The sequence below is a fragment of the Rhyacophila brunnea genome, unplaced genomic scaffold (assembly GCF_057557595.1).
Source record: "Rhyacophila brunnea isolate RB1 unplaced genomic scaffold, BYU_Rbru_1.0 scaffold_3, whole genome shotgun sequence".
Classification (NCBI taxonomy): Eukaryota; Metazoa; Arthropoda; class Insecta; order Trichoptera; family Rhyacophilidae; genus Rhyacophila; species Rhyacophila brunnea.
In genome coordinates, this window is record NW_028232965.1 from 13643712 (window position 1) to 13787890 (window position 144179).

General features: G+C 32.1%; 5 protein-coding genes across 8 annotated transcripts in view; all 5 read right to left on the reverse strand.

The window, feature by feature from the left end:
- The window catches only part of LOC147067910 (inducible metalloproteinase inhibitor protein-like), a 12967-nt gene extending 12743 nt beyond the window's left edge, over positions 1-224 (reverse strand). The window contains exon 1 of the mRNA XM_085952522.1: positions 203-224. Coding sequence (XP_085808648.1) covers positions 203-224 — 22 coding nt within the window. The remainder of the gene's footprint in view (positions 1-202) is intronic.
- A 20330-nt stretch (positions 225-20554) lies between these two features.
- LOC147067911 (zonadhesin-like) lies at positions 20555-81665 on the reverse strand. The gene is made up of 21 exons (XM_085952526.1): positions 81635-81665; positions 78058-78243; positions 74875-75048; positions 73324-73524; positions 72802-72975; positions 72325-72516; positions 71760-71933; positions 70403-70594; positions 70125-70298; positions 58676-58812; positions 57607-57628; positions 56918-57091; positions 55651-55842; positions 54616-54789; positions 53542-53733; positions 45930-46130; positions 24913-25083; positions 22260-22421; positions 21044-21217; positions 20664-20834; positions 20555-20562 (listed from the first exon to the last, which is right to left on the reverse strand). Exons 1-21 carry the CDS (start codon positions 81663-81665, stop codon positions 20555-20557), a joined length of 3276 nt encoding a protein of 1091 aa, XP_085808652.1.
- Positions 36053-38739, reverse strand: LOC147067912 (serine protease inhibitor swm-1-like). The gene is made up of 6 exons (XM_085952404.1): positions 38714-38739; positions 38399-38511; positions 38133-38306; positions 37882-38046; positions 37325-37451; positions 36053-36062 (listed from the first exon to the last, which is right to left on the reverse strand). Exons 1-6 carry the CDS (start codon positions 38737-38739, stop codon positions 36053-36055), a joined length of 615 nt encoding a protein of 204 aa, XP_085808530.1.
- Positions 81666-83049: 1384 nt separating the features above from the next.
- LOC147067913 (mucin-6-like) lies at positions 83050-102394 on the reverse strand. Of its 4 annotated transcripts, XM_085953114.1 has the most exons (7): positions 97181-97459; positions 95442-95621; positions 91641-91820; positions 89186-89365; positions 87499-87681; positions 85203-85382; positions 83050-83509 (listed from the first exon to the last, which is right to left on the reverse strand). In XM_085953114.1, the coding sequence occupies exons 2-7, from the start codon at positions 95569-95571 to the stop codon at positions 83322-83324; spliced, it is 1041 nt and encodes a 346-aa protein (XP_085809240.1). In that variant the 5' UTR covers positions 95572-95621; positions 97181-97459; the 3' UTR covers positions 83050-83321. The 4 variants fall into 4 exon arrangements, with proteins under 4 accessions (XP_085809240.1, XP_085809242.1, XP_085809243.1 ...); XM_085953116.1 differs by lacking the exons at positions 89186-89365; positions 91641-91820; positions 95442-95621; positions 97181-97459 and adding exons at positions 86930-87109; positions 101491-101670; positions 102309-102394; XM_085953115.1 differs by lacking the exons at positions 83050-83509; positions 85203-85382; positions 87499-87681; positions 89186-89365; positions 97181-97459 and adding exons at positions 98297-98476; positions 99991-100170; positions 101491-101670; positions 102309-102394 and having other exon boundaries at positions 91603-91820.
- Positions 102395-108578: 6184 nt separating this feature from the next.
- LOC147067914 (uncharacterized) overlaps positions 108579-144179 on the reverse strand; it is a 133666-nt gene continuing 98065 nt past the window's right edge. The window contains exons 3-10 of the mRNA XM_085952848.1: positions 123833-123932; positions 123620-123749; positions 117479-117623; positions 117224-117397; positions 116814-116939; positions 116577-116701; positions 116190-116318; positions 108579-115585 (exon numbers count right to left, since the gene is read on the reverse strand). Of these exons, the coding sequence (XP_085808974.1) occupies positions 113332-115585; positions 116190-116318; positions 116577-116701; positions 116814-116939; positions 117224-117397; positions 117479-117623; positions 123620-123749; positions 123833-123932 (3183 nt within the window). The 3' untranslated portion in view covers positions 108579-113331. The remainder of the gene's footprint in view (positions 115586-116189; positions 116319-116576; positions 116702-116813; positions 116940-117223; positions 117398-117478; positions 117624-123619; positions 123750-123832; positions 123933-144179) is intronic.

Genomic DNA, 144179 nt, shown 5'->3' on the forward strand with positions numbered 1-144179 from the left:
CGTGCATTTATGCAGTGCCAAAAGTTTACAAACAATTATATAATTCGTATGCGGATATGTCGATCATGATTTGAATTACACAGGCATTGTATAGTATGATACATAAAAATACAATGTTAAAATTGTTACACTCGAACAGTAAGATATAGTTTAAATTATACTTACATTTATCCCTTGGTACACAAACCCCGTTAATTCTTACATAATCTGAAATGCGCTCGCATCTTGGAATACAAAATTGAAGATTTGGTGGTGGTGGCGGACAACTTGGAAAAAATCCATCAAGAACTATTTGACAAGTTAAATCAAATGTACAATACTTCGGGCATGGATTGTATTGTACATTTGCTGGACATGTCTCAGGCGCTGTAGAAATAAATAAAGCAGTGTTTAATTGAACAGTAATTTATAATTTACCACCATAAATATAATTATTATATCGAGAATGCTAAGAAATATTATGATTAATCAATGATCCGGGACTTTTTAATTTAGATTTACGCCGCTGTATAACATCGAATGTGGTCACTCTCGCGGTATCTAGTCGCGTAGTTTTTGTTTAGCAAATGAAAGGCATATTAAAATTGCGTGACATATAAATTAAATGCATCTGTAGCCTGATGCTGAGTACCTACCGCTGCATAGAAATACATTTTTATTTCCGACCATGTCCGATCCTAATAGGATCAAATGGGCCTCCACAGGGTAGAGGTTTGTATTAACAGATTTTGTTTTGTACGAGAAATGGATGTCAGCCACTTGCTCAACCTATTAGGTCCATACCCTGACTCACACACAAATTGAAAAACAATATGTGTACTTGCCAGACCCAGGATTTGAACCTGAGACCCACGGCGTGATAGTCCAACCCTTATGCCGTGCGGCCACCGTGGGTGTCGAAGTACATTGGAACATGTATATGTCCGAGAGCGATTAAAGACACATATCCATATTTCAATGTGCTTCCATGTAGCGGAGGTAATCAGCATTTACCCACTAACCAAATATTTTTTTCAAAATTGATTTTTTTACCCAGTCTCTCAAAAGATTACCGAACACTGATGTAGATAGTTTTTGTTACTTATTAAAATTAAATTAAACCCTAAATCCAATAAAAATATTAGATAACAGTCAAAAAAGTTTGTGCGTTATTATTTAAAAAAAAAAAATACTTCTACATTAGCAAGACATTTTCATCTACAGCAGTATACATTATTCAAATTTAGTTATATATTTTTTTGTTAATTGTTTGGTCTAGGAAGGTCTTGATGAATTAAAATACATATTAATAATTAAAAATACAATCAATATAAATTACTTAATAATTTAAGAAATACTAAAATACAAAAAAATGCATCTGCCAGGAACCAGTCTACCAGCAAACCATTCATGGATATCGGTGATTGTTATATTTTATAATACTTACAAAGAAAAGAAAATTGTTCGCCACTGCAACTCGGAATTTTGTTTTTCATATTACAATACGTATTCACTTATTAACGTATAATGTATATTATAATTTAAGAAATATATATTAATAATAAAATAAAACACATTATGTAATACTTATATAAAATATAAAAATATTTGTCAGAAATGAGATTCGAACATAAGCCTTGGCAAAATTGTTCTACCTAGGTATAACCCAACTTGATTTCACAACTATTCCCAGTTGTGAAATTCGCAACTGATATACAGTAAAATCATCGCTATTGCAGTCCAATGCCACGGCGCAAAGGTAGCACGTTTGGCTGGTAATCGAAAGGTCAGTGGTTCAAATCCACCCCAGTGCGATTTATTTTTTCCTGTGAAAATAAAAGCGGCACCCATCCGAGTACTATCCGCGCCCGATAGTGCTTAACTTCGGTGATCGGAAGAGAGCGTTTGACCGCTCGGCTGGTAACATTCTGCGTAACGCTGAATTTTTTGTGCACACAATTTTAATGTCAAGGCCAGCGGTAAGTCATATACTTGTCAAAACATCAGTGGCAACTCACCAGACAATGAAAGTGTATTCAATATGAAAAAAATTAATACAACAGTATTCTTAATATATATTATCTAATTATCATTAATTATGTGCAGGTTCACTCGGTCATTATCAATTCATAGTTCTGCATTGTCGTTCCACCGAAATATAGTATCTGAGTATAGTGAGCATCAGTGATATGTGCTTATTAGTCATATTGTGCGATTCTTCGAGCATACTGTTCGTTGAGGTTCAGAAAGCTTTTAAATGATAATGGTTTTGGTTGGTATGCCAATTAAAAGGGGTAAAGGTTGAATACTGACTAGTTTGGAGTGATCAAATGAAAGAATTGACTATAAAATATATATTAACCGTCAAATAATTTGGAGAGAATATAGGAATTAGGAAGTCAGTGGCATTTCCATAGTCATAATGAGAGTAACAAGAAAGAAAAAAGTGCTAATAATAAATGGTTACCAATGTAGTAATAATATAACATATTAAATGGCATACTGCTTTTCCGTTAACTTGAATATTGAACTTTTTTTTACCATTTTCATTTTTTATGTGATCATTGATAATATAGAAAAATGTTCACTAGATAAATTTACTAGTATCAAACCTAATTAAAATTTATTTATTTTACATATAATGAATATGACAAATTATAAATTCAAAGAGTTCACGACATGAAGTAAGTGTTAGCAATTTTTCAAATAAAAATACTGGGTAATGTGAGTAAATAATACAATAATAAGATATGAAATAAAATAAGAAAAATAAAAGTACATGAAAGCACACAGAGTGAACTAAGTTGATAGACCTTATCTTAAAAACTTGTAAAACAACAGCCATCTAAATTCACCCTCACGAAAGTGGAATATATCAATATCTGAAGCGCCTTTTTGGTATTCATATGACCACTAAATGTTAGTTTACCGCCAAACGTAATGCCAAGATCCCTTAAAAATGATATCCGTGAGACAACTCTGCCATGCATGAAATATTGAAAAAAACACTAGCGAGGCATTAGTAAACGATAAAATATTGCATTATCAATATTGAAGTCAAGTTTGTTACGCATGCCTTAATCTAATATATATTTAATCAAGTTGGGGTTGACGACAATCGTTCAAGGTGACAACTTCAATGAAGAGTTTTAGGTCATCAGTGAATAACAAAATCAGAATTTTTAATTACCAATACTTTGTCATAGTATACATTTTATAGAAATCGTGAACTGTATAAAATATAAGCTGAAATCAGTAGCGCATTGTTTTGGAAGAACACATTCACCCTTAAAGTTTTTTGGATACTCATCTATGCAGATACACCCAGACGTGCAAGTTCCTCTGCAAACATGTGATTTAGTAGGGTTGGCACAAGTGTTTTGGCAAATATTATTTCCACATTCTGAATAAACTTCGTAAGCACTACATTCTATAAACGAAGTAAAATTATATATTGCACCAAATAAAAACATCAAACGAAGCCTCACAAATCATCGATAAGAATTCTTTAATTAAAGTTAAAATCGGTAGAAAAAAATATATTATAATAGTGTTATTTGCATAACTTTTTTTTTTTGATTTATACCCAATTCTAGATACATAATTTTTTGATTGTCATATCATAAATAAGTGATATTTAAATACCTTTATTACCAAGTAAACGAAATACAATATAATATAAAAATAATAAAAACGTACTCACTGACTATTATAATCAGATAACACATTTGTTATTTTCACTACTTCATACTCCATACTGTAAAAACCTATTATTTACCGAGAGAATATGTTATTAAGTGCGTGTGCATATTTTATCAGCACAGATTTTGTAAAGATTATAAGTATTATTTGATTAAGAAATATTTTTTTTATGGCAAACAAATAAATTACCTATGTAATATAAAAATATCTGCTCTATCTACATTAGAAATTGTCGAGGCCACAAGAAATACTCCTAAAGCCCCTTTATTTTATTTTTCTGTATATTATTATCATGGCGTGATAAAAGAGAGAGCACTTTTGTCTCTCTCCATTCTATAGATATTATATATTTTTTTATTTTGCGCGTTTTCCGTCAATCAAAAGCAGAAACTATTGAATAGGTACGCTCTCTGATCAAATTTCACATTGTACCTTCTCGAACACTGTATAACCCCCTTGATTTTCATTTCGTCTTCTCTAGACCCACGGCCAAATGGACATATTTTTTTCGGAAAAAAGTATAAGATCTTGAGTCATAATGAAAACCAGAATAAAAAGGCCGCCGGATCTTAATATTATGAACGAATCAATGTATTATTATGTTAATAATTGGCAATTACCGAGGTTTTGCATTTAAAACATAACCTTGCCAAATACAAAAGGTATAAGCATTGACGGCCCACATGCTCGTCGTAAGTCAAAATTGAGTTTTTATTGTATTTTCAAACCATGATCCTGGACACTCCTTAACCTTAAACGTTGTAGATAATCTATTTATATAATTTTGAAGCCTTATTATCCTTTATATTTATTTTAAACATTTGATGATTGCATAAAGTATTTTTGTTATTTAAAATAGTATTCTTTTAAACCTCTCGCTCTAATGTTTTAGAATATAGTCATATTTCAGTACATGAATGTGCAGTGGTGTTAAGTTTTTTTTTAATTTATTAATTTTTAATCGCATTTATAAAACCATTAGCATAATTTATGACGAGATAATTTTAATAAAATATTTACGATAAAAAATTATATTGATAATCTCTGTGATCCCAAATTTGACAAAAATTAGGCATTTTATTATTCAAAAAATCGGCAAAATTAACACATTTGAAGATGATTCTAAAGATATTTATTATAAGCTATGTTTTTGACCATTCAAGTGTGATAAATATCTTACGAATAATGATTGTTATATAATAATTATTGACCTAAGAATAAGGTAGTGTTTTTTTGAAATACGCCATTTCTTTTGTCATTCCCCAGCGGTTAAGCTACAACATACGGCCGTAGCCATAAATTGACAAACTATAATTGAAGTAGGGAGTAAAATGATATTGACGCGCGTGTTTGAAAATGTACCGTTTAAAAAAAATAAAAAATAAATCGGTTAGGTACATGTTGAAACATGCGCTTTAACATAATTTTACTCCTTACTTTAATTATAGTTTGTCAATTTATGACTACGGCCGTATGTTGTAGCTTAACCACTGGGGAATGACAAAAGAAATGGCGTATTTCAAAAAAACACTACCTTATTCTAAGGTCAATAATTATTATAAAGCAATCATTATTTGTAGGATATTTATCACACTTTAATGCTCAAAAACATAGCTTATAATGAGTATCTTTAGAATTATCTTTAAATGTGTTAATCTTGCCGATTTTTTGAATAATAAAATGCCTAATTCTTGTAAAATTTGGGATCACAGTGATTATCAATATAATTTTTTATCGTAAATATTTTACTGAAATTATCTCGTCATAAATTATACTAATGGTTTTATAAATGCGATTAAAAATTAATAAATATAAAAAATCTTAACTTCATAATTAAGATAATCATGTGTATTTTTAACTATTCCTGCTTAAATTATTATTTTAATTCGAATTCGAGAGGTTTAAAAGAATACTATTTTATGTAACAAAAATACTTTATGCAGTCATCAAATGTTTAAAATAAATATAAAGGATAATAAGGCTTCAAAATTATATAAATAGATTATCTACAACGTTTAAGGAGTGTCCAGGATCATGGTTTTAAAATACAATAAAAACTCAATTTTGACCTACGACGAGCATGTACCCCCTTAAAAAAAATTAATATTGATCGTATGTAGGCGTTATTAATGCGATATGAATTTCACAGTGTACATACATTATGCATACTATTATTATGATTTAATTGAATGAATTATAATTCCAAGATAAAAAGAACTTTTTATGTACCATGTTTTTAAATTTTCTGTTGAATCATATAAACTTGACAATTATGTATTAATAATTTAGGACAAATAAGGCAATAATTGTCAACAAATAATATTTTTGCTATTTTGCAACGAAAAAACAAATATAGAATACTGAAATTTCATTATAGTTTAAATTCAAATTCCATTAAGTACCCTCGGTCGATAGTATTAATATTATTAATAAATTAACTACACAAATGTTTGGAAAAAATAATGAGAAATATTGTAAGTATACAAAAATATTATACTATCACTCATGTCAAATAACTATTATTAAAATTAAATATATCAAAATAGGTAATCTTACACATCTTCAAAATGTCATTTAATGAAAGTTTTTTTATTAGTTATGTGTAAAACAGGAGCGAGGAAGGACTTATTTTTTAACGTTTACCTTGACTCGTAAAAATAATGTACTTAATACTAAATTTAATAATGAAAATACTTTTAATTTAAATTTTTGAATCTGTAATCGTAAATAATATTTGTATAAATATAGGTTAGGAATACTGCACTTTGAAGAAATGTGAAAGATCAATAATTTGTAATATACGAAATAATATTTAAGATAAACACGTTAGGTTTATTCTGAATATTTCAAGCAAAGTCCAATGTTATAAAATAATTATTAATTCCTGCACATTTTTACATGTTATTGCTCATTATATAGTATATATTATAGTATTGCTGCATATTATTATTTAGTATTATTATATTATTTAACGCTTGTGAATTGTTTTTGTTTTCATTTATTATAATCTTTTCCTCTGTCAATCAGACAAGACTCGCCACTAGTAAAAAATCACATGCAATATAAAAGCAAATTCATTTAAATGAATACTGGTTAATAATATATATTATAATTATTATAGCTACAAAAAACACTTACTTTTTGGTGGTGTCTTTATAGCTCCTGCTGCCTGTATCCATTCTAGGATTAAAAAAATCAACGATATTGACAGCACAGCTCGCATGTTGACATCCATCAACATTAACCGACGATCCCAAAATGAATCAACAGCAGTTGGCCTTCGATCTGATGTACCAAAACACGGGGATTACCAACGCAAAGCTTACAACAAAAATGTGTTTTTAATATTACGTTTAAAATAAATTAAAATCATTAAAAAAAACCACATCAATTAAAGAAAAACTTGCGTTCAATTCTCGGTATCTACGAGTACAATCTAGATCAATGATACTCGACCTTTTTTTCTTCGGGCCAAATACATATTATATTTGTAAAGTAACGCGGGCCGCATCACTACTGGTGTGACGAAAAAATCATGACACCCCACCCCTCCTTTTATACAAAACATTTTTGAGATTTTAAAAATTATGCGTGTTTTTTTTAATTAATCGTGTGCAATAACAACACTTTTATACCAGATCTGATGTGGACCATAATGACAATCCTCTTCGGGTGTCACTATCTGTGCGTCAAAGTCGAAACGAATCTCAAGATATACGAAATTCCTGATAATAAATGTGTTTCGGGCCGCACATAAAAGCTTAAAGGGCCGCAGGTTGAGTATCGCTGATCTAGATCCACGAACCCGCTTCTACGTACTATTGTGTTATGTTTCTCTTTCCCACACCGATTTTAAAAAAAACTTTAATTTGAAACCTAGATATAGGTTGGTATTCGGTAATTTTAGTCAAATGTGTATACAGCTACTCGCAGATGTTCCAGAAATAATTACATAGATATTTTAATAAATATTTGTGAATATTCAAAATACTATTTATAATTCTTAGAGAGTATGAAAATATTGTGAGTACTTATTATTATAATAGAATTTTTTTAAAAATTCTTCCATAAAATTAAGAATATTTAAGAACACCAATAAAGGCTAACACAGTACAATATATTGGTTGCTCGTTCATGTCCGTGTTTAATACCTTCATTTTAGCGTTAGGAAGTTCTCGATGTAAATGAACTTTTTTTTTTGTTAATAAAAAAAAAAAAAAATGAACTTTTGTGCTGAGTAGTCTTCTATCTCTTATCAGCTAATTGTAACTGTTTATTCTATTTTACTATTGTTTTATATCACATATCTTGTATTTTGTTTATTTATTTAAGTACTATCACCAAAAGAAAAAGGAAGGCCCTGAAGCCCGACAGTTTCAAATTCCAAATCCACAATTTAATCAAAGTCAGGAGGGCCGCGACCGAAAGTTTGGTTCTTCTGCCGTGCGAGACGGTGTCCCGGCTTGACCGATAACTTCTAAGAAAGACCCCTCCAGCCGAGGCGCGTCCAAAAATTTACAGTTCACAGCCGTGACAAATAACCCGCCGGCACCCCGCGCGTACCGCACCTTCCGAGCAAAAAAGTGCACCGATCTCCAAAATCTGTGATTTTAGATAATTGTAATACAGTACGTTTTCTTCCGCCAAAGTGCAAGGTACCTAGGGCTACACCCTCGGTGTGGCCCGGGTTCTTTACGATGTAAACTGTCAAGTCACGCCCGTTTTAATATTATAAATTAGTGAATCCCTTCCGTGTTATCGGCTTAATAATAACTCCTATAACCACCTCGAAATCACGCATCGCGTCTTCGATAAAACGCTCTGGCGTCAATTCCGCTAATGCGCTCAAACACGTGCTCCAATGTGACGACTGTGCGATAACTAAATCTAAGGCTTCTTCAAGTGTAATAAATGATGTAAAACAATCGATTTTTGTATAATTAAATGTGTAAATAAACCAGTCTGCGCAGGCTGTTAAATCAAAAATACGTGTTATCAATAATTACGCCCTATGATGTCCACACATGACCTGCAACCCGAAGTGATACAGGATCAGTGGGTCTATTCTATACTTATCGACCGCTAAAGTGATAAAGTGATAAATATTATCAAACTTAGGGTAGGTTTGTATCAAAATATTAGCACTTATTGTAACAATTACACGAAGCTGGTTTTTATTGTTGCAATAAATGCTATATTTTAACAGCACCTATCTTGCTGCTGTTAAAATATGGCACTTATTGCAACAATAAAAACCAGCTTCGTGTAATTGTTACAATAAGTGCTAATATTTTGATACAAACCTACCCTAAGTTTGATACTATTTATCACTTTAGTGTTCGATAAGTATAGAATAGACCCACAGGACACCATCCCAGAAGACATGTGAGTTTCTAACCTTTCCCCCCGGTATCAGTACATAATTGAGTACCCGGGTACTTGGGACAGTCAATAAACATATGGATCCAAAGTGAAATATTATTTATATAAATATTTTGCGTACTGAAAGAAAACCTAATACATTTAAATGAAAAATATTAAACATAAATATTTAATATATTTGCACATTGTTATCTATTTTTATTATCTACATATGTGTTTATAAATTATTTTTGTTTATATTATGAATCATAATATAAAATGTAGATAGAATTTACAAAATTCAATTTAGATATTTTATCTGTGTCAGCAATGAGCAAGGTATCACATAGGTACACTATACAAATATAGAAAGACTCCGCAGGGTAGGACATGCATATGGAAAGACTGAGAATAGTTTCAAACTGACTTATGTCGACAAATCTTAAATAACGATGGCGTACTGGGAGACTACAACACTGGTGACTGAACGGAGTAGCAACGGACATCCAGACTCAGCAAATCTAACTGGTGATCCAGGGAAAATGAGATGAGATTAATATTTAGAACACAAATAAATTTGTTGAAATTGAACAAATAGGGCACCTCAAAAATTTTAATTCTGCTACCGAAATAGAAAAGTTTTCTCGCACTACTTTCCCTTATGTGTGAGGCCTCAGTGTCAGCGTTCGGCGCAGCGTTGAGAATTTTGCGCAACTCAAAAGTATAACCGTATAAATGTATAACCAAACGTATAACCTACGAACATTTTCACACACGGTTATACGTTTGAGTTGCGCAAAACGCTCAACGCTGCGCCGAACGCTGCCACTCAGGACGTACACTAAGGCTTGTTCGGACTGTTCCAGTGATTAAGTCGAGTAACGAGTGATTTGGTAAATAAACGTGTCTAAACAGACAAATTTAGTCTAGTAGTTTAGTAAAATCAATCCATTTTATTCTATTATTTCGGCCGAGTAGCAACCCCCACTACCTCTCACTAAATACTAAATTAGTCTGAACAGGCGAGTTCATTAATCACCGACTGCCATAGAAATGGCACAGCATTGGAGCGAAGATATTTCTCGAAATAATATAACTTTTAATTATTATACTTCAATGCGATAAACATTAAGATTACCGTCGCGAACGTGTGTTGATATATCCTTAGATAAATGGCAATATTTCACAGAAAGCTTGTTGTTATTGAGATATTCTCAAATAACATTGCGCAATATCAACTTTTGAAACTTTCTACATTTAATTTCGCGCTTTTACTATAATTTTTATACTACACAAAATTGCGCAATATTAGATTGCGCAATATTAACTTTTAGACCTAACTCCTAGACTCGTATGAACTGTGTCTAGTGGACCCTGCATAGATTACGCAATACTAAATTTTGGACCTAACTCTTTGACTTGTATGAACTGTGTTTAGTAGACCCTTTAAATTTCCGTTTCCCCCATCTCTCTTATTCTAACTTACGGATTACGCAATAGCATTTTTCCTGCAAATTGCGCAATCACATTTTTGTTTATTTATTTTTCGTATTTTTCGTTCCACAGCACTACCACAAAAATTGCACAATATAGATTGCGCCATAGCATTTCTTCCACAAATTGCGCAATCACTTTTTTTTCCAGTTTTATCAGTAGGTAGCAGTCAAGTAGGTAGGTCAGCTATCACCCCATACACCATGGCTCTAAAGAAGCCTATCATCTCGGTAGACATCTTCGCTAAAAAAGTAATAGATGAAATCACAGGGATCACTAAAACAAAGACAAGTTATGCGGAAATGATTCTCCTCATATGTGGCGTAAGCACAGTATACAGAGACAAATTTTTCCCCGTACCCTCCACCAGCAAGTCACCAGACAGACTTAGACAGACTAGAAGTAGCTCTAAGCTCAAGAAATCGGATGCAAACAACCCACTACCTAGCACCCTAGATACTATAGCCATAGATCCCTCAGTCTCGGAACAAGAATCGGGCGGCAACCCTGCTTTCCAAAAACTTTTCCCAAAAGAAGGAAAAGAGCTAAGCCATATCTTCGAGGTAACATCCTTGGAAACATCCTCGGAAACATCATCGAGCAACCCCTCCACAACACGCGACACATCCGTGAACAGCCCCCTCCTAAACCACTTATCCACTCCCCAAAATCAGGCCAACTCCCCTGACTCACCACAAAAAGCCACCCCCTCCCCAAACTACAGACAGCAACGACACGCATTCAACCACAGCCACAAACATCAACACCGAAAAACACAGCAGGAACACACCAACACTTCAAGCCACCCCCACCAATTTTCCTCCACAATAAACGAGACTTGCCAACGTTATTACTCGATGCAAAATTACAAGGGCTAACAATAACAGAAACATTCAACCTAGTGGAGAAAGTAACTGCGGAGGCCCTCACCCGGCTAACTATAGGGGTTGCCCGGTCAACTCAAACAACAGAAAACCCGCACTCATAAACCAAGGGCAGCGCGACCCTGGGCATTCGCATGCACGGAACGGACCGCCTATGCACTTCAACATGCATGCTCACAGAGCAGCACTACCAAGGCCAGCATGGCTCAGACCAGCATACCAAGCTACAAGGCCAGCGTACCAAGCACCAAGGCCCGCATGGCACAGACCTGCGCACCAAACCGCCCCAACGCCACAATGGCGTAACATAAAACCACAATGGCCCACGCTAAGCCAAGCCAACCCACCGAAACAGCCTCTGCTGCAGACACCACCAGCATACAGAATGCAAAATCAAGGGGGGTCAGAACAACGCATAGGCGTCCACAATTAAAATTCTAGAACAGCTAATAAAGCAAGCTATGGCATCGCTAGCATCTCTAGGACAATAGGTAGATATTAAAACCGTCTTCCTACAGCGACTTCCCTCTCACATCCCCAATAGCTACCAAATTTAAGCCCACATCCCTCCAGATAGCCTTCTGGAATGCAGCAGGCCTCTCGTCATGAGAGACAAAAAGGAGATTATCCACTTCCTTGAAGAGCATGACATAGATATCTTATTAGTCAACGAGACGTGGCTTAAACCACACTATAACATAAATTTTCCAAATTACTCCACCTACAGGATGGATAGATTAACAGATAAGGGAGGAGGCACAGTTGTCATCATCAAGTCAAAGATTGATCACTGCCCCTCAAACTGACCATCAGTAGCTACTCCGACCTTCACACCTAACATAGAGGAGACCACAGTCCTGATAAACACCAAAAACTATGGTCTCATCCAATTTACCTCCCCACCACCCCTTTACAAAAATCCCACTCCCCAGAAATTTCACGACCTACTAGATCCACTCTTTCCCATATCAATAATAGCAGGCGACTTCAACGCCAAGCACCGGTTATGGAACTGCCCGCGCAGCGACTATAGAGGCAATAAAATTTTTCAGTTCACTCAGGACACCCAATCAATCGTAGTGGCTCCTTCAGAGACCACCATACGTACACTATGGAAACCATTCAACGTCCTGGACTTTGCTATCCTCAGGAACACTAGCTACATACCGATTATCCGAGCACTAGACGAGCTTAACTCAGACCACAAACCCGTACTACTGTACCTGGGAGACCCAGTAGACCCTTTTGCTACACTGCCCGACTCCACCAGATACAAAGTATCATGGGAAGACTTCGGTGCCTATATGGAGGAACATCTCACACCCCGCACACTTCTTACAAACGAAATAGAAATAGACGCCGCAATAGCAGATCTAACGACTACTATATAAGAGGCTCTTAAAGCAGCCTCAACCCCTATTAGCCCAGACCTCAAACACAGACTCGACCTACCAAAACCGATTAGACTCCTCATAACGGAGAGAAATAGAACTAGAAAACTCGGTCAGGACACGGGCGATCCTGCTGTCATCTCTAAAGCCAAAGAGCTGAAGAAGAAAGTCAGAAAAGAGATCAAACGCTTTTCCGAGGAAACTTGGGTAAAAAAAACTAGAAGACTTAGTGAAGGGCAGCCACCCTTACTGGTCACTAACTAAAATCCTGAGGGTCAAAAAATGTCCCATTACACCACTAGACGGCCCAAGAGGCCCAGTCTATACCACCCAAGACAAGTGCGAACTATTTGCGGACAGTATAGAAGATCAATTCACCCCAAACCCGATAGCAGATTCAGATTCGGGAATTAATTCAGATCCATACTCAGACACAGACTCAGACACCGACTCTGACACTCAGCTCATAAAAAAAAGACACATAAAATCAATCAATAGAGAAGTCAGAGCCATAGTTAATGCCACACCTAGTCCTCCACCATCACAGTAGACGAAACCGAATTCTTAATTAAGCGACTTAGAAACCGCAAAGCTCCTGGCATTGATGGGATAAGTAACCTTACTCTCAAAAAGCTCCCAGACACTAGCGTAGAGTACCTAACCAACATCCTCAACGCCTGCTTAGAACAGCAGTACTTCCCTGACTCATGGAAAAATGCTGATATTATCCTCCTGCCAAAACCTGGCAAGAACTTAAAGCTCCCTCAGAACCACAGGCTAATTAGTTTACTCCCCACGATGAGTAAAATACTAGAAAGAGCCATAAAATCACCATAGATGAGAAAAAACTCATACCAGACGTACAGCATGGTTTTAGAAAAGGCCATTCTACGAACCACCAGCTGTTACGTACCACAGAGTACAATAAATATGCACTCAACCATCGACAATTCACCACAGAACTGTTCTTAGACATAGCAAAGGCCTTCGACAAGGTATGGATCAAGGGATTGATCGTCAAACTCTCCAAAGCAGAAATAGATCTACCGATGATCAAGATCCTAAGCTCCTTCCTAACCAGAAGACAATTTTCAGTCAAATACCACGGAACCAAATCTTCCATTAGGTTCACCAAAGCAGGAGTCCCTCAAGGATCGGTATTAGCGCCCATCCTATATAACCTGTACACCAGAGACATACCTATCCCAACAAACACCTCCGCAAGATCCTGCGTAGTCGCACAATACGCAGACGATACCACGATACTAGCCAGATCTATTCAACTCAACCAGGCCACTAAATTAGTTCAGCTAGCAGCCAACGAAATAGTTAAATGGTGTGACAAGTGGCGCATCAAATTAAATGCCGACAAAAGCGAGGCAATCATTTTTAGACATAGAAACGATAGACTCAGCAAACGCAGAAATCAACTCGTCATGGGCAAAAAATTAATCCCGTGGTCAAGCACAGTTAAATACTTAGGACTACATTTAGATAAGAATCTTACATTCTTCAAACACGTCAACGCAAAAGACAGAGAAGCTAGAATAGTCAAAGCCAGATTAAACCCAATGCTAGGTAGGCGCAGCAAAGTCTCAATGAGAGGCAAACTGCTATTACATACAGCGATAATCAGACCAATCATGACATACGCGTGCCCCATATGGGTTCACGGCAGCCCAAATCTAATCAAGAAACTACAAACAGTACAAAACGTAGTCTCAAGATCAATCACAGGCGCTCCAAACTACGTCCATACCACAATACTGCACAGAGACCTAGAAATAGAAATGCTAGAAGAGCACATCGGAAAGCTAGCCACAAAATTCTATGCGTCAATGGATAACCATCCAAACGCAACAATTAAAAATCTTAATGACTACGATGAAAATATCATTATGGACCATGACAGACCAAGGACCTTCCTAAGGAGAATAAAAGCAGGATCCAACAAGCAAAAACAGTTACGACCGAGAAAAAGAAGACAAATCTAATTGCCATTTCTGTTTACAGATCCAAAGCTGCCCCTCTCTGTTCACAGTCTCAAGCTGCCAAGACCCGCCCTCAAAACCCTGAGTGGGACAATCGAGGGTCCTCACAGCTCACACAGACGGAAAACTGGAGGAGAACAGCCAAAGACCCGGGAGAGATGGCAGTTCTCGGGACATAACACTAACCTGTACCTTTAAAAATTTCAGATCAAATTCACAGCGGCAGGGTTTTTGGCCGAGAGTGTCTCACAAACACTCCTGGAGTTTTTAACCCCACCGCAGCTCAAATTTTGATGAGCAATCAGGGGCACAAAATGTCCCGAATGGTTCAATATGATATCGAGGTTTTTACTGTTTTCCTCTTTCTTCGACTTCATTTGGAGCTGGTGTGATGGCGAAGCTTTTGGAACTAGCATGACAGGCCTTTTGAAATGGCGTGCTGACGAGCCTGCTAAAACTGGCATGGACGACGAGCTGACACGGCGGACTCTCAATGATGAACTCCGCCCCGTGCATGGTTCCACGATGTCTGAAACGACGCCCTGAAGCTACACTCAAACTCCTCCTCCCCTGACGTCCTCAAACACGATATCAAAATGCCAGAGAATTTCAACGGATGGTGGTCGACAAATGGGTGAATGATGCGGACGGAGATGTCGGCGGTCCGGGCGGCGGCTCGAGCGCGAGTAACCGAAAAAAAACTACTTTAAAAAAAAAGTTTTTAGTTGAAAACTTTCTCTTTTAACTAAAATCCATAGTAAAACAACACCCCTTGCAATAGGGAGGATTAAAAAACCTCACCCGAGTCTCCTCAAGACCCGGAGTAAAATCACACACGTAAATTCAGAGAAACCTTTAAACAGAGACCTCGCAACAGAGACGAAGGGGATAATGCTTAACGTATGTGAGCCCCAAAACTATTAAGGAATACCCAAAGTCAAAAGGATTTCCTCTACACTTGCGGACTGACACCCGACGCGTACGGTCACCTGTCAACGCTCCGTCCGATCAGATAAATTTAATTTCTGAATCAGATACCTACACCGTGTCCCGATCTACCACCTACAGATATTCAATACCACCAGAGATTTAGAGCAGCTTAATTCACCCAAATTACCTACTGCTCCCATCTGCCGCCCGCAAGACCACCTAGAAGACCAAAAGGGCAGAAATCATTATAACCGAGCATTTAATTATTCCTCCGCCCCACAAACCGTAAGACCGCCGCCATCATGGAGTTTGAGCCGACAGAATCAACCCTGGCCAAACTCTCTCATGAGCTGGATAGCATCGCAAAGATCAAGAACCTCACACAACGAGACTGCCTGAACCTGCACAATCTTCTGCTGACGGCCCTCATGATATGCCCAATAGTGCAAACTGTCCGTACCGCGCAACCGGAACGCGCGTTAAAGAGGACTGTCTGTCCGGAGGATGAAAAACTGACTACCTTGCAACAGATGGCGCTCAATTCCAAGCCGCCACGAAACACTTCACACACCGGAACGAGCGAGAAACACACACTCCATACACCTACAGTCACGCTCGCCAAGAAAACAGACCCGCCCGCACACTCAAGATGCGAAAACGACCAAATCACAGTCGTTATAAGGGGCTTCCCGTTTGGCGTACACATCACCGACATCACTAACGATCTACTTCGCAGAGGCCTCCCTATTGTCAGCGTCCGTAGAATGACCTGGAGCAGGAGCCAGCAACCGATTCCTCTTGTCCTGGTCAAACTCCTGGACAACGACAGAGGGAGACGGATCTTTGCTTTACAATTCGCCTTGTACCACAAGCTAAAGATCGAAGCACCCAGACGCAGACCCAATTGCGGGATACAATGCAATAAGTGTCAAAAGTACAACCATACTACACAGAATTGTACCGCCCATGCATCCCACCGCAAACAAACCGGACCTCCCGCCCGCTGCATCACAGAGCACCGGAATCGCACACAGAAACACCACACACAAACTCAAACAGACGAAACTCCACCAGAAGCCCTCGAACAACGCCCGGAAGTATTGAATCCTGACATCCCGTCAGACTTCAATGCACCCATGCCCAAGATCAACCGTGACGAACGCACAGATTTCCTCACTGACCGTGTGGAGGCCCCTTCTATCGCGGAGACCCTCACACGTTCTACCAAACCCAAAAAAAGGACGGAACAATCTATGCAAGACCCCGGAAGCGACAACACCGAGACCACAGACTACAACGAGATTGTGTACAAACTCGACGAAAATGTACAAACAGCCCTCAACCTTACTGATGAGCAAAAGCTTGACATGCCAGACCTCAACAAACACGCTGCCTCGATTGAACCAGAAAAGGAACTTCAAACATATAGTGCCACCACTGAAGACAATATGGACAAAATCCGGAGATTACTGCAACAACTTAAAAATCGCCAAGACCCACCCGTAACGGTACCAAAACAAACGACCACACCGAAAAAGATAAAAAAAACCAAGAAGACTTCCAAACCACCGACAAACACAGGAAGTGACGATGAAGATCACTCGCTGGCAGTACTCAGCCAAATGAAGAACCAGCGGGCCTCCTTCATGAAACATTAACCCATCATGAACCGAACACCAGCCAACCAGAACGAATGCGGATGCATGGAGCGAAGAGGAGGAGCAGTCAACCGGTAATCGACGGTCGGCAGAAGTGAGAATGCGCCAGCTTTTAACTAATCACTAGAGCTAACCAAGTTCAGACCAAAAATTGGGCCTCGGTCCGGTCGCGAAGCCACCGAGGCCCAATAAACTCAGAAGTGGTAATAAAAATACCCATAAGGTAACCCCAGAGATAGCCACTACATATAAGGGGGATGGCTATGAATTATTAGTCGGCGCCCCATAAAATTTAGCCAATATCCAAAGCAAGCAGGACTTCCTCTATGAAGAGGTATTGTTTTGCTATTTTGAGAAAATAGTAAAATATTATTTCATATTACTATAAAGGACGTAATTTTAAGCTAAATTAAGTATTATTATAGTAGGTAGTCATTAAGGTAAAGACGGCAGACACGTTGTTCCATCGTAAAGTCATAAATATTTATGTGCGGGTCGGTGAATGTCAATTACAGGACCTATTATTATGTTAATAGGTACCTAATAAGTAGTTTCAAATGCATATACTTCAAACGTCAATCAAATCATGTGTTTACTCTCGTCATAAGCCATAAACCGCGGGTCTTTGCCGGAGATAGTTACTCAAATGCTCTTTATAAATTCATTTAAAATCAATCGAATGACATAGACGTCATTTTATAACGTCAATACATCCATCCACTTGAACATAACATAATATTTCCAGATACTTGGTCCTTTCGACGCATCAGTAAATTCAAATTAATTAAACAAGAGATATTTTGTAGGACGAATTTGCGAACAATTAATTAGAAACATGGGTCATCTTTCTACTATCTCTTTCGACCAATTAGAAGCAAGGGAAGATTCCTATAAATATCACAGCATCCGAGTGTTTAATCATCAGCCTCTCGCCAGCAGTCTCTTAAGATACTTACCCGGTCCAGTTGGAAAACTTCCGTCGCATCAAAGAAAAATAACTCGTCGCTTTACCAAAAGTACTACCACCACGTACCTCTACATGTCGATTCGGGTTTTTTAAATTAAAATAAATTCCAGCCACGTTTACCTACGGGTGGAATTTTTTCACGCGCATTCTTTTCGAATTAAACTCGGATCCGCAAATACATACGTGTCTGGCGTCATTACCGTCTTAAATATAAGCTGAACTAAACTTTTATAAAATTAACCACTGCATAAACAAAAAAATATACAAAAAAATTAAAGGTCGAATTAACCTGATTGTATTAAAAGAAATAAATTCTTTTCTTTAAGGTTAATAACCTCTCTACCGGCTGAGCTAATACCTTCAATAGGTAGATAAATACCTATCGTTGAAGTAGGGGGGCTTATTATTAACTTAGTGTGTGAGAACCTAAAAATGAAATTATTAATTCATGTGTATAAATAACTTCGTCGGCTTGAAGAAAAGACAGCCAAGTTGAGATTCTCCTGAGACATTTTGTAGAAGGTGTCTGAACCATACAAAGATGCCGGAGTCCGGGTAGGATGTCGGATTTAGGAAATACATTTACAAAAGAAAAATTTGTTAATGCTGCATATATATTTATTATTTCATAATAATTGAGAAACGAAGGAATCCAATAAAAATTAAATATTTACATAATTTTATATATTATAAATTTCTTTTATTTTGTTAACTGTCAATTCATGGTGGAACTGTATTGTCCACAAAGTGGAATAAGTACTATAAAAAAATTGCGTTTTATTAAATAAAAACAACAATATTATAAATATTTTTGAGAATACAATTAGTATTGTGTTACACTATCCAATTAAAACAATTAATAAGGCTCCTTGCATTGGGATGGTTTAATGCATTTTCCATTGAGGCGCATCTTTATGTATCCAGGTTCACATACGCAGGCTGGTTTGGTTAACTTGCATCTTATTTGTGGGAAATAACGATTTTCACATGTTTCAGGACAAATACGGGCGGTGTTGGACCACAGCTCGTTCGGTCCGCACTCTGAAAATGTAAAATGATAATATATGAAGACATTTTAATATTTTTTTCAGTTTAAGTACCGATTTTATTTAAATATTCGGGACATAACATATTATATACGGAATTAATAAATTTTGTATTTTATCAAAAAATAAAAAACGATCATATTTGAGTGCGGACTTCTTCAATATCTTGATTTAACACAATTTGACAATTTGTTTAAATTAAAAAGGTATGTGGTTAATTTGAACATTACAAAGAGTGACTGTTGTGTATTTCAAAAGTCCTTTTGCTTTTAACCCAAAATAAACATTATAAAAACCGATAATTTTAACAACAAATACTTTTTTGGTAATGTTCGGTTATCAGGAATACAGCGGAAAACACATTTTGAAAATAGCCGATAAACTGGACTATTTGTTAAGTTAACCTAACCAAACCTAACCAAACCTAACCTAACCTAACCTAACCTAACCTAACCTAACCCAACCTAACCTAAACTAACCCAAACTAACAAATAATCCAGTATATCGGGTATTTTCAAAATGTGTTTTCCGCTGTATTCCTGATAACCGAACAGTACCATTTTTTTTGTTATATTTAAAAAAATATATGATAAGGATGTATTGCATCTAAATAATGAATGTATTAATTCGAATTATAAAGCCGCTATTATACGAAAGACCACCACTCTGTCATAAATAAAGTTAATATATTAAAACATTCGGTTTATTCATGATAATATTTATGCTTATAATGGTTTTGAAACAAAATTATTTTTCATAGATAATTTGAAAACATTTCTGAAAAATGTATAACCACCAGAAAAGATCGTCTTGAAAAAAATACGACACCCTATAAGATTCAAACCTGCTTGCCCCAGGATTTCCGCCTATTCCGCCCTGACCACTAAACTATACATGTCCTATTTAAATTGCGACGAAGTTAACTTATGCTTTTATAATACTCTCTAAAGCATTTTCTAAATTGCGTCACTTATTGGCAATCATTATGTACCTATGTACAATAAAATAATGTTAAATTTTGTGAATTATTCCTTAAATAAAAAAAATAGTTTATGAAAGATGGTTTTGTTAATTTAATTTTAATTAAGACATTTACCCTGATAGCTGTCGGTTTATAAGCCGTTATAACCAACCGTTCGATCGATGATAGGTTAATAGCCTGAAATAGTTTTCAGTGTAAATTATACAATTATTGAAGTAAAATTAACAAAAATAACTTGTTTCAAAACCATTCTTATAATATTTTTAACATGTACTTACTGCATTCTTCAATTAAAACGCATTTTCCATTTTTGATAACATGTCCTTGTTTGCAGAAACATCCAGAGACGCACATTTGAACACAAGCAGGGGGTGTATCTTTGTTTTCGCAAGTCAGAGGGCATTTAGTACCACATTCACGATATTCTTCATTCGGTTTAGGGCATACGGCTAAAAATAAAATATAAACACATATATTAAAATTACATTAATAAAATTGAAAGATTGCAAATTTGTTGATTGAAAAATATATTTTGAAATCACTTTTTTATTATTCATCTTTCGATATTTTTTGTTTTACTTTGATAGTATTTATATTGATCGATTCAATGGAATTGAATTTTTAGATAATATTTAATATTTTTATTTAATATACTTACGGCATTCTTTAATCTTGATGCACACTCCGAGATTTCTAATATAACCTGGTTTACAGAAACATCCTCTAGCACACTGTAGGGTACAAATTAAATTTTTGTCTTTATTTTCACACGTTTTTGGACAGGCAGTTCCACAAGACTGATATTCTTCATTCGCCCCTTTACACGGAATTGCTAAAAAATAGATGGTGTTATTATTAGATATATTTTTTTTCTTTCCTTTTGTAATACTGATCTGTCCAAATTATCGTGAAATTATTTCACTATCGTTCTTGAATAAGAAACTTTCGTCTAAACAATGACAAAAAATAATATCATTCAAGCTTAGAATTGTCTATTTGTTGATTAATTACGAGGTATACTCTTGTTTATACTGAAAAAGAGAAGGCATTAATAAATAATCTTGGGTCCTATTATTAAGTTAGTGTAATTTAGCTGTTGTCATTCAAATAAAATGTTTATTAAAATTTAATTTTATTTGGATAATGATTTACAACCATTATTTTATTTTAATATGATTAGAATATGTTTGAATGGTCGTTTTTTACAATTCTAGTGTTTTTTTGACAGGTAACAATTATTGTTTTCAGTCTAAAGTCAACAAAGCATAATTAACAGCGACATTGCGAAACGTGGTACTGTGTGCAAATCAGGTCATTTGTCGTGTTTCAGGGACATGTGAATATATTGAAAATTATAATTTTCATTCTTTATATCGCAGAACAGATGTTATATTTCCTGATTCTGTCTATGGAATGGTTAACATATTTGCTAGCACTGTAATTGTTTTGGGCAGCATTTGTACTAAATGTAGGGCCGATGAATTGGCGTAAGTCAGGAATTTACTGGAAAACCCACACCACCCACCACAAGGCCTGCAGAAAATACGCAATGCAAGAGAGCTGATCCATAATTAGTCAGCAACCTCAAACGACCGCGATCTCGAGTTATGAGGAGGATGACGAGGAAGAGAGTAAGTAATTCATATGTTAAATATATTTCGTGTTCGTAAGTTTTTTCATTTTAATATATGCATTCTTTGTATTCTAGCGCATTTGATAATCATTATTATGTATAATTATATTACAATAAAGAGAATTTAATAATAATTTAGGCATATGGTAATTTAAAAAATGAGATTTTGAGTTATCAAAGTATCGCTACTGTATCTACACAGTACACAGAAGTATTTGGATTTAAATTATGATAAACTTACGACAGTCTTCGATAGGAATACATTCCCCTTCGTATTTTATGTATCCCGCTTTACAGAAACATCCTGGTTTGCAAACCTTTTCACATTTGGGAGATTTATTGTCACATGTGGCCTCACATTTTGTACCGCACACTTTGAATTCTTCGTTCTGTTTACATTTTGCTGCATAAAAAAAGTCATTTCAAATATTATTTTCAATTTAAATTATATTTTTATTTAATTAATTAATTATTATAAGTACTGAGTACATTTAAGAATGCAACATTTTTTATAGGAAATACATAATTTGGAACCACCTCTGTATAACAAATATCAATAAAAGATTGTACAAAGTGGTACTTGAGCCCATTATTACATTTAAATAGCATGCTAATTATATCGAATGACCACCTAATCGTTACGCGCTGGGTGCGTTTTTAGCGTCCAATGTATTCGGAATTTGAATTAACAACTAACAGCTGTATTCATACAGTTTCGAACTGCGCTCAACGCAGTTAGCGGTTTATCGGCCGAATAAGAAAATTATAATCACGAAGATGCGTACAGGAATGCGCACCAAACTTAAAATGGCGGTGATCTGTCAGTGTCACTTTAATATATGTCTAAAATGAGTTAATAGCAATAAGCGTTTAGTAGGTTTAGTTCGTCTTGATTGAAGTTAACTGCCCGTCGTCGTTGGGCTAGAGATGGATTCATGATGGTAAAAATGCTAAAATTGTAAAAATGTATACAGATATCGAGGATCGATGGAAATGTCAATATTGTCAATAAGCCCACGAAGCTGTATTGCCATATTATGGAAATGTTTACTGGGTATACTTTATCCTTTTGTGCATTAAAGTATAAAATAAATATGATATTATAATAAATAAATTATTTAAAGTTCATGATAATTATTCATTTATAATTATTAAATTTATATGGTACTGTTTGCACATTTTTACACCTATTCACAATTTCAAAATTTCAAATTAATTGTTGGGGAATCAAAATTTAAAAGTTGGTAGCATTGGTCACGGCATGGCGTGTATTACATCAGCAACGTGACGTCACTATTCAACGGTCTCTATTTAGGTTTGTGCATGCAAATTTGCATTAAATAGCTTGAATGCAGTTTGCTGTTATATGCATACGCCAGTAAAATGCGTAGTTTTTATGTTTGGGTGCGTTTTTATGTTTCCGAACGTGAAAAACATATTTTCTAATATTATGATGTATGTCTTTGGGGTAACCTTTTCTTTTCTTATGTAGGTATTAATTAATTGAATTTTATATTACATTTTTGTTTTTAAAAACCGTTTTTAATTATTAAGTATTTTTTCTTATTGCATAATAAATCTTTTATAATATTATGTTGGATAAATAAGTAAGTGGTTGGCTATGGAATATGATTGAAATAATGATTTTTCTAAACTAACGTACTGGCTAACTTACAGGGGGGGGGCAAACTTTTTGGATGGAGGGGCCAATTCAAGAATTCAAAATGAGCGGCGGGCCGCAAGTAAAATACCATTTTTAGATATACACTATTTATTATCACGAAAAATAAACATTAAAAAAATTAACGAGAAGAATGAAACTTGTACATTTTTAAACATTTTGTTAAATTCAGGTGTTAATTTTGTAGTTGATATTCTCAAAACTGCTTGTAAATGGGCATCGGAGATATTTGATCGTAAAGAATTTTTATTGAGGTTCATGATCGAAAATGTTTGTTCACATGTATAGGTTGATCCAAAAATAACGAACAATTTTCTTGCATAATCTTTAAGTTGGTCGAATTTGTCTGAATTAAGGGCATTGTAAAATTTAGATATTTCTTCACGACGATGCAATTCTCTTAAATCAGTGTCGCACTGCAGATCATTAACCTCAAGTTGTAGCTCTGTCGGAAGACTATCAATATCTATTGAAAATGGATTGCGTACTATTGCTAAACTTGTCTCAATTCTTCGGAATTCACCAAATCTTTGTGAAAAATCGTCATTCAGAGCTTTAATAATTTTACCATATTCTTCAAATTTATATTCTGATATATTCAGCAACTTCAAAGTTGGAAAGTGGTCCACGTTGTTATTTGATATTTTTCGAAGGAATAACTTGAGTTTTAATTGACATCCATTCAAACTTATTACCATATCATGGGCATATATTTTTTTCCTTGCAACGCGGAGATAAAAGTATTGTAATGTGTCACGATGTTCAACGTAAAAAATAGTGGTTACATAGTGTGAGATGAGACGCAAGGAAGACGTACTAAGATAATACATTTACGAAACAACAAATTCTTCAAATTTTAATCTATTGTCAATATTTTTTTAAAAATTATAAAAAAGTTATTCGTAATCATAATGATGGCGGGCCGCAAAAAAATACCCGGCGGGCCACATGCGGCCTACAGTTTGCCCCCCACTCGGCTAACATATCTGCTAAATGAAATCGCTGAATTTTCAAATAACAATGATTTTACAATTTTAACAAGACATAATCAGTATCATTCAGGATGAAAGTTGTACTTATATGTAAACTTAGATATTTTTGAATCTTCATGACCATTTAAAGAGAGCGAAAGATTTTGTTAAATATCATACTATGAAAATTAACGTGTTAAAAATATATAATTTTTAAAAATAGAGAAAAATAATGTACTCACGGCACTCTTTGGGAGCTATACAGGTATCGAACGGTCCTTTCACGAATCCAGCTTTGCATTTACAACCACTTATAATACAGTTGACTTTACATCCTGGTGGAGGTGGTCCAGAACAGGTAGGATTGCAATCCATTGGGCATGGCACTACCATAGCATTATCGTCATTGCAACCTACCAACAAGATATAAAGACAATCAATATTCAGCAACGCCTTCAAATAATATTTTTAACAGCAAGCATGTTTAGTGATACAATGGGGATATTACTTTTGAGTATTTTAAATTGAGCTTTATAAACATTTTTCTAAAAAAAAAATCAATTTACATATTCCTTTCTTTCTCTATTGCGCATAATAATAATATGCATATTATTTGAGAGATTATTAATCTATATAGTAATATCATATAGTAACATATTTAAGACTAGTTCACCACATCGACATTACCAGACAACACAATATTGTATTTTCATATTTTTAAGATGATTTAATTAAATGCTCCTAATATTGTCTAAACAATGTCATGTACAATTAATTGCAATAGCTTACTTACACTACAGTTTCTTAACGTATTACACGATGATTGAATGTGTGCAATGTTATACGTGTAAGTATATAACATGTGCTAGTAAAGTTCATACTATCTAATTATTTTCTCCGCAGCCCACGTTTGTGTATTATTTCGATTAATATAATATTTTTGCTGAAGAGATAATGAGATTTTAATTGCCCCCTTTAAAATGCACGTTAATTACATCGATCGGCCGCCTGGCCATTACGCGCCGTGCGCGTCTTCCGCGTCCAAAGTATTAATATAATAATTTATTGTATTAAGGTTTGGGCTAGGCCGTAAAACCTTTTTATAAATACATACATTTAAGATGTTTTTATATAACATTTACGAACTTGACAAGTTCAAGGATATTGGTAAACAAGCAAGCATAGGAAGTAGCGATGTATGGTTTTTCATAATTTTTATTTTAAGCGCACAAATTTGTACGATGTGGACTGTCCAAACAACATTTAATTTTACATCAATGTGTGAACGAGCATTTTGTTTCGAGCAAATGATTGTACACGTGCATTTATGTAGTGCTAAAAGTTTACAAACAATTGTATAATTTGTAGGCGGATATGTCGATCAAGATTTGAATTACACATACATTGTATAGTGTGCCACCACAAAAATACAATGTAAAGATTGTTACACTTGAACAGAAAGATATAGTTTAAAATATACTTACATTTATCTCTTGGTACACAAACCCCGTTAATTCTTACATAACCCCAATTGCACTCGCATCTTGGAATACATGATCGAAGATTTGGTGACGGTGGCGGACAACTTGGCAAAAATCCATCAAGAACTATTTGACAAGTTGCATCAAATGCACAATACTTAGGGCATGGATTGTATTTTTCATTAGCTGGACATTTTTTAGGAGCTGTGAAAATAATTAAAGCAGTGTTTTATTTAACATCAATTTATAATTTAACTTCTACGGATCTACGTGCGAGTAAGCTTCTAGAATTTATCATGCGACAATCCAACCCATTCAAGAATCCAATTGTATTGCGTACGCTCTACGTCTCATTAGTGCGTAGCATTCTTGAATATGGGTCGATTATCTGGTGTCCTTATGAGGTTTCCTATAAGCTTATTTTAGAACGCGCCCAGAAGAATTATCTTCGATGTCTTTATTTTTAGACATTTAACTATTTTCCTTTCAATAATTCGTCAAATGATTATTTTCCGACTGCCTTTCTACAAGGCATGCTTACTTTACACTCTCTTGAATCTCGTCGGTCTCTTTTTCTCTTGAAACACTTTTGCTTGTTAGCGCGAGGGATGGTTTCCAATCCTGGTGTCCTAATAAATTTTAATTTACATGCGCCTGCCAATTACCTACGTGGTCGCAGCCATGATTTATTCTGGATTGGAACCGTTTCCTCGTGTCAAGCCTATCAGGCACCATTAGCGAGGGGTGCAAGATTAGTAAATGCGCTCCCTAAAGACATAGACGTTTTCAGTGATGTACTTTGCATTTTGTTTTTGAAACTTTTTCTGTGTAAAATTGTAGGTTTTTTTGTTTTCAAAGTTTTATTTTTCTGTGTTAAATTGTACTTAAGTATGTTTTGATTTAATTTGTTTTACTGTTGTTATTATTATTATAGTCTGTATTGTAATATTTGTTATAATGTCAATCTCATGTTTTGTACGTCTTGAATTTTGATTTGTCATGTCCACAATGTTTTGTATTCTTAAATAAATAAATTTACCACCATATCGAGAATGCTAAGAAAAAAACCGACATCGACGTTATGGCTAGAATTATGTCATGTAGTTAGATTATTTAGAATTACATCATAATCCATGATAAAGTTGCAACTGTTTTTGGCAGGGTAGTTAGTGTGAAAAATATATGACGAAACATTGACATTATTATTAAACTGTTTTTCAGTAAAGTTGAAAATTTACATTATCAGCTTTTTTTCTTGACACTTCTGACTTATTACTTGTAACTAAACGGATTTGGATAAAATTAAGATTAATTATTAACACCAATATGAAATTAGATATCTTATTAAGATTTGTATATCTGTGTTAGTCAGCATATTTTTAGTTTAAAGAAATTGTATTTCTAATACTTACGGCATTCTGTTTGAAGGATACATAGTCCATTAGGTCCTACCACATATCCTGCTTTGCATGTACATCCCTTGAAAGGACACTTCTTCAGGCATTTAGTTGACTCAAAAATTGCCAAATTGTCGCAAGACAGTGGACAAGGATTCGGACAAGTAGTTACTTCTGCATTTGGATCTCTGCAACCTAAAATTTTGTTTTATTTTATCTTTAAAGATTAACAATACGTATAAATGTATCTGAACGTCAGCCTACCCTGTGTCCTCAAATAATACTTTCAGGAAAACGCAATTAAAAAATGTCATGTCTTCAATGATAATGTAATTATTACGGCAACTGGTGCGTTACCCATCAGGTGGATAATTCGATATAATTAGCACATTTTTCAAATGTGGTAATTAAATATTAATTAAAAGGTCCGCAGCGAATGGGTTTTAAAGAGTTTCCGATTTCTGTTAGGCATATAATTAAAGAATGAATAGGTAATGGTAGAAGCCAGTTAAGTAACTATAAGATATCTATATCGTCACCTCAATACTATAACTAGATAACTCTGATTTGGTCATTGTTGGGAAAATGAAATTTAAACTTTACTTGCTTAACATAAATCTAAGCTATAATTATTATTTAAAATAAAAATGAAAAATTGTGTTTGTCTAATTGGGAACAATTAAATAATGTTCAATTGTATTAAAAATATTGTAGATATATTATTTTATTTATTTAATGCACTAATGGTTTTTTTTTTTTTTATATTTTTAAATCACAAAATTAAAACAGTTCCCATTAACTTCTGACTTACCTAGTTTTATCATTTTATGGAGAAGGAGATGTAGAATCATATTCAATAGATATCTCAAAAAAGGTGAAAAACAATTTATTTAGTTGGAGTAGCAGTAGTTGAGGTGAGCAGTGGTAATATGGAAAACTGAGGTACAGGTATTATTTTCATACATGTAAATTTGTTAGTTTATGTATACATTATACTAATAAATAATATAATGAACTATCGTTTGCTTACAATTTTCAGGCAAGACACATACGCCTTTGTAGTTTCTGATATATCCTGGAGCGCAATCGCAACGAGGCACACACGGGAACTTATCAACGATAGAGCAATTACTTGATAGTCCGTTTAGATATTCGTCACATGTCTTTTGAGGTGGGCAGGGGTTCGGACATTTATTTGGAACTTCATTTTTAGTACAATTTAATGGTGGGGCTAAAAATTAAACAAATACCCAAATTACGTATACGTATTCAAATAAAAATATTAGACTATACGTGTATTATGAATGAAAAGAATTTAATTACAAATAAACATTATATATACCTGAAACGATAGGGAATCGAAATAAAGACGACAACTGGAAGAAGCCGGAGCCTAGAGCTACAAAAAACGATGATGGCAATTTCAAACAATATAAAAACATAGTTAAATGCATAGATCAACTTACGACAATCTTTGATTGGAATGCATACTCCTTCATTCCTTATGAAGCCAGATTTACAGAAACAACCTTTAACGCAAACTTCTCGGCAACTAGGATTTTTGTTATTGCATTCAGCTTGACACCATGTACCGCATGACTTATATTCTTCATTTGGTTTATCACAACGTGCTAAAAGGTAAAAACAAAATATTTCCATATTTATTTATTTAAAAAAAAAAAAAAAAACTGAAAAATAATTGATTAAGCAAATCGGCCGCAAACTAAAAATACTTACGGCAGTCTTTAAGAAGTATACATTTTCCATTTTCATCCTTGACATAGCCGTCTTTACATTGACACCCATATGGCTTACATTTCAGTTTACAAGATGAGAACTTTGGAGATTCGCAAGTTCCTCCTGGGCATGGATTTGGACAAGCCACAACCTGAGCATTGACATCAGAACAGTCTGAAAGATAGATGATGCCTTATTGAAAATCTAAACACGATTTTAAAAGATTTTTTTGTAAATACGTAATTGCCTAATATTAAGTTAAACTTACCGCATTCAGTCACGTTCACACAAACATTTTTGTAATTTCTGTAATAACCGTCACCACAGTTGCATCCTTTACCACAAATTCCTTTTGCTGGACACGGGGGTTGTGGTTTATCACTAGTGATGTCAATACACTTTGGAGGGCAAGTGTCAACACAGGAAGAGCTGACTTCATTCGGATTAACGCATATAGGAGCTGAAACATACAACTAAATTAAAACAAGTCTTTGAAATATTATGAAAATATTGGTTTTGGTGTGTTAACAGATTACTCACGACAGTTTTCAATTAGGATACATATTCCAGCTGAGTTTTTCACATAACCCTTTTTACATTGGCAGCCATTTGTTTTGCAAGGAATATTGCAGGGTGCAAAGCTGGGAGAAGTACAAGTTCCGCCAGAACAAGGATTTGGACAGGGCACGACTTCGGCGTTGGGATCCAGACAACCTGAAAATATAATTATATCAAGTACTTTTCTTAATTTTTATTTCACTAACTATTGTGTTATACGTAAAGTACTTACTACATTGATTCACGGGGACACATGTGTTGTTTTTGTTTCTATAATAACCATTAGCACAGTTGCAGCCTTTTTCGCAGAGTGTTTTTACTGGGCAAATCGGTTGGGGTCCATTGCCAGTTACATAACTGCATATCGCTGGACAAGTGTCTTTACATGGCACACTCACTTCATTTAGACCGGTACAAATAGCAGCTAAAAATGAAAAATATATTTAAAAATTAATCAAAAACCGCAACCCATTCCCAACGTGTGAACAAAATAATTTATTATGGTTTATTGTACATCAAAAATATATTAAAAGCTTAAATCTTTGTACTTACGACAGTCTTTTTTAAGAATACATGTTCCATTAGAGTCTTTCACGTATCCAGGTCTACATTGACATCCATATGGCTGACATGCAATTTTACATGGCAAATATTCTTGTGAAAGACAAGTTCCGCCAGGACAAGGATTTGGGCATGCTACCACTATAGCGTTAGGGTCATCACACTCTTAAAATATAAAAGGAAAATCATACATAATAGATATTTTTAAAATATACATTTCTTTTTTATAAATTGAAGTATCGGACTCTGAATTTTGCAGTTATCACATCAGGATTTTTAAGTCGAAAGGGTAATTGAGATTTTGAGGTAAATTTAGTTATTTGTGGGGTTAGGTTATTGCAAAAATGAAAAAAATAGTAAAAGTTTTTTCACAACGAAAATATAACTATTTGGGTAGGGTAGTTACTGGAAAAAAATGTTCATTTAAAATATATTGTGTAAATAGGTATAAAATAAATTATTAATTTAAAATGATCATGACGTGACGTGACGAAGATATATCACAAAACAAATTATTTACCATATTATATGATAAGTATACTTATAGTTAAATTTGCATAGGTTTGAGATGGTCATAGTTTTTGACATATAAGAATAATTTGAACGTTTCGTGTAAGAAAATTGGGCCCGTTCTTTGTTCGATCCATTTAAATAGCGCGGTTGGAACCTTATGCTATCGCTAGTGTGCAGCTAAGTTATTGGACGAGACTAATCAATAACATTCATTTTGAAAATTGCTCTCCTGTAGTGTTACAAATTATCAGGAAACGCCCGATTTGGTTTAGAAATCTTGATGTTAGATATATTTTCGAAATATATTTTAATATTCAATTACTTACTGCACTTTTCCGGCTTGACACACTGGTTTTTGATATCTTTGTAAAGTCCAGGAAGGCAATCGCATCCTTTTTCGCAAGGTTTTTTTGGTGGGCATGTTGGTAAGGCGTCAGAAGTGATGTATTTACAATACAGTGGACAAGTATTCACGCACGGAACGCTTATTTCATTTAAGCCAGTACATATAGCAGCTGAAAGTTTTGGAATATTAATAAGCAAAACATTTGAAAAATTATAATGGTAAAAAATCAGTCAATACTCATTAAAAAAGGTCATACGACCGACAGGCATTTTACGATTGTATTTTATCAGAATATTAGATACACACTAACTATAATTACTTCAGAATCAACTTCACTTACGACAATCGCTGATAAGAATGCACGTTCCATTTTGTCTAATGTATCCAGGCTTACAGAAGCATCCTGCAATGCAATCCTTTACGCATGTAGGGGTTCTGTTATCGCATGTCGCTTCGCACCTTGTGCCACAATTTTTATATTCTTCATTGACACCACATTTAGCTGTAATAATAATAACTACATTAAAAATGTATTTTTAAGTCATATTTTAAATTTTTACCCATGTAAACACAGAGTAAAATACGCATTGATTATTTCATTTATACTTTTCTGAAATTCAATGGGCTATTCGAGTCATCTTTATGATGTTGTCAACTTGTATGTGTATATTCTTTTAGGTTCTGAAATTTAATACACGATTCAATTTTAATAAAAACCGATTTTAATAAGTTGGACTATTATTGTACAAATAAATGTGTCAGTTTGATATTGAATTAATGGTGGAAGAGGGAGACCTTGATAAAAGTTCAATTTAAATCTTCATCTTATTACATTAAAAGAAAATTCCTTACATACTTTTTTATTTCATAAAAGGTATGTACCTACCATTTATACTAATGCAATATTTAATAAAACAATATTTCGATAATTCTGATTTTAAATCACCATTAAGATTGACGTTAGGGTTTTTGTATAAAAAACTGACTGCCATGACCTGTCAAAAGGCTAACATTATAAAAGAAAAATATTGATTTACCTGTTGGCTATATTAACAGACTATTTAACGGGGACTTGTTAGTCATTCGCCCAGATCGGTTCGTTCAAGTACGCGTTGAAGAAACAAAAGATTATTTTACCAGATACGAGATTCTAAGCCGTATTATTAAGCCATTTTAGCACTAGTCCATCGTGGGGACTAAATTCTTAGTGGTCGACCATGTCCGATCATAAGAATATTATGGTGAGTGACATGACCCGGCTCACGGCTAGCTCAATAATGCTACCGGGCCGTCACTGAGGAGACTAGTGATGAATTAGGAGAGGTGGATCTCCTTTGTAGTATCACAACTTTTGAATTCCCGAATAAAACTCTCAGCTGGTGTGGTGCCGAATTTATTCAGGTACTAGAGTTCACGGTCACACAATAAGGTTAACTGTCATTGTTCCCGTAATTAAATCTCATTAAAGTATCAGTAAACTATTTATTTGTTCACTATAGGATCTCTGTGAAATCTTTCACAAATTCCCAAAAAGTCACACCTAATTCAGAGAATGTATACGCAGATATTCTTTGGATATTTTTAATTCATGAAATATTTTCCCATAAGAAAGAAAATATAAATTATTCTTTGGTCACACAGTATTAGGTTTATAAAAGAATAGAATTATTTTATTGTTGTTTATAAAGTTTATTTATGTTCACAGTGTATTTACAAATATTTATTTGTGTTTACAGACTTGTTTACAAAAGGTTTGCTTAATGTTTACAAATTTATTTACTAAAATTTGTTTTTATGTTTATGAATTTGTTTACTAAAATTTATTTTATAATTATGTTTACTTAATAAAGTTTCAAAAATTTATTTTATAATCCCGAAAAGATTTGTAAAATTTATTATTACAGACTGAGTTTATTAATTTGTTTTTATAAAACAAATCCGATCGCGTAATTTATCTCGATTACGTCACCTCGTATGATGAGTAATGAAAAATAAAATTAATCCGCGAGCGCGTCACTATCGACAGATACGTAGTATTCGTGCTACGTTTTAGCGGCCGACGTCACTACCGACAGATACGTGTTATTCGCGCTACGTTTTGCCCGTCGAAGGGGACTTACTGGTACGTAGGAATCGCGAATGTACTGAGAACCGTGTCCCACAAGCTCGCAGAGAGGTCTGCTGCTTACTGAAGATCGCCGGTGAAGAGTGTAGAAACTAATGATTTTACGGGAAAAGTGGTCGCCTTTTATACCCTTCGGATAGAGGTTTAACAGGAAACAGTCCGTAAGGGATAGCAGATGTATATCTTTCTCTCACGGGATAAATTTACGTATATCTCCCGTTCCTGGCAACTTTCTAATAGAGATATCTTCTAATTAAATCGGGTTAAAATTACTCTACCTTATTTTCACAAAATAAAGTTTCAATAGGGGTGTTTCAAGTACCCTCTAGAACGAGTCCCTTAAATACGCCGTTGCGATGACGTAAGCAAAATAGTTAATTTTATATGATTTTTCGTGTTCAAACGAAGGGGAAAGTTTCTAGCTTTCCATCGAGGTATCGGAATAAGTATTCGGGTACTAAATAAGGGAATGGCAGTCTTTAAATTTAAAATGTCAAAGCGAAAGGTTGACACCCACGTACTAGTCCTTTCCACCACTCTTGGCCTTTTTAGGCCAATAGAATTTTACTAAGTTTTAATAAAACTATTTGGAGCCGCAGAAAACGTTTCATTCGATATTTACCTTTCGGACGAACATTATTACGTGAAAATACTATAATATTATACTTAACATTTCAACTTAAATATATAAATGCTTAATCCTAACAAGATGTTATTTACAAGCGACTACAAATTTATTTAGTCTTTAATAGTGGCTTTTCCATAGTAATCTAAACGTAACCTTGAATCTATTTTTATCTGGCAACTCAATACAGCCGGGCCGTAAATTCTAGTCGAACAGAATTCAGTTAAAGTTCAAGGTCACACGTCAATTTGTGTTTTTAGTTGTAGTATTTGATTCTTTTATTTATCCAAGACGCGATTAAGATTTATTATTGTTTATGGGTAGAAACCCATCTATACCAGAATCTTAAGTTTTTCCAATTGTTACTTTTACAATATTCATTATAGTTAGCGAGTTATAGCATTAACAAAATCTATAATTATAATTACGCGTCTATAGATATAGATACGCGTTTACAGTATTTTTATAACGGTAGTTAGCTTCTATCTTGTATTGATAAAATTAGTATTAAAATTCTTTATTCACAATTATACAGTATATAAATTTATAAATATTCAATTTCCTTTTTCAATTTTCATACACTTCCATTATTGCTATAAAAGTTATTGAAGCATGTACTTGCTAAATTTTACGTAAACAATCTCTCCCATAACTTATTTTCTAAGTTTAATGGAGATTTCCCGGAAATTATTTTCAAATGAGATCGCGCCCAAATCTACGCGACGTGTCATCTCGAGGCCTGTGGTCACAGCGTTCCAATTACACTGGAGCACTCTTGATTTTCGGAGGCGAAAATTTTTTACGTAAAATTTTATTACATTTACAAAGAAAAGGTAAACAACATACATTTTACTTCCTAATACTAAACGATTACGCTACTGGTTACCTGTTCATGGTCTTTTTCGACCATTTCTTCTCTGCTTCTTCCATAGTTTAGGACCATGGGACTTATATATTCTGTTTGTACCTTGTCGTGAGGTTGTCGCACGGCTATTTGAGAAGTAGAATTGACTACAAGGCTAGATTTGTATAGTTATGTCGTTAAACCATACTCTGTCATAAACACTAACTGAAGGTCGGCGTTTTTGTTCGTGTCATGAGCCTCCTCTGTTTTTACGAAAAATTGATGTTAGCCACTTGCTTAACCTATTAGATCCACATTGAAAAACAATATATGGATTTTCCCGACCCAGGATTCGCACCTGGAACCCACGACATAACACAACATGTTAGCCGCTCCCCGCCCGCTCGGCCATCGTGGGAATTTAAAAAAATTAAGATATGAAAAATATATTTTTAATTTTTTCAGTGTATTTTTTATTCATACTATGTATGACTTTGTGTACTCGTATATCAATGACAGTCATTGTCGTATATCAACAATGGACAATGGAACATGGACTCTAAGTAAAAGAGAGATCCAAAAAGTTAGAGTAGCACAATGTGGTATGGAGAGGTGCATACTGGGTATAACGTGAAAGGGCAAAAAGAGGAATGAGTGGATAAGGAAGCAGACAATTATTATTAAATTATTATTATTATTAAATTAAAGCCTTAAATGGAGATGGGCTGGACATACGGCTCGAAGAAGAGACAATCGTTGGAAAAATCTAGTCATCCAGTGGTATCCAAGAAGTACAAAACGTCCGCAAGGTAGACCTAGAGGCCACTGGATCGATGAAATGATAAAGTTCTGCGGAAGTACGCGGCAACGAAATGCACAGGACCGAGAGAAGTGGAAGTAGCTTGAAGAGGCCTTCATCCAGCAGTGGATAGATTCAGGCTGATGATGATGATGATATCAACAGAAAATAAAAATATTATGTCTACCAAAATGTATATAGGATGGATCAACAAATTTAATATATTAATACTCACGGCACTCTGAGAGGGCTATACAATTATCTAGCGGTCCTTTCACGAAACCAGCTTTGCACGTACAGCCATTTAATACACAATTGACTTTACATCCTGGTGGAGGTGGTCCAGAACATGTAGGATTGCAATCCATTGGGCATGGTACTATTTCAGCATTATCATCATTGCAACCTATGAAAAAAATATAAAAAACAATCAATATTCAACAATGCAACATCACAAAGTCTTCAAATTGAACCTTACAGTATGTTTAGATGTTTTATATATTTACAGAAAAATAGTTATCAACTAAATACATAGGTAAATTATTACATAGTTATGAATTGTTCTGATTGTTTTATGTGGTTCTAAAATTAAATAATACAATTAATAGTGACCCACTTTACTCCAATATTTTGATACTCAAATTGGGTATTTCTTAGGCTTCCAATTTCAGAATATATATATTAACTTCGAATTTGTATTCAACACCATAAAATACATATCAAAACTGAAGATAAATTTAACCCGACAATAACTATAGGAAGTTTTGAAATTTTTGCCTCCATCTGTCGATGTTATTTTTAATCTGCGCAGAAAGCCCGTGCGCATTTCAGGCATCATTTTTGAATAATGTAAACTTATAATATTAAGTAAGATATAAATTCACTTACATTTATTCTTTGGTAGACAAACACCGTTAATTCTTACATAATCTGGATTGCACCGACATTTTGGAATACATTGTCGAATATTAGGTGATGGTGGTGGACAACTTGGCCGGGTGAAAGATCCATCAATTACATATTGGCAAGGTGGGTCGATTGAACAGTAAGAAGGGCATGGAACGTATTGTTCATTTACTGGACAAGTTTTAGGAGCTGAAAAAATATTTAATACGAATACATTATTTTAAGTGCAATTAAATTTTATATAGAAACTATGATGAATTTTATATATATATAATTAATTATTTAAATACCATTTTATTAATATTAACAATTTTTGTAATGCTTACGACAATCGGTTTGTGGAATACATAGACCATTAGGTCCTACAACATATCCACTTTTGCATGAACATCCCTTGAATTGACACTTCTTTAGGCACAAAACAGATTCAAAGTTCTCTAAATTGTCACAAGAAAGTGGACAAGGATTAGGACAACCAATTACTTCTGCATTTGGATCTCTGCAACCTAGAATTATTTTTATTTAAATTATCCATAGGTATATAATTATTTTAAAAGATATTCCAAAATAAAATAGGTAGATATTTATTTCAAACAAAAATCTCCACACTAGAATATGAATATTATTACTATTAAATAATATTAATACACGTTAGCTTACTAAATAATAATAATACACGTTAGCTTACAGTTTTCTGGCAAGACACATACGCCTTTGTAGTTTCTGATATATCCTGGAGCGCAATCGCAACGAGGCACACACGGGAACTTATCAACGATAGAGCAATTACTAGATAGTCCGTTTAGATAATCGTCACATGTCTTTTGAGGTGGGCAGGGGTTTGGACATTTATTTGGAACTTCGTTTGTAGTACAATTCAATGGTGGAGCTGGAAATTTAAAAAAAAATGTAAATAATATTCCCAAATGAAAATTAGGGTTACCATAGCGGTATTAGAAAAAATGATTCTTATAACGATATTTTGAGTCAACAATTAAATATTGTGCTTTAATATATGACACAGTTTAAAAATCTACGAGAATCTATCATAATCGAAATTATTAAAATATCTCTACTAAGATGATCATGTTCAATGACTATAACTGGAAAGTTTTTTATGCTAATCCATCTGCTCTCAAGTTATGGTACTTGTAGTTAAGTGGCTTAGTCTAGAATGCGTAAGCAATCAGCAAGGGTAGTGAATCGAAATGAGAGAGACAGAAAGAGAAGGCCATAACTCACCATGGATTGTAGCACCACAAATAACGACATTATAAACAATAATAAAAATAGTAATCTTCAAAGAATGATGAACTTACGACAGTCTTTGATAGGAATGCATACACCTTCATTTCTAATGCATCCAGGTTTGCAGAAGCACCCTTTAACGCAAACATCTCTGCAGGTAGGATTTTTATTATCGCATGCAGCTTGACACCACGTACCGCATGACTTATATTCTTCGTTGGGTTTATCACAACGTGCTAAAAAGAAAAAGAAAATATTAAATATTTGAAAGAAAAAACTGAAATATAGTTGAAAAATCAGTCACACAACTAAAAATACTTACGGCAGTCTTTAAGAAGTATACATTTTCCATTTTCATCCTTGACATAGCCGTTTTTGCATTGACACCCATATGGCTTACATTTCAGTTTACAAGGTGAAGACTTTGGAGATTCGCAAGTTCCTCCTGGACATGGATTAGGACAAGCCACAACCTCAGCATTGATATCAGAACAGTCTGAAAGATAGATGATGCCTCATTGAAATCTAAATACGATTTTAATAGATTTTTTGTAAATACGTAATTGCCTAATATTAAGTTAAACTTACCGCATTCAGTCACGTTCACACAAACATTTTTGTTATTTCTGTAATAACCATCACCACAGTTGCATCCTTTACCACAAATTCCCTTTGCTAGACACGGGGGTCGTGGTTTATCACTAGTGATGTCAACACATTTTGGAGGGCAAGTGTCAACACAGAAAGAGCTGACTTCATTCGGATTAACGCATATAGGAGCTGAAACATAAAACTAAATTAAAAGAATTCTTTGAAATAATATCAAATTGTTGGTTTTTGTGAGTTATCAGATTACTCACGACAGTCTTGAATTAGGATACATATTCCAGCTGAGTTTTTCACATAGCCCTTCTTGCATTGGCAGCCATTTTTTTTGCAAGGAATATTGCAGGGTGCGAAGCTGGGAGAAGTACAAGTTCCGCCAGAACAAGGATTTGGACAAGGCACGACTTCGGCATTGGGATCCAGACAACCTGAAAATGTAATAATGCTTTATTTAGTATTTCTCTCAATGTTTATTTAATATTAAAAAATACGTCACATGTTCCATACTTACTACATTGAGTTGGGAGGACACAAGTATTATTTTTGTTTCTGTGATAACCAGGAGCACAATTGCAACCTTTTACGCACGGCCCTTTTACTGAACAAATTGGTTGAGGTCCGTTATTTGTTACGTAACTGCATATCGCTGGACAGGTATCAACGCATGGTACACTCACTTCGTTCGGACCAGTGCAAATGGCAGCTAAAATTGAATTTCAAAATGAACAATATATTTCAAATCGGTTTATAACGATTATAATAATAAGAAGAACGTATATTATAAGAATACATATTTATTTAAATCACTTACGGCAGTCATTTAGAAGAATACACTTTCCATTCTCGTCTTCCACGTATCCTGGTTTACATTGACATCCATATGGTTTACATGCGATTTTACAAGGTAAAAAGCTTGGTGAAAGACAGGTTCCGCCAGGACAAGGGTTGGGGCATGCTACCACTATAGCATTACGGTCATCACACTCTTGAATATAAAAACAATCCCAGATAAAAAAAAATATTTGAAATAAATCCTTTGTAATATGTATTCAAGTATTGGAATCTGAATTATATATTATGGTTATGTTATTTATTAACTATTTTTTTTATTCAACGAATAATTCAAAAGATTTAAGAATATAACATTCTAATTATAAACATACATAATTTCGAAAACACTTCTGAGATAGTATATTACAGCCAATAGAAAAAATCTATTCGAAAAAGGAATCGAGCCTGCATTTCTCGGGTATCGCGCCTACACGACATCAATGCTAAAGGAGTCATACTTAATTACGACAAATTTTAACTAATGGTTTTTAATACTCACTGAAGCGCTTTCAAAATTGAGCTAAATTGGCGATTGGCTTTTGTATTTTAAATCAAAGTGGATACTACTTTAATTGCTAACCGAAGTCACGTATCACTCCAAGATTTTTTGGACGTTTTGTGTTTATTTGCTATAAAACGGTGAATAATGCGTTTTATTTTTGTGTGTTTTTTCACATATCGATATCTTCATCAGTGGCAAGGAAAACAATTAAGCTTATTAAACTCATTGCATAGAACCAATTCAACCAATAAACATCTTTTTGAATATCGCTCTCTTTCAACGTTCTATATTAATCCTTACACCCTTTTGGAGTGATCTTTATATCGGAGGTAATATTATATTTCTATATAAATTTACTTACTGCAGTCTTCTGGTTTAACGCAAACCCCTTTGCTATTTTTGTAATAGCCAAGGAGGCATTCACATCCTTTTTGGCATGGTTTCTGTGGTGGGCATTTTGGTAAAACGTCGGAAATAATGTATTTACAATCTGGTGGACAAGTATTTACGCACGGAATGCTTATTTCATTTGGACCAGTACATATAGCAGCTGAAAGAGTTATGATATCGTTAGACAGTTTAGGTACTTAAAATCATAATATTAATGATCTTAGAAACAAATTTCCAGGCTGTAAACTCATTTTAAAATAATTAATTTTCAAAAACTGAAACTAAAAAGTTCCAACTCATGATAAAAATAAGGGGTAAGTATATTATATTGTATTAAGCCTATCTTCTTTCTATTACAGAAAATTCGCATAGTTTCATTTATTATTACCATTTAAAATTGAAGTTATAATAAAGTCTTTCGTACTAGGTAATAACTCAGTTTAGAAATGCAATCGTTTATTCATGAGCCTTAAAACATAAGCTGATATTGATGATTTCTAATTGAACATTGATCGAGTAAATACTGTTTAGATCTAGAAATATTCAAAAGAGTCTGTAAATAAAATGTTGGTTTCAAATAACAATGCAAAATAATATAATTTTCCATTTCACTTTTAACCTTACAACTGATTATACTATCTACTCATCAGCAACATTTTCTTGGCTACGTATTAAAACTGTGAACTAACATGCTCCTCCCATTTTTCCATTATAAACTAACAAGTTTCTCCCATTTAGTCGACAACAGTGCCTAGAAGCGTAGCCAAGAAGATGTTGCAGAAGAGTACGCAAAATCTCACTACAGACTTATCTGAAGAATGGGATGGGTTAAACTGTCAAAAACTACCCAATCAAGACTCGTAACTGGACAACATCTGACATTAAAATGACATCTTCAAAATGGCGTCCTATGGTAGTTCGTAGTTCCATTTTTGGCCATTCTTTAGATAAGTTTGTAGGTCTGTATATTATTTTACACAAATGCAGTGAACTAAATAATGCGCACATGTCTTATGCGCAGTGTTACAGATTTGAAAAATATTTATGATGAAGACTAGAGTATGACGCGGCATCTTACGAAGGCGAAGTCAATGCAAATGCGATGCGACGTGGCGCGGTACGAAAATATCAAACAGTCAACGCCACCTGTAGTGGCCTACGTGCAGATAATACCAGGCGAGCGGTGCGGGACTTCAGCGATGCGATCAAACGGTTTCATATTTTTACGCGAAGTGGACGCGGCGGTGTAGGCGTCGCCATGGTAAAAATTTTATAATAAACATAGGAGGTAATTATTTACATACATCTAAATGTTTCTAGGCGTTACCATGGTAATAAACAAATTGTATAAATGTGCGATGGTGACAGCGCTGGTGACTCAGCTACACGTAGAACAACGATGCCGCTTCGCATCATTTTGGATCGTATCGCTTCAAACCGCACCGCGTCGCGTTCGCATCGACTTCGCCAACAAAACAAATGATGATAATAATAAGTAAAGGTAGCACAACCAGAGTTGAGGCGACCAGAATACTCACACAGACGCATTGTTTCAAATTTTTAAATCGACTCTTAAAAAAGGAGATTCTTTGTTTTGATTTAGGAAAAAAATCGACTAATCAAAAAAGGAACAGCCTGTAAAAGAATACTGTATTCTTCAGAAATTCACCAATGCATACAACCTTTCGTATCTATGATCGCCTCAACTTTCGGTAACAAACCTATAACACGGGGTGTTTAGATTGCTGTTTTATGACTTGACAGTTTAACTTTAAAAAAATATATATATACATATTTCAAATTATATTCCTACATTTTTACGTTATGGTTATAATAATATTACATTATTCATATATAGAATTATTTATCAATGATTTTGATTTCAATTGTATTGTATCTTACCAAAAAATCACAGGCAAATAGTATTTTGTAAATCAGTATTCTTTACTTACGACAATCGGCAATAAGAATACATGTTCCATTATTTCTGCAGTAGCCAGGTTTACAAAAGCATCCGGCATGGCAATTTTTTTCACACTGAGGGGATGCGTTTTCACACGTTGCTTCGCACCGTGTACCACATACTTTATATTCTTCATTTGGGTTACATTTAGCTGTAAAAATAATTCTTATATAAGTACACAAATGATAGTATTAGTTTTGAACAAAAATCGGGCTTCAGTACGAGGTGTTTCCTACTGTCTATTAAGCGTCGGCTAGAGGCTCATGCTTTACCACAAGCTTACCTGCACAAGCCGGTTTGTATCGGGAAGCCCGTGTGTATGGACGGGAAAACTGTAGGTCGCGCCAACCGAATAGCCATCCCAAAGTGTTCCGTATTTTTGCACAAACTATACCGCGCAGGCAAGTCTCTGCCGTTTAGCTGGTGCATTACAGTTGAAAAATTTAACAATTATTTTTTTTGTATAATATAATTTCACATTTCGGCGTTTCTGTTTTTCTAAATGACTATGTGTTATGGCATCTTACCAATACCCATTTGTTTCAACGTTTGACCATTTAAAATCTATGTCGTCAATGAATCTTAGCCGCGTCGCACATCTAAACTCGTCTCGACTGCAAAACGTCGGACATGTCGATGTTTTTTTTCGGTATTCACAAAACACCTGTAATTCAATAATTCCGTATACAGCTCGAATGCGATTTTTTTGTTTGAAAATAAAACACTTGGTCTCATAGACTATAGATACATCTAAACACCACCCGTTGCATTGCTAAATGAAGCTGCGTGCCATGCGTTTGGTTTGTGAGCGAGCGAACGCATTCGTCTACAAATGTTCGAGACCATAGACCATTTCGGTAGTGTTCGCCCAAAGTGCTGGCACTAGACGCTCAGAATTAAAATATAATTTTCTATTTTTTTACGTTATATAGTATTTTTAAGCGGTCAAAATGCAACCATTAGGTAAAGATATCCATAATTTAAGTTATTTTAAAGAAACACTAGGTCACTGATAATATATATAATAATATACAAATAAATTATCATGAACATGTATCTACTTACCTATGAAACGTAATACCATATTCTTGCTTATCAGTACGGCTACCATATTTTAATACAACACACAGAACCATCTTTCCTACTTAATTAACAAAAAATGTTTACCATTGACTTTATGTCTAACACAAAAAATAGCAATTTAGCAACACGAGCTACGATGCTACGTGAAGCGATTCTCCACGATTTGTTGGCGATACTTTTGGAAACTAACGAAAACATATGTAGACCTTTTATCTTAGTCTAGCGCGTGTCGCAGAGATTATAAGGGTGCCGAATACTTTCTCACTCGCACTCATGCATCGTTTTTGTTCAGGCCTTGCTTGGTCTCGTAAGCAACAAATTTCACCAGCCATGAGGTGTAGGTATAATACTAAAATGTTGCACCGGATCATGTACAGGAGTGCTTTTTCATTCATTCCATATGAAATACGTGGACAAAAATTGGTGGTGAATGTCCAGTTTGCTCACAATTGACTTATTTGTCATCTCAAGTCTCGATTGTCCATGTGACTCTCAGCATTCATTAGCATGGACCTGATTTCAAAAACAAATATCCTACTTCCACTGTCTTAGATTCAGAGGAAAATATTCATAATATATTGAAGCCCAGATGTATTTTAGTATCTTTGTATTAATTTAATGTTTTTATACTAAATCTTCTATGTTCTACTCGATAAATTAATTCAAATTCCTGTTATAATCATTCTAATGGGGTAAACTGTATATTATGTTTTATTTTAATCAATATATCATAACACTTACGACACTCCTTCGGGCTGATACATTTGTCGAATGGACCTCTCACAAATCCAGGTTTGCATTTACAGCCTTCCATAGAACAAGATACCACACAGCCAGGTGCAGGGCTTAGGAAGCAAGTTGTATCACAAGCTAATGGACACGGAACTGCTTCGGCGTTCATATCATTGCAACCTATAATTATTATTCAATTGGATAAAAATATTAGCAAGTACAGGTAAGTGGAAACTAAAAATTGGAAATCCTGATGCTACCTATGAATCAAAATTAGCACAATTTATTAATAGCTTTATTGAAAATAACATAACAAGATGGTCGTGAATATTACTTTAAATTGAAATAACACATCAATTATATTGCAGATTGCTTGGAAATATCTACGTGATTAGTGAGTGCGTCAGCAGCTGAAATGGTAAATTACAGTGCCCATATTGCGATATTTGGTGAAAACGTTTAATTATAAAATTATTTTTAATATAATATAAACTATGTGGTCGATAAATATAAATATTCTTTTAGTATGTACATAAATAAATTATTTAATTGCCAATATCATCGATTTTTATTTAATTCTTTTTTATTACCTATTTTTTGTATTGCTATTGAAAGTGTCCACAGATTCACTTCCATCTATACAGCAGAGTGCTTAGCCTTATGCGAAGCCACTAAAATTGCACTTAATTACAAAAATAAAAATATCAACATTTTCACTGACTCCTTAAGTCTGATTCACTCGCTCGAAAATCCAAATTTCAGCATCAAAACTAATGACTACATTCTTAATATTAGAACCAACATTTCCAAATTTAGCAATAGTAACGAACACGGTACAAATATACAGATATACTGGATTCCAGCACATAAAGGAATTAATGGCAATGAAATTGCTGATCAATTGGCAAAAAAATCTGTAAAATACCCATCAGAAAATATAAGAATTCCATACACAGATTTTAAAGCCCAGTTTAAACAAACAATGAGCGAAAATAACGGTAAATATTTAGAAAATCTTGGGAAAGAAAAGGGAACACACTACTATCAAAACTTTTATAGTAGATCTCCTAAAACTTGGTTTAGTAAACATTGTAAAATAAAGCGAGATGTAATAGTGACAATAGCTAGAAGCAGGACAGGGCATCACAGTCTCAACGAATCATTGTACAAAATTAAAGTGGTAGATAGCCCTCAGTGTCAGTGTGGACATCCCACTCAAGATCTTAACCACATTGTCTGGCAATGTGATGCCTATGACCAGGAGAGAGAAGTGTTATTGAATAAGTTGGGGAAATGCAGGTTATACCCTCCTTTTACGATTAATTCGTTCCTGGCAAAACCAAATATTTCAGTTATGAAAATTGTACATGAATTTCTCCAAAAATGTAACCTAAATGTCTAGTGTATAGTGTAACAAAAATGTAATTCTGTATCATTAATAATGTAACTATTTATGCCTGTCGTTAAAAAAAAATGTATGTATACTTTTGTAAACCATTGTAAAGCAGAATAGCCTTCCATTCAGAGAAGAGCTCAATTGCTTCCAAATAAAGAAAAAAAAAATACTGAAATGTCATTTTGACATGTCATATTGATTTCCGTAGTAACGCACGTATATATTAATAATTTAGTTGCTAGGACCCCCCAGCAACCAATAATGGTGTCGAAATAACTTTTCATACAAAACAGAATTAACTGAAAATGAATTAAATTCTACTTAAAGATGGCTAAGTATTAAAAAAATGCATTGGTATCGTGTTCTGATATATTCTAAAAGTTTCAAATGTCTAGCTAGTCGGGAAGTTAGTTAAAAATCGATTGCAAGAAAGTACCGGACAAATAAGAATACGAGCTAAGAAAAACGTTGTAATAAAATGAGGTGAAGTATGTATATCCATGAATAGAAATAGTTATTTGAATTTAGAATTGTAGTAATTTGCAATTTTTCAGGTAAGCAAACATCATAATATTTGCAGACGTGCTGAACAAGTACAAAAATATTGATGACTTACACGTATCCTTTGGTACACAAATGCCATTGGTTCTGACATATCCTGGGAGACATACGCATTTTGGAATACATTTTCGTCGGTTTGCAGGTGGTGGTAGGCAAATTGGCAAAATTCCTCCGATAACAGTCTCACAAGTTTTATCAAATGAACAATAGTCAGGGCAAGAATTGTATATCTCATTTGCGCCGCATGGTTTAGGAGCTGCAGAGTGAATAACACGTCATATTAAACAACTTGTTATTAAGGCGTTCGATAAGAGAGTAATCAGTAGTGGTACTAGAGACATATAGTGATCAAATACAAAACACGAATTCAATTTAATGAAAGTTGACATATACAAGTATAATTTAAAACACATTGATGTTTCTAAAAAATATAAGTTTATTTTAGATTAAATTATTTATTAAAATCGTGCTTATGTATTAAAAACTAAGCCGAAGCTTGATTTGCAAGATGAGACCTTGCAAACCAAGCTTTGTCAACATATTTACATGTTATAATGATATATAGTTCAGTGGAAAACGCATTTACTTCATGGTTGTACAATTCCAATGCTCGTGCAAATTTTGCATATATATCTCCGAAGACCGTCTCAATATAATATCTAGTTTTGTCTCATTTTTTTGACAAAACCTAAAATTCCGATGAGAGTTTTATAGAAACTTATTTTAGTGTTCTCGATGAGGTTCGATATTGTAATCAGGGACGAATTTAACTACCCAGAAGGTCTATTTAGAGTACTGATTCTATAATATTGAGCATAATGGTACCTAAAAATTTACCTATTCAAAAAATCGCATTTCATAATTAATATAGATACGTACATACATCTGATAATTTAATCTAATAATTGATTCCTCTCTCTTCTCCGATTATACGACTAATGTATATCAGACTGTCTTAAATATGGTTTCAAAATACACTGTTTGGATTTTTCATTCACGTTTATCTTTTGAGTCGTAATCGAAATTATTTAAAAATCCTATGAAAGACATGCATCTTTGTTTTGAGTGAGAATAATAATTTTTTAGCCAATAATAAATCACCAAGTGATTTTTTACTGCGTTTATTCTATACAATAAAGAGTTCGTTTATATTGTAAAAACAGCAATTTTCAAAGTTTTCAACGACTGTTGCCAAGCATGTCGCTAAGTTTGCTTAATATTTTGTGATTTTTGCCTCCAATGCGCACACTGAGTGGCAGTGAATTCGATACTGCCTGTAACCTTTAGTATAATGTTTGGATTAGTTAATAATGCAGAAATACTTACGGCAATCCTTTTGAAGGATACATTTTCCGCCAGGTCCTATGATATATCCGGTTTTGCAAGGACAACCCTTCAATGGACACTTCTTTAGGCATGGGATAGATTCATAGTTCTCCAAATTATCGCAGGAAAGTGGACAAGGATTAGGACAATCAGTTACTTGTGCATTTGGATCTTTACAACCTATAATTAGATTTTATAATTATTTAATCAACATGTTATTAAAATGTTAGATTATTTTTCTACGAGATAAAAATCTTTAGGATAGCTTAAATGTGATTTAATAAAAAAAGGTTTGGCTTACAGTTTTCGGGCAGTACACATACGCCTATGTAGTTCCTGATGTATCCTGGAGCACAATCGCAACGAGGCACACACGGGTACTTATCAACGACAGAGCAATTACTTGATAGTCCGTTGAGATACTCATCACATGTCTTTTGAGGTGGGCAGGGTTTTGGACATTTATTTGGAACTTCGTTTACAGTACAATTCAATGGTGGTGCTAGAAATAAAGCAAAGATCAGAAATGGCATTCCAATAAAAATGTAATAATAAAAATAATTACTTAAATACAAAAATCAACTTACGACAGTCCTTGATAGGAATGCATACTCCTTCATTTCTTATGAAACCAAATTTACAGAAGCAACCTTTAACGCAAACATCTCTGCAAGTAGGATTTTTGTTATTGCATTCAGCTTGACACCATGTACCGCATGACTTATATTCTTCGTTAGGGTTATCACAACGTGCTAAAAAAACATTTCAAAATGATAAATTGTAAATAATAAATTTATCTAAGCCCTTTATGGAAAGTATACGTAAAGCCTAGCGTAGATATTATAATCTTTTGTTACTGCGATAGGTCGTAAAAGGTATGGGTATAGTGTAGGTCACAACACTATGCCGACATAATTAATGCGCGTTATGTATTGTAATACCGAATGAAAATATCAATACCGGTTTTTCGGTTTTACATTTTTCATGCTGGTATTTGTTAAAAATATATCAACACAATTATTTCACAGCGCTCTGTTTTTTCTTAGTACCGTGAACTTTCCCCCAAGAAATGAATATAAATTTTGTCCGGGATCCGTAGTCGACAGAGATCATTTTATCTCTTGTCAAATTTTGTCCAAATCCAAAGTAGAGAGCTTTCTATAAGCTTTTCTATTATTTGACAATGCACATTATATACAAACAGTATAAGAAACCATATGTAGATAAGGTTGTGTTGTTTTGACCGACTCATATATCCGACGTTTGTGAATATTTTTAAAGACGCATTAGTCATTAATTGTATCATACAAAAATATTGACCGCAGTCACTTACTAAAAATCGGTCATTTTTTTAATAGTATTATATTATCTCCGTCTCTAAGGAGAGTAGAAAATTCATACAGAATTGAATAGATATGTATTTTATTAAGTTCATTTTTTAATGGAATTTTAATAGCTTCGTTAAGCCCACCTAACGGAGCTTATTTATTTATTTATTCTTGTTTACAAGGCCCAATTACAGTAGTGTAGTAGAAGTAAAACAGTAAATTACCTATTATCAGTAATGAAACAAACACAAAAACACTCAGACATTATAAAATCATATATAAACCTCATGAGATGACCCTAGATTACCTCAATGAGAATCGAACCTGGAACCCTCGATACGAAAAGCCAGTGCCTTACATATTGGACTACGAAGGTATTATATTGAATTTAAAATAACTCTAGAGCTAGGTAGAGAACAACAACTTCAACTTGAGATGCAGTACTTTGTAGAATTAATAGCTCGTAATACATCGGCAATACTCTATATTCAAATTTTATTAACATCATATTATAATGAGCGATAAACTTGCTTCAAAATTTTGGCTACTAGACGCTACCTTAGTATTGGTTTGTGACACAGACCACTTTTATCAAAAAAAACTTTTTTACGTAAAACGATCATTGAGTATTATTATGTTACATATCCAGTGACAAAAGACCGAAAAATATTGAAATAAACTAGTTTTAAGTATATTTTTGTTCCAAATCCATAAAAATATTACAAAAGATTGCATTGGTTTGTTCCATATCCGGATATAGAACAAACCAATAGTATTAATTCGCTACGCTATATTATAAGTTGTATTGGTTTGTTCCATATCCTTTTCGACCAATGGCATTGCGCATTTTATCTGGAAGAATGTGGACAAAGAACAAAACAATACGTAATTTAGTCAGTTTATTTAGTCTAACTACATTTAGTCACGTCATGCATAACGTTTGACTGGCTTTAATTTGTTTGTGATTCGTCTTGTATTATTATAAATATATGTTTTAAAGTAAATAATGGATTTTTCTCCATCTCCCCGTAGAATTTCTGATAACATTTGATTTGGAAAATGTTTTTTTCTCTTCCAAAGGCAAACGTATAATTTTTTTTTAAAGTCTAAACTACAGTTATTCAAATATAAATAAAACTGTATACGATTGTATTTGGAACGAATTCCTGAATGGCAGATCTGGAAATATTTTGTAAATACTGACGCAGATCATTCGTGACATTCCAACCATAAATCATATAGGTACATAATAATTTTGTGGCTGGATAAAAATGTGTAGGTACCTACCTCTAAATAAAAATTCCGTTATGTCAACTGCTCTCCTTGATATAGGTATTTTCAAATATTAACGTAAATGAACAAAAGTTTTCTGAATCTGGGCATGGAACATTACAAGAGGTAGATACTGCTCATAGCATAATTGAACGTTTCCTTAGAAATTGGGAGGTTTATTCTCCATTTTCATTGGTTCTGTAGGTACTAAGGTATATTGAAAATTTCATCGAAAAAAAATGTTTACAGATGTTAGAGGCTGATTTTTTCGACTACCTCCCAAGCCATTGCAGCCTCTTAAAGTGCGGCCACACCGAAAACAAGTCGCGCGACAACTCGTTAAATTTTACGATAAGCATGATAATTATCGTAAAATTTCTTAAGCAATTATGATAATTATCGTAAAATTTAACAAGTTGTCGGTGTGGCCCTGGCATTATGCTTTTACCAATATTCAATTCACAAAATTAAAGCATTTAAAATACGAAAAACAATCTCTTCTGTCAAATGTGAAATGGAAGATGGATTTCAATGATGACTTCATTGAAATAAATTTGATTTGTCATAATATAATTATCCCTCCCAGTAGCTCTAGAAAAAAATGGGTTCCACTTCCTATACAAAATAGTAGTTGCAATATTTTACTCAAATTCCTATTTAAAAAAAATATGTTCCAACAGGAAACAAGAAAGTCGTTGACATTAAGTCACAGAATGATAAGGATTTCTTCAAAGCATTATTTGCATTATATGCAATAAAAATTAAATAATTTTTTTATTCTGGAAACGTTCAATTGCCTTATTTCCCTTTATATTTCTTATTTTTTCGATGATATTGTATTATAATTTACATTATGTCCTTTTTCAATCATTTACCAAGATTAAGTATTTTAATATTCTTATTGTAACAATTTTTCTTATCGCAATTAATGATAAATATAATGACCTATAATGTGTCTATTATTATTGCCGAAAACACAGTAACAATGAAATATTACGCGCGTTGTAACACAAAAATAGGAAAAAATATCATCTTGGTTTGTTCCATATCCATAATTTGTTCCATATCCACAAAAACGAAAAAAATTTTGCATTTTGTGGACATGGAACATAACAAAAACGTAAAATAAAGCATAACGGTGTATAAGTGCCATGTAAAATCACTATTTATAAGATATATAGATAAATATAATAATATCCCAACAGAAAGTTTGTTTCTAAACCAAGCGCAATCGTAGTAATAAGCATGTGTACATGTAGTGCTCGTTTCCCGCTGATTATTGAAGTTATTTGAATTGGTCTGTGTCACAAACCAATAGTAGGCTAGCGTAGAGTTATTTACTAAATGCCGAATTCGCATAGAAAAATATACATTCTGTATGTATAATAAAAGTAACAGAATATTACGATACTATCTACTTTCATATATTATGAGATCATGATACATGCTAAATAATTTTAGCTTTAAACTTCAATCCAAATTTATCCATGGTAAATCATTTTCCAAACAATTTTATTACTTACGACAATCTTTTACTGGTGTACATTTTCCATTTTCGTTCTTTACGTAACCACTTTTGCATTGGCACCCAACCGATTTGCATGACAAGCCACATGGCAAGAATTTTGGAGACTCGCAAGTTCCTCCTGGACACGGGTTTGGACAAGATACAACTTCAGCATTAGGGTCAGGGCAATCTGGATAAACAACAAAATACATAACATGAATATTTTACACTCTTACACTATTAACCTACTTCAATTATATTATTTATTATTCATGTTTCCTCTCGAAAAATAGGCGATCATTAAACTTATTTAATAATCAATCTATCAATATATGGTGAGAGAAGAAATTAACTATAATGGTTTATGGACACCGTTTACAGTAATTCGTACGATAAAACAAAAATCAATTAAGGCCATGCATTAGTTGAGGCACGGTCTAAAAAGATCGTCGCTAGGCGATGCGCGGATTGCGGGTGAAAATGACGCCTGTCAAACAAAATATTAATTGTCATATAAATCCAACATACGTCCATTTTATGTTCTGTTTATTGTTCTATTAGTAACAATAATAATATATTCATTGACATGTTTTCTTTTTAAAGTAAATGGGTAACGTTTTTAGTCATCTTTACACGATTTTAGAATTAATTGACCCGTCGCCATCACGCAGCAAAGTGACGTGTTCCCGGGTCAACATTCTCTCAGTGAATGGCAGCGAGTCCGAAATTTCGTCGCGCGTACATTTGAAAATTATTTGGCGTTTCACTGATGCGTCACCTTAAGCGAAAGGAATTTTCATCGTTTAAAACTTAAAATAAGCAGTAATTTGAGATACATAATTAATTTCAATATAATCATGTTCCACTTTGATTATGTTAAAAATTTTGGTAATAATTCTAATTGAATATATTATTATGATTCAATTCAATTTAATTCAATTTATTTATTTTAAATTTATTGTGGACATTACAAATTATAAGTTTAAGACGTTCATAACATGACATTTAGAAACAAAAGTATACTCAGTGACTGTTTATTTACTCCAGTACCAATTTGATATGATGTTATTTATTTGAAATACAATTTTAATTATTACAGACTGAATAAATTAAATTCGTACACACCCGTAAGTACTTGTCGAAATTATTGTCAAATAATATATTTTAACATATATTTTTAAATTGTCTAATTTATTTTGGATAAACTAAAATAAATGCTAGGTACATATTTAAGCGGTTTTGTCTACACGAGGTCTATAATACATGATGCCTACAAAAGCTCCTGTTGATTTGGGTGGTTCAAATTACCTCCTTTACCGTTGAGCAGCAAATTGAACTATTCAGCGTTTATATGGACTGATAAAACTTATTCCAGATTTAACTTAAAGTCTTCAGAGGTTCCCAATAGCATGCCTCTTGGATCATATTTAAGTAAGTACGACCGCGGCAAAATTTTTTAAATAAAAAGAAAAGATTTGTTTATATATATTATATAAATCTAATTTTGTATTAAATACCTAATTATATCTGTTTAAATGAAGCAAACATATGCATATTTCTGTACACATATTTGATAATAATATGTTAAGTCCTAAATTAATTTTATCATCGGTTAGTAAAATAAACCAAATTTCATCCTTAATATGAAAAAAGAGGTTTCATAGAATTACATCATATTTTTTTGTTAATTCTGATAAAAAAACATAAAACTTTATAATTAGTTTTTATTTAATACAATGAAAGGGAGGCCTATAGCGCATTTTTTATACCTACAAGAAGTATGAAATTATTCTAAAAAAACAGTTTTTTCTCGGTTACAATGGTTGATGCCCGTGTGTACATTGTTTCCATTATCTAAAATTATGAAAGTTTCATGGATAAAATATATGCACGTCACTATTTTTTTGATCGTTACTGTGCCAATGATCAAACGTCTTTTGATAACCGCTACGTAAAATTTCCAACTATTTATTAATATATGATATCAATGTTCAAGTCGTTTGGCGAGTGGATATCCAGGGAACCAATTCCACAAAGGCAATCAAGAGCCACTAAATAGCTACAGAGCAACCTTAAATGCAGCTGGATTGAAAATTGTATGATTTCCAATAAAAATACATGACCACAAAAGTTATTAATCGAGAGAAAAAGAAGAAGCAAGACGAGGACATCGAAAATGAGCTGAAGAAAAAGACGGTGACGATATAGGCGACAGTAAAAAATTGTTTACTTACCACATTTGTTAACACTGACGCAGATATTATTATTGTTTCTGTAAAAGCCTTCATCACAGTCGCACCCCTTAACGCAAATTCCCTTCACTGCGCATGGTGGTTGTGCTGCTTCACTAGTAACAGAGCTGCATTTCGCAGGGCAAGGGTTGACGCATTTGACGCTCACTTCATTGGGACCAACGCATATAGCAGCTAAATATAATTTGAACGAGGTTAATATTATAAATTTAACTTGTTTTTAACATATGACCATATTAATATATTCAGTTATTAACTCTCAACATGTAATTTCAATATTTTAAAAAAATCAAGCTATGAAAGTAAATAATAATACCTACATAAAAAAAATATACTAAATTCTACAGTTCGTTTCATCGGTCAATAGCTATTTCGATTGTCTTATTGTCAAGCCTATACTTATAAACGATCTTTTTCTGGTTCAGAAATCTGGAATAATTATTTAAAAAATTAAATTAACTGCATAACATTTTATTTTTAGGTGGTGTCCTTTTGTCATATCATGGCTACCTTTTATTATTGTTTTATGTACTTACTGTAAAGAACGAAAATGGGGGTCAGAGTTTCGATATGTTCTTGAAAGAGCGCAAATAGTGAGCACACGTAGATATTATTCCAATCGATTGTTGTAAAAAACGACAGGAAAAATGTGGTAGACTATAAATTTCAAGTATACAGTTTTATTTTTCTGGTGAGTGGTATTGTTATTTTGTGGCTTGTGTTCTCTAGCTCAAACATTTCCGCAGTCACGATATAAGTTAAATAAATTACCATTTTGGACTCGATGTTGAATAAAAACAAATACGTATTCAATTCTCAATGCTTCATTATGTAGAGTAGACCCTTAGTAAGTATCGACTGTTATATTTGAAAATACCCATGTGAAACATACAATAAACTGTATTACCTATATATTCATATAACATATTTGTTTTTTTTATACGGTAGGTACTCGTACCTATATTATTACATATTATAATCCTAATAGCTTAAAAAGTATCATCGGAAAAATAAGAGAAGCCATTATCGGTTCCAATAAAATATCAAATTACTTACGGCAGTCCTCCAACGCTATACATTTTCCGGTTGAGTCTTTCACGTAGCCTTTCTTGCATTGACACCCGTTAGGTTTGCAAGGAATGTTGCAAGGTGCAAACCTTGGAGAGGCACAAGTTCCACCTGAACAAGGATTCGGACACGAAACCACTTCAGCATTCTTATCTTGGCAAGCTGAAAACATTTTTAAATACACTTTAATGATATTTTATGTTTATCTAGAATTACTGAATATTTTTATATTAGAGTTATCTCAGATACTGTATCATCATCGACGCTGCAACTCAATGTATATTTAGGACGAGTTTAAGAAATGTCTCCAATCCCCTCTATCTGTCACAAGCTCTAACCATTTAATCAGCCTCCTGGATGTTTTATTATTTTCTACACGATCAAACCACCACAGTCTAGGTCTATATTGCCACTTGAGTGTTTTCTTTCCCCTACTTTTTCTTTTAACTGGAACCTTGTAAGGTCTAAGAGGCAGATTAGACCTGGTTAATTATATTTCTATAGTATGCTCTTTCCCATGTGTAATATAGTTAAGTATTAAGATTTTAAATAAACATTTACCTTCGCTTTTCAAATAAGTACTTTGAAGGGTACAGATTTAAACAGTTACAGAAAAACTTCCTTCGGAATATTGTCCTTATGGGTCCAACAAATAAAAAAATCATCCTTTAACTGAATGTTCAGTCATAAGTTATGATCTTATTAGGATCATTTGATAACATCAAAGATGTTCACCCAGGCCGATCTAATGTGTAACTGTACCAAGGAAGTTTTCTTTCCCAGTGTAATTTTCCACTAACTTTTTGACTAATGTTTTGAGGAGTGATACGTGACTACTCCTCCAAATAAATAGATGAATTCGTTGACACTCTCAAATATCTCAACATATTACATTTTAAACATTGCAGATAATTATAATAGTGTGTCTTTATCCACAATACAGACCAAAATATTTTAAGTTGATTTACGATCATACATATATTTTATTTTATATAGTTTAAATTTGGGCAAAAGTTAACTTACTGCACTGATTTACGAGAACACACTCATCGTCTATGTTGATATAGTAACCAGTAGCACAGTTACAGCCTTTTTTGCAGGTTTTCTTTACTGGACAAATTGGACGAGGTCCAAAACCTGTAACGTTACTGCATAGATCTGGACAAAGGTTCAAACATGGCGCACTCACTCTATTTGCACCGGTACAAATGACAGCTGAAAATAATCATTATATTTTCGTGTCAGTTAGAAATATTTAAACAAAACACACAAAAATACCCGTACATCAGTTCAACCACCTAATTATGCGTCAATAAGAGTTACAAATATTTTTTTGGTATGCTTAATTAATATGGTAAGATGAAATCAATAAACTTCTTATTTAAAAATTCTCTACTGTAATCCCTTTCAAACATTACATACTGTCACCAGACGAAAAAACCCCTGGCCCGCAGTTTCAAATCACAAATCCACAACCTAATCAAACGCCTTCGAATTAGGGTTCACCACCCCTGATTTACGAAATAACATCATCACGGCACATTTCAACAGCGGCAAAAAGGGCGAGTACCTAAGCCCAGCTACTAGGAAATGGTAACTTGCCGAGAGACAAACAAAAATTTACCGTAATTTTGTTTCATCCCTTTGCCCCTCCCTCCTGTCTCATCACCCATAGATCCGTCGTAGATAATTGCTGGCAGTACAAATTCTCCCGGGAGAGTGGTAGGTGTCTAGGACCACGCGCTCAGCGTGGTCTGGCCGGGCCCCCTCAACGCGAAGTGCAAAGCTACGCTTGCCCCAATATGATAAATTAGTGAATCTCTTTCCCCGTTATTGTGTTAATAATAATCCCTATAACCACCTCAAAACCACGCGTCGCGTCCTCGATAAAACGTTCGCGCCAGTTTGGCTAATGTGTTCAAACACGTGTTCCCATATAATGACTGTGCGATAGCTAAATCTAAGACTCCTGTGCAAGTGTAATTAATGATGTAATCCAACCAATGTCTGAAAATTTAATGTAATTAAACGTCCCTGCGCAGGGAAATTGTCAAATCAAAGACGTGTTTTATCTTGAATTATATGTCCTGGTGTCCACACAACCCTCAATCAAGGTGATACTCGTGAAGAATGCTGCCAGCGTACATGTGAGTTCTCCACCTATTCTTCTCGGTATCAATACACACATAATGTATTAATGGGAATATTGAAACTATTTAATAATGACTAAATTAACATCAAAATATAGCTAATTCATTTTTTTATTAGTATTTATCCTGAGATTACTTACGACAGTCATATTCGGGAATACATTTCCCTGCAGAATTTTTTACGTATCCTGGTTTACATTGGCAACCATGCGTTTTACATAGAGATTTGCAAGGCGAAAAGCTTGGTGAAATACAAGTTCCGCCAGGACAAGGATTAGGGCATGGAACCACCTGAGCGTTGGGGTCAGGGCAAACTAAAATAATAATAAAAAACAGTATTAATAAATTATGTTTAATGTAATTAGGTATAGATACCTAAAACAGTTATGTAATATTTTCAAAAAGCAATATTCGTTTAATTTTTAATCTACACTAATTAATCTAATATGCGTGTCTGCATATTTGTCCGTTTCCAGTAGTCCGTTTATAACTCAAAAACTACTTAACTAATATTAATAAAACTTTCACAACTTATAAACTTCATTATTTCTTGGTGCATATATTATATTGTCTACCAAATTCGGAGTCCCCATATAACATTCTTTCAAAAACTTCTAAAAATGCTGTCAATCTTAAATTGCTGTATATTACTCATGGTTAGTTTCTTATTAGAAATTAAAACAAAAAAATTAGACATTGTCAATTTACTTTTCGAGATAATTAACTTTGAATATTTATTATTCGCTATATTAAAATAAACTCTCGATTTTCGATATCTCAACTTTAATTCGTTGTAAATAAAGAATATTAAGAAGATGTGTTCACTTACGGCATTCTTCCGGTTTGACACACTGGTTTTTGCTATTTTTAACATATCCAGTAGAGCAATCACATCCTTTCGTGCAAGGAGTTTTTTGTGGACATGTTGGCAAGTTATCCTGATCAGTGATATAGCTGCAGAGTTGTGGACACGTGTTCACACACGGTACACTTATTTCGTTCGGACCAGTACATATTGCAGCTAAAAAAATAAGATATTCATTCACCTGTCGTAGTATATTCTTGGGTTTTCACCGTGTCTCCTTCTTCCTTCTTTACTCGACGTTTCGGGCTCGTTGCAGAGGCCATTATCAAGAGATATGTTTTATGATGAAATGTAGTGTAGGTAAGAGAATGTAAACGTTGCTCTAAGAATGTCAAAATGAATCCGATTATCTAAGAGCAAACGTTGCTCAGAGTAATCTGTCAATCATTACGACCGGGGATACTGGCTCGAATATTAGATTTTGCTGATAATTCCGGAAGCCATGACGTTTTTAACCGTAATCCATCATCCCTATTGATATTTTCAGGGTTTCTGTGGATTTCAATGGCCTCCTTTACCAATCGTGCGAAATATCCTTTATTCCGACCCAATATTATTACACAGTCTTCGTAATATCTTCGTATACATAAAAACTAAATAGACAGAGTAGGCAATAATGCAGAATATATTAAATTCTCGAAAAAATAATATTTCCCACTGTTTAACGGTGCTTTTGGTATGCAGTTTGGGTGACAACCAAAATATTGATGATCCAAAGCTGACTAAAAAAGTTTTTTATTTTTTCGAAGTTAGTATAAATTTTTTCATTAGACATCGGCGAAACCGTTAAACAGTAAGTAAAAAAATACGTCAAAAACTTATATTTTTATATTTTATCACTAATAAATGTAGTCTGGGGTGGGTGAGTCATTGTGAAACTGTTCCAAATAATACGCTACAAAAAAGCGACATACAAGCTAAATCCTGTCATATTATAAATGCGATTTGAAAAGCATATACATACGTAACGATTAATATATAAGATATTATTTACTCAGAATCACTTACGACAGTCGCTAATAAGAATGCACACTCCATTTTGTCTAATAAATCCTTGTTTGCAGTAGCATCCAGCTTCGCAATTCTTTTCACATATGGGTGTTCTGTTGTCACATGTAGCTTGGCATTTTGTACCACACACTTTGAATTCTTCATTTGCATTGCATTTGGCTGTAAATCAATTGATATTATGTTAAAGTTTCATGATTGCATAAGACCTTTTTATTTCAAATATTTCAATATTATTTATTTGTATAACAATAATTAATTTATAAAAATGGTTTTCTTACTGTTATCGTCCAGCAATCACTGTCCAAAAGCAGATGGATTTTTACAAAGCAAAAAGCATTTACAAATTTCTTTTGCGTATTTGCGTAGTAAAAATGTATGTACAGTAAAAAAATGCTAAGGCATGTACCTGAAAACTCGTCAATTATATATTATATTAGTTATAAATTATTTGGTGTTAGTATTTTTGTGTACATGTTTCACAAACTTACTAATATAATTGTTGTTTATACTTAAATCATAAAATCATTTTCAAATGAAATGGTCTTTTCACAGTAAGCGTTTTCCCACTGAAAAACTTTCTTTATTCTAGAGCAGTGGCTCTCAACCTTTTTGAAGTCACGGTGCACTTTTGATAATAAGCAAAAATTGCGGTGGACCAAAATCAAACGGTCAGAAAACAAAGAAAAATATGCGGACATAACTTTTATTACAAATTAAACAGATTACATAACAGTCAAAGAAAAAAAAATATATATGGATACATTACGGAAAAAACTATAACTAAAATTACCCTTAACAAAATGACATTTATTTGATGTGATAATCAATTTATGTGATACCTGAGCTTGTCAGATTTTGCAGATTTCAGAAATGTTAGGTCGAATATTAAATTTGATACCCTCAATTTCTTCGTCTTAATTCGTAAGTCTTTCTCGTTTTTTAGTTTTTATATTAGTTATTGTTGAGAAATCAAAAATTCCTCTATAGCAATTTTTAGAGTAGACAAGGTGATCAAATCTTCTTTTTCTTGGTATGAAAATTCACAATTCGATGTATGAATCGTAGCAAATGGATTTCGTATCCACGCATAATTTCTATAGGTATTTAATGAAGGAAAGTAATATGCAATATTTTCTTCCAATAATGTTTAATGTTCTGTTATAGCGGAAATAATTCCCTCGGCAATTTTTTCGTGGAGTGAAGATTTTTCTGTTTTATCACTTTTTTCGCGGTGCACTTACAACAAGCTAGCGGTGCACTGGTTAAGAACCACTATTCTAGAGACATTGTTGATTAACCATTATAAGAAATTCTAAATTAATTTATAAAAAACATTCATATGTCAAATGATAAAGCCGTTGTTAGAGTTTACGAGAGTACTCTCGTTGGGCCCACTCCACGCTCACTCCAGATTCTAGACTAGCTAGAAGGACACTTAATAGTATAACATCTGCATGACGATAATGTATTCGCCTATGGACCCAGTCTACATTATAAGATTTCTCAAAGTTCCACGGAAAGTTTGTAAGAGGTCACAGGGAAAAACAGTGACATTTGAGGGGTCCTCGGGTCTTGGTGACTCAAAGGTTGGCGAAATTTAAATGTGGTCACTATCCTCAGCCACGAGTGCACGACCAGGAAGAGACTATGTATTCAAATCAAAATATCTCAAAGTTAAATGACACTGACGATTATACTTGTCGTTTGAATATTGAGAGTCATACGATATTTTTTTTTCGACAACGTGAGAGATCATATTTCCAATTATTGACAGTGAGTAAAAATATTCAAAATTTTGTCATCATGTGACCAAACTATGAATGTTATAGAACAATAAATGAGTAATCTGTGGGAATTAATTGAAAAAATCGTGCATTGAGAGGGTAAAAATCAAAAATTGAATTAATAAAGTGGTTTTCGGAGTGTATAAAGCAGATTAAAAAAACATGTACGCGTAATAAATCTATTTAATAAAATTTTAAATTGTGTCTTAATTTTACTATAAGACAAAACTTTAAAATTATTTATTTTGACAAATAATTTTGAATTGAAATTGCACTTAACGCATTACATTCCCAATTGCACAAATTCATCGATTTCAATGTTTGATCCCGTTCCTCATTTATAACATAAAATCGCTGTGTATTAAAAGCATATAAGAAACACACAAAAAAATATTAGATAATAAAGTATTTAATACTCACGGCAATCTTTCGGGCTAATGCATTTATCAAAAGGACCTCTTACGAATCCTTTTTTGCATTTACAGCCATTGAATATGCAAGATACTTGACAACTGGGTGCTGGACTTAATAAACATGTTGTATCGCATGACATTGGGCATGGTGAAACTTCAGCATTAACATCATTGCAACCTATAAAATAATCGTCGTCATCCAATTTCGATAATATAGCTTTCCACAATCAACTTCAAATATTCGTACTCTCCAACTCCACTCCCACTAGATTCCCTTAAACTTTATAAGTTCATCGATTCAACCGGTGCTATTCCCCATGGTTACCACTGTTTGCAGTTCTGCAGGGCTATCCATTCGCTGAGCGATATGAGTCTTGTAATTTTACCGGCCTGTGGCGACCTCTATCACAAAGCGTGCTCATGTCTATCTCCTGTCTGGCCTTTTTGTTATCTTTTTACGTTATGCTCAACATGCACCTTTCTACGCTACGTTACGTTACAATACTGTTGCTTTTTAGATGTGTCTTATACTAAAGATCCATGTTTCAGTAGATAAAATCATATGTATCGATGGGTAAGTGTATGTCCAGTTTTTATTGAATAAATCAAAGCCAAAATGAACATACTATGACATTTTTTGAATGAGACAATATTCTTAACCCTAGACTCTCATTTGCATAAACAATATTTTGTATGTTATAAAAGTATGCTGCAAACTAACGTTTTTCGTATAATAACTTAATTAAGGTAATAACTGGACATACAATATCTGTACAAAGCACATTGATAAAAAATTTAATACCACTACAATGGTTTTGAAATAAATTATCTTTGTTTAATTATATTTTAATTGAGTAATTTACGTTGACAGCTATAAACAAATTTTCAGAACGGTCCCAATCTCAGACTATGGTGATTGAACGAGAGAGTATAATACTCGTACTATAATAAATATAAAAATTTGAATATCTGTTTCTCCTTTATCCTAATTATGTAAGTAAATGTGTATTAATAATTTTTTTTATGGTAATAATTTCCATTTTTTTTTAATTCTACGTTCATTGTTATTTATTATACATATAAATATATATTCAATCAAAGTAGAATTTATTTAAAATTCATCATAATGGAGTTCCAGTGCGTAAACGCCAGTTCAATTCATTTTTAAAGCTAAAAGTGAAAACATGAGATGATCACCAAAAATAATTACACAATATAAATTAAACTTACACGTGTCTTTTGGTACACAAATACCATTGGTTCTCACGTAGCTTTCGAGGCATATGCACTTTGGAATACATTTGCGAAGATTCGGGGGTGGAGCAGCACACACCGGCAGAATTCCTCCAAGAACCGTTGTGCAAGTTGGGTCAAATGAACAAAATCCAGGACAAGGATTGTACTTCTCATTTATGCCACAAGGTTTAAGAGCTATGAGATTAATTTAAACAAAAACAATATTAATACCGTAAAGAATTACTTTTTCTTATAAATATTATGAAACTGTAAAATTTAATAAATTGTACTGTCATGTCAATAAATTTATTCACTGAAATTACATTATCTTATAATATTATAAGATTCAATTTCACGATTTAAGCAAAAGGAATAACTTCTCATCGATCAGAATATTATGTCTTATTGCATTTTCACATTAAAGGGAATATATTCTATAACATATTTTCAGTATGTATTTTCAACGTTTTTTTTTTATTAAAATAGATAAACCATTGAATCTAATTAGTTTCAGATATAAGACAATTAAAATTACACATTTGAATATATTTTATTAACACAAACATAACACTCACGGCACTCTGTTTGGAGTATACATTTTCCATTTGGACCGATGACATATCCGTTTTTGCAAGAACATTTTTTGAAAAGACACTTCTTGGCGCAGGCGAGAGATTCATAGTTTTCCAAATTATCACAGGAGAGTGGACAAGTATCAGTACAATTGGTGACTTCCGCATTTGGATCCTCGCAACCTGAAAGAAGGTTTTTATCAAATAAACAAATCATAGTTTATCAGTACAAATAATGCTTCTAACACCTATTCTGTTATCTAAATAATTAGAAATCTGTATTTCACTCGTGGATTATTAACGTTTCGATAATTTATTATATATTATATTATTTTATAGTATATATTATTTTTATATGTGGAGTATACTTAAGTGGAGGGTACTTAATATTAATAAAAAATCCAATCAGGTAAATAAGTTCTTCACATATCTATGATTATATATAACAAAAATACACAATTTTTATTGTAAAGAGCAGGGAACATCAAACTTTTAGAATTGTTGCTTGAACAGGATCAAAAGTAAACATACATTATTCAATAATACTCGTATATACCATATTATATGAATATTTAAAAATATAATTTTCACAAATATACGCCACAATAATTAACAATGAATATTTAGTTGATTTACTAAACTCTGTGTGAAGTTCCGAGTAGTCTCACGTAATTCTACTTGCAGCGTACTCAACGTATCACTCGTCTTTATTCTTATATTAAGAAGTTAATATTACTAATATTTTCAAAACTTCCGCTGGCTGGGAAAGGATATTCGCGGGTTATTTTTCGGGGACCACTGGTATAGTGTATAGTTTCTAAATCGTAGTATAACGTCTTCTCGCAAACACACATTTGCAAAGTTTACCGTTGCCTCTACACGAATGCACGTGTACAAACATTTTTTGAAACTCAAAGGATGTCCACAACCAAAAATTGGTATTAAATTAAATATACTTTGAGTCGTTGACATTGACATATAGTAGTTGACATTGATTTGAGTAGATGACAAAGTTGACAAAATTTGTGTACAGTGCACTCGAGACTACTCGTCGTTATCTAAGGATTTTTTACATAAATCTTCGTAAACTAATTTTATAAATTGCTCATTTTTGTGGGAGATGTATGAAGATCTATTCTAGGTTTTAGGGGAGTCCATCCACAATACGTAGCATTTTCTCGTTTAAGTTCTGCTGCCGCATACCCAGTCTAGCATAGTAGGGGAGGGGGGGTGTTTCTTTCTTTATTGTAATTTATAGTATTGATTTGACAGTAAATAGCATGATAGTACTTTTCACTTACAGTTTCCAGGAAGCACACATACGCCTTTGTTGTTTTTGATAAATCCAGGAGCACAATCGCAACGAGGCACACATGGATACTTATCAACAGGAGCACAGTCAACTTTTAAGCCATTCAGATACTGGTCGCACGTCTTCTGAGGTGGACAGGGTTTTGGACATTTATTAGGAACTTCATTTGCAGTGCAGTTTAATGGTGGTGCTGGAATAGGAATTTTCGTATAACATTACAGCAATACTATATGAGTTTGGACTATAACTAGTGGGAGTTTTATGAATTTATTATATTACAACACTTTATTTTCAGTATCATTGATATTCTGTGGGGGTGAGATATAATTTTGTTTATAGCCGTCATCTTTAAGGCGAATTCTCTACCTTCCAGAGAAACCTAGCGGAAATAATTACAAGATAAAAAGAACTTTTTATATACCACGTTTTTAAATTTTTTGTTGAATCATATAAACTTGACAATTCTATGTATTAATAAAAACTTTTTATTGTACTTGATAGAAATACTGAATAAAGATAGAATACTGAAATGTCATTTTGACATTTCATATTGATTTCCATAGTAACGCACGTATATATTAATAATTTTGTTGCTAGGGCCCCCTTAGCAACCAACAATAATAACTTTCATTACAAAACGGAATTAACTAAAAATGAATTCAATTCTGCTTAAAAATGGCTAAAAGTATTAAAAGAATGCATTGTCGTCGTGTTCTGATATATTCTAAAAGTTATATCTGATCTAGTGTCAAAGGTCTCTAGCTAGTCGGGAAGTTAGTTAAAAATCTTCAATCGCCCAATACAAATCATGGACAAACAAAAAAAAATGTACTGGACACACAAGAAAAAATAGTACTGGACAAATAAGAATACGAACTAATAAAAACGTGGTAAAATACGAAGCTCGAGCTTCAATATTGGGACCATTTTCAAGTTATACACATGTAGGTATACTTTTTATAAAAATTAATGTTTTTTAAAATATTTTATAATTTAAAAAATATTATAGAGATTATAGAAAACTAATAAACTAAATTTTAATTATAAATATGACCATAAAATAAAATGTAATGATAAGATGGGATCCTTTAAAATATTCACATTTTACAAAAAAAATTAAAATTGTAAGTTTATCTTTGATCTAAAATAAAAAAAATTTTTTTTTAAATGTTTTCAGATACATATTTATTAATTAATACAGTTTAAATTGTAAAGTAACAAAAAAATATCTCAAATTGCAAGCTTCGCATTTTTCGCTAGGTGCCTTTGTTAGATAGAGAATTCGCCTTAAGGGTTTTTTTATGTTTATTGATTTAAATACAGTATAACCTCGTTTTTACGTGCCCGGAATTCACGTTTTCCCGGCAATTGTATGTAATTTTTTCAGTCCCGATGTATCTCAGAACATTTAATACCCGCATTTACGTTTTTCTTTCCCGCGATTTACGTCGGAAATATTCAAAATATGCGAGTTACGCGCGCTTGACAATGATTGAAGAGGTTGATATTCCAACAAAAGAAGAAGCAATGAGGTTCATCGAGGGTTTAAAAACCTACTTTACAAGCTTTGCTGATATTCAAGATGACATTTTTAAATGTTTATATAGTCTTAAAAGAGAATTACATAATAAAAAAACAAAAATGCAACAAACTAATATACTTACATGATTTTTTTAATAAAAAATAAAAAAAAATTCAATAAAAATTTTAATTGAATGTTGTTTTTTAATAAAACGTTATTTTTTTAGAAACATAAAATTTAAATGTTCTTTTTTTCAATACCCCCCTTTTACATTTTCCCTCCAATAAGGTTTTTTTCTTCAGTCCCTTAAAAAACGTAAAATAGGGGTTATACTGTATTCTAAATAACAATGGTTCTGTATATTTGGCTGCTAATATTTGTACAATAATTAATACGGTCGTTTGTTCAACACATGCATGCTGCCTGTGTTCATGTATGGCTGTGAGTCGTGCCACCTTACTAAGCATCAAAGGTCTCTTTTTGATATTTGAGAATCGATGTATCTGCCGAATTTTAAGGGCACATTGATACGACCACGTTACAAACACTAAAGTTCGTGAACAAACACGGCAGCCCTCGGTGATTGAAGGAATCACGAAGAGACGCTTCACGTGACTGGGACATGTATTCCGGATGACGCCAGAGAGTGCGTCACTCCGTAGCCATGTGGCACAACCTCAATGGTTCCATCGCCGTGGTCGGCCCTCCCTCACCTTTCGACGGTGCTACAAAATCTATTTACTCGCTACGTATTTCGCATGGCGGGAGGCACGAGTTTCGGCAATAGACCGAGGGAAGTGATGCGACCTTGTACTTGCCATATGCCTCAATACAGGGTTGTGATAAGGTGAGATAAGTAAGAAATTATTTGTTTATTACATTTTCAATATAATGTGAATGTGGGTATAAGTAGAAATGTTTATATTGGATATGACCAATGTAGTAATCAATAAATCAATAAGATTTATCGATGACTAAAATATATTGAATTGAAACAGTTGATTTCTTTTTCGACAGATTATATAGATTGTTGAGCAAATAAAGTCTGTTGGAAAAGTATTTTTTTTGAAAGTTTCATTTTCATAAAACATAATAATATTATGTTCCATCTTTATAAAATTTGTTCAATTTCTGTGATGTGGGACAAGTATTACAAAATAAATTGTCCCAATAAAAATCATTAAGATACTTACGACAGTCCTTGATTGGGACGCAAACTCCTTCATTCCTTATGAAGCCAGATTTGCAGAAACAGCCTTTAACGCAAACTTCTCTGCATGTTGGCTTTTGGTTGTCACAAGAAGCTTGGCACCATGAGCCACAATATTGGTATTCCTCATTAGGATTATCGCAGTGAGCTAAAAATATTAGTATTAGATATAGTGTGAACCATCAAACAAATAAAATATTGAAGCTCAAATGTCCACATATAAGTATTGACTCACTGCGCCCTTATCAGAATTACGCAATCAGTCGCTGTGCGTGCTTTGAGTTTAAAAGAAAGATACAGATTATCTCGTAATACATATCTTAATATGAACATTTGGTAGAAGATATGAAGACATAGAATCATTAAAAATATAATTTTTTAATATACATATGTATGTATGTCTGTTCTTAATATACGCATATTAATGTTTTTAATGAAGTTGATACAAAGATTCTTCTAGGTAACTACTTATATTTAGCAAAGGTTTTTTTATTTTGTGTAGAAGTAGTAAAAAGTCGACCACAACAGTCGGCTACCCCTAGTATATGACATACAATCTCACAGTATATTGTTGAATTTCCGTAAAATGAAGACATTATTCTAAATATATTTGTACATGGCAATTTAAAACCGAACACGATCAAGCTTACTGCGACTGACAGGTTTGTGGATTGGAATGATTATTAATGCATTTTATTTAATTGGTGTATAAATTCACCCTAATCATTTTCATCATACGACATTGTTGATGACAATGTATATTAATTACCGCTAAATGTATTAAAATCTGTATTTATATACATATGAATTGTATACATGTTCGATTAATTTCCAATTATTTAAAGTCTCGGGTTTGAATCCCGGGTCTGGAAAATTCTGATGTACGTTTTTCAATATATGTTTGAACCCAAAAAATTAACCTACTATGTTGAACAAGTGGCTAACACCCATGTCTGATAAAAATAAAAATCTGTTAAAAAACCTCTTCGCGAGGCGGCCGCTTACTGTAGAGTCGAATAAATAACAAGCTTTTCATAAGAAAAATACTCACGGCAGTCTTTAATTAATATACATTTTCCATTTTCATCCTTGAGATAGCCTTGCTTGCATCGGCATCCAACTGCTTTACATGGTAGGTCACACTGCAAGAAGTTCGGGGCTTGACAAGTTCCTCCCGGACACGGATTCGGACAGGACACTACCTCGGCATTACGATCTGGGCAGTCTGAATACACACAATATATACATGTGTAGTTATTGATTATTTATGTAGGTTTATATTTTTTAAAAAATCTAGTTTCAAAAACTAACTTTATGTAGATATTAAAAAAATATTAATCCATGAAAATGTACAATATGAGAATTAAATAAATGAAAAAAATGAGTTACCATATGCCAACAAGATTCAGAAATGAAGCATTCATTTAATTAAAAATACATCATTCTGAATATTCTCGAAAATATATTTACTCTAAAATACATATAAATAATCCTGGGCTGACTGGGATTAAAAACATTTTAAAAAGTGCCAGAAAGAAAAAACTAAACTTTGAATAAATTACTCTTGGCGCTATCTACAAACCAAGTCTGTACCTTGATTTGGATTAAATAAGTACTTTAAATTTTAAAGGTGGTAGTCATTATTGATGGAATTTGAAACTAACTGATATAGTGTAGTTACTATATAATATTTGCAATTTTAGCACTTGTCAGTGAAGTGTCAGCTAAGGTCAGTGATAAAAATCCTCACCCGATTAGCGAAAGGCGTGTTTTCAAATTCCAGTCAGTCCAAGCGTTTTTCTATGATTATTATAATATATATATGAAATATCACTTGCCACATTCGGTAACATTGACGCAGATGTTTTTATTGTTTCTCTGATAACCGGAAGCGCAGTTGCATCCTTTCGTACAAACTCCTTTCGCTGGACATGCGGGTTTTGGTGCATCATTGGTGACATCAATACATTTTGCAGGACATGCGTCGACGCAAGGGACGCTGACTTCGTTCGGACCAACGCATATAGCAGCTAAAATTTAATTTAATCGACGATAATTAGCAAAAATAATGAGTATCTAGATAGAGGAAGGGCGTACGTGCTAAGCTAAAAATTTGAGAAAGCATTGCTAAAACATTTTGTTACTGTTTTTAATTTATATAATATAATATAACGAATCTGACTACTTACGACAATCCTTAAGCGCGATACATTTTCCAGCTGAATCTTTCACATAACCTTGTTTACAACGGCAGCCGAACTCTTTGCAGGGGAGGCTACAATTAGCGAACAGAGGGGAGGCGCAAGTTCCACCAGAACAAGGATTTGGGCATGGTACCACTTCGGCATTGGGGTCCACACAACCTAAAAAATAACGATTTTTAAAAGCAATACAAACACTATCCTTTGTCCAAAATTATCACACAATACATGAGCATTAGGTCATTATCATGGAACAAATAACATAAGTACTGTTTCAGACGTAACGATTTTTTCCGCGCGTTGAAAACAAGCGCGATTTTTTGTATCGGGCGTCATAATATGAAGCGGATTTTACTAATGCTCACATGGACCACACGCATATGGTTTCTTTGTGATCATTGGCGGAAATATAAGTGGGTCCGAATTCATGCATCCACCATTTCGATGTTGGTTTGTTGATCGTTTGAAAAAATTCGAATGGGCGAAAATATGCACTTGTGTTTTGTTAATACATAAAACGGTTACTGCTAAAGACACGCATGGCGTGTGTCAATTAGCATAATAATTAAATGTGGTAATTAACTCGTCAGCAGTGAAAGTATTAAATCGAATGGCTACGCGCCTAGCGCGTCTTTAGCGGTAAAAGACTAAATCGACAAAGAATCATTAATGCCCAGGGAATACAATGATAATAACTTCAACACGTGTAAAGGAATACATTGTTATTTTCTATAGTTACGTATGTATTATATTAATATGCATTAAAGTTTTTTACTCGGGCTTTATAACATGATCTTCGTAAAGTACCCTGCTTCAAATCATTAGTCCATGGCGGAGGCTTTTACATTACTATATTATTAATATGTTTTGTGTTAGTACCAATATAATAGCTTGCATTAGTAATTTTAAATATATTACTGATTTTTACTTACTACATTGCTCCGCTTTAACGCAAACATTTTTGCTGTTTTTATAGTAACCACGAATGCAATCACAGCCTTTAAAGCATGCTCCTTTTACTGGACAAATCGGTTGGGGTCCATTATTTGTTATGGAGCTGCATAGCAATGGACAAGTATCTAAGCATGGTACACTAATTTCATTTGGACCCGTGCAAATGGCGGCTGAAATATAAAACAAATCATTCTTTGTCTTTTTCGTTTATTATATATTTTGATTATTAATATAATATATAAATTCTAATTGTAAGATGTTACTCACGGCATTCAGTTTTCAAAATACAATTTCCAGACGCATTTAACACATATCCTTTTTTACATTGGCACCCGTTTTTCTTGCATGGCAATTTACAGATAGCATAATCCGGGGATTCACAAGTTCCGCCAGGGCAAGGGTTTGGACAGCTCACAACTTCTGCGTTTGGATCAGTACAATCTAAAGAAGAATTATATATTTATAAATTCACAATATATTTTTGTAAACTTTCGTTTTTTATTTTTATAAATCAAATATTTAAATTGTATTAATATTACACTTACCACACTCGGTAGCTGTAACACACACATTGTTTTCATCCCTATAGTATCCGGTTAAGCAGTCACAACCCTTATCACAGGGTCCTTTAATTGGGCATGGTTTGAATGGACCGGGTTGTGTAATATAAATGCACAAGTTAGGACAAGTATCCACGCACGCTACACTTACTTCATTTGGACCCTTACACTTGGCAGCTGAAATAAATAAATACATTTTATAAATGTATGATGTATGTAAGGCATGTAAGTAATTATAATTTTTTTTTTTTTTTAAATGCCAGATTCAACCAGCGAATTTTTTTACCCAAAAAAAATGTACAAACGTCTGAGTTTATGATTTAAAAATATTTAGGTTCAGTAACTATTATGATTTTATGTGCTTGAAATGTTACAAGATTACACTTCAAATTATGCAATTTAAATTTATTTATTTATAATTTACAGAACTTTACAAATTATAAATAAAAGACGTTCACACCATGACATGAAAACAAGGAAATATTATTAAAACACTATTTAAAAAAAACAGACAAATAAAGAAATAAAAACATCATTAAGAGTTAATAAAAAAAATATAAAGTAGGTACATATAATATGAAAGTAGACTGTATTTTAAGAATTTATACTCATCCTCACATAATTTTATTCACGGTGCAAATGCATTGTATTATTAATTTAATTTAATAAAATTAGCAATACATATTACGCATGTGGAATATATATATTATCAATTACATTTGATTAAAAATATAAGATAGTGAGTGACAGCAGAATATAAACAAATAAAAACAAAAGAAAGCCGATTTGAAAAAAAGAATAAAACAGCCTCGTATAGGTACTTCAAAGCAGTATTGCCAACCTGTAGGTATACCTAAGTGTCATAGACTATAAAATGTTTTTTCACAAACAAAAAACTATATTTAAGAATATTTTTGAGTTATTTATATTCTCTTTTGGACTCTTATTCAACTAATAAGCATTAAAATTACGGTTTTTGAGATGTGAAGATATGATTTTCTGAAAAAGTCTACACTTCATATCACTACTGCGAAGTAGTTATGAAAATGATGAATACTTTAAGCAAACAAAAAAACATTTAAACTAGGGTATACAATCTTAATATTTTTGGACATATTATTATCATGCAACACAATACATAATATGCATTGATTCAGTTAATCGTGCAAAGGAAAACAAAGGATAGGTATATATATAAACTTCGGAGTTTCTGTTCAAAACCGCGTTGGATGAAATAGATAAGCAATAACTAATAATCAAGCTTTCGCGAGAATACGTTGCGCAAATATGTACCTATGTTTAAAAAATAATAGGATAATCAATATTTAGAATCAGATCTTACGACATTCGGTGATTGGTATGCAAATTCCTGCTGAGTTTTTAACGTATCCCTTTTTGCACTGGCAACCGTAAACTTTGCAAGCGGCTTTGCACGGTAAATATTCTTGTAATTCACAAGTTCCTCCTGGACAAGGGTTTGGACATGACACCAATTCAGCATTTGGGTCTTTACATTCTGCAGAGAAAAACATATACAGTTACATGTCATGAAAAAAACTATATTATCATTTCAGATCAATCAATTCAGATTTGTGAAGTTTACTGCTTTCCTCAAATATATTTAACACACAAACAATGACTTCATAACGTAATAAATTATTGGGTTATCACCGCGTGTTAATGGACTCATTGCCATTCTCAAGAAATAATGTGCTTACGTTAGAAATGCAACGTGAAGAAACGTCAAGCAAAGAAGAAGGAAGAACACGCAGTGATAACCCTAAAATAGATTATAATAACAAATGTGAATCTCTCAAACACTACAATATAATTTTATTTCTTTTTTATATTCAGATAACATATTTATTTAATCTCACAAAACTAATGTTTTAATTCGTGGGACTTACGGCAGGTCTCTGGTTTAACACATATATTTAACTCGTTCCTGACGTATCCTGGAAGACAATTACAGCCTCCGGGACAAGGGAAAGGTGGCAGACAAAGAGGTCTCGGAATAGCATCAGTTATATATTTACACGAATCAGGGCAGGGGTCTTTACAGGGTGAATATACTTCGTTTGGACCGGTGCATTTAGGAGCTAAAAATAATATAAAATTATACGTCATGTATTTAAATAAAATAATAAATAACTATTTTTATTCAATGAACATTACACAAGATTTAAGAATGTAGAACTCGTAGTATATTCGTGAGGTGTTCCAAATTATGTGCCATCTTAGTGAGCCAAAAAGTTTATAATATTAAAGATGCAGGGTGTATTTTATACCCATTGATAAGTTACTTATTATAAGCACACATAATCAATTACTGGTTTCCTTACATTTAGTTAGATACTAAATTTAATTTATTTTTTTATTCTTACGGCATTGAGAAATCAAAATGCAGTTTCCGTCTTTATTCTTCACGTATCCTTTCTTGCATTGGCAACCTCTGAACTTGCAAGTCAATTTACAGTCTTCGAAGTTTTCTTTATCACAGGTGCATCCAGGACAGGGGTTGGGACAGTCCACCATTTCTGCATTGGGATCGTTACAGCCTGAAATACAGTATTTTTTCCATCAGTTTGATTACCTACTCTAATATTGCATTCTATGTAGGTAGTTGGCGATATACTAGCGTAGTATCATAGTTATCGCGGTAAATACATTTGCAAAAAAAAATGCTTTGCATATCAATAGATGTCACTATAAATTCAGAAAATAATATTTTTCATAATCACCTATAAACACGTATTGTTTAAAGGCGCATTATTTCAATTTTTATTCTGATACGTTCAAGAAATATAACGCAACATAATAGAATATCTGCCTTAACAAACTATTAAATTAAATAACTTTTTATTCAACTGAAGTCAGCATAATCATACTCAGATAAAGTAACATACATTCGCTTGGCAGTACACAATCTCCATTGGGCTCGCGTCTGATGTATCCTGGCTTACACTCGCACCTTGGCTTACAAGGTCTGTCAATTGGGGGGCGAGCACAATCGATGATAAAGTTTAGAATGTAAGTTGCACAAGTCTTTTCTGGAGGACAGTCGTATGGACACGGATTGATGACTTGGTTAGGAGGGCATGATTTGGCTGAAAAAAAATAACAAGAATATTCAATATATAGAAAATATTACTCAGTAATAATCAAATATAAATATTACATTACTATAATATAGCCAGTAGATTGATTTATTACTACTCTAAGTTGAATGGTGGTTCAAATATTTACTTAATTATTGTAAATTTTACATGGAGTTTATTAAATGATTTTTATAAATTTTAAAGTTTTATTCAACGGTTTCTGGCCACCAGTGAAGAACAATTTCATGTGCATAATATTGTTCTAAAATGTAGGCATACATTGTTAGTCAAGTTTTTAACTTTAGACTTTCGAATTTAAAATTAATATAGTTTAAACATCCGAAATTGTCGTATAATATAATATAAATGACCTGAATTAACTTAACGAATACTGTGAAATAATAATAAAAACACAAAAATGACAACCAACGAGAAAAATAATTTAACCCCCACAGAATCAAGAGATCATAATGAAGTTTTCAAAGACGCAGGATAGATTATTATTAATACTCTATCAATCAATAACTTAACTTATAACTTGCATCTAAATAACCTGCAAATTTTTATTTATAACCACAGTTCATTATAAATTAAGTAAAGTAAGCGCCGGGCGCGGTCCTTTTAAATGTGCAGCCTGACAATGTATATACTCGATAATCTACAAATTGATATTGTTTTGTTTTAGTATAAAAATTGAATATAGAAAGTAAGGCGCGAATCAAATTAAGGTGCATGTCGCCTACTGTCACGCTGTCGAGGCGACAAATTTTGTCTATGGTTTGTCATTTTGCAGAATATTTTGAACGATCACCATCTCTGTAAATTCACTGAAGAATGACACTGATGAAGAGCGCCAACTATAATGTATTAGTAATTTGAATTATTATTGATTATTCATGTTAATTTTAATTAAAAACAAAAAAAGTTGATTTTGACATGACAGTCGAAAAGTGTAGGCATGTAAATGATGATAAAAATATTCATTGAGTCATGCCGGTGTCGATGCAGTCCAGTTCAACGTGAGGTGACTTCATTGTTGTTCTGGTGATTTAGGCGGATTTGCAGACTGACAATGTTCGTTTAAAGGTTCAAAATGTGCTACGGGATGAGAGCATCACTCTGATAACATTTTAAACACCAAGAAAAACAACATTATACATGTTTTCCTCGTAGCGGCAGTGTACTGTAACGTCACGTGATAGTAGGCGACATGCACCTCAATTTGATTAGAACTTAAAATTTTATGTCGACGATGGTATTATTTATGTACTACTATGCTTTCACGTACATAATTTTATTATTTCAAACATAATTTAGGAGTTCATAAAAAATCTCTGATTGAGGTATTTTTTGACTTACGTGGGCACTCTTTTATTGGAATACAAACGCCTTGACTATCTCTGGCATACCCAGGCTTGCAATAGCACATTTCATTGCATTTTATGTTTACTATCGGACATGTTTCTCCCAACGTAGCGCAGCAAGTGTCACACGCCGAGCCGCAGCCGAAGAATTCATTTGGACCACACTTGGCTGAAAATGTATAGAAGAAAAATATTACATAAGTTTAATCATTATTAAGTGTGACTCAGTCAATGACATTATCTATAGACAACGCACTCAGTACAGTAGCTAGCAAGTAAATTCGTGCATAGCGACATTCACACATGTATAGGTAGACGTCATGTGACAAAATTTCGCAATTTCCATTATGTGATATCACGCATCGGGAATTTATAGCAATATCACCTTTATTGTAATGGCGTTAGAACAGTATTTCTAGTGTAAATGTTCATTTGAGCGAACGATATTGATATTAAAATATGAATTATGCCATTCGGCAGACCCGACGAAAAGCATCGGGAATATATAGCAATATCACCTTTATTGTAATGGCGTTAGAACAGAGTATGCCATTCGGCAAACCCGACAAAAAAGTGAGTGTCATTTTTGTTTCCTGATGCTTCGTCCATATTAATGTCATTCGACTCAATGCATAAAAAAATAAATTACTCTGCCCATATGAATGTCCATCTGACCGTCCGACCTGGTCGCCACAAAGGCTAATTTTATTGTATTTAGAAAATATGCAACCATATATTGCCAACGTGAAGATCTCTTCACTTATATAGTTCAGTAGTTTTGTTTTAGCTTTTGTTGTTTACTACAATTTTTTATTTTGTCTCTACGAGCGCCTCTCTTATATGAGTACTCTTAACTTAAAGTCATGTAAATTCAGTCAAAGCACATTTGAGTGCATGGTCACCTCGGTCTTGGGTAATTGCTCCTGCAACATTCCCAGTCATAAAAAATGATGATTCACAACCAATCGCAGAGTCCCGTGATACGCCTGATTAAGACCGGATGCGGTGTGGGGCGGACGTGGTTTGGTAGGGCCACTAATTTCAATGCCCATATGCATATGGATCTAGCAGGGTCCAATTATAAAATTGTCATGATCATGGATGAAAATTCAAATCTACTAAATTACAATATGAGGCATTGTCTAATTCTGCATTCATATTTTAACAGCTAATGCGTCTACAAAGTTAAATATTTATTATAAATGTACATAAGTAGTACATTCAATTATAATAATGGTGAATATTAGAGATTTGTATGTAATACATATATATCTTTTACCTATTTTGCAAGACGTGTCCACTATAAGATTAACTCAACTGACTTGGCCGAGATTGCTAATTAATTATCTTGGCTAAGATTAATAAAATGGCTTTTCTCCATTTTTTAAATGCACAGCAGTCACTATTTTATCAAATTAGATCAAATAACTATAATATTTTTAATTTAAGCAATGGTCAAAGTAGCTCAGTACACTATAATATTAAGATAATAAAGAGTTATCAGATTAGTAACATAGATATTTAAAACGTCATAACAGCTATATTTTTTCTGATTCCCACCAAAATTAACATTTGTGTTTATTATTGTTTGACGAACCATCATGGAAAGATATACAGTTACACAGCATGTACAAATTGTTAAAATTTAGGCTTTAGAACAACTTGAAATAACCCCATTATTTCATGAAAAAATCATCTTCAGTGATGAAGCTCATTTTTGGTTAAATGACTTCATAAATAAGCACAATTATCCCATTTGGAGTAATGAAAACCTACATTCTATTCTTGAAACACCTTTAAATCTACAAAAATTAACAGTTTGGTGTGGTTTATGGCCTGGAGGTGTAATTGGATCGTATGTTTTTAAAAACGAAAATGGCAATGCAGAAGAGAACTCTACAGAAACTGATTTTTTCTGGGATGATTTAGGTCTAGACAATATGGGGTTCCAACAAGATGGCGCAACATGCCATACAGCTCGTACAATACAATACAATCAACTTATTGAAAGAAAAGTTCAGTGACCGTGTAATCATAAAAAATGCCGATGTGAACTGGCCGCCAAGATCATGCGATATAACTCCATTGGACTTTTTTTTTTATCTGGGATTATGTTAAATAAACCACTAATACTCGATTAAGTACCTTAAAACCAACATTATTCGTATTATTGGTAAAATAAGTGCTGATTTATGTGGGAAAATGACCAAAAATTGGTGTTCTATTCATCTGAAAACATGTAAAAATGTTAATGGCATGAACATTAATAATCTCCAAAATAAAAGAAAATACCACATTGATATCTTATACTGTTTTGTTTTTATTTCAAATTAAAAATATATATCCCTAATTTGATAACCCTTTATAATAAAACTTATAATTTACCTAAACCCCCCTCAAAATTGCGTTTTTGTTTTTATATGCATATCTTACGTGTAAGTGATGGAGATAAGCACTTTTGCTTTTAACCTACACATTTTAGTTAATCCAATTGTTTCATTTTTGGATTGGGACTTTATGGTAATCATACAAGAAAAAACTATCTACTTATTTCTGTTACAGAAAAATTGTTCAAAATCACTACCCATTTCTGTGCTCACACAAAGGATGTTTATAAATTGTAATTAATAACAATAAGTCGTTTGAATATTAAACCTTGTGCTTCCTCTTCACATTCGGTGAAGGAGGCGAACTTTGACGCAGTGTCGGTGATTTTATACGCATTAAGGCCATGCATTAGTTGAGGCACGGTCTAAAAAGAGCGTTGCTAGGCGATGTGCGGATTGCGGGTCGCGGGTGCAAAAGACGCCTGTCAAACGAAATATTATTTCTCATATAAATCCAACATACGTCCATTTTATGTTCTGTTTATTATTCTATTAGTAACAATAATAATATATTCATTGACATGTTTTCTTTTTAAAATAAATGGGTAACGTTTTTAGTCATCTTTACACGATTTTAGAATTAATTGGCCCGTCGCCATCACGCAGCAAAGTGAGGTATGTCTGACTCGACGTTCTCTCAATGAATGCAAAGCGAGTACAAAATTTCGTCGCGCGTGCAGTTGAAAATTATTTGGCGTTTCACTGATGCGTCACCTAAAAGGACGCCAACACCAACGATGCAAAAGGGGGCTTTAAAATTCTTTTCCCTTCATTAGTAGACAAATACTTACGACATTCTGTTGGCAGTATACACTTTCCTAAGTAGTTGCGAACATAGCCGGTTTTGCAACAACAGCCTCCTCCATTAATACATTTGTCCGAACACACAAGAAGTTTGTCATAATTGTCACATGTTAGCGGACAGGGGTCGCCGCAAGGATGATGAATAGCGTTTGGATCACCGCCGCAACCTTCATCTGCGTTAAGAAGATAATATCACATTTAATAACAAAGAGAGTGAATTCTAATACTCCATTAAAATAAACAACCATAAACATTAAATGTATGGTATAGCTTTCAGTAGGTAACTATATATTATGATACTTTCTGTGTTTATGAAATTTTAAAAAAATTACAGATCTTTGCAGTGGATAATGTTTAGTATTACAATACTAGTATTATTATAACCGGGATCCCGGTATTCATTGATATCGAAATGCCGGTTTCAAAAATTTAAAATACCCTTACTTTCGGTATTAATGAAGCATAAAAAAATAAAAAAACATATCTAAAATACCACCCGACAAAAGTGAAAGAATAACAAAAAAATCCACCAAATACGTATTTATTTTGGGCAGAAAAGCTCTCAGCTTTGGTTTTGGATAAAATTTGGCAAGACCAAAAAATCTCTGTTCACTTCCTTATGTGCAGAAAAATTTAACAACAATTATTAGAATGCCGTGAAAGAACTGTCTTGTATATTTATAACGAAATCTGGTATTGATACCGGTATTCAATATTATGCTGTAGAGAAAAACCGGTATTTATGTTTTCATTCGGTATTGAAATCCCTAGACAACATATGCATACAAAATAGTTATTATGTAATATTCATAGGTTCCATTGTTATTTTATAATATTATATAACTATGTTCGATTAGAATAGTAATCGATCAACTTGTGTGTTTAAATAGTGATACCTGTAAGGAAAACCTAACTATTTTTTAAAACTGCGTGTTTTATATAAAATCTCATTCATACAACAATATAAAATAAGGAATAAGTTTGATGAAAACTCAAGCATTTAAGTAAATTTTAAATCATATTATGTGTATAAATTACAGTATATTCATAGTTATAAAGTTGTAGACATATTACGCTCGAAACACATTATTAAATAATGATGAAATAAAATATAAATAAATTGTAAGCGGATAAGTACTCATGAAATATATAAATATAACGATCCATAGGGAGTAGTTTTGGGCAGCTAGTATTATTTATATTGATACTAATTGAAATTAACTGGAATCATTGCAAGGATTCGTATTACCGTTAGATATTTTTTGTTGTAGACAATGGCTTGGCTCAACTTATGGAATTTAATTTTTTGTAAATGTTTTTCTACAAAATAAATGTTTACTTAAACTCTTAATAATACATAATGCGCTACTTTCAACTTACAGATTATTTTATCATGTTAAATCTAGCAAAAGGGGAAGGGTGACCTTTGGAAAGAGGTAGGCTGTGGAGATCTGATAAAAGAACACACTTGTCAGGTATACTTACGAGAAATAAGAAGATAATACGATATTACTACTAATGAATAAGTACATACTAATGACTACGACACACTAATTTAATGAAACTTCAAAAACTCACTGACGACATAAAAATTAGGCGATCAGTTTTTATAAAGTACGTATTTTTTCAAAACATTTATACATATCAAAAATCATTACTTAGATAAAAGTTCTTTTTATTTTTAAAAACAGTGTATATTTATTAATATTCGATTAAACAACATAGATTTTTTTTAAATTATCTAATTATTAATTATTTAGTTTTAGGCTCTGCGATCGGAGCTTACCTTAGTTCATACAATTCGATAGACTGGGCTACGTGACGTAAAGTCCATATGAAAAAAATTGAAAATTATTTCCGATCATAATCCGACCTTTATTTACGTCAAGACAGATGTGTGGTATATTTTTTAAAACCTTTGCAGATTGTTTTGTAATTAACTGTGTAAGGTAGGAATCTACACATACGGTATCTCTCGTTGGCAAAATAAACTATTTTATAGAATATATAATCAAGTGATTATATAAATAAGTCAATATGCAATTAAAAAATATTTTTCTTTAGAAGGTAGGCTTCAAATAATCGCCTAGTATGGAGTCTTCGCCACTGATATCTAGTACCTACTCACTCAATGTCGGAATTAAGTAGCCCACGTATAATAGAGATAATGCATTTGATATGTACAAATAATTTATGATCCACACAATGTAAATATCATAATGATAAATGATATGTTTACTTTTAGTTTTAGTTTTATTTACCGTAAAAATAACAAATAACACTAGTTCTTATTATACAAAGAGTAAAAATAATATTATTTATAAAACAACATAGATATGTGTGTACTCTTAATCTTAACTGAAGTTAGTAAATATTATGTTACAAAATATTTTCTTCTAACTTTGCAAACAGTTGCAAACAAATAGTAAAATAAAAGAAATTGCGACGTAATATAATAATTAATATACCCACCGATTTCCCAGGGATGACGACCTTTTTTGATTCCCCCAAAGGTCGTTGGAAAAATACGACCGTGATCATCTCCCACTAAAAATAGTATGGCATTTCAATATACTCCTGACACCCATTTTTTTTAATATAAAAAACTATTAATATAAAACAATGTAATACGAATAAAAGTACTGCATATATTAAGGGCGAAAGAGTCCTAAATGGGCCTAAAATGTTTTTTTTACTACGTTTCAACTGCCTATACAATAGCTTAGTTCACGTCTTTATAAGTACGATATTTCTTGCACCATGCTTCTCCGCTTGTTGTATACATATTAATAAATATACATAATTCACATACAAAACCAAGATTAGCAACTCGAGCCCAGGGATGATTCTCTGCAGCCCAGCAGGGACTGTTTTATAATAATAATATGTCGAAGAAATATTAAGATTTTATTTTCAATTTGTAAAATAATCGATTTGGATTAAATTGCGGCCGACTTTAAGTTTTAGAAAGTATTTATGTAAATTGCCTTAGCTTAGTATTAATATAATATAATAGTATAATTGTCTACGATAAAAATAAATAGTATTATGTTAAGGGCGGACGTGTGCAGCGTGGGTCAAAATTGAGATTTTTTCTGTTTTCAAAGCATGATCCTGGACATACCTTAAACGTTGTAAATAATCTATTTATATAATTTTGAAGCCTTATTATATATTATAAGGTTAATTATATATATCTTATTTCAATAATATTTAATTTTCTACATAAGCTTTGGTATATGGATAATACCAAAATATTACCATAACTACTGGCTGAGTAATTTTAGGACATAGGTGATTCTTTTAGCCCCCTAGGTTAAAACTAATATTCTTTCTACGATACCCACTCATTCTATTTTTTAAATACCCATCCCCCCCTCCATTGCATTGTGCCACTCTTGACTCATTCACCGCTGACGGCACAGCTGTTGTGTTCTCATTAGGAGGCCATTAGATATAATCAGCATGGTATTTAAATGTGGTAATTAAATAGTAATTAAATACTCCGCGGCAAAGCGGGCATTACATGACCTACTTACTCCCTCGGGACGTCACACGGTGTACCTCCAATCTTGACGAGAGACGTCTCTTCCATTGCGCACGAAAAATACATAGCATAGTGTATGTAAGAGTATACATAATAATATTATGTCTTACAAACATTATTTGCCGGAAAGTTTGTGTGTGTTCATTCATTTCAATTTTTTTAGCTTTTATCAGTTTTAAGGGGGTTTTAACATTGTAGTATAAGGTAAACAATTATACTATTATAATATTTTTGTGAGGTTCTTGATTTAATTAAATATTAAATATTAAACATAGTTCCAATCAAAAGAAGAATGGAAATTCATAAATTACATCTTCACTACGCTAGCGTTACTTAAAAGAAATCATAAATAATTGTCTACTTGCACAACCTACTGGCAAGTGAAGGTTCGTACAGAAATGGTGTGATATTGCTACTATGTTATACATACGCCTAGATTAATCATAAATCAAAATTACAAAAAATAATCTCAAAACGAACAAGTTCTGGGTAATGTAAAATAGTGTATTTTAAACGTTTTGTCATTATGAAATGATACATATTTTATTTTATCAGTCACAATTTTTTATAAGTACACATTCTTCGTTGCTATTTCTTAAATATCCGGGCTTGCAAATGCATCCAGGGTAACAGTCCGGAATGTAGCGGCACCTAGCGCTAAGATCCGGGGCGGCACAGTTGTCCTGACAGGGATGATTTCCACACTCTGTGTACACTTCAGTTGGTGCACACCCATCATCTATCAAGTGAAAATTTGGATACCATCATTTTTTCGATATGTGTAGAATTATTTTTTTCAGTAATACCTATCCAATAAAATTAAAAAAAAAAAAAAACACAATAATAATTACCTAACTGTGGTGACAGTAGATACTGCAAATCATTGCGGATAAGTTTTATCATCTAAAATCAACTCAATAAATTCTTCCTGTTATAATAACACCACACACTCCTTCGCAACTTAACAGACACAAATTAAAAATTACATTTTTAAAATATTCTAAAATTAAAAGTCGCCATACACAATAATATGTAAAACAATACTTTATTTTTTAGATTTAAATATAAATTATTTCAAAATCAATATAACATTATTTTCAAGCTTGCAATAGTGTACCATATTATATTGAAAAATTCATTCAACATCAAAATTTATTTTGAATTGAAAATTGTTTGACAATAATTATTTTATAACTTTACTGGCAGCTATAGTCATGAATGATATGAGGTTAATAATTGTTCGAATTATTTATGTGTAATATTTTATTCACATAACATACTAATTCTACGTCAGTTAATTAAATATAAACCATAAAAACACGTCATATTAAAATAAACAAATCAAATAAGAATTACAAAATACTTGAATCGTTTCATAAAAAACACGTCTTCAAGGCTCTTTGTTAAATTAATTATGAATACAATGAGCAAGTGTTACTAATCATTGTAAAAAAAGTACAGAAAAATAATGTAAATACTTTTTTTTCAATTCGCTAAACTTGATATTATTACGATGACGTAATCAGATAGGTAGATGGATATTAAATTATAGAAAAAAAACTCAATTACATTTGACATCTATAAAATATTTTTTTATTCTGAACTACAAAAATACAAAATATTATTGGAATTAATATGAGTGTTATATAACATTCAGCATTACAGTAAATTTATTTTTCGTATACATAGGAATATCGTCTTCAACTAATTGCATTCTTCTGGGGCGACGCATACGCCCTTGGAGTTTCTGAAGAACTTTGGCTTACAATCACATCCTGCATTACATATAAGGAAATTGCAAGTAATCTTTTGGCCAAGATTGGCGCATGTTTCGCCGCATGGAGAGACGCAGGGATTCAACACCTCGTTCTTTTCAGGGCATAGATTTTGTTCTTGGAAAAAATACATTAAAAATAAATTAATTGCATACCCGATAACAAAACATTATCATAAACAAATATGAAAAATTTAATAACTGTGATTTAAGTACAAAACAATTTATAAATAACCACATAACATTATAAATTCATGGTAAATATAATTTTGCTTGATAATACTGGCATTAAATTGTTAAGTTGTACAAAATCAAAAAACAGAATAAAACATTATTCAAGATTCAGACCTATTGCTGAAAACGCTTTAAATATTTTCAATTATTAATTATTTATACATACCTACATAATTTTGAAAACACTTATGAGAAAATATATTATAACTTTCTTAAATCTTTTTTGAAAAAAGTAAGACACCCAGCAGGAATCGAAATGGCGCCCATCAAAGATATATATTTTCTCAGAAGTATTTTCAAAATTATGTATGTTCAATAATTAGAATGCTACATTCTTAAATCTTGTGAATTATTCGTTGAATAAAAAAATAGTTACTTAAAAAAATATTTATGCGATATATATATTTAATTCAATTTAAAGCTGGCGAAAAAAAATCGATATGATAAAATAATCCATACATAACTACGCTTATAATAAAAAATACATAATATATGTGTGTTTGTTGAATAATTTGATATAATTATTACATTTATTATTCTTAAGTAATTTTCTCAGGAAAATGTCGTTTAATAGTTCTCTCAGATATATCGGCAAGATTTTTAGCAGACATAGTATTTCTGGTGTATAACTAGCAATCCTCTTTATTTATATCAAATTGAGCATTGTATAGATATGTGACTATATCAAAATGGAAAATAACTTATAAATAAAGACATTCAACTAACGGTAACTTTAAATATTGAAATATGGTTAGGTAATATTACTTTTGATTGTATATAAAATTTATTTATTATATTTTTTAAATGATCATAACAATATGTGCTTGCTTTTTATGAATAAAAACCTTGTTTATTAATATATTATAAGTTTTGTCTGTCTATTTTAACTGTTAATAGATTCTTGATGGAAGACCGTCACAATTTAATATGTACCTAAGCAATGTAATGTGTCTATTTCTAAGCATATTGACGTTTATGAAATTAACGATTAAATTGTTTTTTTTTTCTTTTTGTGTTTAATGTCTTCTTCATGGTGGAAATGCATTGAATTATTAATTTATTTTTCCAAAAGTGTAAAAAGTACTAAAAATTTTTGCGTTTTATTAAATTAAATTAATAATGATTAAATTCATGTCAGTTCAAAATCTCTGATACGATAATATCTCGACTTTCGTTGACTTGTAATTATTACGCCTCTGAAATGTAAAAAATAAATGGTATAAAATAAGAAACAGAATAAACAATATGAATACTTGCAGAAAAATCTTTATCCCACTCGATTGATTTTTTTAAATCATCCCTTTATATGAAAAAGATCATTATTTCGTTGATGTGTATTTTAGCAATACAATAATATAATTTCAAAAACAATCATTATATTGTTTTCAATTATTTTATCACGACTTACGTAATCTCGCTTTGATTTTCCGACTGTGAAAACACTTACGACCTATCTTCGGGATGTTACTGAGAAAAACTAATTATTGTTATTTTTTGTATAAATTATCGTTCCGGTGAAAGATTTTTACAAGAAAAATTATCGTTAAATTTAGAAATTTGTTGTCTTGTTTATTTACCACATTCTTTCTCTGGTACACAAATTCCTTTTATATCCCTTAAATATCCATCAGCACAGACACACCCAGGATAGCAGCCGGCAACATAGCTACATCTAGTTAGGAGATTAGGCTCAGCACAAGTATTCATGCATCCATGAGCACCACATGGACTGAACACTTCATTGTCTTTACAAGTATCTAAATCATAAATATTTAACACCAACATTAATAAAATGCTATTTTGATCAAAAACTAGTATTTTTTGACAAATTGATCACCATATTTTAGATGTGCGGACGTACAATACAACTACTAAAATTGTTTAGTATAAAAAATATATTTTCCTATATCATTTTGCCACTGCTATGTCTACATTCGTGCATTTTTTTTGTTCGCTAGAAGAACGCATCGCATAGCATGCGTAGCGTGGGCATTGACTGCCTCCAGCTAGTTTCAAGATGACCACTTGATGGAAGTGAAAGTGATAGTGTACGTAGTTCCAGTACCATCGAATCTTTTCTCAACACCACGTAAGTGTTGTCAATTGAATGATTCCGCAAAAAAAGTACAATAAATTTTCCTCCAAATAAGCCAAAAAATCTTTAATTTGAAGGTCTCAAAACTAGAAATGTTTTTGTGTACTATAGTTTTTTTTTAAAAACACATCATATTTTCATCGTTGTATTATAGTCAGTAAAAGTTGTCAATACTGCTTCCCGTGAAAAATTGAAAACTATTTGACATGCAAGTGTAGACAGTTGACGGAATGCGTTCGACACATTCATTCTAAGCGTTTTGTCACAGTGACGGGCGGGTAACGGCGCTACGGCGTCTTGCGCAACTCAAACGTATAACCGTGTGTGATATGCCCCAAAAAAGACACTGTCTTTGAACATTTCACACACGGTTATACGTTTGAGTTGTGCAAGACGCCGCCGCGCCGCCGCCCGCCAACCACTACGTTCTTGCACTTAAAAGAAGTTTTCCAGACAGTAAAGTTTGAAATAAGAACATTTTGGTAAAACTAACTCAATATGTCATTTTGCATGCGCTCAACTACTTGGTGTAAAAAGCAGAAATAAAAAGTTGAAGCGAACTGATAGACGACGTGAAGAAGATATGTAGACATAGAGCTATTCGACAAATCTCACCTGGTATTAATACTTTTTGCTTTCTTTCTAATAGATTCTGAGGTGTTAATCCATATTCAATAAACAATGCAGCACTTAAATCTTGCGTATTATTTATTCATTTCAATTGAACATTATGTAATGCATAATTACACTTCAATTGAATTACTTCAAGATGAAAAATAATTTAGTTAAATTACATTAATTATTTTGAATAGTGGACAAATATGTATTTCTACTAACTGTTAGTAAGCAACACAAATAAAATATCATTCATTGTTTTAAATTTAAATATAATAGAATAAGGTTAAAACTAACTATATACATATTAGGCGACAGTAGATCCTGAAGCATGTTTGTTTTGAGTTAATATAATATATGGAAAATAATAAATAATAAAATCATTGGTGTATACAAAACACGACAAATAATGTGCATGGTAATATAATAATATATTTGTTGAAAGATTCCTTGTTATAGTATACAATTTATACTATTGGATATGTCATATTTTATTTGTGTTAATAAACCATATGTACCTACCAATAATAACATATTCGACTCAACGTACAATAAAGACATACACAATTATTAATTTTCAGAAAACAAAAATACCGCATTTTTCTGGAACAACGCAAACACCGTTAGAATTTCTTAGTAATCCCCGCTTACAAATGCAGCCAGATTGACATGTTGCTTTGCATACAATGCTAATATTAGGATTAGCGCACGAATTCTGACAGAAATTATTTTCACATTCAGAGTACTCCTCATTTTCATCGAAACATACAGGTCCTACACCGAGAACAATAAACAGTAAACTATTAAATATTAAGTTTTTTTTAAGAATATTTTTGAAACGTTTTTTTTTCCAGATAATTATAATAATATATTATATAAGTACAATATTATCATGTTCAATACTAAGACGATCATAAATGGACATACATGAAGTTGAGGTTGTATTAATACATTTTTGTATTTATCGAGCATTGCGATTGTGACCATATCAAAATAACTATATATATTTATATATATAAATATATGTACTATTTAGTAGGTACATTTATTTATGATAATAGTATTAAACCATAGGTACCTACTAATAATAACAAGTTCAATTCAACGTACAATAAAGACATGAGTACACAAATAGTTATGAATATTGCATAGAAAAAAATTACCGCATTTTTCTGGAACAACGCAAACACCGTTGGAATTTCTTATAAATCCTCGCTTACAAATGCAACCAGATTGACATACTGTCGGTTTGCATACAAGGCTAATATTTGGATTAGCGCACGAACTCTGACAGATATTATTTCCACATTCAGAGTACTCCTCATTATCGTCGAAACATACAGGTCCTACATCAAAAACAGTACATTTTTTTTTAAATATTATGTCTTTAGAGAATATTTAAAAAAATGTAATTATAATATTATATACGTTATTATCATGTTCGATCCATTCATAGAGTGGAGGTGGTATATATATCTATCTATTTTTGTATTTACGAGAAATGGACGTTAGCCACTTGCTCAATCTAATAAATATCCAAACTCTGGGCTGAATGAAGCACACATTGAAAAACAATATATGAATTTGCTAGATCTTGGATTCGACTCCGGGACTCACACCATTAAATTATTTCAATTCCGGAATTAAATTAAATAAGTTTAATAACTACTTCACAAATAATTACATGGTAAAATTTAAAAAATAAATCAATACCTATAATATAATATAGGATTGAGAAGTATGTACTTAATTTAATGAAATTACTAATGTAGTACATTATTATTACTGTTTATGTAATTATCGTATTCAATAATAGTAGGTAAAGGTATAATATTATTATATAATAATGATTTGTAAATACTTATTTTACAAATCACACAAATAAGCTATGACTAAAATAATAATTATTATTATTTAATATTTACAACCTGAGGACAATAACGATAGTTATAGATCATGAGATACTTAATATTATTATCTAGATTTTAAAATATTCATATAAAAGTTTACAGAACGGTTTAATTGTTTATAAAAATGTCAAGTATTTTAACTTATTTGAAATTTCTGCCAACGTTTGTATAGTTAGCAGAAAAATTGACAAAAAAGAGTATTTGGAATACTTTTTTTTTTTAATAATACTTAATTTTCTTTTGCAAAAAAATGTATACAACTTGCAATCCTCTTTACTTATATCAAATCGAGTGTCGTTATTGTGACCATATTATCAAAATGCAAAATGACTTATAAAATAAAGACATTCAAAGCGTTATTTTATCGGTATCTTTAAATATTGAAATGTGAATAGGTAGTAATCCGTTTGATTTGATTATATATAAAACTTACTTATTATATTTTTAAATGATCCTAATATTAATATGTGTTCTCTTCTTATGAATAAAAACCTTGTTTGTTAATATATTATCCTAAGTTTTGACTAACTAAGACTCGATTTACGTCGATTCGTAATTAGGTCTCTGTAATGTAAAAAATAATAAAGAGAGTAAACAATATGATTACTATTGTAGAAAGATCATTATCCCTTTCGATCGACTTTTTAAAATCACCCTTTATATAAAAAAACATCATATTTCCTTGATGTCTATATTAACAATAAAATAATATGATTCACAAACAATCGTTAAGTATATTTTTTCCAATTATGTTATCACGACTAACGTAGTTTCGCTTTGAGTTTCCGACTGTAAAAACAATTTTACGTCCTGACTTCGGGATGTTACAGAGACAAAACAAATTATTGATATTTTTGTATGAATTATCATCATTCCGGTGGAAAAAAAATAAAAGAAAAATTATCGTTAAATTTATAAATTTGTTGTCTTATTTATTTACCACATTCTTTCTCTGGTACACAAATTCCTTTGATATCCCTTAAATATCCATCAGCACAGACACACCCAGGATAGCAGCCGGCAACATAGCTACATCTAGTTAGGAGATTAGGCTCAGCACAAGTATTCATGCATACATGAGCACCACATGGACTGAACACTTCATTGTCTTTACAAGTATCTAAATCATAAATATTTAACACCAAAATTTAAAAAAAAAAATCATATTTTGATCAAAAACTAGTATTCGTTGTCAATCTGGTCAACATATTTTAGATGGACAGACGTACAATACAACTAATCAAATTATTTGTTACGAATTATAGGCCCCTACATTATTTTACCTCAAACGAGTTATAATACGGCCGTTTTTCGGAATGAAAGTTCTAGCGTAAGTATTGCCATCCGAATGATTTCGCATGTAGGTTCTCAGGTGTAAATCTATATTCAATAAAGAATGCAATAGGTACCTATCTACTCTTAAATCTGGCGTATTATCAATTAAATAAAAAAATATTAAAATGCATAATTACACTGTATTTGAATTACATGAAATGTCAGGTAATTTAGTTAAACAATATTAATTATTAATAGTTACAATTATGTATCTCTACTAACTGTTAATAAACACAATATAATAATATAACCAAATAGGATTATCATGCATTTTTTTTTAATTTAATATAATTCAATTAGGTTTTAAATAACAGAGACATATAAGCGTCAGTAGACCCTGAAGCATGTTTATATAGTGTCAACAGTGGCGAAGGGTGGGGGTAGGCGGTTAATATCTGCAATAAATAGTGCACATTAAACTTTGTCAGTCATACGTATTTGTTTTCATTGAAATATAACTACAATTTACAGATGGTGTTAATTTGTTTTTAAAATTCAATGAAACCCTGCGAAAACCAAACCATAATAGATAACAGTCAGAAAATACTTGTTTTTCTATAAATCATCTAAAATTATGCAATTAAATCACACATAACTTGTATATTTTATAGAGAGAATAGTATTTTTTTTATCTATTCTAGTTTGGTTTAGGTAGAGCTTAATGAATTTAAAAAAAATGAACAAACAATATGTGTAATATGTATTTTTAATCCAACGAAAACAAATAAGTATGCATTAAAAAGTCTGCACAATTTTGTCGTATCGCCCAAAACTATTATGGTTTGGTTAGGCAGGGTTTAATTCATTTTAAAAACTAACTAACATCATCTGTAAATTGTATTCTTAGTTTAATGAAAACAAATAAGTATGGCTGACAAAGTTTAATGTGCACTATTTATGGCGTATCTTGACAGCCTACCTCCACCCTTCGCTACTGAGTGTCAATATAATATATGAATGATAAGAAACAATAATATCATTGCCACGAAGTCATTAAATAAATATACTATTTTTATAAACAAAACACGATTAATAATGACGTGTGTCGCAGGTGTTAGACGATTCCTCGTTCTATTATAAAATTATACTATTAGTTACATTTATTTGTGGTAATAAACCATAGGTACTAATAATAACATATTCGACTCAACATATAATAAAGACATACACAATTATTTATATTTCATAGAAAAAAATTACCGCGTTTTTCTGGAACAACACAAACACCATTAGAATTTCTGAGAAATCCTGCTTTACATATTATTATGCAACCACATTCACATAGTGGTCTGCATGTAACGCCAATTCTTTGATTAAACTTTTAAATATTGTGTTTCTTTTTAATGTTTTTTTTTAATAATCATAATGTATTATAATATATAAAATATTTCCATGTATGATTCGAAGACAATCTTATGAAGTAGAGGTGGAGGTAGAGATGTTTTAGAGAATATTTGTTAATTTTTTAAAAATAATTATAATTATCCCAAACGCGCCAAAAGAAGTAGATATAACTTCAAAAAATTAAATGATAATTATAATATATTATAAACAATATTACTATGTTCGATTCTAAGACGATCATATGGACATACATAGAGTGGAGGTGGAAGTGGAGCTACAATTATGCATTTCAATTAATTGTTAGTAAAGACAAAATAAACAAATATTTCATCGTGCATTAAAAAAATACAAAATTCAATATGTTTAAAATATCTAGATACAATATATTATAAGTGACAGTAAATCCTGAACCATGTTTGTTCTGTGTTAACATGACGTCATATAAGTGATAAAAACAATAAGATCATTGCCCCGATGTCATGAAATGAATATGTTTTTTCATAAATAAAGCAATACAAAGAATAGACGAGGTAACAATATTTCCAAGAACGATATTTTTTTCATATTATTATATACTATTCAATTTATTTGTGGTAATAACCCATACCACTTAATGACATTAAATACCACTAATTACAAATTCGAATCGAAATATTAACTGAGCAACGTACATTAAAGACACTCACAATAATTAATATTTCATAGAAAAAAATTACCGCATTTTTCCGGAACAACGCAAACACCGTTAGAATTTCTTAAAAATCCTGGTTTACAAATGCAACCAGATTCACATCGTGGTCTGCATAGAATGCTAATATTTGGATGAGCACATGAATTTTGGCAGATATTATTTCCACATTCGGAGTACTCCTCATTTTCATCGAAACATACAGGTCCTACATCGAGAACAGTGCATTTTTTTTAAAAATATTATGTTAAGGGGGGACATGCTCGTCGAAGGTCAAAATTGAGTTTTTATTGTATTTTCAAACCATGATCCTGGACACTCCTTAAACGTTGTAGATGATCTATTTATATAATTTTGAAGCCTTATTATCCTTTATAGTTATTTTAAACATTTGATGACTGCATGAAGTATTTTTGTTACATAAAATAGTATTCTTTTAAACCTCTCGCTCTAATGTTTTAGAATATAGTCATATTTAGGTACATAACTGTGCAGTGGTGTTAAGATTTTTTACATTTATTAATTTTTAAATGCATTTATAAAACCATTAGTATAATTTATTACGAGATAATTTTTGTAAAATATTCACGATAAAAAATTATTTTTATAATCTCTGTGATCCCAAATTTGACAAGAATTAGGCATTTTATTATTCAAAAAATCGGCAAGATTAACACATTTGAAGATGATTCTAAAGATATTTATTATAAACTATGTCTTTGACCATTCAAGTGTGATAAACATCTTATGAATAATGATTGCTTTATAATAATTATTGACCTAAGAATAAGGTAGTGTTTTTTTGAAATACGCCATTTCTTTTGTCACTCCCTAGTGGTTAAGCTACAACATACGGGCGTAGCCATAAAATGACAAACTAAAATTAAAGTAGGGAGTAAAATTATGTTAACGCGCGTGTTTGAACATGTTCCTAACCGAATTTTTTTTTATTTTTTTTTAAACGGTACATGTTCAAACACGCGCGTTAATATCATTTTACTCCCTACTTCAATTATAGTTTGTCAATTTATGGCCACGGCCGTATGTTGTAGCTTAACCACTGGGGAATGACAAAAGATATTCTTAGGTCAATAATTATTATAAAGCAATCATTATTCATAAGATGTTTATCACACTTGAATGGTCAAAGACATAGCTTATAATAAGTATCTTTAGAATTATCTTCAAATGTGTTAATCTTGCCGATTTTTTGAACAATAAAATGCCTAATTCTTGTCAAATTTGGGATCACAGAGATTATCAATATAATTTTTTATCGTGAATATTTTACAAAAATTATCTCGTAATAAATTATGCTAATGGTTTTATAAATGCGTTTAAAAATTAATAAATGTAAAAAATCTTAACACCACTGCACAGTTATGTACCGAAATATGACTATATTCTAAAACATTAGAGCGAGAGGTTTAAAAGAATACTATTTTATGTAACAAAAATACTTCATGCAGTCATCAAATGTTTAAAATAACTATAAAGGATAATAAGGCTTCAAAATTATATAAATAGATCATCTACAACGTTTAAGGAGTGTCCAGGATCATGGTTTGAAAATACAATAAAAACTCAATTTTGACCTTCGACGAGCATGTCCCCCCTTAATAGAGAATATTTTAAAAAATGTTAATTATAATAAGTATAATATAATATACGATATTATCATATTCGATCCTAAGACGATCATATTGACATCCATTGAGTGAAGGTGGTACGAGAAATGGATGTTAGCCACTTGCTCAATCTAATATATCCATACTCTAAGTTTAAACACCATTGTAAAACAACATGAGAATTTGCAAAATCCCGTATTAGAGCCCGGGACCCACAATATATAAATATTTTAGGTCGGACGTTAAATTAAATAATTCAAATAAATACTTCACAAATAATTAAGTATAAGTAAAATAAAATCAAATTAATATCATAGAATTGAAAAGTATTTAATTAATTTAATGAAAATACTAATTTAGTACCTACATATTATTACTACTTTATTATTGCTTATGTTATTATTGCAATCAATAATAGTATATATTATTAGAACGATTTGTTAAAAAAAAAACAATTCACACAAAAAGCTATGACTAAAATATTCATTATTATTCAATATTTTCAGCTTAAGCACAATAATGATAGTACGAGGGTGGGTCAATAAGTCCTTAGAAAAGCCGACAGGTGGCGCGACTAGTACTGTAAGCGGTTTGTTTTCATGCAGCGGCACTACCGATTCAGTATGCTGCGAAGTTTCAATCAGATTGGTCGGGTTGTTGTGTGTTTCTCGTAGATTTAAAAAAAAAAATTGCTTGTGAAAAATGGAAAAATGGAAAATGGAGAAAATTGAGTTTAGAGCTGTTATTAAACATTTTAATATAAAAGGGTTAACAGCAAAGGAAATAAAAAATGAGTTGGATTTAGTTCACGGCATATCTGCTCCTTCACTTGCAACTATTTATAACTGGTTAAATGAATTTAAACGTGGTCGTACATCAACAAAGGATGAACCACGCTCAGGACGTCCTGTAGAGGTGACTACACCAGAAATGATCAATAAAATCCACGATATGGTGTTAAGTGACCGAAGATTAAAGTTGAGTGAGATAATTGAGGTTACAGGGATCTCAAAAGGTAGCGTCATTTCTATTTTACATGACAAATTGGGCATGAAAAATATTTCTGCAAGATGGGTGCCGCGTTTGCTCACAGTCGACAATAAACGCAATAGGGTGGTGGCCTCTAAAGCCCTGTTGTCGCTCATGCAACGCAATCCGGATGAATTTTTTCGTCGCTTTGTGACTGTAGATGAAACATGGATACACCACTATACTCCCGAGACGAAAGAACAGTCAAAGCAGTGGATTGCGAAGACAAACCATGTCCAAAGAAGGCGAAAACCGTAAAATCAGCTGGTAAGGTTATGGCTACTGTATTTTGGGATGCACGTGAAATTATTTTCGTTGACTATTTGGAAAAAGGAAAAACAATAACAGGGGATTATTATGCATCTTTATTGGACCAGCTAAAAAACGAAATTGAAGAAAAACGGCCTCATTTAAACAGGAAAAAAATCCTCTTTCATCAGGACAATGCCCGTGTTCACACATGTTTACGATCAATGGCTAAAATTGAAGAATTGAAGTTCGAATTGGTCGACCACCCACCGTATTCGCCAGATTTAGCCCCCAGTGACTTTTTCCTTTTCCCAAACTTAAAAAAATGGCTAAGTGGACAACGTTTTTTTTCAAATGAAGAAGTCATCGATCGGACAAATGCTTATTTTGAGGACCTTCCGAAAATTTATTTTTCTGACGGTTTAAAAAAAATTGAGAAACGTCTAACCAAGTGTATTGAGCTCCAAGGAGATTATGTTGAGAAATAAAAAAAAAATACAAAAATAAAAACTGTTTTAATGCTTTTTTCTAAGGAATTATTGACCCACCCTCGTATCTAGATTTTAAAATATCCATATAAAATTTTCTGTACGGTTTAATTATTGATAAAAATATTGAGTATTTTTGCATACTTGAAATTCTTGCCAAAGTTTTTCCAGTTATTTTAAACATTATTTTCTTGTTGTGTATTTTAGCACCACAATAATATAATTCACAAACAATATTTTTCCAATTATTTTATCACGGTTTAGGTAGTTTCTCTTCGATTTTCCGAGTGTGAAAACATTTATGACGAATTTAACTTCGGGATGTTACCGAGACAAAACGGATAATTGTTTATCTTTTGTATCAGTTATCATTATTCTAGTGAAAGATTTTTGAAAGACAAACTATCATTAAATTTAGAAGTCTTGTTTATTTACCACATTCTTTCTCTGGTACACAAATTCCTTTTATATCCCTTAAATATCCATCAGCACAGACACACCCAGGATAGCAGCCGGCAACATAGCTACATCTAGTTAGGAGATTAGGCTCAGCACAAGTATTCATGCATCCATGAGCACCACATGGACTGAACACTTCATTGTCTTTACAAGTATCTAAATCATAAATATTTAACACCAACATTAATAAAATGCTATTTTGATCAAAAACTAGTATTTTTTGACAAATTGATCACCATATTTTAGATGTGCGGACGTACAATACAACTACTAAAATTGTTTAGTATAAAAAATATATTTTCCTATATCATTTTGCCACTGCTATGTCTACATTCGTGCATTTTTTTTGTTCGCTAGAAGAACGCATCGCATAGCATGCGTAGCGTGGGCATTGACTGCCTCCAGCTAGTTTCAAGATGACCACTTGATGGAAGTGAAAGTGATAGTGTACGTAGTTCCAGTACCATCGAATCTTTTCTCAACACCACGTCAGTGTTGTCAATTGAATGATTCCGCAAAAAATGTACAATAAATTTTCCTCCAAATAAGCCAAAAAATCTTTAATTTGAAGGTCTCAAAACTAGAAATGTTTTGTGTACTATAGTTTTTTTTTAAAAACACATCATATTTTCATCGTTGTATTATAGTCAGTTAAAGTTGTCAATACTGCTTCCCGTGAAAAATTGAAAACTATTTGACATGCAAGTGTAGACAGTTGACGGAATGCGTTCGACACATTCATTCTAAGCGTTTTGCCACAGTGACGGGCGGGTAACGGCGCTACGGCGTCTTGCGCAACTCAAACGTATAACCGTGTGTGATATGCCCCAAAAAAGACACTGTCTTCGAACATTTCACACACGGTTATACGTTTGAGTTGTGCAAGACGCCGCCGCGCCGCCGCGCCGCCGCGCCGCCGCCCGCCGACCACTACGTTCTTGCACTTAAAAGAAGTTTTCCAGACAGTAAAGTTTGAAATAAGGAACATTTTGGTATAACTAACTCAATATGTCATTTTGCATGCGCTCAACTACTTGGTGTAAAAAGCAGAAATAAAAAGTTGAAGCGAACTGATAGACGACGTGAAAAAGATATGTAGACATAGAGCTATTCGACAAATCTCACCTGGTATTAATACTTTTTACTTTCTTTCTAATAGATTCTGAGGTGTTAATCCATATTCAATAAACAATGCAGCACTTAAATCTTGCGTATTATTTATTCATTTCAATTGAACATTATGTAATGCATAATTACACTTCAATTGAATTACTTCAAGATGAAAAATAGGTTAGTTAAATTACATTAATTATTTTGAATAGTGGACAAATATGTATTTCTACTAACTGTTAGTAAACAACACAAATAAAATATTCATTGTTTTAAATTTAAATATAATAGAATTATAGGTTCAAACTAACTATATACACATAAGGCGACAGTAGATCCTGAAGCATGTTTGTTTTGAGTTAATATAATATATGGAAAATAATAAATAATAAAATCATTGGTGTATACAAAACACGACAAATAATGTGCATGGTAATTATAATAATATGTTTGTTGAAAGATTCCTCGTTATAGTATATAATTTATACTATTGGATACGTCATATTTTTGTTAATAAACGATATGTACCTACCAATAATAACATATTCGATTCAACGTACAATAAAGACATACACAATTATTAATATTTCAGAAAAAAAAATTACAGCATTTTTCTGGAACAACGCAAACACCGTTAGAATTTCTTAGTAATCCACGCTTACAAATGCAGCCAGATTGACATGTTGCTTTGCATACAATGCTAATATTAGGATTAGCGCACGAATTCTGACAGAAATTATTTTCACATTCAGAGTACTCCTCATTTTCATCGAAACATACAGGTCCTACACCGAGAACAATAAACAGTAAACTATTGAATATTAAGTTTTTTTAAGAATATTTTTGAAACGTTTTTTTTTCAGATAATTATAATAATATATTATATACAATATTACCATGTTTAATACAAAGACGATCATAAATGGATATACATGAAGTTGATGTTGTATTAATACATTTTTGTATTTATCGAGCATTGCGATTGTGACCATATCAAAATGCAAAATAACTATATACATATATATATAAATATATATATACTATTTAGTAGGTACATTTACAAAATATATATAGTACAAAACTTAAATCAATTAGAATTTACATTCATATTCCATCAAGTACCTTCGGTCGATATTATAAATTTTTTATTAAAAAAAGATTTCCACTTTGCAAAAATAAAAATGTATAATCTACCTGCGTCATATATCCCAGCCACCACAGATAATTCTACATGTTCTTTAAAATTAAATTTAACTTTAAGATAATTACATGACATCATAGGTAATTTAGTTAAACAATATTAATTATTAATAGTTACAACTATGTATCTCTACTAAGTACTAACTGTTAGTAAACACAATATAATATAACCAAATAAGTTATCATGCATTTTTTTTAATTTAATATAATTCAATTAGGTTTTAAATAGCATCATTAGATCCTGGATCATGTTTATTTAGTGTCAATATAATATATGAATGATAAGAAACAATAATATCATTGCCACGAAGTCATTAAATAAATTAACTATTTTTATAAACAAAACACGACAAATAATGACGTGTATGGCAGGTGTTGGAAGATTCCTCGTTATATTATAAAATTATACTATTTGGTACGTGTATTTGTGGTAATAAACCATAGGTACCAATAATAACATATTCGACTCAACATACAATAAAGACATACACAATAATTAATATTTCATAGAAAAAAATTACCGCATTTTTCCGGAATAACGCAAACACCGTTAGAATTTCTTAGAAATCCTGGTTTACAAATGCAACCAGATTCACATCGTGGTCTGCATAGAATGCTAATATTTGGATGAGCACACGAATTCTGGCAGATATTATTTCCACATTCGGAGTACTCCTCATTTTCATCGAAACATACAGGTCCTACATCGAGAACAGTACATTTTTTAATATAATGTTATCAGAGAATATCAAAAAAAAAATGGTACTTATAATAAGTATAATATTATATACGATATTATCATGTTCGATCCTAAGACGACCATATTATGGACATCCATTGGATGAAGGTGGTACGAGAAATGGATGTTAGTCACTTACCCAATCTAATAATATATCCATACTCGAAGTTTAACCACATATTGAAAAACAAAATGCAAAATCCCGTATTCGAGCCCGGTACCCACAAAATTAAATTATTTTAATTCGGACGTTAAATTAAATACTTCACAAATTAATACTATAGAATTGAAAAGAATGTAATTAATTTAATGAAAATACTAATATAGTTAGTTCCTACATATTATTACTACTTTATTATATTATGAACATATGTTATTATTGCAATCAATAATAGTATATATTATAACGATTTGTTAAAAAAAACTACAATTCACACAAAAAAGCTATGTCTAAAATATTCATTATTATTCAATATTTACAGCTTAAGCAAAATAATGATAGTATCTACATTTTAGAATACTCATGTAAAATTTTCAGTACGGTTTAATTCTTTATAAAAATGTTGAGTATTTTAGCATACTTGAAATTCGTGCCAAAGTTTTTCCAGTTATTTGAAACATTTTTTTAAATTATAACAACGTAATTTTTTGTAAAATATGTACATAACTTGCAATCCTTTTTATTTATATCAAATCGTATATTGCTACTGCGCCCATATCAAAATGCAAAATAATTTATAAATAATAACATACAAGGCGTTATTTTATCGGTAACTTTAAATATTGAAATGTGAATAGGTAGTAATACATTTGATTGTACATATAAACTAATTATTATATTTTCAAATGATCATAACATTATGTGTTTACTTCTTCTGAATAAAAATCTTTGTTTATTTATATATTATCATATTTTTTGCCTATGTTATGTTAATTAATTATTGACGGAAGACCACCACAATTAAATATGCACCTAAGTAATTTATGTCTACTTCTGACTTCTGAGCAACTATTACGATATTTACGATTAAATTTATGTCAGTTAAAAATCTCTTAATATATTAATGTCTCGACTTACGTTGACACGTAACTATTACGCGCCTGTAATGTAATAAATAAGAAACAGAATAAACAATATGATCACTTGCAGAAAAATCATTTCCCCCCTCGATTAACTTTTAAAAATCATCCTTTACCTAAAAAAAGGATCATTATTTTCTTGGTGTGTATTTTAGCACTATAATAATATAAATCACAAACAATCATTATATTTTTCCAATTATTTTATCACGGTTTAAGTAGTTTCTCTTCGATTTTCTAACTATGAAAACGTTTATGACGAACTTAACTTCGGGATGTTACCGATACAAAACGGATTCTTGTTTATCTTTTGTATCAATTATCATCATTCTAGTGAAAAAATTTTGAAAGACAAACTATCACTAAATTTATAAATTTATTGTCTTGTTTATTTACCACATTCTTTCTCTGGTACACAAATTCCTTTGATATCCCTTAAATATCCATCAGCACAGACACACCCAGGATAGCAGCCGGCAACATAGCTACATCTAGTAATGAGATTAGGATCAGCGCAAGTATTTCTACATCCATGAGCATCACATGGACTGAACACTTCATTGTCTTTACAAGTATCTAAATCATAAATATTTAACATCAAAATTAATAAAATGGTATTTTAATCAAAAACTTGTATTGGTCTGCAATCTGGTCACCATATTTTAGACGGATAGACGTACAATACAACTACTAAATCATTTATTACGTATATATGTCACTACATCATTTTAGCACCGTTAGTCTACATTCGTGCATTTTTTGTTTGCTAGAAGAACGCATCGCATAGCATGCGTAGCGTGCGCATTGACTGCCTCAAACCAGTTGCGAGACGGCCGTTTTCCGTGTTTAAGTCGAAACGTACGTAGTTCCACCACCAATAAATTTATGTTCAAAGTCACGTAAATGTTGCTAACCGAATAATTCCGTAAAAATGTAATATAATTTTACGCCATATAAGCCGAAAATTATTTAATTTTGAAGGTCTCAAAACGAAAAATAACCAATGTACTCAAATATTTCAAATGTTTCAAAATAATATAATGCTTTCATCGTCGTATTATAGCCAGTATATAAAAAGATTGCAACACTGATTTCCATGAAAAATTGAAAACTATTTGACGTGCAAGTGTAGACAGTTGACGGAGTGCGTTGACGACAATCATTCTAAAGCATGTACTTACGTAAAAAGCAAAAATAAAAAGGTGAACATAGGTATCTGTCAAGTCCCATCTGTTGTAAATACTTTTAAATTTGTTCTAATACGTTCTGAGGTTAAAAAGTCTGAGGGGTAAATTTGCATTCAATATAGAATGCAATACTCTTAAATCTGGCGTATTATTCATTTTAATCAAAAAATATTTAAATGCACAATTATACTGTAATTGAATTACTTGGAATATTAGGAAATTTAGTTAAACAATATTAATAATTATTTATAGTTACAATTATGTATCTCTACTAACTGTTAGTAAACACAATATATACAAATAAAATAATAATTAACATGCATTTTTTTTTAAATTTCAAATTCATATAATACGATTAGGTTTAAAATAACTAGAGACATAATATAAGCAACAGTTGATCCTGAGGCATGTTTGTTTTGTGTTAATAAAATATTATATGAATGATAAGAAACAATAATATCATTGCCATGAAGTCATTAAATAAAAATATACTTTTTTTGTAAACAGAACACGGCAAAAAATAATGTATGTGGTAACAAATTATGTTTATTGAAAGATTCCTCGTTATATTATATACTATTAGGTACATTTATGTATGGTAATAAACCGTACCATTAATAACAGATACGATTCAAAATATTCGCTGAAGCAACGTACACAGTAAAGGTAAAGACATACACAATTATTAATATTTCGTATAAAAAATTACCGCATTTTTCTGGAAGAACGCAAACACCGTTAGAATTTCTTAGTAATCCTCGCTTACAAATGCAGCCAGATTGACATATTGGTCTGCATACAATGCTAATATTTGGATTAGCACACGAATTCTGACAGAAGTTATTTCCACATTCAGAGTACTGTTCATTTTCATCGAAACATACAGGTCCTACACCGAGAATAATAATTCAGTGTTATGTTTTTAAAGAATATTTTTAAAATGTTTTTTTTTTTAATTGGAATAACATAAAGTGTAGGTTGTATTAACAGACTTTTGTTTTTACGAGAAATGTATGTTTGCCACTTGCTCAACGCCAATACTGTGAGTTTGAACAACATGTGAATTTTCCAAACCCGGATTCGAACCCGGGATCCACGAAGTTAAATTAATTTAAATTCCGACATGAAATTAGGTACCTAATTTAAAAAAAAATACTTTACAAATAAAAATGAGATAATATGCAAATTGAAAAATAAAATCAAGGCGATTATTTTTAACTCATTTTATGAAATTACTAATGTAGTACATATTACTACATTCATTGTTAATGTAATTATTGTAATCAATAATAGTATAAATATTATTATATTACAAGGATTTTTTGATACTTATTTTACAAATCACACAGAAAGTTTATTACTAAAATGTTTATTTTTATTGAATATTAATTACAGCCTCAGCACAACATGTAATGATAGTTATACATAATGAGATACCTAATATTGTTGTATATACTATATAATATTTATATCAAAATTTCCAGAATGGTTTTATTATTTATAAAAGTGTTGAATGTTTTAGCTTACTTTGAATTCCAGCTAACGTTTGTCCAGTTAGCAGGAAAATCAGCGCGAAAGATAATACAGCCTTCATCTTGATTGTCTCTCTATTGAGAAGCAGACGACGAATGATGTACACGAACCGATCGCTAAACAGGTAAACTAGAAACACCGGGATTTCCCAGACAAGAGATTGAGTATGATGTCAGAGAAACTGAGAAAAAAACGCGATACCGCGACGATCAAGAGCGATTACAATAACAGCACATTTTCGCGGTCATTTTCACCGAAGTGTTTATTTCCGGCGGAAACCACCTGTACTCTAATTTTACAAACAATTCACACTATTTATATTCGGTCCAATCTAGAATGGCCAGCACGATGTCATGGAAACGTGACAACCAGTCGTGTTTTTTTGTAATTAAAATATTACTGTCTTTTTTTATAAAGACCGAGCCGTATTTATGAGATAAGTATATTATACATTAAAAGAGATGGTATCTAGTAATTTTCCGTGATAACCCAAAATAGTTTGCCGTCTTATGTCTTAGTGTCTTTCACTTTCAAGGATCGTGAATCCTAGTTATGTCCAGCGCTCGAAATGGAAAAGTTTACGAACCGGAGCGCTCGACAATTTTCTGAAGATATTTACATAGTTATCAAATTTTTTGTGTATTTTATAAAAATAAGTGTTAGATCTTCTACTATATGGCCTATCTAGCTCAGAATGTCAAAATATTTCTCCACGAGACGGAGCGATAATTTTACCAATTTCACGAGCCGGAATGGCGCTCCGGTGCGCTCCAGTCCATTTCGATCCCTGGTTATGTCTCCACAGCAGTGATTGCCAACTAGGGTATGTCAGGGGCTCTGCGAAAATTCGCAAAGACTTAAACTTGCGAAAACATGACACTGAAAAGCTATTTTGGTTATTGAGAAAAAATGTTTAACGTGATCTATTTTTAAAGAATACAGCCTTTTAAATATATAGTTCGGCTATGTCATAAATACTCGTATTATTGCGGTAGGGCGAGTTTTATTTATGAGGAAAAATATTGAACCAATAAGGAATGAATGAATTCAATTTTCAGTAATGGATAGCCATTACTGTAAACTGAATTCATTCATTCCTTATTCGTTCTTACGCTTACTAGTATTCGTCTCATTTTATTTTTATACTCATTTAAAATTGTCACATTAACATTATAGTTATAGCACAGGAGATACCAACTTTGTCTACACTATTTATTGATAAGAGTGCTATGTTGGCCCCCTTTTAATTTTGGATAAAATGTATGTGAAGACAACTGGCGTATCATAATTATTATATTCGCCAGCGGGGCAAAACACTATGCATGTTTTTATATTATGCATATTCAAAGATGAAATTCCCATGACCCACTGCTCGACAGCGATTCATCGTTAGCATTTGGAGCATGAACCTAATACGTTGAGCGAATGGTTAACAACCATTTCTCGAATAAAAACAATTCCCAAGATCCAGATCGGATTATTAATGGCAGTGACATAGGTATTTTACCTTAATATATTTTTCTAAATCAATTTTCATTTTTCTTTTTAATTGGACATAGTAAAGATAATTGTAATACCTGGTGTAAATAAAACAAGTCACAAACAAAGTCATGTCCCACACAAGCGGGGGGCGATAGGGTTGTAGTCTCTGGGCCGTGGTTGGTCGAATGAGATAAATATAAGAAAAAAACCAACTTTACTAATTATTGACTTTTGTTTTGTCCAACCAACTATTATTTTTTTAGGCACATTGTATTATCCTCTCATCTTCATACCTAATTTCTCTTTCGTCTTTGTGATTTATCAGCAATCATACAATAGTCTTGTATTTGGCAATGGGATTTAGGTTCGGTTAAAACCGACACAATAGCTTTTTGATATAAATTTTGTGTATCGAAAATGATTTATCCAGGGAAGTTAATTTCACGGAAGTTATGTGCGTCAACAAAATCTAGAATATAAACCTATGTTTATATAAACTATATATAGTTTTTTTAAAAACGTTTGCTTTGACCCTTAAAAGGATTACTACTAAAATTGTCGATTTTACGACTATTTTTGACTATTCTCAAGCACAACAGCACGTCTTGTCGTAAACTACTTAAATTATAATGAAAAGTAACATTTTTCAAATAGGTAACACAAATTTATTCTACAAATAGTAAAAAAGTAACCTGCGACATTATTTTGTTTCACGTAGATATAGAACAAATAATTACAAGATAAAAAGAACTTTTTATATATTTACAACATTTTTAAATTTTCTGTTGAATTATTATGCTCAATATGCTCAAACTTGTACTTGATATGAAGTAAATAAAAATACAAACAAACAAATAACTTACAGAATACTGAAATGTCATTTTGACATTTCATTTTGATTTCCATAGTAACGCACGTATATATTAATAATTTAGTTGCTAGGACCACCCCCTTAGCAACCAATAATACTCTTTTACTTTTTACGGATTTTTCTGGAATAACTTTCCATACAAAACAGACTCAACTGAAAATGAATTCAATTCAAAAGTATTAAAATAATGTATTGGCATCGTGTTCTGATATATTCCAAAAGTTTCAAATGTCTAGCTAGTCGGAAAGTTAGTTAAAAATCGATTGCAAGATTTGTACTGGACAAACAACCACCGGACAAATAATAATATGAGCTAATAAAAACGTTGTAAAATAAGAATATGGTTGAGCGACGCGTTCTATGTGTTTTTCATTGTTTGTTTATTGTATATCGATGGTTTTACTGAAAAAAAACACGGTAATCGTGAACTTCCATATTTTTTTGGTTTAAACGAGAAATTTTAGGTCCATGTGTGCGAAATTATATCAATCTTATCTCAGAAAACTGGTTTGAAGACATCTTTTATGTCGCGAGATTTTTCTTAATAAGTGTTTCCTTATCCATTGATTTCTTTTGTAATCGTAAAAGTAATCTCCGCATTTTGTTTGTTTTATTTTCTCTTATTCTGAAACGGGTTCATAGCCCGAAACAGCTCTGAATGAAAATGAAAAATGCTGTATTCAAACCATTGACAAGTCACATGTAAAAAAATTAACATGACCGAAGGTTCACTTTTTTTGATAATAATTAAAAGACAATCCACGTGTTGTTTTATTTGACTATTCTTTTCAGTGTTATTTTCTCGCTCTAATAAAAATGCCTATTTATGTTAATATGGTGAGGGGTCGCAGTTTACTTGGCTACTACAAAGATGTAATATGATAATATGTCAATAATTCAAGTGGATTATTTAAAAACACAAAAATCGCTAAAATTGACAGAATGTCCTTAATTTTTACCTTGCGAACATCAGTAGGGAAACGCCGCTATTATAGAGCATCACACTGCCCTTCACCATAGCGATAATTATATAGAAGGGCCCGCTTCACGATTTGAGGGCCCATGCCTAAGCTTATTAGGAACCTACCTATGTGATTTATGATATTAAATGCACCGCTTGAAATGAAATATTTTGTGCTCGATATTTTCCAGAAAATATTAAAATATTGTTCCAATTTTATGTATATTTTATAAAAATAGGTGTGTTTAATTTTTTGTTATATGGCCTACCTCGCTCAGATGGTCAACTGAGACGGACTGGTAATCTCGGGAATTTCATGAACCGGAATTGCGCTCCCATCCACTTCGAGGCCTGTATAATGCAATATTGATAAAATAAATAACATTCTGTAATAAATATTTAGGAGAAGATCCATCACGGGTTACCAAGATATCAAAAAAAATCATCCAATAAGAAGAAGCTATTGGCAAATAATATTGACTGACTACGCCCAAGATGGGTGTGTAATATAATAAAGTAATAAAATAACTAACAATAATTTAATAGTTAATAATAAAACAATTAGATTCATATCATTCGATTATTGTAAGTAGTTTCTCAGTTTATGTATCAGCTCGCCATATTATAAAAATGAATACGTAGGTATTTAATTTCAAAATGTTTTAATGAATACATTTTTTCTTTTTGCATATGTACTATCACTTCCCTCCATTTTGGTAAGAGAATTTCTCAACTGTCACTTTGTGTTTTGTTTTCTTTTTTATCGTCTGTATTTGGGATGAAGGTGGATAATTAAGGCACCGGAATTGTGATGGAAACGGCGAGTTTATTTAAGTTTATATTATACTATATGGTTACATTTTGAATAATTTATTTTATCCGTACGAAATCGGCGTGCTCGCGATTTTTCTGTTTGTCGCGATCTGCGCGCCATCTTGTGATTTTTTCCAACGAAACCGTCGTCGAAAAGAAAGCGACGTTGCAAATCTCCAACGGTTAACAAAATTTACGGCATTGCCGGCTGGGCTCTTTTATTATTATTTATTTTCGTAATCAGCGCTTTATTATTTGTTGGCTTTGATACCGATTCGGGCGTCTCCAGATACACAAAGACATCCCCAAATGGGGACCATACGGGGGTGTCACAGTACCTAATAGGTATTACGTATGCACGTAGTATCTACTCATACACATTATAACATTATTTTTAACGACCTGCGGAAAAGTTTTAACTTATCACAAAAATTATGTTGAAATCGTGGTTTCGACATAAAATATAAGTACCTAATATAATATAATATAATATAAGGTATGGTAACATTACCTATCTACTTATTCTAGTATATAAGAGATATTCACTGTCTCGAATCTTGATAATAAAGTAATTTTGTTTTAGTCTCGTAATGATTGTAGAGAATATATTTTATTTAAAAATGTGACTACAGAACAGATTAATAAATATAAATGAAAAAGCCATCACCATGCATCAAAGTTCTGAAGCAGGGTAGTTTATGGCCTGACCGCCATAAAACCCAAGTAAAAAAAACCGCGTCGACTATTAATTCTCAAAGATTGAAAGCATGTTACATTAACGTGACAAACTAAAATGCATATTGTGATACAGACATGATACAGACGTAAATATTGAAAATAGCAGATTCTTTAATCCCATATTTTTCCACACTAGAAATCTCTTGCTTGTTATATACCTCACCCAAGGGTAAGCCAATACCCATTAATTCTGTGTTCCCTGATTGCGACTATGCCGAAATGAGATTCGATATAAATAAAAACAATCATGAAACATTCGATCGTTAAAATGAAAAATGACTTAACCGACATAAATAAAATGTTACAGGAGGCCCAAAAACGTTTTTGTTATGGGTTTCAGTCAAGGTTAAAAATACAATAAGTATAAGTACATAAATCTTAGGTGCAAGGAGATAATTAATTTAGATAGGTAGTGTTTTATGTTCCCAATCTGATATTAATTATTGAGGTAATTAAAAAAACCAATAAAAATGAGTCTTTTATTCACTTCACTTTCTTCTTTAAAAAAAATATAAGCAAAAATTCAAATAATTTCGCATTTGCATCCAACATCCTTTGCACACAGCGTGTATTTAGTCGTGTTCCATGTTATTATCCAATAAAACCTATTTTGAAAAAAACTGAGGGTTAACTCCTTTTTCATTAGATTATACATTTTTCATTTTTTTAGAAAATCGAATTCAAAAAAATTATTTAAATATAAAATACATGGAAACTATGAAAAATCTCTTCAATACCTTTGAGAGAACTTACTAAACTAGCATTTCCTGTTTCAGGTCTGAAATCCTTGATTTCGAATCATGAGTACTCTGACGCAGAACCATAACCCAATAAAAAAATCCTATAATCTTGTAATATTTCTACTTCATTGTTTTTAGTCATCATTTTAGTCATGCTAGTTGACTTAGTAAGTTATTCTAAAATTATATGATAATTACCTATTATGTTATACATTTTAATATAACTTTTTAACAAAAGATTTTTACTACCAATGTGGTGGTTTAGGTTGAAAATAATCGTATAAATAAACCATGTTTAAATTAAAATAACACCTATAACTAGTTAGGTTGGTGTAATTAAGTACATATAATATTCAATAATAGCACATACATAAGTACATTAAAAGAATCTGTACAAAGCTCAGGAATAACGGTTCCAATTTTTGATTTAATGGAATCAATCTTCCATTAAAATTGAAGGAGAAATTAGACCTTTCAATAAATTAGGGTTTCTAACAGCTTTGATCTCAACCCTTATCCCACCCCAAATTCTTCATTCCAGATTTATTTATAGCACATTTTTGTAGTTATCTTCATAGATTTGTTGACAATCTATTATTACGTTAATTGATTGTTTGAGGTCTTACAGGGTGACTGATAAAAAAACAAGTTTTGCTTTAAATGCGTTTTATTCTCAGACTTAACATATTAGAAGAGATACGTAAAATGACATGTTTCAAAGTATTTATTCATCAAGGCTATCCAACTGCAAAAAAAACATACTACACAATATTCATTAATAAAATAATATATTTTTAATTACATAAGTACTTACATTATTCTTAAGAACTTGCGTGGAAAAGTAACAAGTCAGCTACAGATATTTATTATTTTAGTAGAAATAGTGAAACATTGCTGTTGATTCTTTTGTATTACATTTTTAATAACTACCACATTGACGCAATTATGTTAAAGATATAATATTATTTTAATAAACACTTTAAATCGAGCTACAATGATAACACATGTCAGTATTAATTTTATTGATAATTTCCAATATTGTAATATTATGGCAACAATTTCGCACAAAATGATGATTGCGCAATGGCTATCGCATCTCACATTTTTTTAAAATATCATTTCTTAGCAATTATTCTGGCAGTAACGTCGATTAAACGCATGCGTTACGTTGCTAAGGTCAACTTTCTATGGAGTAAATGGAATGTGGAATATTGTTAACAGTATTTCACCCTACAATATTATCATGGCTTCTATAAAGTATCTATAATAACATATTATATAAGATACATATACAGCACTTTGTACACAATAAAATAGCATTCTGCTGCTTAAAATCGCGAGCATCATTAGACTAGTTATTGAAACTAGTCTTGGACAAAATTTTAATTTCTAAATCTGAAACTCATGGTTGGTAAAGAGCAACTACAATTATGGACTTACCATTATATCACGGCTGCAGACTTCTTAACTGCAATTTGCGGACCTGTAAGTCCCCCCACTCATTCTCATACATATATTACCCTTGTTTTTACTTTTTACACTGCATACAGTGTTACGAAATCGCAGCCATGACATGTTAGTTGTAGAATAATAGTACGGCTACTGTATGTCTTATTATGCGAGTATACCATGCGAGTATATTACCATCTCACGTTGAATTTATGGCTCTGTCTCACAATCTCTCTCAGACATTATTATAATATTATATTCATCTACTACATTATTTGTTTAGGTATATTAAATACAATTCACAGTACATTGGACCATTTGAATTTGAATAATACTGTAGTTTCAGGAAACGATTTTGAGACAATTGAACATTTTATAATAACTGACAATCCACAGTTAAGATCTAATCATCAGTGATTCCCAACCAGTTCTGTGAGCCGTCAAGGCTTGTTCCGTGAGAATTCTTAACTCTTGTAGAGGAGAAGATAGGTAGGAGTCCCAAAAGTTTTAAAAAATGATTCAAGGTTCAAAAACAAAAATGACTGGGAATCACGGGTCTAATGGAATGATTTGTTCTCCTAATTAATTGAATTAGAAATGAAAAGTCGCTGATTAAATATTTTTACAAATTTGAATTGGTGGCAAGGGACTGAAAAAATTCTATTGAATAATCCATCAAGCCATAATCAAGTTTGTTCTTCAGTTTTTGTAATATTTATGCAAGAAGTTTTATAAAAAAATGCTTTATTATTATGTCTACGAAACAACTAACTTAATTTTATTGTACTATGGAATTTCTCTTACTTAATCATCAACAGAGAAAGCGGGAAGTTGCCTTTTGTAATTATGATACTTTAATACTTATAACAACAGTGAACGGTGTCATATTTGCAGATAACTGTCTAGTAATTTGACTTATATGTATGTAGCAGATTGCATGTTGGACAACCCTGAAAAGTGTTTGATATTATAAATAAGTATAAAATATATATTATTTTGCATATGTGCGTAAAAGCTTGAGAATGACACATTCATATGAAAATTATATTTTTTATCTTACAAATAAACTAATAATATACAATGATATGAAAGACTTTATTTCGAAATGCTGTTAAAGAGTGCAATTATTTTTTTATTGTTGATAATATCTCTGCTTCATAGACTTATTACTCAGCCTATGTTTACAATACATAAATAACACACATTATAAAAAGATATAATGATAAAGCAGTTGTACAAAATTTACTTAAAAATTATCTATAAAAAATGGATAATTAATCAAATCACAACATAAAAACTAGCATTATGGTTAAATTTAATAAATACATTCAACTCACAAATTCATCAATCGGGAATATGATATAATAATTCAACTATATAATATTATGTGATGAAAGAAAATCAATAATAATTAAAGACGAAAAATGTTCCATATCTGTTAATAAAATATCTTATTATGTACAAATCAAACAAACACTTTGTGCATCATATCCAGTTGCAAATACAAAATAATATTATTATTCTCTGCATGTAAATACAATATAATCATGCAAGCTGATAAATAAAAATATAAAAAAACCATAAAACACTGTGAATTTACATTATTCACAATAAGGGAATCTGTAGTACGTTTTCATAATACATAATAAACATTGAAGCAATATCACTGGTAATGTTTTATATTAGTCAATATGGAAATAACATTTCTATTCCCCGTAAGAGTGAGTGAGAGAGAATAGCTATACAAGCAAAACAGTAACAAAAATTATTTTTGCTTAAACTAAGTTGTTTTATTATCAGAACTGTAAGTATGTATTAATTTTATTTTTCAATTATTGAAACACATAATGACGTAGGCATAACAGTATCATTATTTAACTATTTGATTAATTATATCAAACCTAAATAATTTTTCCAAATGTTCAATATTAAAAAAACTGATTGGAAAATAGGCGACACAAACATATAAAATCACAATGTAGAGGTGTAATGTGGCATTACAGAATTTTGGATTAGGAGTACAAAAAGTGCTAGAAATGGTAACAATATTATTCCTTGAATTTTATTAATTGTACAAATTTAGCACCTGCTGATCCACGGTAGGTGGCGAAGGCCTATTCAAGCTGCTTCCACTTCTCTCAGTCCTGTGCGTTGCGTTGCCACATACTTCCGGAGAACTTTATCATTTCATCAATCCAGCGTCCTTTAGGTCTACCTTGCAGACGTTTTGTACCTCTTAGATACCACTGGATGACTAAATTCATTCAACGATTGTCTATTCTTCTAGCAATGTGTACAGCCCATCTCCATTTGAGGCTTTTAATGAACTCTATCACATCGCAAACCCTTGTCTGCTTCCTTATCCACTCATTCCTCTTTTTGTCCTTTCGCGTTATGCCCAGCATGCACCTCTCCATACCGCGTTGTGCTACTGTAAGTTTCTGGATCTCTCTTTTACTTAGGGTCCATGTTTCACATGCATATGTGATTACAGGAAGCACACACTGGTTGAACACTTTGCGCATTAGACACATATAATTATATAGATCACGGAATTGAATCCTGCAGTAAAATTCAATGTTGATTTTCAATTAATATGTGAATGCTCCACACGGTGGACCTACAGATGTTCCGTCTTGAAGTAGAAACGAAGAATGGATCAATGGTACAATAATAAAAAAAAAAAAACACTTTTGATTGACAAATATTAATGGAATATAAAATTAACTTATGATATTATTAGAATTATAAATTTTCACTCTTATCGATCATAAAATAAAATATTATTTCCAATGGCAACATATTATGATGTCATAGATTTACCGATATAGATCAACCGTTCTGCGAATTTGGAACTATAATCGATATAATTTAAAACTACAATAATAGCTGTGAAATGTTTGTATGCAGTGTCCTCGTGAAGTGGCCAATGTACACTGGTATAACTACAGTTACGCCTCAATTGATTCCAATTTGTAATAAAATAAAAAATACTTGAAATACACCTCAATTCTTTTTTCTTTTTTAATTCTAAAATTAAGGAATTCTAAATAAACGATTCGATTGTATAGAATACAACACAAGCAGCTTGCTCACTTTATTATAACGGCAATATTAATTTATACAATAATATATATTCAATCAGAGAAATTCAATACTAATGATGTATGTAGTATGTGAACTAATCAGGTGTATAAAGCTTGTGGAAGGACATACTTATTTAAGTAGGTGTTCAGGAGAAATTAACAAATAGTATATTATGTATTGTGTATTTCTATCACATATCAATTATTGTAAGTGATTGAATAATTATTATTAACATTATAATACGTAAACAGACAAGAACATTAATTATCAAGTAAGATTAGAAATGGTTTTGATGCAAAAATTAACTATTGTGAATTATTTAGTAGTAGATACTTACTCACTCGATCTTCTATTGATGAAAATTTTACCATATAAATTGAAAATATTGAATAATTAACTTATTTGTTTACCGCTTGTAAGAAATCCGAATAGTTAATAAACAATTTTCATTTCACAAAGAAAATAAATTATACAAAATACATTTCTCCAATTGCATCGAATGAAACTAAATTTTACATCAGGAATGAATCCATCATTAAAATTACATCAATACATTTTTATTACGTACATACATAATATTGAGTAGCTTTCAAAACATATTTAATGCTTTTCAACAAGTTTCCCAGCAACAACATTAACATTCAATAATATCCTAATTATACAAATGTTATTATATTATAGATACTCACTAATCTCTTTTTGGATGGAAAGATATACATACATAATAATTTCAACAAAACTTTAATTTTTCCTCTATTTTCATAACATGTAAAAGAAGTCACCACGGTATTGAAAGCATTCTATAAAAATGCCTAAAAAATTTCCTTACAATGAATCACTACAATAAATAAAGTCTTTAAAAATAAGAAGAAATGACTAGACGGGGGTTCCAAAGTCTGGATCTCCGTTCCCTTCAATAAGGATATCCTTAGCCAGCGGATAGCTGGAGATGGATGAGCGTTTTCCGGAAGCAGCTTTCACTTTATTCGGCATACTGTAATAATCATTATCAGATTTATTAGGGGGTAGACTATAATTATTCTGTTTCTGCGGCTTGGTGGATGGATTGGATTGCTGACTCTCTCTCTCATAGCGGTCGTTCATCATCGACTTCTCGAGTTGACCTAGAGCCAATTTAAGAGTGGCATCAATGTCAGCCTGGCTATGTTCACTGGAATGTGTTCCTCTGATGATACTCTCTATCACCGGGTATATATCGTTTATTTCTGTTTCGATCTGTTCTTGATTAATTAGACTTTCGGGAAAAATTTGTTCTGCTTCAGCATAATTCTTACTAGAGGCTTGATTTAGATTTGAACCTTCATCAGATGACACTTTAATGTTTAAATTATCAGTACTGTTCATTTTTGCAGTATCTTGCATATTCTTTGAAAAGTCTTTCAGTGGAATATGAATGACGTCAGGTGGAGGTGGAACTCTCTTAGCGGAACCGATTCTAAATCCGCGATTTTTAACATTCAATTTTGTATTTGATATTTTTTTTTCATTAACCTGGATATTTTGCACTGATAAGTTTTTCCCTTCAATATTGCCATTTTCATAATCAACCTCAGCTTTAATATTCTGTTGAAAGCCTGCATTTGCACATTGGCTGTCGGAGATTAATTTCGTATTAAAACATTGTTCATTGGTGCTATTGTCACAGTTTTCAAGTGAGTCACCGGCCTTAGATTTGACAGCCAAAACGACACTATTGTTTGGTTTCAGATTTGGTAGAGCATGTTCAGGAGTAAACCGCATCAGAGGTTTTTCTTCGACAGTGTTTTTCTTAGATTCAGCTTTCACAGGTAATTTTTGTAGGGAAACTAACTGCTCCTGGAGAACTAAATTAGTCTCTACTTCAGAGCTAATTTCATCCATCAAATTCGACATAAGCTTTTTCGTTTCCTGTTTCTCCTCTTTGTTTGACTTTTCAAATATTGATTGAATTGTTTTTACTCCAAACTTTGAATGAGTATCACCGTCTCGATGATACCTTTTATCTGGTTTGATTTCTCGAATGGGAGAGTCCATATCTGACGTGTTTGCGTTGTTTATAGCTTGATAGGCTCCTTTACTTTTCCAATCTCCTCCTTTGACACGTTTCTTTTTTGTCACTTTCACCGGAGGCTTTTTACCGTGCACAGGAGTCGTCTCGACAGAATCTTCAGGAGAAAGCGAAGACTCATCGAAACCCTTCTTTATATCTCCCAGCAGTCCATGGTATTGATTCAAGCCAAACGGTTTGATGTTTGAAAGCTTCGGATAGAGAAAACCTAAATTTTGATTGACTTCGCTTTCTTTATCATATGTGTCTATATTCGATTTATGAGATTTGACTTCTAATATACTTTTATCACAATCCATTTTGGCAGCATTCTTTCTAACAGTCTTGTGTTTAACATTTTTCACAGGACTATTATTCAAGAGATCTGTGGTTTTTGTAATTTTATCTTCTGATATCTTTTTTTCATTTTTATTGGAAATATAAGACATGATTTTCTGATTTTCGGTTTTATTCGTTTCGTCACTTAAACTCTTGGGAGATTTAGAGTCGGCTGAATTGAGATCTATATTTCCGCACGATATTCCTGACGATATAATTATATTATCGCTGGACGTCTGCATGGGAGAGCTTGCACTCTCTGAATTCGTAAATGAATTATTTGAAGTATTTAAAATACCGTTTCCATTGTTTACAAGATCAACAACTTCAACGTGCTTCTTTACGAAATCACAGCCATCCTTTTCTTGTGCGTTTGCGTTAGTATCGTTGCAAATCAAAATTGTTTCATTTATTTGTGAAATCAATTTGTCGTCATATGGTATAATGGAACTATTAATTTCAGTCTCAATTTTTATAGTATTGTCATCCATATCTAAAATGGAATGTTGTACGACCTTGTTATTGTTTGCCGTGTGATATTCATCATAGAGGTTATTGAAACCGAATATGCTACTCTGTCGTACGGGGTATGTGGAATCTTCGTATCGGATCGGGGAAATATTAAGATTATTGTTATAGTAAGTGTTTTGTGCTGCAGTTTGGTGCGCATAGCCGTGCAGAGAGCTAATGTTGTGGTTATTTTCAGGAGTGTTTAAATAATCACTGTAGTCTTCGGAGCCACTTCTGAAATAGAAAAAAATACAATTTATTAATAAATACGCTGTTAGTTATAATTTTTAACTTACACACTTCTCACGATATAATATTGTATACCATGGATTAAATATAAATTACCAAATCAACCCATAAAGATGATAGAACGGCCTCCTACCTATAGAAATAGATGACAACTGATAATTATTGGTGACCCCAAATATTGGATTCTGTATTAGAACAAAAATTTAAATACGGAGATATCTTTTTCAGTTTTTAGGCTGTCACTGTTCCTTCTCTTTCTTCCCAATCACTTTTCTTTCTAGAGGCCTTTCTTAAGATGTAATGTTGTAAAGTCTAATGTTATTAAGTGTATGAATGCGAATGCTGCTCAAACCTCAATGTGAGTGTTGACAATGTTAGGCCTAGATAACTGCGACGTTATTCAAAGTAAATATATTATGTCTAATTCGAGACAAAAAATGCCAGACCAGAAACTGAATTTTACTGAAAGAGCAGAAAATCATGAAGTCTTCAAATATAGCCCGTCGAATCTTGAAATAATATTGCAGTCCCGGTGTATACCCGAAGGTGAATTTTAAAAATTTCATAATTAATATATGAACGAACATACCTTGGATGAAGGCCTTCCTGTTGATTATGAACGTGGTTAAGAGGGTGAAGGTGTGGCGGATCAGGGGTGCGAGGTGCAGTAGGCGTGGCTTCACCAGCGCCACCCTCGTCAGCTGGGAAAACTGGGTACCTATAATTTCAAACATATACATATAATATCCTGACAATAACAAATGAACAAACAATATGACAGAAATAATATTACGTAAATATCCATGAGAAAATATCATAGTTTCAATAAAAACAGTTTTAGGTTAATTTTATTTAAATTTTTAAACAAAGTATTCTCAGATGATATATCTAATATAGAGTGACTATTTAGTTTTGCAGTTAAAGGTAAGAGCTTTAATAATCCATTTTAATTTTATTAAATATAAAAATTACTGACTGAAACGTGTACCCTTCTTCACTGAGAGAATTGTCATCATCTGAATCTTCAGCGACGAACTGCACACAAAGAATGCAGTCACCAGTCTGGTTCTGTAAAATTGAAACTGCTTCCTTATGGCATGCCTGAAAGATAATAAAACAGATTACTCAGAAATTTTCTGAAATTGTATTGTGAATGGACAGAATAATATTCTTCCATAAGCAAAAACTTATTTAAAGTATGGTATTTTTTTACCTGTCTGAGATCAATATTATTGACAGAAAGAATAGCATCTCCCACATAAAGCTGCCCAGTATGCGCGGCCGGCCCATCAGTTTCTAGTTCCGATATCAAAATTGGAACGCCGTGTTCTCTGCCACCCTGAAATAAATTTTAATAATATACTAATGAATTTATTTAATTATAGACATCTATGATTTATTTTCAAAGTTTTTTATAGTAGCTTAGTGTTACATGAAATAGATGGCAGTATTTCATTTTATCTCATCTTTTTCTATTAATAAATTAACAGTAGGTATTCCTGTGATATAAAAAAAATGACAAATAAATTAATAAATAATAAATTAAATTTCTATTAAACAATAAAATTTAATTTCCCACTATCGTCAATTAAATGTTTTAATTGGTCATGGAAAATAAATTACCGTAATGCTAATTCCAAGCCCTTGGTGGTGTTTTCGTGGAACTCTGACATGCCTCGGTTCCCCAACCCCTCGACTGGCCGTCCCCCTAGCTTCTCCAACTCCTGCTTGTTCTGCGACACTCACAACGCGGCGTGCTGTGGCACCACCACCATCAGCCGATCGGCAAGCACGCACCTGTTAGCAAATAAATAACAATTTTACATATTGTCATATCAAAAGGATTATAGTTGATACTATTATCATATAGAGTCTTACAACAGTCTTGTGTCTTTGCAAAAGTATTTCAGCCTCGAGCTGCCGCCAGAGTCGATCTCGGAGCTCTCCTTTCATCTCTCGTCCGAGCAACTGTAATTGTTGAATACGTCCCGCTAGTTCTTTATCCAGATATTTGGCAGCTAACCTAGAAAAAGATAAACTTGCTTGATTAAATGATTGATATAATAAAATCATATTTGTAATAACTTCATTTAAATTGTGCTATTATTTGCAACTCATTTTAAACATTTTGTTGTGAGAATTTTTTTTTATTTTTACATACTTTATTACCTAAGTTCTACACTACGTATATATTTATATTTTAGAGCATGTACACATTACCAGCATACAAATGTTTTCTCAAGTTTGATTGATAGATAATGCTGTATTGTTATGCTGCATGTCAACTTACAATAATGCTGTCACCTGTCAGCTGTTTCAACATAAATATTTACAAAAATCACTTTGTTTAAATCAAGTTTAGAGATCGGATGAAGCAATGATTTCCATAGTGGGGGCAATCCGTATGGTACTGAGAGGGAAGACGGGGTTGGAAGGGGTGGGGTGGTGGAAGGGGTGTGTGAAAGAGGGAGGTGGTAGGGGGCGTTTTAGGGGTGATAGGACCGCTAAGTTGCATAAAATGAGGGAAAGAATATAAATCAATGCCTTTTCAGTTTATCACCTATATAAATCATTTCATATTGTCAGTGATGTCCCTAGACAAAATGACGCACTTAGCCAGCACCATAATGCCGCCCCATTTTTTATACAATATTTTTTATCATTCGTGCTCGTGTCGTTTCTGGTCACCAAGGACGTCTAATGACAACGGAAGTAAACTAGAGACCGCGAACCTGACAAAAAATTAAACATCCTGTTTAACCTTTTATGTTAATTAATACATTTTCTTTACAACCAGTGAGCTGATTTTTTTTTAAGAAAGATATTTTCGTTATTAAGTACCCAGTTTACGTAGCTATTTCTATATATGCCAAATGATTCTCCTCGATTATATTATGTCAACTCCGCCCAGTGGAGGCCTATAAGATCTTCTTAGGAACGAAGTGGTAATAAAGTAAATGTGTCATTGTATGTGTTTCAAGGGGGATGCTTATACCAACAGAGGCACCTAGCGGAAAAATACAAAGCTTTTTTGATAATTTACAATTTCAACAGTATTAATTAATAAATAAATATGTATCAAAAATATTAAAAAAATATATTTTTCTTCAGTCAAGTCAAAGATAAACTTAAAATTATTGTTTAAAAAATCTGAATTTGTTACATATTTATGTCCGCAGTTACGTTATTATTACTTTATATTTTATGGTCATATTTATTATTAAAATTTTGTTTATTAAGTTTTCAATTTTTCCTCATACAGATTTTTGACTAATTCGTAGTTTTAATATTTTTTATATTTATTTTAAAAAACATAGATTTTTATAAAAATATAAATGTGTATAACTTGAAATCCTTTTTTTTCATCCCCCTTAAGTGGTGATACTTTCTGTTTGTACAAGAACAAACATCGCATTTTAAACAGTTCTTTTTAAACAATTTAGTTATCAATGTTACATTTCTATGTTCACATATGAATATTGGTGAAATATTATACTTAGGTATGCTTTAAGGCAGCGATTTCCAAACTGGGAGGCGCGGAGTGTTGCAAAGGGAGGCGCGAAAAGTATAACACAATTAATGTAGCCACAGGTTTGCAGTTTGGAAATACATAGTTTATAAAACGGCCTCTAGTTATAAACTACATAAAAACAGTCTATAAAAGGTTGTTTGCAAACCTATCTGAAAATATGGAGACTAATTTTATAATACCTCACTTCTATAATATTGTGAAGCGCGCTGGCTATCTCGTGAAAAAATTAAATAAAAGAGTCAAATCATAATGGAGGAGCAAACATTCAAAAAGTGATTTGTCACACAGATGTTGAGCTGAGATAATCAAGAAAAACATATTGTACTCAAAATGGTTTTTTTTTATTATAAAACTGTTTAAGGAAAGAATTTTAATCCTGGTATTTTGTATAATCCAAAATTCGCGGAAGTGGTTCATTTTTTGATTTGAAATTTGGACAAAACACGATTTGCATGAAACTTGTGGGCAAAACACTATTTGAATGAAAATCAAGGCATTATATTTTTTTATAGGATAAAAGGTTCTTTGAACACTGATTCTGGTTTCCTTTCATAGATTTAAATATGGACTATCAGAATTGACAATAAACGGCATTTTTCAAAATGTGTGACAAATCACTTTTTGAATGTTTGCTCCTCAATGTTGAAATTTGAAGCAAATTTGTTTAGGAACGATAATTTTGTTGTTAAGCTTGTCTATTTAGTTTCAATTTTTAAAAAAATGAGTGAATAAATCAATGCAAGAACCACTAATGCATTCACTGATTTAAAAAGACAAAGTGAAGGCATTCATAAAAAATTGGAGCTTTGGAAATCAATATTACAAAAAAAATAAGTTCGCCATGTTTACACTTTTAAATGATTTCTGCGCCAGATATATTGAAGCAAACAAAAATCTATTTACTGAGTTCTTGGGTAGTTTGCTAATGCACTTTTCACATTATTTTATTAATAATAAAAAAAAGCTGCGGCGCTGCTTTGTTTCACGGCTATTAAATATTTTAAATATGTGGTTGTGATTATATGATGATTAATATACTTAAATGATAACTCCCGTGTATAATTTAGGAAACACTACTTAAGAGCACCACACTGCCCTTAACCTCAGCCAGTGGCGCACCCAGGGGGGGGGGGGGCCAGGGGGCCTTGGCCCCCCCCAAAATATGAAAATCATCAGAATGATTTTACACATTGAAATCGAAAGCAAATAAACTATACCTTGGGCTTAGACAAACAACACGGCAAAAAATGATTTGTAATTCTCCAGCACCCTTTTTAGTAAAATTTCTAGATTTTAATTTCTAACACAAAAATTTCGTAACACTAATGTCAGGTTTTTTTAGAAACCCGTTCGCTAATGAAATTCTCGGTGTCCACCCGAATTCTGGAGTGGTATAGGCGATGGCTGGGGAGGGTTGACAGGGCTCTAGCCTGGGGGCCCGGGCTGTGGGGGGCCGGCGTGTCTGATTGACCAGATAAGTGAGATAAACAAGCATCATAAATTATCTTTAATAGTAAAAAAAAATTCGCCTGCGGCGCTATTACATTTCGTGACTATGAACATTTTAAATTATATAATTGTCCAATATATTTTCAGATTATTATGTGTCGATACTCGACAGCTCCATTATTAAAGTAGATGTATTGAAAATCGCCAATAATTCACTGTATAAGTACCCTCAATTTGAACTAAAACACAATTTGAAAAACGTTAATGTAGTGTTTCCTACTGTCTTTAATCTAAGCGGTGGATAGGGGGCCCGTCAAATACCCTAGCCCTACCAAACTCATTAGTCAATAGAGCCAAATATCAACAGTACAACGATTGAGATTTCTTCTGAGAGCCAAATTTCTTAAACTGAAATTATATGCTTAGGTAGTAAGTAGGTACACTGCTAATTTACTTAATAAACTTTAGTTAAAGTTTTAAGTCCTAATTAAATTATAGGTAGGTACACTGAATAAAACTGAATATCATACGTAATAATGATCTTATTTATTAATACAAATTAAATTGTAAGTCAGGTATCCATAAAATTGAATCATGACAATGACTGACAAACTCAATGTGAATAATGGCCTTGCATCTCCTTGTAAAGTTTGGCTAAGTCAGGTTCGTATGTTGTTGATTTAATTTTAAGCACGATTCCATGTTCTCATCAATAAATCGATTTCTCAATTTACTCTTGATTTCCTATCTTGGAAATCTTTTTACTAACCACAAAACTTGCAATATTAACATTGTTGAAAGATTTTATTCAGTACCTAATTAAATACAGAACTTTATTTTTCTTGACTCTTCTCCTCAGCTGCTTTCTTCCTTGCATCATCGACAGAATATTTAGCGCAAAATTACGAGTTTTTAGTTGTAGTATCTCTCTAAATTTGAATGCGCTAATTTTTCCCGAGACATAAATAAAGGTCGGTAAGCCATTTAAGTTTTGAATAAACGCGAAGTCTCGGTCTATTCAACATTACATTTACGGTTATCCTCTTCCATTTTCTTTGCTTCTTCTTTGTAGCCATGTCAAATATGGCAGAGAGCATCTGTGGCAGAGCCGCACTCAAGGGGCCAAAGAGCCGCAGTTTGCCGACCACTGCCCTAGCCTGAGGGTCCGTTTCAGGATGTGGGGGCCATGGTGTAGGTACACCGAGTGCAATAGACAAACGACCGATAAACGAGATATTAGGCTGTGTTGTATTGAGTAGGTTGTGTATAATTTAAATGCAATAATACTTTTTTTTGTCCATTTTCAATTAATATGTTGAAACCTCAATATTAAAAAACCAAAAATCTGCGATAAACATTCGGCGAAAAGAACGACTACACCCACTACGGTGGTGGTGTAAATCAAAAGAACATTTTTTTCGGTGGAATTCGGCATAAATATTGTAGCTCTCTAGACCAGTGTTCCCCAAACTTTCGACATCTGTGTACCCCTTCTATAATTTTCGTAACACTGAGCACTCCTCGTCAAAGAAAAATGCATATAAGTACTTTAATAACAATCAAAATATATTCCTTTTGTAGTACATAAACAAAATAATAATATACGAAAAATAAAATTCATTCATAATAAAATATAAATAAAAGTTAAAGGTATTATAAAAAATAACATTCATTATAAACCATGAGAAGGATGAAATTATTTATGTTGAAACGACAGATCATCATAATTTGGTTCCCTGGTTATTAATTTTAATCTGAGATGCGGTTCCACACTCAAAGGCTGATCCTTTTTTTGACTTAATGTCTACAAATGCTTAAAAAGCAACTTCACATAAATATGAAGTTGAAAAAGGCAATGTATTTCAGGAATTTCTGTTAAAACTGGATACACATGTTGCATTTGCAACCTAAATGATGTTTAAGTACACTCCTTGTATTTATTTTGCAAGAATCCGCCTGAAGCTAATAATTCCAACAATTGCTCTTCTTCCGCATGCGATAAACCTTCTATCATGGATGTTGTATTAATGCGTGTTGCACCAGGCGTAGCCATAACCCGGTGCAGCGCGTACCCCCACCAAACTCTTCCCGTACCCCAGGGGGTACGCGTACCACACTTTGGGAAACACTGCTCTAGACCAAGCGCGTAGCACAGCCGATATTATTTAAGTAATGTTTAAGCATACTAGGTACACATGTCCAGCATGGTCGCTGTTCATTTCCAATCCGCCAGTCGCTGATGACACGCTCAACGGTTACCGCCACTATGCCTCCAATTTAATAAAAACTAGGAAAAACTGTACAAATATATCGCCGTGTATTGTGAAATTATGTAAAAATATTTATATGAAGAAGAAAAGAGCCTATGGGACTAATTTACATTCTCTTCCTTCGCCCCCCCCCCCCCCCAATAATAATTCCTGGGTGCGCCACTGACCTCAGCCATAGGTAGGTGGGCCCGCCAAAGATCCTGGCCTGGGGGCCCCGCTTCAGGATATGGGATTCCATGATAGAATCCATTTATCAATGAACAATGTTAAATTTGGATTGACTACTATTAAAATTGATTGTGCTAATAAACAAGCACATTCATCGCATGAAAAACAAATTAATTTAAAAATGAATATAATATAAGTACTAAAACCTTGTTTATTTTTATAATTATTTTTTTTTCATTTTTGTATTAGTACATCTTTGCCTATTTAAAAAGGTGTCTGTATTATTAAAATGAAATAAAGGGGGGGAGGCGTAGTAACATAAAGTTTGGAAACCACTGCTTTAAGGAGTGGATATTCAAAAAAGTTTGAGAAACACTTACACTTACTAACCGTTATCGGTTATAGGAACAATAATGCTTAGTATTAATTTAATTAAGACATTACTTATCATCTTTTTGACATCCTTACAGTTTTATCACTGATTTCGTGTAGGTACCCAAGTACCTACCGTATTGTCAATAATTACTTAACCAGCTAATGGGGCGGATGACATTCAAAGTGTACTTAATATAAATATATATATATATATATACTACAAACCTCGCTCCATAGACCTCACTGTGTAGTGCTAAAACTGTATCTCTGAGAGCAATGTTTTCCCTATAGAGCTGCAGAGATTCGCATTTGAGATGAGCCATATCTAACGACATGTGACCTATTGGTTCGGGATCTGTAAAAAAATACCAGTTGGATAATTCAATCGAATTGTGTTTGTAGACAATATGCATATAGTTAACTATTTTATCTTTAAACCTTGTTCTGGTGGTGGAAGTCTGCTGAAGTACTGCTGTTCCAATACATCTTTTCTGGCTCGAGCATCCACCAATTCTGTGCGTAAATTTATTAGCTCGGCCTGAAACAAGGAAAAATAATATTTAGGTCAGTGAAAACATAATATTATACACCTAATTAACTCCAGAATTCATAAGATGGCAACTTTAATTCAACTGATTTCGATAGAGATAAAAACATTGAAATTATTTTACGAATCAGTGGTGGACTATGACACATACGCTGGAGGTGTTTTTTTTAAAGCTTCTGACTCACGCAAAGGCCTCAAAAGCTCTCAAATTTGAAGCTAATTGAAATTGACCCCCATTATGAAAACCTTTGTCTCCGAGATTTTTACTATTTCATAGGAACCGATTTCGTGGATCAGGGGGTTGCCCTTTGACTTGGTCATGCTATCTGTAGGTACATACCAATATATATATCATATAATTTATAAATATTCCGAAAGACAAAAATTCCTATGAAAAAGTAAAAAAACTCTTATAAAATAGAATTTTAAATCAAAGTATCCTTAGTCGATAGAATTAATTTTAATCTTTATGCTATTTTATCACGTGAATACATTATTTAATTTTAAAGGTTATCTAGAATTTATTGGTTTAGATTTATTTATGTATTTGTTGATGAATCAAATTAACCTTATGGTTAACGTAATGTGTATCATTATGAATATATTTGTATGTATATAGAGAGATGTGGGATTGGAATATGACTCAGTATGAGGAACGGGATAAAAATGTGGATATATTACATTATTATTAAGAGATCATCGCATCTCAGAGGAAAGATTAAATTTAAAGGATTGTTAATAGCCTGCGTTTAGCATGACTAGACAAGGATAATTATAGTACCTGTATTCATATTAATATTATAGTCATAGAGAGGAAAAGCCGCCCCGTCATCAAAAACAGATGCTTGCGTTAATCTTCGCAAATATAGAAAATGCTAAAATAGTCCAGCCTTAATTCATAATTCGTTTATTTCCGCACGGTAGCAGACCACTCGTATTATTAATTACAAGACGCCGGATTTGTATCTCCGTTCCGAGAATTACCAGCACTCGGATTGCGCCACTAATCAAACCGAAAATATACACATCACGCCAATCGATTGAAATAGAAAAGTGCGAGCTGCCGACCATCCACCGACCAGCCCATTCACAGATAGGAGACAGGGCTGTGCGATAGACATCGCGGGTGGCCGAGTAAGTAATAATATGCCCAATGCATTCCTCGCACCCCGAAGTCGGCGGCTCATTCATCTGCTCTAATGACGGCCAATAAAATTTGGGAGGCGCTTCTCCTGCCGCAAAGTGCCCCAAGTGCAACGCGCTCTCAAGTGGAACGAATCAAGCCGAATCATTTGATTTCAAGCCCGGACACTTAGGTACTACTGGCCACTAGACGTACGCACAACATACTGATAGTACAGTCGCACCTATTAGCTGGCCGTAAAATAAGTACTTAGTCAAATCCTTACCAGGCTAACAAAAGATATTGCTATGCACTTGAAATAATAATAAAATCGTTACTTGTTGTCATATAAATTGTATACAAAACAATAAAACTGTTATGCCCAGTCTATCACTCAGACTTGAGTTTGAAGTTCGATGACCACTATAACTATTTACTAAAAATAAAAATAGATAAGTACCTATTTAAAAAAAAAAGTACTAATCTCAATTAATATTTGTGTCTGGTTCATTTTCTAAATGGTCTCTGATAGTTTCTAATGTTTCTATTGCATTATTTAAAGTACGAGCAAGTCGAAAGTTTATAGAAGATTGTGAATGTTTATAATAAAATGAATTAAGTAGTTTGTTTATGCATCGCCATAATAAAACTAGAATATATTAAATTTTACAACCACACTTTATAAGTGTCTATAATAGGTAGTTAATTTCTTATTTGTTTTGAAATGTGGTTGCCTTGAACAAACTCATTAAAACCTTGCTACGAATCATAAGGTTTTAAATACAAAGTTTTAACCATAGTTGCAGTCCTGCATACATTCAACAAACAAAAATAAATACTTACTTACTGCAGTTTGGATTCGAAATATTATCTGGAATTCAATCAATTCTAGGTGACTGATTCCTACGGCTGACAATATCTCACGTTGCGGTCGAATTTCTTTGGCATGTGCTCGGCAAGCATACCTATTGTATGCATTTGCTATTCTTTGATGTTGGATAAATAATCAAAATAAATACAATAACATGTGAACAAACTGCCTAGGTATCTATTTTTTGCAATCAATTTCATTAATATCAGTGTTCGGCGTCATAATTTGACAGCTTGACAGCACAGAGATTGGTTAACAAACAAACACACGTGCATTGAAACGTGCAGTAAAATAATACCTGTAGAATGAAATAGCATTTAAACGTGTTTGATGTTCAAAAGAAAAGAACTCGATTCAGTACCTTTTAACAATGTAGCAATTTTTTAGAGATGCGTTTTGGAATTATAGTATTACAGCGTTTGATAGCATCTCTGAACGTTTTTAGTTTGGTAGAATGGGAGTAACAAAAATTATATTTTGTTTGTTGGCGCATTGAAAGATGGTTATAGATGTTTTGGATTAAAAATAATTGAGTGAATTTAAAATTATGTAATTTTAAATGATTTGCAGTTAATTTGTGCATTCTTTTTTTCAGATTCACTTTCATACAAGTATTTAGTTTCATATAGTAGAGAAGGTTTGGTTTTCTCTAACATCTGCAGTAGGTATTATGAATCAAATATGAAAACCATAACTTAAGTTCAAACAAAAATTAATTAGTAAGTTTGTAAGAAATTAACATAAGTTAAAGTGACAAAATGATGATGGAGCGATATACTGAATTCGCGAATTAAGTGACTCTGATACTAATTGTTTTATTTAAGCAAAATAATGGTAAGTGAAGCCATAAACCATTATCTAGTAATTAATATCGCCAGTCGTTAATCCATTTTATTGCACGGCATTGCTGGCTATTTTTAAAACATTTTATGTTTAATGACATGACGCTCACTAACCTACTCAACAAAGCTCTCGTCTGCGTTTTGATGAAACGTTCCCTACTCTGCAGAGTAGTTCAAGGCAATTAAATCGTAAATATTGTATTTACGTATTTTAGTACCTAATATGAAGAACAGTGTTGCATCAACACAAGGCAACGACAAAACAGTTACTTATATAAAAATAAACCATACGAAAGGAAGAAACCAGAGATTTAACTGTTTTTAAAGGCTTTGTATGTATAATAGAATCCCAATTTCTAAAAGGCGTTCGCGGATAAACAACGATATGTTTGCATGTGAATTTTAAAACATCACATTTTATTATGTTGGGAGTCCGTGGTATAGATCTAACATATTTTGTGTGATTTTACACAAACAATATGTACCAGGGAACACAGAGTTATCTGTTCTGTGATATGTACGAATTTTTTGTTAGAATTTGACGTGTGGACATATCGGTTTTTGGAAATAGGCGCTTCATGTACTTATCTAGTTGTTTACGCCAATGTAGTCAATAATTATTTTGTGAATTTTAAACAAAGTTATTTTTGGTAATTCTACTATGAATTACTACTTATAATTAACTAATTATATAAGTAACAACAATAACTTTGTTTGGAAACCATGATAATGGAGTTCTACCGCTAAATGCCTGTTCAATTAATTAATTATGTACTTAATTAATATACTTATAATATTATATTGATTGTCATTCAGTTTTAAGTTACATTATGATGTTGATGATGAAGGACAAATAGTAAGCAAAAATAGTTATAATAAAACTTCTTGAAGTGAAATCAATAATTAATAGTAAATACATAACATGTTACATATTTCTTTAAATCCTGGTATTTTCTCACTTTTTCATGGATAGATAAACGTTTTTTTCGAAAAGCATAAAAGGGCCTGTTCAGAATACAGTAATAATTATTCATAACGAGTGTATTTTCCCGCCATGTTGGCAGTAAAGTCAAGAAACAACTTAATAAAAAGTAGGTACCTAGTATTTTTTTTGAGTGTTCTAATGATTACCAAAAATATTTAATAATACTACAAAATAATAATATGGAATATCGAAATTGGCTAAATCAGACATGATTTTGTTTAGTGGTAAGATTGCTAGTTATGAAAAGGTAAAAAATATCTCTTAAAACATGTTATTAACCAACCGATGAACTTTAAAAGGTATACATAATAGTTGACTATTATGATTATGACTCACAAAGATGAAAATCTACATATGAACATAAAACGTTTAATAATAAACAATGTTAATAAAAATAAGTATGTATGGGAGGCACAACATTTTAACCACAGAGTATAGATAATAAATACCTACGCCTAAATTAATTTACACGAAATTAACATCTCGCACAAAGACGCATTGAAATAATAATTTTGGCCAGTGATTAAATTCATGCAGGAAACTTATTGAATACCATTTTATAAACCACAGAAATGAAATGATCACCCACGGATTAAAACAGCTTTCAACAGTACACAGTAATAATATATCGCTCCAAGCCTTCGCTTTCTAGTTATTGGAAAAATCTTCAAGTTTCATTTTATTCAACCTTTTGTAAACTACCGTCAATTATTATTAAAAAAATATTATTAAATATTATTTTATTACAGATTAGCAGCTGAGATGTTGTATTCACCACAATATATCGAAATATACTTCAATGTAAACAGAAATTTAAGCCCACACATAATAAAATACCTTAGTAGATTGTTTATAACACAGTGATGAGTGATTACAAGTGATGAGTACTTAAATAAAATGTTATATAAATGGAAAATTTTAAGGTAACCCTATTTCCACCCGCCATTCATATCCGGCACCCATGCGCATAGGTGTAGCAGCACTAGACAGATAAACCATATAGTCACAGTCGAAGAAATTACATCCTCAAGTTGTCAAGAATTGAACGCAATGAATCTACAGAAGAATCTGGATTATTTTGCACCCTGTATGATACAGAAAACTAAAAAGCACCAATGTAAAAAAAAAAAAACACAAAAATACTATAATTTTAGAACATTGAATTGCATAAAGAGTAAGGCTAATGAAATTGATCCTAAAAATCGGTTTAAAACGGGATCGCCAAAATGCAGCAAGGGAACTGTACCGATTTTCCGATACAGTATTTCTGTTAAAAAAACATATAAATAGTAGTAGGTAGATGTTATTACAATAATTATGTGTGTATTTATTAATGTATAAGAAAAAAATACGAGGTGGCAGCGTCAACATTCGTCAGTCATACGCCCAAAACTTTGAGACAAGACTTTCAGAAAATGTATCGGACAAAATTGCCAGACAAAACTTTTAGACAATTTTTTCAAACAAAATTTATTGTCGGACAAGACTTTTAAACAAAACTGTCGGGCAATACTTTCCGACAAAACTGTGGGAACAAAACTGCCAGACAAAACTTTCAGACATGACTGTCGGAAAAAAACAGACAGACAAAACTGTCATACAAAACTTTCGGACAAACCTGCGAGACAAAACTTTCAGACAAAACTGTCGGACAAAACTTTCAGACAAAACTATCGAACAAAATTTCCAGACAAAACTGTCCGAAAACACTTTTAGACAAAACTGTCAAGACAATTTCGGAATGTTCAGGATTTCAATGGATTGATGCATTATTATGGTTGTTAATTTTGTAAATTCAGCCATTTTGCTTAAGAATAATCAAAAACAAAAATTCAGTTAGATAACACAATGCACGTGTTTACTGAGCGGCGGACATAGGGATATATATTTTGATGTGAGGAGTTTTGTTAATTGTTAATATGACTTATTGGTTTTATATTTTTATTGTTTTGTTTTCTTATGTGTTTTTGAACCAAATATTTTTGTGCTGTCGCTCTATATACATATAAGTTATAAGTATTTATATTCTTATGGAGACCGAGTGAAGTTAATAATAAGTAGGTATGTAAATATACAAAAATATGTCAATTGAAATATACCTACCTATATAACTACCTATCTCTACATGATCTTGATTACCTTTGATATTCCTATTTTTTGTACCACTAATTTTCTCCGAATAGTAAAATTATTACGTATTTGAACATAATATTTTTAATTAACATTAAAACAATAATTGAACACATGCATTTGGTTTTATTTTAATTTTCCATTATCTTATTTTTTGTTTTACTATTTTGTCATATTTACCTGTAACCATATCACGCGGGAACCGTTCTGAAAGAGTTGCAAACGAGGAAGCTGCTGCATAGCAATCACCGAATATTTCGTGACAACGCTTTTCTTTAATGATAACTAATGACAAGGCAAAGGCATTTGGATTAATTGTATATCTCTACCTGTTGCACCTAAGGCCACCTAAATGTGTATCTTTAAAACAAGAATAAATTTGCCCGCGCAACGGTACTGCGATCGCACACATTGAATGCCTTCGAATAAATAGGTACACAGAATTGAGAATAACGCAGGTACAATAAAATTCTGGGCACAAGTTTATTTTGATTTATGGATTCAAAATGACTGCGTTTACTTACCTATATAATATAAAAAAACCTACGAACGTAATCAAATAACGTCATAAAATAGGTGTGAATATAAACTTTAAACTCTCTGAAAAGTACAGTTACCAAAGACGATAATGTCCGAATACAAGAAAAACTATCACTAAAAGACTTAATTCTAAAATATATAAATTTTATCATAGTCGAGTCAAAGTTGGACGAATAATCAATGGAGGTAGTCGCCGTCCAAGGTAGGGGTTAAAATTTGGCAGAAGTGTAATTTTCAATCTCATTATGGGTGAGAAATCCCCATACTGTGAGGAACGTTTCATGGTCAGTTTTGTACCATCTGTATGTTTCCAAAAGATTGTATAGTTTCGTATAGACACATAGGTAATCAATACATCAAAATAAATTTTCTAAAATGTGAATTAATAATGTAGGTATACGAACATATTAAACCTACCTACTAATTAAAATACTTAGTACTTAACATAATCTTCAATTCTCATCCAAATTCGTATAAAATAACCTAGTATGATTTATGAAATATTAAATAACACAGTTTTGGTAATATGATTTCTGTTCAGTTTATGTATTTATAAACGTTTAAACAGGAACATGAGGACTACATTCCTGCCAAATTTCAGCTCCATGCGTCAGACGATTACAATAAGTCTAATCTTAAATACTACTAATTGTCACCAAAGTAGTTCATTCGAATCCAGTTAATCCGAAAGAACTTCCGTTAAGACTTAAAAGTAGCATCAATGACAATGAGATATTTTAACAAAAAAAAATCCGGCAATAAACCTCAGCATTTCTTCTGTACACAAATGTAATTTATTATTGGTTTTCCTTTTACAGGAGGAATCATTTCACAATTCGAAAGTGATAAAAAATGCATTTTTAATGTTGCAACTAATAAAATATTTTCTTAGCTAAGCTATCTGAGCCATAAAATACAGGCTCATAAAAAGGCTTTTTAAGTAAATATGCGTCAGATACATACAGAAGCTAATGTTTTACTGCTGCATATAAAAATGGTCGAATCCGCGGATCACCTATGACAATGTATTTAGTAAAAAATAATGTACCTACATTATACAAAGTGTTTTTTCGATAATAAAATACGGTGATAAAAAGTTCGCGTAAGTTAGTGTTGGATGACGGTTTAAAAAAAATGTCAATAAATTTATTGTAAATGACCAACCAATCAATCAAGGGATGTCATTCATCTTATAGAAGGTTTCAATCAAAATTAAACGTCATACCTATCTACTGTATGAGAGAGAATTAAATACTTTGCAGGGGTAGCCACTATTATAATATACGTGTTTGTTTACATAGTATTTGTATTAAGATCACTGTTGCCTGTCAATTTTATTAAATAATAATAAAAAGTATTATACATTCATGTAGGCACCGATTACTTTTTGTCATACATATCATTACTGAGTGCAACGAGCATTCTTTCTCAAAATCTAAATGTATTAATACTTCTAAATCTAAATGCTTTAATGGAGCTGGTAAAGTCATAGGTTTAGCTAATGTCTAATAACCATTTCTAGTAGAAAAAAATAATCTGTTTCGATAACTCTGGTTCTGCTATGTGGAGATTCATAAAACAGTAGGTAGTTTATCTTTTTATACCTTTTGGAATTAGGATTTCGTTTAATGATAACAATTATGCCATATGTGTAAATTATAATCGTGTTTTACTATACGAGTAGCCATTATTATAACTGTTATTACAACGACATTTATTTTATCCATTATCCCACAGTTCCGGAAAAAGAAATTCACATTTAACAAATTTAATGCTTTCATGTTATGTTTTATATATTTTATACGAACATCGTGCGTGGGTGCATACACTATGTTATGAAAAGTTGTATTCAGTATACACTCAGAAAGGTTACTGGGTCCAACGTTTCACAATATTTCAATTGATATGTAGATTTCTTCGAAATAAATCATTGTTTTCTGGTTGCTTCCGATAATCAAAGAACCGCCTACAATCTCTTCTACAGAGGCATCATTAACGAATACAACATGCTAATCGTTTAATGCCACAAAACGTATTTGCATGGTTTTAACAAACTATAAGTAGATATACTGATATCACCGACATATTTGATGTCAAAGCTGAGAAACGACGAAATGATCGTACATAAAACTATCAAGTATTATTTCGAAAAATGTCAACAGAGATCGTTGAATATAAGTATATACCACTGGGGAGAGGTGGAGGTAGGCTGTTAAGATCCGACATAAATAATGCACACCAAACGTTGTCAGTCAAACGTATTTATTTTCATTGAACTAATGCTACAATGTGTAGATAGTGTTTGTTAGATCTTAAAATTAAAATTTTTCCAAAAAACGATTTTTTTCCGGTTCGGTACACGTTCAAACACGCGCCTTAACATGATTTTACTCCCTACTTCAGTTATCGTTTGTCAACTTATGGCTACGGCCGTATGTTGTAGCTTAATTACCGGTAAATGCCAATAGAAATGGCATATTTAAAAAAAAATACTACCTTATTCTTAGGTCAATAATTATTATAAAACAATCATTACTCGTAGGATGTTTATCACATTTGAATGGTCAAAGACATATCTTATAATCAGTATCTTTAAATGTGTTAATCGTGCTCATTTTTGAATAATAAAATGCCCAATTCTTGTCAAATTTGGGATCACAGAGATTATAAATATAATTTTTTATCGTAAATATTTCACTATATAATGTTAACATTAATTTTACTAATGGTTTTATAAATGCGTTTAAATAATAAATAAATAATAAAGTTAATAAACATAAAAAATCTTAACACCACTGCACATGGATGTACTGAAATATGAATATATTCTAAAACATTCGATCGAGAGGTTTAAAAGAATACTATTTTATGTAATAAAAATACTTAATAATAATAAGGCTTCAAAATTATATAAATAGTTAAAGGAATGTCCAGGATTATGCTCTGAAAATACCATAAAATCTCCATTTTGACCTACGTGGCGCACGTGGGCCGTTAAACCCTGCCCAACCCTAGCTATAGTAGATAATAGTTTCGTTTATCTATAAAATATCTAAAATTATGCCATTAAACCATACATAATTTTAGATATGTTATAGATAGAAGACTATTTTTTATCGAATGACTGAAAAAGTGTGCACTATTTTTGTCGGATAACCCATAGCATACGTAAACAATTATGGTTTGGTTTTGACAGGGTTTGGTTGAATTTTAAAAACTAACCAGCACAAGTTGTATTCTTAGTTCAATAAAAACAAATAAGTATGACTGACAAAGTTTATTGTGCCGTATTTAGGACGAATCTTAACAGACTACCTTCACCCCTTGCCAAAGGTATATACTTTGTAACTATTGAAGCTTTGAAAAGCTAAACCAAAAACACAACCTTCTGTAATTATTTAAAAAGAGAATGAGAATGTATTAGAGTCTTAGTTATAATTTTATTGATAGTGACAACAGTAAAAATAATAACATTAGTCAAACCATCGATAACACCATATTGTATAAATTCAATGAATGAACAATTATTCCGTATGATACAACATGAATATAGTAGAATGTGCGAGTGACAAAAACGACGCTGTTAATAGACAATATAAATGAAAGAAAAAATGGCATACTCTGGACAATTCATGATAGCCCGAAGTATACAGTCCTGGAAACTATTATGGAAGAGAAAATAGAGGGACGTCGAGAGACGAATGTAAAGAAAGTATTTGTCCAGTGGACGCAACATAATAATATGACATTAGGCTGGAATTAGTTAGATTGAAGATCAGTTCTAGACCCAGCTACCGCTCAGACTATCAACTAAATAATGTTTAAATTTAATGGAAAAGTAACATATTGATAATTATTTGAATATAACTTTGGACGGTATTTAAGTTTAAGTCCCCGATATAATACAGCACTGAAGCATGACTAGTGCAGGAAAATGCAGTGGGATTGGGTCACGGTGGTATCGTTTCAATTCGACCTATCGTGGGCGAAATGCAAACAAAGTGATGAAATCAAAACAAAAAGGAATGGCCGGTCAATGTTTCCTCCTGCCTACTACTGTCACGATCTTACAGATTATAAATATAGCATTACAATTTACAATCCATCTATATATAGTAAAATCAAAAATATTCCATTCGGGTGGAGCTGTTTCAACGTTGCACAATAATAATTATTGACGACTCAGTTAAGGAATAAAAAATGTTGCTCACAAAAAACAATGCTACTGATGACAACTCAGTTCATTATTGGTTAATTTTTTTACCTGACATAAAATTTAGGAAACATGTCAGGCGAGTGTTTTACTCGTCCAAATTCGAATTCTACTACGTCTTCAAGAGTTTTTCTAATATGATGATGCTCCAAGTCAAGCATAACTAAATTTGTTTTTCAACAATAGTTCACAGAAAATAATATTGTCATAATTATTTACATTTTATTCAACAAATATCCTACTTATACTATATTTTACTAAATTGTATAAAATAACATTCATTAATATTATTATACAGTTTATTGTACGTGATAAATAAAATGAAGCCTGCCTTCTGACGCGTTGCCATAAACATATTATTGAGCAAAGTCAAAACACGGCGATGAGATTTCGTGGAAAGGGCGGAAAAACGTAATTAAAATGTCAGGTGTCAATTAACGGTTTATTATTACTCGCCTTATAAAAGAACCATAAACGATTTTATTTGACTCTGCAGACGCATACGGCACAAAATAGACACTGTGATTATTTTTGCTTTCTTAAGAGGACCGAAAACAATTTAAAACACCAAACTAACGAATGCGTCATAAATATGTTGGGCATACATCAATAACTAGATACTAATGTTTTAAATTCTAATGGATTTAAGTTTTGTACAATAGTACTCAAATGGAATACCATTTGAGTCGTTTTTTTTTTGCTATCCGGGTTTCGCCTTTCGACATCTTCAGTCACATGCGCACTCACGAATGGCAAATACACACTGAAAACGAATACAGTAAATTCTAACTTATATATCAAATTAATAAAATAAAGTAGGAAAAAACTTTATCACCTACCCATCAAGTCAAGGTTCACACACTAAACAATATAACAAACAAATTATGAATAGTTGGAGTATTTGTAAAAAACCCTACTTGATTTGCTATATAAGTTAGAATTGACTGTATTCGATGTCAGTGTGTATTTGCCATTGGTGAGTGCGCATGTGCCTAAAGATGCCGAAAGGCAAAACCCGGGTCACAAAAAAACGACTCTAATGGAATTTAAATTCAACTTCCATCAAGTACCCTCGGTCGATAGTATTAACACTAATGTTTTAATAACAATATACAAGTATACTAATCAATTGAATTAATTAAAATATTAAATTTATTTTATTAAGTACCTACTAACCTAAGTAAGTTTAATCATTCACTTGTCACTTCAAAGAATTCTTTTGCTTAAATTTATAGCTCGTTAGATGTTTTATGATACAGTATTTCTATATTAGCTGAAAATTTTTCACAAAATGTTTAATTGTAACTCCTTTTAAATTCTCCGAAATTACGGAAATTAACCGAGTCGTTGACTCGTGATATATGTATATATATACATATATATAATAATAAAACAACGCCACACGAAGTATAAACAACACATAACTCCAATTACCTTTTTCAAAGATGTTATGTGGAGAATGTTTCTAATAAAAACGTAAAATTATCACTATGCAAAATGTACATGCTATATGTCCTTTCTTTGTACACTTTACAAATATATTGTTTTAGGAATATAAAAACTTTTTTAATGCGTGTTTTTTTTAATCTGCTTTGAGGAATCTCTCGTACTTAGGTGTACAATACCCATCTATATTATATATACACATACACGCATCATGTCAAACCTGCTCAAACTGTTGTCATTTTTCTCAAAGTACCAGAGTCCACCATAATTTATATTAATAATTACGGTGCAGGAAAACCCATAATAAAATCACAATTCTATCAACAAAAAAAACGTATTTAAAACTTACTGTCAATGTTACATAATCTGAGTAGTAGTTAGTAAGACAGGAACAGGATTGCCAGATGTCCCTATTTGAACGGGATTTTCCCGAGTTCAACAGACAAATCCCGAGTCCCGCATCGCCTCTGAAAATCCCGACTTAACAAAAGTTGTATAATGTACAAAAATGTACAGTTAAATAGGCTCGCTTAATTTTTGTAGACAGCCTGACGTAAACTTTTATGAATAAAATTTGAAACTGTCTAGAAGCTGTAAAAAATACTTTATAAATTATATCTAATAAAATTGTTATGATTGCATAATTTTTTGCACTTAAGGGGGGACATGCTCAGCGTAGGTCAAAATGGAGCTTTTATTGCATTTTAAAAGCATGATCCTGGACATTCCTTACACGTTGTAGATAATCTATTTATATAATTTTGAAGCCTTATTATCCTTTATATTTATTTTAAACATTTGATGACTGCATCGAGTGTTTTTATTACATAAAATAGTATTCTTTTAAACCTCTCGCTCTAATGTTTTAGAATATAGTCATATTTCAGTACATACATGTGCAGTGGTGTTAAGATTTTTTACATTTATTAATTTTTAAACGCATTTATAAAACCATTAGTATAATTTATGTCGACATTATTATAGTGATATTTGTACGATAAAAAATTATATTGATAATCTCTGTGATCCCAAATTTGACAAGAATTAGGCATTATAATTTTCAAAAAATGGGCAAGATTAACACAATTGAAGATAATTCTAAAGATACTAATTATAAGCTATGTCTTTGACCATTCAAGGGTGATTAACATCTTACGAATAATGATTGCTTTATAATAATTATTGACCTAAGAATAAGGTAGTGTTTTTTTGAAATACGGCATTTCTTTTGGCATCATCATATCAATATAATTTTTATCGTATATATTTCACTATAATAATGTCGACTATTTGTATTTGTTCTCTTCTGTATACATATGTACTTATTTGCATATATTATAATTTAATTAAAATATTTTTTCTTAATTTCTTCCTTAATTCTTTTTTTTATCGTTCGAAATAATGAATGTCCCGATCTATGGTTTTGGAATTTTGGCAACCCTGGAGGAACCTTATTTTATCTTACTTAATATTCATCTCCAAAACATAGATAAGTGAAAGACGATGTTAAGTTTAATAAAAAGCTTCTTTTTTAAAACTTAGATTTCTACTTTTCTTCGTCCGTTAAATTCCAAATTGATAGATATAATCAAAATTTTAAACTATGTGCTCATGAAGAACGTCGTTTTCCAAATACGAATAATTCGATTCTAGTCTGCAAATTTTGATAATATGAATTATAAAAATATATTTTTATGTCTTTTTGGAAAAATACGACGCTTCTCCTTCAGACAGTCATCCCAAAATTTCTCCACGGGTAAGTAGGCAAATCTTTATACTTTGTTAAAAAAAAAACATATTAAAATATTATTTTTAAACGAGTTTCATGCTAATTTTAAAGATAGCCGATTGAATATTTAAAGGAATGTTTTTCTTTGTTTCGACATACCTAAGTCTGTTTATTTTCGTGAACCATTATGATGGAACGATATGTTACATCTTTTTTTCTAAATTTGAAATGCATTCTAAGCGATGATGAATATTATTATGTTCTGTAAAACTACCGATGAATTATTTTGTATATTTATATTTAAAGACTTATTCATATGAAGGAAAAACTGCTGAATTACTTATATATATTATATAAATTAATTATCGAACGATAACTCTGAAAGATTATAAAACTTAAATAATAACTTATCAGTGCCATAAACCAATCGGGTTGCATTCTTTGAAAAGCACTAAGCTGCATTAATTTATTGCAGGTAACTTTTAACTGATAATATTCGCTTTGCCCATAAGCAATCGTTAGCAAAGAAAACGATTTTATAGTTAAGGATTTCATCAGTAATAGGATTAATTCAATTTGTTTAGATACCTATTGTTCTTGATACCGACAACACGATTTCCGTGAGTGAAGGGGAAATAGATAAAAATGAATAACTCATATTCCTACAGGTGTTAATGGAAAATTGCGACATTATTCGGTAGATAATAATATAGTATCACAATATTTATTACTTATTGTAATTATAATATCAATCTTTCGTGGATGAATTCTATAAATAACATTGTATGTCTATATTCAATGTATTAATATTGATTGTATATTATGTATTATATAGGTTGAGGCACCGAGGCCAAACGGCCTATTAACTTCGTTATATTTAGGACTTGTATTTATAAACCGATTGACGAAGAGCTCATGGCCATTCGTTGTGTATCTTGAGAAGAAAAAATAAAACGAAAGTATTCAAAACTGCACAAGTTTTGTATAATTTATAATGTAATTAGAAACTTTGTACAGTAGATTCCCCTTATAATTAATGGAAGAACCACTGCTAAATGAGAAAATAATTAATATATATACGGATCAAGGAGAAAAGTATTCCTGTGAAAAAATTTAAGCGACGTTCGGTTCTTCTCCTAAAAGTTAATGTGGAGCTTTTGTCACGAATTATTTCCATAGCCACCATTTATCATACCAGATATCGATTTTATTAGACGTGACATGGGTTAGATGTACTGACTACAATATAATAATAAAATAATAGACATACACAAAAAATCTATTGATAATGATTTTACTCTTCTAGGAAAAGTATTGACAGCCACGTCAAAGCTTTGATGCTGACTACATACCCCAATGAACACCTGAATAATAAAAAAAACAATATTGATACTGCAAAGCATTAAAATTATAGTATATATTTTGCAATTTTCTTTGATATTGCATTAGATTCAAGGTGACCATTGTAGTAAATTATTTAAACGCCGATAAAGCAACGCATTAATATTGCCAAAACTCTTAACATCATTCTCCAAAGCTATTTTCGGGCAAGGCTACCTTTTAATTTTTCAATTAGAAGGAAGGATATTATGTATCAATACATTTCAGACGTCTACAAAAATAATATAATTGAACATGGAATTATACCACATTGCCCACTTCTGATATTATGCGAATGCCGAATACTGATATGAATAATTATTATTGAGTGGTAAAAATAGCATAAAATTATTATTAGGTACTTATTGAGTACTTACTGGAACGTAAACCAACACACCAACACAATGTTAAGGTTTCCCGCTAGTCAGCATGATTGGTAACCCTCGACGATAAAAATGTACGAATGTAAAAATACAAACTAGCAGTAAACTAATCGCAGTTTCCTATCGTCATTTGGATGAATTTAATATTCGTTGAATGCGTTCTTTGCGTAGACTTTTCATTTTTTTTTTTTCTAATTGTATTATTATATTTACAAGCAAACGAAGATTAATAAAAAGAAAGTGAAAGCCAGTCACCATGGACTAATGTTTTGAAGCGGGGCTCGCTTTATTATTTTAGACCATAAAACCCAAGGGACACAAAGCGCGCTGACTTCAAAAATATTTAATTTGACAAATTTTATTCAAATTCTAATACAGACGTAACTATTGAAAATATTATAGTTCTTTAACACGTGATTAAGTGTATCCCATATTTTTCCACACTCAAGATCCTAATCCCGTTATACCACATCCGATAAGATAAGCTAGTACCCATTAATTTTCGTGTACCTTGTGTGAACGTTTTACCTCTGAGCTAAAGGAAACTGATAAAATTCAAGCAGAACAATTTCTCCGGGCAAATTACGATTATCAATTTCATTTCTTCGACACGATTTTTTAATGTTTCTGTGAATTTCCGATAGTTTGAAATATTATTTACTTATTATTTATGGAATGTACCTACCTATTTATCTTTCAAAAGAATTATATTTATTTTTTTATTTATCTGAGCTTACTCGTAAATCGTTAGAAGCATAATAATTATACTATAATATAATGCAACTAAAAATAACTTTTACCAAAAACGCGTACTAAATACATCACAGCCCCTAACAAGTCTCTCAAGAGCAAAATAAATTGTTAAACAAAAATGTATTTTGTAGTAAAACACGCATTGTCTTGAGAAATAATGCTACAGGCATGGGAAATTCAATTAGCGAAAAAATAATATGACGGGAAATAATATGAGATGTTGTTTATTGAAAATAAACTTATGACGGTTGCTTCACAATGAAAGATTCCAAGTCAGACCGCAAATACGGGTTATTAGTGCCACTGGGATTCGTTGAGTTGAGTGGCGGTTGTGGCAAAGGCGAAAAACGAAATGGGACGTAGATGCATAAAGCTTACGATATTGATGATTCACAAACTGTAATAATAAGGAAGCTTTTGGCTTCACTTCTTTGGATAAATGTAAAATCCAGTATACTGCAATATTTTAGTAATAAAATAGGTAGTAGTTACAAGTTTTTATTATGAGTGGTTACAACATTTCATAGAAATGTGCAAGCACGACAGAAAATCTAAATAAAACATCCGACAAAACCGCCCAAACCAAAACTGCCCAGACAATTTTTATTTTTACATAATATATTTTAGTTATACAAATAAAAAAACATACGAATAACGATATAAAAAATACAAATTATTTAAAATTAAATTTCAATATTGTGTGCTAACCTTCTTAAATATTCTAAATTAGAAATACTACCATACAAAGGCATTAACCTGATAACCTTAAACGCTGATGATTTTAAGTTATTATTCTACTAAAAACTGCAACGAATTAAATCTCCGATTATCGTAAGTATATAAATTTCTATCGATACGCAGTTCGAAAAACCAAAAAAGCATTTGTTTTATATATTTTTGTATTTTTTTCGGGCGGTTTTGTCTAGGCGGATTTGTCCGGGTGGTATTGACGAGCACTGGTACAAGCACTGGTGCGGGCGCATTTGGTTTAGCGGCAATATCTGGGCGGTTTTGTCGGGGTGCTAAGCAACAATAAGCACGGAATACATAATTATATTGAAGAAAGTTATTGTAAAAATTAATGCTACTCTTTAAGATGTCGTCAAGAGTGGAAAATTAATTAATAATATTATATCAACGTGCTGCAGAAATTAAGCAGGACTTAAAGATGTGGTATTATACATTAATTCATATTTTCTCCAGATAAAAACCTACGTAAAAAAAGTGTAGAAATCGAAATGCCTACACTTCTCAAACCAAGTAATTTGATGCCCGTTTTAAGTGGACCCCCTTTAAGGTGTATTTGTTCGGTATATCGGTAAATAACGAAGATCATTAATCAAGCATAACATAATATTAAATAATATTTGGAAATTAATGATTTATTTGGAAAATATTGGAAATAATTCATATGCGATGATCGCTTTCTGCGATGATTGCTTGTTAACCATTCGATAAAACTAAATCTATATTTAAATAGCACGCTACGCTAATTATTGTAAAAAAGGTTTACATATCGACGCGTCTACTTACAGTACCTGTATGTATATTAAAAGGTTTAATAGTGATAATAAAACAACATTGGGTATCTACTAGGTTTTTATGTGAGAAAGCACGTTTTGAACTTTAATTTATACATATTTCAAAAGGTCTGAAAACATTTTTGACTATGGGAAATCACATTAAATAATAAACGTTAAAATTATATTTGCAAAGCAAGTACTTGTAAATACTTAACAAAACACACGTCGTAAGGTTTTGCGGCGACTGTTCATTATTGTTACAAAGCTTTTGCATAAATCGATAATCCTTATATTGAGCGTGCCGCTTTCCGATGAATAGAGCTTAAAGTTATAATGCGAGTATTTGCCGATCGGTCAATTTAAAGTGAAATTGTAAGGAGGGACTATTGTAATATCTCTACCGAAAAATAATATAGGGAAAAGAAATGTGCGCATAAACAATAGTTGTATTGCAGTCTGGATTTTATATTACACAGAGTGTGCAGGAAATTAGATCGCTATATTTCAATTACATAATCTTCCATAAAATTACTTTTTAATTGATGTTTTTGGACAATTATTGATGGCGTGAGAACTAAAATAATTATAGACTAAAAAACGTATTTTTAAAATATGTTATAAGTAATTAAATTCTACAGCTTAAAATGATAGATAATATTGTTAAGAAACTAGTCATTTTGTTTAGAATATCATTAATTTTCTTTCGTATTCATCCACATTGAACGTATACAACGAATTTGATCAGACAATAAGAAAATTATATCCATTGATACTATCAACATGACTTAATAACTTTTAAAGTGGGTATCATATTAAATCAAAGACCTTAAAGAAATCCTTTTGTGGACCAAAAGTAAAAATAGAAAGTTAAGCTAAACAAAAATACTATTAAGGGCGGACAGGCTCAGCGTAGGTCAAAATGGAGCTTTTATTGTATTTTCAAAGCATGATCCTGGACATTACTTAAACGTTGTAGATAATCTATTTACATAATTTTGAAGCCTTATTATCCTTTTTATTTATTTTAAACATTTGATGACTGCATAAAGTATTTTTATTACATAAAATAGTATTCTTTTAAACCTCTCGCTCTAATGTTTTAGAATATAGTCATATTTCAGTACATAAATGTGCCTAACTGTACCTGTACCTAACTGTGCCTAAATGTACCATAAATGTACCTAACCGAAAAAAAATCTTTTTTTTTAAGCGGTACATTTTCAAACACGCGCGTCATCATGATCTTACTCCCTACTTCAGTTTTAGTTTGTCAATTTATGGCTATGGCCGTATGCTGTAGCTTTACCACTGGGGAATTCCAAAAGAAATGGCGTATTTCAAAAAAACACTACCTTATTCTTAGGTCAATAATTATTATAAAGCAATCATTATTCGTAGGATGTTTATCATATTTGAATGGTCAAAGACGTAGCTTATAATCAGTATGTTTGAAAGTATCTATAGATGTGTAAATCTAGGCCATTTTTTAAATAATAAAATGCCTAATTCCTGTCAAATTTGGGATCACAGGGATTATCAATATAATTTTTTATCGTAAATATTTCACTATAATAATGTCGACATAAATTATACTGATGGTTTTATAAATGCGTTTAAAAATTAATAAATGTAAAAAATCTTAATACCACTGCACTATGTACTGAAATATGACTATATTCTAAAATATTAGAGTGAGAAGTTTAAAAGAATACTATTTTATGTAATAAAAATACTTTATGCAGTCATCAAATGTTTAAAATAAATATAAAGGATAATAAGGCTTCAAAATTATATAAATAGATTATCTACAACGTTTAAGGAATGTCCAGTATTATGCTTTGAAAATGCATTAAAAGCTCCATTTTGACCTACGCTGAGCATGTCCCCCCTTAAGACTAAAATGATGAAAACATCTATATTATGTTAAGTAATTTCTCACTTCATACATGCATCGCTCGCATCTGTCAAAAGCTGCAAATTTAATAAATTCCTAAATATGAAAATATTGCACAGGAAACCGTGAAACTGTAGTGTATTTATTATGTATGTACGGTGAGCCTTTATTATGTAGTGTAGAATGTAGACCAACAATCATGTAATTAAATACAAGTAAGTACCAAAATAAGCCGCCAAAGATGGCGTATATAAATAAAATAATACAGCTTCAACCCCACTTAAAACCTAATTGTCGTAATTAGTGTTTAAGATTTTATCAGTCTTGGGTATTTTAGTTATAGCACAAACACTTAGCAAAAATAATTTTTTTTTTTTTTACATAAGCATTTATGTATATAAAACGTACAGGTAACTAAATATTGTT

Bases quoted from the DNA above. Each gene is read 5' to 3' on its own strand.
- LOC147067912 (XM_085952404.1), bottom strand. From the start codon at position 38,739: ATGGCTGCCAATGCAAGAAGGGCTAT. The intron at 38,307-38,398 runs GTAAGTTTAACT...TCTATCTTTCAG, and splicing joins TGTGAACGTGACTGAATGCG to ACTGTTCTGATATCAATGCT. The intron at 37,452-37,881 runs GTAAGTTCATCA...TTAAATTTCCAG, and splicing joins CATTCCTATCAAAGACTGTC to CTCCACCATTGAATTGTACT.
- LOC147067911 (XM_085952526.1), bottom strand. From the start codon at position 81,665: ATGGAAGAGACGTCTCTCGTCAAGATTGGAG. The intron at 57,092-57,606 runs GTAAGTGAACAC...TTATTATTTTAG, and splicing joins TGTCAAACCGGAAGAATGCC to TTTGCCCTGACCCCAACGCT. The intron at 53,734-54,615 runs GTAAGTAATTTG...AATTATATTTAG, and splicing joins TATAGCGTTGGAGGACTGCC to CTGCTATATGCGTTGGTCCC.
- LOC147067913 (XM_085953114.1), bottom strand. From the start codon at position 95,571: ATGAATACTTGTGCTGAGCCTAATCTCCTAACTAGATGTAGCTATGTT. The intron at 87,682-89,185 runs GTAAATAAATAA...TTTTTGATGTAG, and splicing joins TGTACCAGAGAAAGAATGTG to GACCTGTATGTTTCGACGAT. The intron at 85,383-87,498 runs GTAATTTTTTTC...TTTATGATTTAG, and splicing joins CGTTGTTCCAGAAAAATGCG to ATACTTGTAAAGACAATGAA.